The following is a 144,179-nucleotide window of genomic DNA, read 5'->3' as shown; positions in this document are numbered from 1 at the left end:
TTTCAACAGGACGGTGCAATTTGTCACACTGCCAAGCCGAAATTCCGATATCAATTGGCCGCCTCGGAGCTGTGATTTAAGCCCGTTGGACTATGTTTTGTGGGGAGTCGTTAAGGACAAATGCTATGCGAACCATCCAGAGACGATTGTTGCTTTAAAACACGAAATCGAGGTTGCCATTCATGAAATTGGAGCCCAAACAATCGAAAATGTGCTTAATAATTGGGTTGATCTAATGGCCTACTGTAAAGCCAGTCGTGGCAGTCATTTGAACGATATTATTTTTTATTCATAAATGGCAATGTTCAATCTTCAAAATAAAAAAAAAAGTTTGAAAAAATATCAATTAGTTTTTTTTTATAGCCGATTCAAAAGGCAAATTTTACATGGCCCACCCTATATATCTTTAATATTAAATTTTAAAACTTACTTACTTGCTTATGTGGCGCTAGAACCAAAATGGCGCGCCAACTGTTTCTGTCCTGCGCTCGTTGGTGCCAGTTAAAAATCTCGAAAAAAGACAGGTCCTGCAGCATTTGGTCTTTTGGGGTACCGTGTCGTAAATATGCCTTGCTAGAGCATCTTCTTTCATACGGGTAACATGGCAAGCCAGCGTAGTCGCTGTATTTTTACACGCTTAACTATGTCCATTTCCCTATATAGCTCATACCGTACGCGGTACTCCTCACTAATGCGGAGCGGGCCAAAGATCTTAGGCAAAATTTTTTTCTCGAAGGCTTCCAAAACTTTTTCATCCGCTGTTGGCATCGTCCATGCTTCTGCGCCATATATTAGGAAGGGAATGAGGAGCCTTTTGTAGAATGCCAGTTTAGTCCTTCGAGAAAGAGCTCTACTTCTCAGTGGCCTACTGAGCCCAAAGTAACACCTGTTGGCAAGAGTTATTTTCCATTTAATGTCCAGGCTGACGTCATTTCTGTTATTAATACTGTATGTTGACAGCAGGTACTTTGTCTTGCCCTTTATTTTTTTTTATGGAGGTTAAGATCAATATGTCAGAAATATCATCAAAGGTGCGTTGCACCAGTGGTATGTGGGATATGCTTCCACTAACACTATAACAACACTCCTTATCCGCTGAGTTCTACCCTGGGACCGTAGGAACATTTCGTCAAGGTGGAGCCGCTTTTATGTCTATTGACACAACAGGTACCTGCGTCCAGGTTCCTCTTACATGGGCGTATGGAGGTTATAAGCTATCGATAGTATCCATTGCTTCCACTTCATAAGTGGTTCTGCAGCGAATGGAGCATCGGAAAAGGTGTCGTAAGTATTACCATTCCCTAGTCTGATACCGTCCTGAGCACTAAGCTCAGGTGTTTGTGGTTTGTCGTCAGTTCGTAGGCAGTCTACCTCCAGTGAAAGGCTGCTGCTGAACTCTTCGCTGCGTTTTGCGTTGGCACGTTGTGCGTTGAAGATTTAGCCCTATCATTGTTGCAAAATTTGTTGCTGCATTCCAGAAAGTATTTGATGCGATCATCTTGGTAATTAGATTTTCCGGGCACAGCTGACCACCCAGAAGTGCTTCAAGCGTTAGGCGCTACTCTATGAAACGACCGCTGTAGAAGAATACGTGCTCCGCACTTTCTATCGCGTTACTGCAGTTTGGGCAGAACGGGGTGTCCTCCAGTTTAAATCGATGGGACCACTCATTATTTGAGTGAGATATTTGTCGACGTCTCCGTGTTTCCTGGTCACCCACCCGTTGCCTGCCAAAGAGACGGCTTAATTCCCTTGCCTGAATGTCGGCTAGTAGTTTGCCCGCAATAACGCCTATTGCGTCTCTCGAGACCGTTCTGTAGCCACAAGCCACCGTTATTGCACTTCGGCGTAGTACCTGTGCTGCGTGTTGTATGATAGACGTTTTAGCTCCGGCCCATATCGGGGCAGCATAAAAGACTACGGAGTCTACCACTGTCGATAAGACACATCTTCTGCTGCCTTGCAGGCCACCAATATTAGGCAACATTCGTGTAAGCGCTACATTGATAGCATCAGCTTTTGCGCTTGCTGCAGATAGATGGTGCTTGTAGCTAAGTCGGCTGTCTACTATCACGCCTAGGTACTTAATCAACTCCTTAGAGAGTATTTCATGGGTGCCTATACGTAATAAAGGCCACCGCAAGACCCACGTTGCTCGCCTCTCTCTTTAAACTGGAGCATGACGAGCATTTTAAAACTAAGACAGGTAAAATACTGTTAATTTCTAAACCTGAAGAAAACACTTTAGTTATTTCAAAAAAACATAAGAATTTATTTTTCGAGCTTGTGTAGCATCAAAATAAATCGGGTTGGGGAAAATATATTTTTTGAGTAAGGATCATATTTACTTGACTCTTTGTGTTCCATTTGACTTGTCTCAAATTCGAATACATTTTCAAAAATCTTCACGCCATGTTGAAAACAGTCATACTATCCTGCTCAAAAAATCCAAACAGGGTGCTTCATCTATATAAAAGTATATGTAACGCTTACAAAGCAAGTACCATAGAAGCAATGAATATTCAGTATTGTCTCATAATAGTCGAAATGAATGAAATACATTCGTGTTAACAAAGCAAGTACCATGGAAGCAATAAATATTCAGTATTGTCTCATAATAGTCTAAATGAATGAAATACATTCGTGTTAACATACTTTTCTTGTATAAAAACATTTACATCTATAAATACACATTAAGACGAGTTAAATTTATTTGGAACACGGCGCTACCTTACAAATACCACATACAACTTAGTATTTCATCAATGCGGCTTCGGTGAATGAAGTTGGCACACCAGAGCGTATGAGTGCAGTTAAACGCTGCATTAAATGAATGTGCACCCATACATGCATACGAAAATCCATGCCGTTGCTTGCGAAGGTAGAAGAACGTGAGCAAATTCATCATATAAAACGTGTGCCAGTGTAACTGCCTGTGCTTACATACCATACATATTTATTTGTAGTGAAGTGTTTAGTTGGTATGCATGGGCAAATATTCAGAGCAGAGCGCAAGCGAAGGTATAGGCAAAGCAAGGATGAGGAAATGAGGATATGACCAAGACTTGAGCTGAGTACTTCAATGTTTTTCATTTACTTGAATGAGATTTTAATTATGTTGCCATTCAGGTGTATATTTTAGTAAATTTTTTAAAAAAAATTTTGAAAATAATTTTGGAGATGTTGCAGCCATTGTGTGAATGTAAGGCGGTTTTTCAAGTATTCTCAGTGTGGCAACAGTTTCCTATTAATGAGTAAATGTTGGAAAAATAGTTATAAATAAAAGTTGTTTAATTCTTTGCCGAAGTCTACTGCGGCGTGTAGAAGTGGTAAAGATAAGTTAAGAATAGTTTTGCGGATTTCAATATATTGTTTTTGGATGCGTCAGAACAGTAATTTTTGGTTTTCATAGTACTTTAACAACACTTGGTCTCTTTGAAAAGTACACTTTCAAATTGAGTTTGAAATTATTTACACCAAAGTATTCCATTAGGAAGGATTTGGTTATGTTATGTGCTGGAATTTCTACTGGCATACCAATAATCTTTCCAGCGCTCAAGAACCAGTTGCATATACCACCGCAGACAGTCTCTTGTATGGATATGAATAAAACAGGCACTAAATTCGATTGACCGAATTCGGCATAGGGGTAGTCAGAATTTTCGAAAAATCGGATTTCCTTTTTTGCATTTCCTTAAAACATATTATCTTAAATATATTGTGTGAAAATTTCAACTGAATCCGACAATTACTTTTCGTGTTATTCAACAATTAACAAAGGGCGCTCGGGCGCTCCGGTAATCGATAGCAAAACTTTAAAGGTGCCTTGGTCTAGAATTTCGAAAAAATTGTTTTTTTTTCTTTTCATGTTATGTTGTTTGTTGTTGTTGTAGCAGCATAAACATTCCCCATACTTATTTAAGGGGAATGCTGCTTGAGTGACTGTCTTTGGCCGGATATAAATCCGGGTCGTTTCGTTAACGTAGAACCGACTGTCGTGGAAACATCTTTCATGTTATGATAGTTTATACTTTCAAAAATATACTTGCAAATTTTTATATTGAAATTCGTTGTAGCTTAGACGTTACAGTCCTTTAAAACCAGACCGAATTGGAGTACGATGCAAGGTATAAGCGCGCAGGGTCTTCCGATATTCAGAGTCATGTAATAGACCAAAAACTAAAAACGACGGTGTCCTATTTCGTTGGATGCGTGCTCTAGTGCCTCATTTCTGTTTCGTTTTTGAAGGCAGTTACACCGTGAAGCATTGAGAAATGAATCCAAAAATTTTCAAAAGAGGCAAGGATGGCGAAAAAAGACGCCAAGGATGCTGAAAATGAGGCATTCGAGATAGCTGAGGGAATATTATATCAAGCTGGAATCGCAGTTTAGTGTAAGTAGTGATTATTTACTATAATTTTGCACTTGAAATTTTAACCGTGCTTTTCTCGAAACTATTTTTTCCGAATTGGCGTTGGTAGTTTCTCAAAAAGTACAGAACTGATTGATTTGAATTTTTCATATGTTATTGAGTAGACGAGCCGCGGGTAGCAGAATTGTAATTTTATAATTAATTTTTCTATTTTTTTACAGCGAGAACGTGAAAAATATCCTCTCTTTTTTATTTTTGCAATAAAGAGATAAAATATCTAGAAAACTTTTTTTTGTAAATCTGCTATGGTGGCGATGTATCTCCGATGAATAATCGACCGCATTTTTTTTTCAGACGTACCTGAGCAGCCCAATCAGCTACGCAAATGGCATGTGTTATGTCAGGGGAAGCAATGTTTTTATTATTGTCATTGAAAAAATTTTTTTTTTTTTCGTAAATAAAGAATTAATCTCGTGAATAAAACCGATTTTCAATTGATACCGATTGCGTTTCATCAATTTTTAAGGCCTTCAATTTTCACGTCTCTAGACCAGAAAGGTGCCTTAAATGCGTTTTTCTCAAAACTATGTTTTTTGAACTGGTGATCACTGTAGCTTAAGGGGTTACATGGGTTTCGACGATTAAAAAAAGGCTTATTCTCAATGTTTTTGTTTTTCTATTTAAAAAATTATTTATTTAATTCAAACTTTCTTCTGTCTTATAGATACATATTTAAAGATTAATTTCCGAAATTTTCAAGGAAAAAAATTAAATCTCCTTCATTGTGACGTCATTTCCGGTGACCCCTCGAAAAAAAGGTGCGTCCGCTTTGTCATCATAACTCCTGACAGGATCAACAAAAATGAAAAAACAAAAATAAGTGTTTTAGTTTAGACCATAAACTCGTGCTTGAACGAGGGAAAGAAAAAAAGTAAAAATTGGAATTTTGGCAGACATTTTTCCAAAAAAATTAAAATTTCGGTCAAATTTGCTTGACATTTTGTTTTTTTTTTTTAAATAGTTGTATTTGAAAAAAGAAACAAAATCCTTCGTCCAGGCACGAGTAAATTGTATCTCGAACACCTGTGTAAAAAGTCATCAAGTTCGGTTGAGTAGTTTTCGAAAACATTTGACAACCGACTTTGAAAACACGGTTCCGAGAAACACGCGTTTAAAGTTTTGAGTAGCAATAAAAATGGCTTGGAGCGCACATCTACCAAAGGCTGTATCTCCGAAACTATTATTCGGATCGACTTGAAAATTTAGGATAGTATTTCTGAGATGTTGTAGAAATTAATAAGCAAAAAAATCGACTTTTTGAACCCACGAAACCTATGTAACCCCTTAAAAAGCGCTTGTTATATTTCAATAAAGTTTATATTGCTTTTGAAAAACACAAAAAGCTCGGTACTGATTGAAGGATATTTATTTTCAAAAAATTTGATTTTTTTTAACAATTAATTGTCGGTTTCTTCTCGAAAATCTGAAAAATATTTTCTTCGATCAAGCACAAGATTATCTACTAATAAAATTTATTGCTCTTGCTCGAATGATTTTATTGTAGCTGAATCTCTAAACACTTGAGATGATCCCCACAAGGAACTTCTATAGAAACGGGCTCCACACAAACAGCGATACTTTTCACAATTAATAATTTTTTTGTGTGAAATTTTGTAAAATAAAGCAATTGACTAGCAAAAACAAATAATTGAAAATCACCTTTTTTTCCCGCTTCTGACTACCCCATAACAAAATCGAAAGAAATTAAAATCTATTTTGCATAGAATAATAGTTTTTGGGACGCTCTCATCATAATTCAGTAGCAAATTTCATGTCTCACAGTGAATGAAGTAAATTTTGATTCATTTGTGGTTATATTGTCATTTCGGCATAATCTAGTCGATTTTCTTTACACCAAAGAACACGGACACTAACCGCAAACTACTAACACAGCGATGCTTCGAAAAGACATGTGTAAGTTAGGTGCAGATGTACTGAGAATTGTGAATAAACTTGGGCACAGCAAGTGCGAAAGGCAAGCCGTATGCATTCCACGTGTGTGTATATAACGGCAAATATGTATGTATATATAAATATATATTTAGTGGCATATGCTCAAATTGCAATCCGAGTAATTTTAAATTACCAAAAACCAACTGAATACGCCAAGAACTCCTGCAAACAAGAGCAAAAACACGAAAAGAAAGGCAGCAGCATGTTGCAAGTATGTGGCCATCAATAAAGTTTATGAAGAACTTCAACAGACAGCAGCAGTCAAGTTAGTGAAGCACTGAGTGCATGCGAAGAATCTGTAGATAAAAGGAAGTTGCGTACGAGATATAAAATAAAAACTCAAAACGCAGAAAAAATGCGCATAAGAAGTCAAGACGAAGAGCAACTTAGTTCAGCACTTCAGCCTTTTGAGCTACACTAATGCCTTTAGAATGGGTTAAGACACAGTGAAATGACGCAGCTCGTCAGTAGGTCGTGCAGATCGTAAGCAAATCACTCCAGTAGGCAGTGCATCGCACACTGGCGGGTATTATTTAAAAATAATTTAAAAATAAAAGCTAATTCTTATGAAGCATCACAAAGTACAAAGGTGTTCTTAGTCCTTTGAGAATATTACCAAAATAACATCTAAATGTGCGGTAATAAAACTGTAGGACGGACTGGTCTGTATAATGGAGGCATTGGCATGACCCGAATTTATATCCGAACAAGAACTATCTCTCCAGCAGCATTTCTCGTCCATGCAAGCGAATGGTTATGCTACCACAACAACAACAACAATTTCTAAAAACTTTGTTTACCTCAGCAGCCTTTCACTGATGCGCGAGTGAGCTTTCAAAGTAGGATATAGGCCCCATTTGTTATTTTTTTAGATACTAGCGCGTCACTACGCCAACAACTAAATAAATTTAAGAAAAATAACTTTAAAGAAAAATCAGTACACAAATATTCAATTCATTCTAAACCATTTTATTGATTCGGTTTATTTCGAAAGAATTGTGACATTACAAAGTTTAGTTTCAATTCGATGTTTATTGAAGTGCTGTGGGATATAAAATATTTCTTGTTTTCCCATCTGGTGCTTAGACGAATAAATCACAAGGTTTTCCGACACATGAGCAAGCCACATAGAGCTGTTCATGTGAGAAGCATGGATTCTCCAAATTTAATCCACACACTTGTAACGATTGTCCTTGTGCTTTGTTAATAGTCCTTGCGAAAGCGAGTCACACCGGGAGCTGTAAAAGTTTGAATTCGAATGGCATATCTGTCGGGATCATTGGGATACGTGGCAACAGTACGTCTTCACCTTTGAGTTTTCCAGTCTTAGCACAATGAGTAAAACGCAGTTAAAGTTGTTATCGGTGGAACCAAAGCTCTTGCAGGTACATTATCTGCTGTAAAGTAAACGCGCTGTCCATTCTCGAGATGCAACGCCAAGTAGTTGGATGCCGTTCATGGATTGGAAATGATAAGATGCACCATACTGCTTCATTGCTGCTTATGTAGCGTCCAAGTTGGTATTGGTTGATTTCATCGAGCGGTGCAGCTACATTCCCTACTCCGAAGACTGCCAAGTCGCTTCCTTTGTTGACATATTTGCAAATGTATTTGATTGACTTCACTTAATTGCAATACTCAACATTAATATGTGCTTTGAAGGTCTTTGAAAGCAATGGTGAATATGGCCCAATCTAACGATTATCTACTTCAATATCAATATTTCATACTTTCAGAAAGACGGATTTGCCACCATCCTCAACTGATCGTCGACGATACAGTCGATATCCGTCATTGCCAGTGATGGCATTAGAACAGAAATTGCTACTCTGCAACGCCATCTGGTGGCAAGTGGCATCAATGAGCATATTCTACAAACTTTCTCCGTGGAAAAATACAAACATATACAAATTTTTATAATAATACAGACATATAGACAAACATTCATTTTTATATATTAGAATTCGCAAAATCCTATTTACGATCTATGTATATTGGCTTATTTATTTCACTCCCGGGAGCAAAATGCTTCTAACTTTGGATGAAAGACGATATATAGTAAAATTCAAGATCGTTTTGCATTGTTTGGTCAAATTTTTTTGCTACGACCATTTCAAAATTTGCAATATTTTGCCTGATAATATATATATTAGGCCGGGTCGATTTGTGGGGAGGCAAACAAATCGCCCATTGCTCTGTGAAAATCATCAGGGATCAAAATAAGAAACTTTGCCGGAGGAAACATACCTCTAAAACGAATTCTGATGCCCCCCAATTTGGGTCGAACTTTTTAGTTTCTTTTCCCATGTAAAGGCCAAAAATGGTGATATTTTGAAATGATTGTATGGGGAACCCCCAAGGGGAGTTCCAGGTGGTGTGCCACTGGCATGGGTGCATCGGCCGTCGAAAGTTAGTGGGGGTCGGTCAGTGGGATTTTTCGTTCGCCCAAATTGGGGGACATCAGAATTCGTTTTAGAGGTATGCTTCCTTCGGCAAAGTTTCTTGTTTTGATCCCTAGAATACGATTTACACAGAGCAATGAGCGATTTTTAAATCGACCCGCCCTAATATATATATATATATATGTATATCACGTTAATTTTTACTTCAAACTAAATAGTCGGCTTAAAGACTTATATATATATATTTATATTTATGGTTTGGGAATAATTAAGATATTAGCTGATTTTTCATATGCTTATTTTCGAGCACAAAAACATCGAAATATAAATATCATTAGAAACGGCTAAATTTTCTACTGAATTTATATTTCAGTGAGTACTTAATACTTTTCGCATAATTTAAAATTAATATTAAAAGATAAGCTTAATTATCGCTGTTGTCGTATTTTGAGAGTTCAGCTAATAAATTTCCTATTTTGATACCATCGAGTCTGAGCGCTTTTTGGTGCATTTCCAACCACTTTGCACCGCTGATGATGACATCAGAGCTAAGTTGTCTTTTTATGTGCTGCGACTCTGAAGCCTAAATTGAAAATTCATGAAGATAATGCAGCGTTAAGCGTCAGTGAGTGCATTGAAATAGGCGCAAGCCAGGCAGGGGTGAGAAGGTGGATATGACATAAGGCAGCTTCTACTACTACTAGTAGAAGTAATAAAGAGCGCATTAGCAATGCATGAAGAACTCCAACAACAAACACAAAGTTCAAGGCACAACAATTTCACAACAATTGTGAAGTTTCAAGTCGCTGTGCATAAAAGACGCATGAATGGGAGGCGGTGTAGTTTAGAAGCCCTTAAAATGCAATAATGCCCCACGCAACTCCGCTCAAACAGCTGACAGTTCAAACTTTTAAATTATGGTTCTTGAGTTGTGAGGAGGTGCTGTAAAGTTCACAGAGAAAAAAACTTAAAAGCAGCAATCCATATTGGGTGTCAATGAGTTGCTTTGAAAGCTTTACCTGCTACTAATTACCAGCCAAATGCATGTAATTAGCGGTTCTTGTTGTTGATTAACGACTTGTATGAATTTACAATGGAATTCTTTGTCGTCTTGAAATTATAATTATTGACGAAAATTGGAAAAAGGCAGTGACAAGTATATTTCCCATGCATATACATGAAGATGGATGTATATTTATTGCTATTCAAAGCAAAGTTGCTGCACGCAACCTCCACGGGGAATTCCACTTACAGCGAATAGGTTCACTTCTTGTGAAGAAAAAAAATTTTGGAGTCAAAAAGCAAACTCACCGTACTCGCATTGTGCTTAAAGTGTGAATATTTTCGTATTAAAGGGTTTTCTTATAGGAACAGAGCAGAGCGTTTGAAGACAGTGGTGGTCGTATGTTTTAGGGGTCTCATATACGTGCAAATGATAAAACTTTATTATAAAAATGAAAATTTGTTAGAGAAAACTTTTTAGCCATACAATTTTCTCTAGCGACAAAATCCCCATTGCTGGGGATGAGATGACTGAAACTCAAATGAAATGCAATAAGTGACACTGTATAGCCAAAAAAGTATATATCATTTTCTACTGAGTTTGGCATTAGTTCGCACTTTTCAAAAGTAGAGTAGGTGAGGTTATTAGCATCAGCGTTGATCACTGCAGATCGTTTTTAACCTTTTTTTGAGCCAAATTGAACGAAATGTATGTGAACTGTATTTGGTTCCGGCAGCATGGCGTACATTGAACATCACATCGCCGTTCTGCATGAATGATACGATGTTATGATTATCTCTCGCGAAAGTGATGTGCCACCATGATCGTGCGTATTGACTTCACTAAATTTTTTTCGGTGGGCTTTCTGAGATTCCACGTATTTAATTTAATTTAATTTTATTTTATTAATGACCTCAAAGTCAATGTAACAGGGTTCCTAAAAGTCTGTCGCAACACCAATGCGGATTTACCGCATGACATCTTATTCCATACCAAACGTCAAATAAAAGCCTTTCAATTAAAAAGAATTATAACATTTGTATCCCAGACATAACTTATTTTGTTCCATTTCAACATCGAGTCGCCCTTTCTTCATTTTTTACTTATAAAGGGTGGTTAAGTTTCAAGGGCCGGTGTTGATTTTGAGTGAAATACAATTCTTTTAAGAAATTATTATCATTTCTACTCATTATGATAATATTGGTATAGTTCAATTATGAATAGAATAAAATATCGACCAAAGGATCGCCGCGGCCTCGGCGGCACACCTCCATCCGATAGTCCAAATTTTCGATAACGCTGAGGCATAATTGAGGTTCTATGCCGTTAATGTGCCGAATTATCTTATCCTTTAGCTCTTGAATTGTTGCTGGCCTATCGACATACACCTTTTCTTTCAAAACACCTCAAAGAAAGAAGTCCAACAGTGTCAAATCTCTTGATCTTAGCGGCCATCGCCGCGACCTGAAATTATTCGGCCATCAAATTTTTCGCGCAAAAGAGCTATTGTTTCGTAAGCTGTGTGACAAGTGGCACCGTCCTGTTGAAACCACATATCGTCCACATTCACATCTTCCAATTCGGGCCATTAAAAGTTCGTTATCATCTCATGGAAAAAATTCGGCCCAATGATGCCGCCGGCCCATAAACCGCACCAAACAGTCACTCTTTGTGGGTGCATTGGTTTTTCGGCAATCACTCTTGGATTATCATTGGCCCAAATACGGCAATTCTACTTATTGACTGAAATCACTGTGCGCGATATGCATTTTGATTCGAACGCCCGTTTTCATAATAAGCCTGAATTACTTTAACGCGTTGCTCGATTGTGTATCTTTCCATAGTTAAAATTGAGTTAGTCTGAAATTGAAAAATGTCAAATAAAATGCAGAAAAAGCTTTAAGTTTGGGTGTGGTTTACATTCAACATCGGCCCTTAGAATTTAACGAACCTTTACTTTAGCTTGAATTTTTTTCAGTAATCAGTAAAAAAAAAATATTTTTGCTGGAATTTTTCAGTGCTATCGATTTCAGTAATCAGCAAAAAGCTAGTTTTAGTGGATTTTTTTTCAGTAATCAGTAAATTTTTTTTAATCAATAAAAAAATATTTTTACTGCAATTTTCCAGTAATTAATGAAAAATATTTATTATTACTTTAATTTTTATCAGCAACCAATGAAAGAGTATTTTAGCTAGAATTTTTTCTAGTAATCAGTAAAAAAATATTTTTACTGGAATTGTTTTTCGATAATCAGTAAAAAAATATTTTTATTACAATTTCCTTCAGTAATCAGAAAAAATAAATAATTTTAATAGAATTTTTTCGGTAGTTAGTAAAAAAATTATCTACTGCGATTTTTCAGTAATAATCAAAAAGGCTGCTTCTATGGGAATTTTTTTTCAGTAATCCGTAAAAGTTACCAGTAAACTAAATTGCAATATCAGTAAAATTTTATATTTACTGCTAAAAGCCTATCAATTTATAATATCCTTTTGTGCTTTATTCAACAAAACAAATATTGTATTTATTTTCATATTTTTAAATAAATACAAAAGACGAAATCTTATTATGAAAAACTAAAGGTAAACCAACTGAGAATATAAGAAATAAAATAAAATTAATAAAATAAAGTTTAGTTATTAAAAAGGGAGTGCTTTTACCTTTTCGTTCGTTCTTTAATAAAAACCTAAATTGAAAAGTTGGTCTTTCATTCCTCTTTCTCATTTCATTTTTTCCGCTCCTAATTATTTAAATGTAACAACAACACACCACTTTCCTTGCACTTACGAATGAACGACATTTTTTATGTAAAGTAAATACGAAATATCATCAGGGAAAAAATTAAAGAAAATCTACAAGAATTTTGAACGACTTTAAGCTTGCACTTTGTTGTACTACAATGCACTACATGTAAGCTGATTTTTTTTTTTTTAATTCTTATTAAAAATTTTGAATTATTTTTAAATTTTCAGAATTTTCATAAATCTTTCACAAAATTAGAAACTTTGACTTTTATGCTTTTTGCTACAAAATGAGCTATGCTTTTATAAAAAAATAGTTCAAGTTAAAAATTTTAATAATTAAATAATCGAAACACTGCAAAAGGTGGTGCCTTTATAATAATTTGGGGGGTTGTATGTAAAATGAACTTTTAATAATCAGTGCTAGTCTCTTTTCGGCAACAATAATGACAATATGTTCATTGTTTACCTGACAGTCCGTGCTGATACTCTGTTATTTTAGTCACGCACAGGAGGAAATATAAATAAATAAATAAATAATTGGTGCGTAGATATACTTCTGCTAAGTGTTTGCCGAGCTCCTCCCTCTATTTGTGGCGTATGCCTTGACGTTGTTCCACAAAGGGAGGAACCTATAGTTTTAAGCCGACTGCAAACGGAAATTTCTTTTCTATTTATGGTAAAAAAAATTGATTTAAAGAGTAAATCTTATTAGCTAATTGTAACATAAAGCGATAGCGTCGAGGCCTTACGCTTAAACTGTGTATATGGAGTATTTTTTATTTTGTGTTAAATTCTATGGTATAGGTTGGTTATTTTAAGGAATTTGGTTATTAAAGCTATTGAATCGGAGGTTGGGGGAGATAGATGCGTCATTGGATTTGAGTTGCTGAAGATTTGCCTTCTGCGGACAGTGTATAGTCGGCAATGAAGCAGGATATGGGGTGTGGTACATCTTACGTCCGGGTTGCACGTGCACTTATTTGGGTTGGTGTTAGCCATGAAATGTCTATGTGTAGTCTTTGTATGCCCTAGACGAAGTCGGCCGAACTTTATGACGTCTAGTCGGGTCACCTAATTTTTATTATTTTTTATAAAGTCCGTTAGGTGGGTTTTTGTATGGCTTACCTGTTGGTACCAGTCATTAGTTGAGTTCCATGTATGGTGATGTTTGTTATCGATATGTTTTTTTATATGTTTTTTAATGTCGGTTAAGTTGAAGTTATCTGTCATTGGTGTTGGTGCTTGATGTGCTTGTTTGGCGGTGTAGTCAGCGAATTCATTCCCGGTTTTGTTGGCGTGTCCTGGCACCCAAATTAGTTTGATTTTAGGGTATTTCGCTATCATAATGTTTCTAATGGTGGTTGGATAGTGATCGTAGTTGTACATGTTTGCTATTGAGTTGATGGCCAAGAGGGAATCAGAACATATTGCGAAGTTTTTGGGTTGCTCTTTATTGTGTTTATAGCTTCACATATGGCTATAATTTCTGCAGAGTACGTAGAGCTATAGCTTGGTAGGCTTGACATTTTTATAACTTGGTTTTGTGATGTTATGCTGTATGTAGTGTTGTTGTCGATCTTAGATCCGTCTGTGTAGATGAAGGTATAGTTGTGGTATTTCTCTTTAATTTCGTAAAATTTTGTTTGATACTGGATTGGGTTCGTGTTATTTTTGTTTAAGTTACTTAGAGTAGTATTAATTGCTTTAGGGTTTAGTATCCAGGAAGGCGAGTTGTGGATGATATGTTTTGGTTGTTATGTAGATAGATTGAGTTTTTCGCTGAGGTTTAATATTTGACCTACGGCTGGTTCTTGTTTGGGTATGTATTTTCTTTTCTTGTAGTTTTGGGCGATGTTGTGGAGAGGGTTGTGAGACATTCTTTGTGAGGAGCTTTTTCATGGCAGAAATACACTCGGAGGTTTGCCATTGTTTGCTGAGTGGCGGCCGCTAATAGAAAAAAACTGTTTCATCGCCCAACCTTTTAAGCGGAACCATTCTTTGTGACTATGCCAAGCACAATCTGTTCTTGTGAAAAAGGGAATATATCAACACCATCGAACGTCGACTCAAGGTGGCGAACATATCCTACCGTCCCACATCGTCAAAACTACTTCTTCTTTATTGGCGCGACAACCGCTTACGCGATTTTGGCCAAGTTTAACAAAGCGCGCCAGTCGTTTCTTTCTCGTGCTAACCAGCGCCAATTGGACACACCAAGTGAAGCCAAGTCTTTCTCCACCTGATCTTTCCAACGCAGAGGAGGCTTTCCGCTTCCTCTACTACCACCAGCTGGTACCGCATCGAATACCTTCAGAGCCGGAGCGTTTGTATCCATTTGGACGACATGACCCAGCCAACGCAGCCGCTGTATTTTTATTCGCTGCGCTATGTCTATATCGTCGTAAAGCTCATACATCGTTCCATCGTCTGCGATATTCGCCGTTGCCAACGTGAAGAGGTCCAAAAATCTTACCCAGAATCAGAATTCGGTGTCGGATATGTTGTGGGAGAGAGACTTCGTTTCGAAGTACTGTCGTTCACTCCGGTGGGCGAGCGTCTCGTAATAATCCGCATCAAAGTGCGATTTTTGAACATCTCGCTCATGTGTGCCCACGCCGCGGGGGAAGAAAAGGACGATGCAGCCAAAGATTCCTTCTATGAGCCCTTGGAACGTTCCTATGAGCGCTGCCCCCACCACGACACAAAAATCGTGCTTGGTGACTTCAGCGCCAGGGTGTGCAAGGAGGGAATTTTTAGTCCCACAGTCAGAAAATTCAGCCTGCACAACGAAACATCCGGAAACAGACAGAGGCTGATCGACTTCGCCGCGGCCCGAAACATGGTAGTCTGCAGCACCAGATTCCAGCATACAAAAATACGCCAAACCAAATCGTTCATGTTGTGATAGATGGAGGACACGCTTCCAGTGTTTTAGATGTACGTACGATCCGAGGACCCAACATCGACTCGGATCATTACCTGGTTGCAGCCAAACTGCGCACATGCCTCTGTGCAGCGAAAAGCGTACATCTAACTACGCAAAGAATGTTCGACATCGAAAAGCTGCAATCACAACAGACAGCTAGAAGATTCGCCACTCGACTCTCACTCCTGCTCTCAGAGAGTACTGCACAACCAACCGGCATGCACCAGCAATGGAGCAACATTTATCGTTTCCTACGTACTAGCGCCGAAGAAGAAATCGTATTCCGACGAGCCCGAAAAGACAATTAGTACGACGAGGAATGTCATGCTGCCGCAGAAAGAAAGCATGCCGCCTATAAAGCCACGCTGCGATCGAGCGCACCGCGAGCCATGTGGGATCGCTACAGAGAACTAAGAAAGGAAGAGAGACGTATTATCCGACAGAAGAAAAGAGTGGCCGAAATACGTGAGTGCGAGGAGCTTGAGATGCTGGCCAATAGGAACAATGCCCGAAAATTCTAACAGAAAGTTCGTCGGCTTACAGAAGATTTTAAAACCGGGGCGTTTTCCTGTAAGAACAAAGACGGCGATCTGGTAACTGACATCCGGAGCATTCATCAAAACCACTGCTCTCAGAAAAACACATTGTAAAACAACAAAACAAGGAAATGGTGTCACACTATTGGACTGGCCTTCCCAGTACCCATACGCCAATGGCCCGCCCAGCTCCCAGACACCAATGGCCTTCCCAGTCCCCAGACGCCAATCCCATTGAAAATGTGTGGGAACTATGAAAACGCATATTGTCGAAAGGTCAGTCCAGGATCTAAAGCAACTCGTACGTGAAGTTCGCAAAATCTAGTCCTCTTTGTCGACGAGCTACGCAGAAAAGCTGGTTCAAAGCATGAAAAAGATGCCAGGCTATGCTCGACAACGATGGAGACTACACGGCTTATTGAGTAATTGTGACTCGAAGTTTTGCACATACTTCCATGTAAAAAAATGTTAGATACAAATCTTTTAGACTTCATGAATAATCGCGGTTCCTTTTTTCTGGCACAGACTGTATGTCGCTTATTTTTATATTTGGCACGAACATTGGCAGTCATTTTAATGATAAGGGGAGAGACAATGTTTATTTTAAGAGTGCTAGTGCCAGTACAGCCCATTCTTGGTTACTAAAGAGTACTTCAATTCTATTACGACTCCAGATCGTTAAAATATTTGATTAAAATTTAAACTTTTTCATTGCTGCCTTTAACTACGCCATTCATTATTAAAATTTTTACTTTATTGATATACTAAAATTTCCTCATTTTATTCAAAAGCACTGCATTGTCAGTATCAGTAGCATGAACCAATGCACCCAATTAACTAGGCCATTGTTCCAGTTTTCTATCGTTTACCCTTCCAACCACTACACATGCATACACACATACATACACACTTAGGTACTTGCCTATGGATGCATGCCGGAAATATATAGTAACGAACCAAACATCCTGCTGCCTGACGGTGACGTTCATTGTCACTTTATGCTCAAGTGGTAAAACTGACACATGCCAACATAGCTATTAATACATGCACAATACACACACACACATCCACACAAACAACTAAAGTGATGCTATAGAGAATGAGATTTCATACAGAGCAATGCTACAGTGAAGTGAAAACGTTTATGAGGAAACATTTGCTGCCTTCCACTCACCAGAAGACTCTGCTACATAGTAATTGATGTGCTGCAAAAACAACAAACTAAACTGCGAGCTGCTCACTGAACAGGCAAATGTATTGTATTGCAATTGTTAGAGCAGCGTGCACAGCATGCATCTCGAATACAAAAGCTGACTAGTCGGCTGTTGGCGTTAAATAAAATGTCTGCTGTTGAAAATTTAGGTCGAAAACGGTCAAGTAGCGAGTTGGTGTGTCTTCACTTTCCAGTACCGTTTTCATCGTGTGCTATTGTTGATGCTTTTTGTTCGTTTTTATTTCTTTGAAAGTAGTCGTTTTTGTGCTTTTCTTACTACGACACCAGCGCTGATGAAAATGACAGTGCAAAAGGCAGCAATGATACTCATTCAAGCACAAAATATCAGCATATTCGCTTCTATGTGTATATTTGAGTGAGTGTGTGTGTGTGAGTATGAACGTTTGAATGCATTTAGTTGTACCCATTAAAGTATACCTATCTGTGCGCTGGGGAGATTGGGGTGCATAAAGCAGAAAGCGGTTGACAGTTTGTTGCAGCACTAGCACACACACACACACACACACACATATATAGTGTGTATATGTTTATAGATATATGTTTACCCATACAAGCTAACTAAATGTGCACCACCGTATGAATGTCGCTCATATATACGAGGTGTGCTCAAAAAGTATCGCGAATTTCGGGTTTTTTCAAAAATGATGTATTTATTCATTAATATCAATTTTGTCCCCTTCAAAGTAATCTCCATGCATGGGGAGTACGGTGGCCTTGGCATCATTAGTGTGTTGTTTTTGGCCAAAAATTCGCGCAAAAACAACGATGTGTGAGCAGTGGCGTTATCGTGATGAAATAGCCAATTTCTTTCTTCCACAAATCCGGGCGTTTCTGGCAGACTGCTTAGCGAAAATTGCGCATAACTTACAGACAATAATCTTTATTGACCGTTTTACCCTGTGGCAAGAACTCATGATGCACAACGCCCCTGCAATCAAAGAAAACGGTAAGCAAAACTTTTACATTCGACCGAACTTGGCGCGCCTTTTCCGGTCTTGGTTCTTGCGGCAGCTTCCATTGAGATGATTGAGCTCTGGTTTCCACGTCATAACAATAAACCCACTATTCGTCACCAGTTATGACTCTCTGCCTCTGGAGTAAATTTGGGTCGTCGCGGACAGAGTCCAACATCTCATTAGCAGTGCTCATGCGATGCTGCTTTTGAGCGAAATTGAGCAGTTTTGGCACGAATTTTGCGGCGACCCGTCTCATGCCCAAATCATTGAAAAAAATCGAATGGTACATTCAAAATGGAACATTCAAAATGGCCGAACTCGTCGGCATGAGTGAGAGACATGAGTATAAACATATCCCCACAAAAAAATCGAAATTCGAATATACGTAGCCTGCGAAAATTCAAAATTCGCGATACTTTTTGAACACAGCTCGTACATATTTATATACTCATGCTGCGTATGTATGTGTGTGTATGTTTGTGTGGGATTTTGCAGCATTAAAATAAGCACTCACGAGTGGCTTAGTGCCTGCATGTTGGCCGAAATGTGTGCAACCGCTCATGAATATAAATTCACCTAAATTAAATGCGACACTGTAGTTGTGCCTACTATTACCGCTTTAGCTGTGTTTTTGTTTTTTTCTTTTTTCTCTGCGCATATTCCCACTTGTTTTGCTTAACTGCGGTTATGTGTTTTATGGCGATGCTTTTTAGTTGTACCCTTGCTTCGGAGAATAAGGGTTTTTTAAACATGCAAATTGCTAAAATTAACATAGAAAACACAAGTGCAAAAACATGTCGAATAGGTCAAGAGGTACGGAGATGTGCAAGTAGGCATGATATTTTCAGGTTTCTGGAGCTTGTAATTCAAAACACAGAAAATGTGCGAAATTATTTAAAACGAATACTCTAATTTAATTTCATTGTTAATGTTCTGCGTATGCAAGAGCAGGGTTACGAATTTAGGGTTCCGATGCCATAAGAATGAGCAAAAATTCGTTCTCTAAAACTGGAAATATTTTCTGATTTGCCAAAGAATCTGGAACATTTTCATAGGACGTACTATCTCTGTCTGTGTCGACAGACTATAAACTTCGAAATGTAATTACTTATACTTTTTACTCAATTAGTAAATTTCTCAGTACTTTTAGCGAGCTTTAACTTTTATCTCACATATGTAAACTTTGATTTCATGTTTCCACTTTTCCGTTGTTTTCGGAGCGCGGTTTAACATTTGTTCTTAACAGTCAACTGGAGTAAAGTCGCAGCTTGCAGGCGGCCAATTGCCATTACCATTTAGTTTTTAGGTGCGCAACTAAGTTGCCGCTGCTTGTTAATAGATGCCGCCAGCAGTGTGTGGTAATCGTCATTTGCGGGAAGTTTTGATTTTCCTCTTTCATTCGAAAAACGGTGGCTGAAGCGCATCGAGAGCTACAAAAAGTTTATGGAGATGCTGCTTTAAGTGAAACAAAGTGCCGAGATTGGTTCCGTCGCTTCAAAGACGGTGATTTGAATGTTGACGACCGTCCGCGTGAAGGAAGGCCAACAACCTTCGAATACGCTGAATTGGAGGCATTGCTCAATGAGGATCCGGGCCAAACGCAAGAAGAGTTGGCTTCAGTACTAGGAGTTACCCGCCAAACTATTTCCAAGCGATTTCAAGCGTTGCATGCTTTGGGAATGATTCAGAAACAGGGGACTTGGGACCTGGATTCCTTATGAATTAAAATCAAGGGATGTCGAACGTCGCTTTTCCGTTTTTTCGCCTGTGGACAACTGCTCCAGCGGCAAAAATGGAAGGAATGAAGGGTTTTCTTCATCACATCGTAACGGATGATGAAAAATGGATTCGTTACAGCAAACGAAGGAAAAGAAAGTCATGGGGACTGCCCGATCATGCATCTATGCCGTCGCCTCGACCGAATATTCACGCTGCGAAGGTTATGCTACGTATTTGGTGGGACCAAGTTGATGTTATTTATTATGATCTGTTAAAACCAAGCGAAACCATCACTGGGGATCGGTATCGATTTCAATTGATGCGAGGACCGCGCGAGAAGCGCCCGCAATGCGCGGAGAGGCATGAAAAAGTGATTCTACAGCATGACAACGCTCACCATTACGTTGCCGAACCCGTTGAAACCTACCTGGAAACATTGAAATTGGAAATCGTACCCCTTCCGCAATATTCTCTAGATATTGCGTCATCCGATTATCACCTGTTCCGATCGATGGCACACGGTCTAGCTGACCAGCAGTTCCATTCATATGAAGACATCAAAAAATTGCTTGATCCGTGGATAGCCTCAAAAGATGAACAGTTTTACCGCGACGGTATACGAAATCTACCAGAAAGATGGGCAAAAGTAGTAGCCAGCGATGGGCAATACTTTCAATGATTCACTTGTAACCATTTTTTCAGAATAAAGTTGTATTTTCATCAATAAAACAGCGAGAAATTAGTTGCGCACCTAGTCGAGCTCAGGTTGCACAGACTACATGACTCCGTACTTTAGTTGGGAGAGAAGGTCTCGCTACATGACTCCGTACTTTAGTTGGGAGAGAAGGTTTCGCTACATGACTCCGTACTTTAGTTGGGAGAGAAGGTTTCACACTACAACCGAAGAGGAGGGATGGCACAAAGGCATGAAGCCAGGCCATGGAACTTTTCACATCTATACAGACGGCTCTAAAATTTCAGATGGAGTGGGAGCGGGTATTTACTAATCAGTATTATACTTTAGGTATTCGTAGAGGTCGGTCTCCATCTGGTATCGCTAGCGACCAAAAGGTCTATGCGTGGCTTGTCGCCAACCAGGCCAACCTAACCTAACCTAGTTGCGCACCTAATTCTATATTTATTTGTTTCAAGAAGTGAAGAAAACATGAGTTCAAACTGACTACTAAAACTAATAAATATTGAAAATTTAGGCATAAGTAAATTTATATCTTACTAAACTAAAATATAGAACTCAATGGTATTGAATAGGAATTACGAATTGGAGATTTCTTTGGTACCACGAAAAGTAAGTTCGATAGGAGTATAATTGGTATTGAACTTATTTAAATACGTTACGGAATATTCTAGAAGGACTCTTCAATTTTACGCACAACATTTACACTACAGCTGAATTTCAGCCTACGCGTAGTTAGAGAGCATTCGGCAGCAATTCTATTTTTCAAATATTCTTTTATGTATTTGAATTAGCTTCAAAAGCTTCGCAATCAAGTACAAAAAAGTACAGAAAAAAATAAATACACCGACTGTATTTAAATTGTGTTTGAACAAAAAGCCGACTAATTTGCAGGCACTGAAAGTAAGCCTCAGGCACAGTCGCACGAATTATGCAGCAACAACAATTCGAACATCTACTTGACATGACAAATGTCGCTCAAGGAAAAAACGAAGAAAGCCATTGCATTCAATTCTCTCACAGAAGAAAAAAAGTTACAAATGCTTAATAAATGAGACATTTCTATTTTTCTGAATACATCGAGATTAAAAAAAGAAGCAAATAAAAAGTTATATGAAATCTGAAAGAAAGCAGCGAAGACAGCGAAAGCGGCGAAAAGAGTGCCGTAAGGAACTTGAAAAAGAAACCAAAACCCTGTGGTTTGAGGTGGATTTAAACAAATATTGTAGAGAAATAGAACAAAAGAAAAGCAAACTAAAAAAAAAATAAAATTATGTGCAGCAAAATAAGCAATTTGTGAGAGCGCCAATGTATGCGAGACAGGCAATGTAAATATTTGCTTAGACGAAAATGTGAAGTGAAGCCGAGACCGGTGAAGTTTAAATAAATATATTTAACGTACGTATATGAGAATGTGTGGGTGTATAATACGAGGCACTCATTTCGCGCTGCGGATAAGCGACGCTTTATTTAGTCTGCAGTACTTTTTTATGAACTTAAGTAGGAAAATAAAGCAGATGCTCGAGATTGGTACAGATGTGGATATGTATACGCAAGCGTACATAAGTCAATTTGTACTACAAGCATTGTGACAATTCGCTTTTGTCTGCCTTTGATTTTCGTTTTTTAATTATTACTCATTTTTGTAACGGGCGAACAAAGTTCACCACGCCAATTTAAATATTTAAGTAAGTAATCCCAGTTGAGGACTTTTTTCTACTCTTAATGGCTTGCAAAATATGATAAATATTTAAGTGATAGGTCTTGTTGACTCAAAGGTTATTAAAATGGCAGAAGCAATTAAATTTGAGCAACTGCGGAGAAAAATGTCATATTTCATTACAAGCGAAAATCTATGTTTTGACGAGGTTGGATAAAAAATATTGTAAATAATTTTGTTAGCAAACTTTTGAGAAGCAGTTAAAAGCTGTTAACGGCACACAGAGTAGATTTCACAGACGCTAATTGTAAATAATCAATTATGTATGTAGGAAATTCATAATTCATTCATATGTACGACAAGCAATTTGAAACGTTGAATAAGTAAAATGAAATGGCAGGCACTTAAACGCTGTCATTAAGAACTACTTAGCGCCCTCAAATACAGCCGTCGTTGATATTTGAATTCACTTATGATACAGAAGGCACTTGTACCGGGCATCGGGTATCATCGACAATCATTCAAGCTATATTTCTGTTTTGTATTATCGTTTAGCCGGTCGCCGTAACCGAGTCGCTTGGTACCTGATTAACATTGGGAAGTGCGTAGATTCGATTTTTCATAGATGAGACACATATAATTATAGAAAAATATTTGTATTAATAGCGGTCGCCACTCGCCAGACAATAGCAAAGCCTCCAAGTGTATTTGTGCCGTACAAAAACTCATCACGAAAAAAATCTGGCGTTCGGAGCTCCAGGTGCACGCTCCTAACAGGAAAAGCTCAAGCTCTTAAGAAAACTCCCGATATTTTATAAACTATTGTACGGCTTTTTCCAGAAGCGTTGTATAACTGCTCTTAGTAAATATATATAAACTGAATTAAGAGTATAGGAGTTATAAGTCGAGTAAAAGAAGTTAATATTCAAGATCTCCAAGAAGCAATAGAACAGTCGTCGACAAGGAACCAAAGGAAATCCAAAAAGAAGCAAGAATCTCTTCATTTTCAAGTTTCAGTGCCCTTAGAGAAAGCTATAACGAAACAAATAAATTGTTGTACTTAAAAGCAAATATATATATTTTAAAGAAGTATGTAAAAGGAATAGAGAAGAATGGTATAACAGGCTTATAGAAAATATCAACAACATTAAAGATAGCGCTAGCTGATGGACATTTTTTAAGAAGATAAAGAGTGAAGCTTTGAAAATAAGTCGTGGCATATCAGCGGAAGAATTTAAGGTTTATTTTGAAAATCTGCTGAGCCCTACTTCTAATGACAAGGAAATTTTCTATGCACATAACTTCCACGCTGACGATTTGCTTAAGGCAGTTTTTTCACCAGATGAAGTTAGATCTGTGTTGTCCTTACGAGTTCTTAAAAATGCCCCCGATACCTTCACTACGGCTATGGCAAGTGCTTACACAAATCTTTACGAAAAATGCAAAGTAAACCAGGCTTTTAAAACCCGCGCAATTTTTCCTGTCTTCAAAAAAGGGTATTTGGCCTAGTAGGAAACTACAGAGAAATTTCATTTATGAACTGCCTTGCTAAGGTTATGATGGACATAGTTAACGAGAAAATAACCCCTTGGACTGAACGGAACAGTATTTTAAACGTGTATCAAGCCGGCTTCGGAAAGAATTACTCCACAGTCGACAATATATTTTCATTTTAGCCGCTATTGTCAATTTAAAGTTCGAAGAAAGTTTACGCGTATTTCGTCGACTTTAAAGCGGCGTTTGATAGAGTATCAAGAAACGCCTTAATATACATATAAGCTGGACCATATTGGTCTTGCAACGAAACTAGTGAAGCTCATAGAGAATATATACAGCGATACAAAGACAGTTATATGGAATGGCTCAAAATTTTCAAATACATTCTTGCAGTTTGTCGTGCGATGTTTTTGGATTTTGAGGAAGTTTTTGGTGGTTTGAAAAAGTTGATATATTACAAAGGTATTTTGTAAAGCATACATACTTTTTTCCGAAACCGGCATGCAAGAAAATCATTTATTCACTTTAGAACTGTTCCTTAAGTATCATATATGCACAGAATTTTATTTAAGTACTCAGAAAAGCGGCTGCCGCATTATCTGTCCAATATTGTTATAAGGAAAGAAGTCTTCTGGAATAGAGATTTAAAGAACTTCTTTAGTAAAAATGATGTCATCTGGCGAATAGATAACATACAATCAAAAAAAGGTGGATAGAAGATGCACAATTGCTTTTCAAAAACCACAACCAAGCAAGGATGAAAGTGCAAAAGTCAAAAAGCCTTAAGTACTAGTAGGATATATAAGGAATTAGATTGGTCAAAAGGTCTGGTTTATTTAAAAACATATGACTTAGAATCAAGCATGTGGCTAATAAGTGTTAGAAGTGACATTGTAATTTTAAATAACAGCAGATTTGACGAAGAAAATTAAACTTGCTCAGTATGTAATTTAGGAGAGCTTGCAAACGTAGCACATTTCCTGACGCGCTGCCCAATATTAAAAGAATATAGAAAAGTCTTTTTGGAAAATTACCTTCAATGATTTACAATTGATTGAGATTTTCAATGCGGAAAATGATCTTTGGGATAAACCTTTGCGTTTTATTAAATATGCCTTAATATACACGATTACATAATAAAAGATCTTAACTGGTTTTAAAAACCGTAAACTGAATAATTGTTTTGCACGAAAAATATAGCGACAGGCGGCTCTTGCCATCGTCGTTAAATTTTTGTAAATAGATTGTTTTCTTAATATTACAATGAACAAATTTCAAATTCTATATATTTTACCTTTATTTACAATAAGTACTACTACTCAAAATACTAAAGGGTTTCCAATAACAGGTAATACAGGTGAATGACTTGTTCTATTGAGAGATAATTAACGATTGTTTATGGCCGGAAATGGATGGTATTAATCTGGACAACTTTTTTTTCAACAAGACGGCGCTACGTGCCACACAAGCAAAGGAACCATTGATCTTTTACGGGAAAACTTTCCAGACCGTGTTATCTCTCGAAGAGGTGATCACAATTCGACACCGAGATCTTGTGATTTAACAACTTGTGACTTTTTTCTTTGGGGTCACGTGAAACAAAAGGTATACGCCAACAGCCCAGGGTCGATTCAAAACCTCAAAGATAGAAATCGTGAGGCTATAGAGGGCATAGGGCAGCCCCTTTGCAATTCGGTTATGGAAAATTTAATGAAAAGGATATTGTTCTGTAAGCGTGGACGTGGTGGTCATATGCCAGATGATATTTTCCACTATTAACTGGATATGTTCCTCTTTATAATGAAATAAACATTCGGTCATTTATACTAAAAAATAGCTTTTTTCTTTTAATATCAAAATAACACCTCTTATTTAAAAACCCTCTATACATAATTGGGCACTAATCATTGACATGATTTTCTTGTCGCTGTTGGTGGGTTAGTTTAAAAATTATATAAAATTAAAATGTAAGAGAAAAAGTGTGTTATGGACTTAATAAATCATCATCACCTGCTCAGTTTTCATTATTAAATAACTATTCATTTATACTGAAAAATAACAGGTCTAAAAATTGCAGACGATGAGCAGATTATATTAAAATACTAGATTTAACCCGCGTTCCCGCTCGCGTAGGAGTAATTTTGAGGACTTAAGATATGTATATAAAAGAATTAGAAACAATAGTTTCATAAAAAATAATTTTTTATTATTAACCATAATGTTACAATACCCGGCATCCGTTGCTATGCCTCGTTGAATAAAATCAAAACAACTAATTAGAAAACTATCAAGCAAAATTATTTTTATTAATTTTCTATCTCGAACCGTTTTTTAACTTTCCATTTGGGTCATAGTTGAACAGCTTATGCGGATTATGAAGTCTAGAGTGCACTATAAATAGTGAGAAATAGGAAAAACTAAGATTTTTTAGATTAAATTTAAGCAAATATTCGATTATTAGTGACGAATGAGAGTGGTGGCGCGGCCTGGGGGCTGTGGGAAGGAAGTTCCATCATAAAAACATGCTTATAACCTTCATTGGGTGAAAATATGAATCTATAAAAATGTGTACGTCGTTTGGTGTTGTCGTTTCGTAGTGATGCGCGGACAACGTACAGACATTCACCTTTATAGTATAGATAAAATATGGGGAACAACAAAGCTTTTTTTCCAAATATGTAGCATTTTAAAAGATAATGTTGATGCTTTAAACATTTGGAATGCCCAACGTTTAAATCCCTATCTTGGTTTTGAAATCATTTAATTTCTTAATCACTTTTCAAAAATTATTAATAAATCTTAGGGATCAATTAATTTTATTTATTTACTCTTTTCATATATTTTAATCAGCTCTGTGTGCTTCGCATGGCTCAAATATTGCAATAAAGACTTTCATAAATACAGTAATAAGCGCTTAATACTCAAAAGTCTCTCGACACACTTACACACACACATAGTTATACACATAGGCGCAAATAGTCATACATGGCGTATGAGGAACGTCGTGTGAATGAGCAAACGAAAGTTACAAGCAAACATTCCAAGTGACAAACGAATTTAATTTACATAGCATAAAAGTTCATGTGAAAACACATTTCATGCTTTTTGTATGTAAAAATCACAACAATAACGCCCATTTAACATTCAAACTATTCAAATAATACTTTTAATACCGAGAAAGCCAAATACAAGATAAATGTTGATACGCAAATCCGGCGACAAAACCCACAAAATACTTTAATTTAATGCTCTAAATACCGTTACACACTCATAGTTGGTATTAGAAAAGGCGTAGGTGGCAGAGTGCGCGTACTATTCAGTAGCAGACAAAATGTAGCTGCCTATGTGGCGACAATGTTGAGCAGACGAGTGTAGAACTTTCAAACCCTAATAGAGGCGTACAAAATACAGGTGCATGTAACAGGTGTTTTTTTAGATGTAATTGCACTTCAGAAATAGCCAAAAAATTGTGATCTATGGTTTATTAAAATGAAGAAATTTTACTATTTTCTATAAAGACAACTGAAAAGCGCTCAAAATTAAAAAAAAAAATAATTAAAACAAACAAAAATGTATGTATTAATCTCCCTTTTTTATTTTTGCTAACTTTTCTTGGGCAGCCATGAAGTGCAATTGAATGGGAAGTTTAGATAATAGAGGTCTGTTAATTTTCCATACCAAATTGATGAAAAGGTGAATTTTTTCTATGCAAATCAAATAGTAACTTTTAACCACCAGCTGGGCACCCGGGTCTGGTCAGACTGGCTTTTTTGACTTTGGACGTGAATTTAACATATTTCTATTATAGGTAATGACCTGAGCTTTCAGATAGCTTCCTAAAATTTATTTTTCTATCGACTTATGGATGTAACCTTTTAAAAACGATACTCGAGCAGGACGAAAAAGGCCAGACCCGGGTGCCCAACCGAAGGTTTTAAAAAAGGTGTCTAACGGAGGATTAACAAGTTGGTGGCGCGAGTACATATTAAATAAAAAAGCATTAAAAATTTAGGTCACTAATTTTTTTGTTCACACAAATTTAAGAGACAGCATCAAGAAAAAAGATTTGTTTTGCCAGCCTAGGCCAACTAAGTTGTAGTTTTTGAAAGGTAATGAAGCTTCGGCAGTCTGCTGAGGGCTTCTATAAAACAATTATATCTAATCACATACCGATTGAGCCATAAATAGGCCTTATAGCGAATATAAGTAAAGTTATTTGTAAGTTTGATGCGCGGAAAGCAAAATTCGCAAATAAATTTTTCACGTGTAGAGGCGTAGTAAATTGCTGATATACTGCAGAAAAAATCAAAAAATAAAAAAGAACACCCACTACTTTCATGCGCACGTGTCTTGTCGTAATTTCGTAAATCTAGTGAATGGGAGAAGTTGGCTGACTATCGGGCTATTTGACAAGGAAAAAGGGTAAGCCGACACATGCAGCACACAGCAACATACCTACGAATGCTTGCTAGTAAATATAGTCAATGAGACAAAAAGTGAAAACAGTTTTAGATGGCTTTGACAAGAGCAAAAAGCCAATACAGACGCACAGCTGGCGCTACATTTAGCTGTAAATTAATAACATTTGTTTCACTTTATGGACAGCTAGAAAAATCTGACAGGTAAGCCGTCAACTAGTAGCACAATTTTCGGAGGTAATAAAAATCTGTGGGATGAGAAAAAATTGTCCAGTGAAAATAAGGCGGAATAATTTAAGTTAGAAAAGATCTCAAAGACCTCACTCAATGTTGTGGTATTCGTATTGAAATGAGAGGAGACATTTTGATCACAAATTAAGCGAAATAGAGGGCAGATTATATTGTTAAACTGTTAGATGGCAAATAATAAAATGGAAATGGAAAAATTTAAGAATAATTAAAATTTAAGAGGAAAGGTCAGGCTTATATTGGGGGACAAAAATAATTGTTTCGTATTATTCTTTGAATAGTAGTTTGAATTTCTTCATTAGCATTGTGGCGCCTCATTCAGCAAATGTGTAGGAGAAAATCTAAAATTTTATAAAATTACTTCTACAAGGTGAAACAAGAAACGACGGAAGCCTTGTTCTGATAACTTCGAGTTTATTTATTCAAAATAGTCCCCTCTGGCCTCGATTATTGCTTTGCGCGATCTAAAAGCTTTTCGAAAGAGCGTTTCAGGTCATTGACCGGAATGTCCTTCAGAATGTCGGTAAAATACTTTTGGATGGTCTTTACGCACGCAAAACGTTTTCTTTTCATGGTCAAATACAATTTTTCGAATAGGTAGAAGTCACAGGAAGCCATATCAGCCGAATACGGTGAGTGAGTGATGCTTAAAATGCGATTTCTGGTCCAAAAATCAGTCACAAGAGTGAATCAATGAGATGGTGCATTATCATGCAATAACCGCTAGCTTCCTCCATCGCGAATTCGTCCAATGTGATGCAACGAACGGCTCACAACGCCAAGATAGAAAATTGAATTAAGGGGTAACACCACTGTAGAAATTTCAAAAAATTGATTTTTTTTTTATAAGCTTAAAAAATTCTTTGAACCTTTTAAAATACAGAACAAAAAGTTTTATACGTTACCGAAGTTTATTTCATAAATAGTTTAAGCTTTTAACCAAGCGTTAGTGACTGCTACCTAACGATTTCTCCAAATTTCCAAACTTTAAACGCGTTTTTCTCAAAACACGTTTTCTGAAATTGGCACGCAGCATAACTCAAACAATTTTAAATATTTTTAATCAGGTTTTTCACTACGTCTGTATAATAACCTTCTTAAGAGAAGACCGTAGGGGATTTTCGATAGATTAATTTAAACGATTGTTATAATTATTTAAGTGCCGTTTTTTTAGTCCAAAATAGAGTTTTTTTCTTCAAATGCTTGCTAATTCCACAAAAATAAATATTTTTTAAATCCCCTACGTGTTTCTCTAGCTATTCTTATCTAGATTAAGAAAAAAAATGTTTCTTTGTTCCAGATTAAAATTTGCACCCTCTGTGCTGCGTGCCGCGGAGCTCCTTCAAGAGAAACCACATTATAAAAATGTCTCCAATACCGCCATTTTGTAAAATTTTTCGATCAAACTTTGTAGTTTTGTAGTTTAGTATATAAGTAATAACTTCCCAAATCAGAGTGATTGTTTTCCCTTTCTTTCTATACAAAAAAATTCTTTAAAAATCGTGTTTATTTTACGCGTGTAGAGTGGTGTTACCCCTTAACGGGTTGGCCCATTGGCATGAACTCCTTGTGGACAATTATCTTGGAATCGTAAAAACAAATGAGCATCGACTTGATTTTTGACTTCTCCAAAGGCGATTTTTTGAGTGGTAGCTCGTCTGGGGCCTTCCATTCGGCACTTCGACGCTTAGTTTCAGGCTCATGTTGGGAACATCACTAGTTTCTATGTTGTAGAGGAAATTCTCGTCTTTTCTCGCCTCTTTAATAAGGTATTTCGAATGTTGAACTCTGAGCAATTTTTGGTCCTCAGTTAACTTGCGCGGAATGAAACGCGCACAGACATTTTGTTAGCCCAAATGGTCAGTTAAAATGCAATAAACTGATTTTTTGGAGATATTAAACTCCGATTCCATGAATTTCGGTGGTACATTTTTGATAAATTTACTAAAATCAGTAATCACCGAAAACTTTGGTAAATTCGATCAATTTGTCCTCAAACTGAGCCTGAGACTAGAAAGTTATTCAAAGCTCTTAGATCGACTCTCGGTATTTTAGCAATCGGTGGTCCGCAATGGAACCTACGTTGGCAATATGACGACTTAACAAGAGCCGCTATTGAATGGAATCCCCAAGGCAGTCGTAGACACGTAAAACCATCGAACACTTGAAGACGATTCTTGGGGAACACCATTTACTTTTCTTCGTGGCACCATTTTGTGGCTCTTTCGAAACGTAGAAGTGATCCCGATCCCACGCCAGACAGCTCTGCAAGAGAACTAAAAAAGTATTTACCTAGACAACCTGCTCTGAATTTAGCTACAGTTGGACAATTGAAAAGAAAGTGCTCAACTGTTTCTTCTCATCTCTACAACTTCTGCAATATTCATGGGAGAAAACTCCTAGTCTTGAGGAATGCTTGCCAAATATCCAGTGACCGGTTAAACAAGCCACGACCTTTGAGATACCATCTCTTGAGTGACTAAGCAATTCCTTTGTCCTTTTCTTATTTATTTGCGGCCATAGTAGCCTAGCTGTTACGTACGTATCTTCATCTCTCTATGACCTATTGGCCCCTTCGATAATGTTGGTTTTTTATTATTAGTTAACTCGTGGCCATGGGTATTTCAATAGTATTTTTATCGCTAAGCAGTGGAAGAGCAGTTCCTTTTTACTGGAACCTTAGAAAATAATAATAATAATTTAATCATTATTTTAGTCGAATTCTCAATGAGCTGAAATAATAATTGTATTTAACTGATAGAGTTTCTAAACTAACAAAAAAGTTAAAAAAATGTATATTATTATAAAAACCTGTTGTTGAAGTAGTTGCGTATTTGTACTAAATAGTCTTAATTAGCGACTAGCGCCGTTTTAATACCAGTGTTCTCATGTGATGTAATATACGTTTTTGGTTTTTTTTTAGTTAGATCCATTTCGTGAGATCCAGATATAACATAAAATTTTTTGTCTCTATGTCTGCAATTTCATTAATTTGCTGTAGGAAAAGTTCACCGAATGAGGGAGGTCTGAAAGGCAGGTGGAATCTGGCTGCATGATCTCCTACCTTCCAGTGACCTGTAAGTGTTGCAGTTATACGTGAAATGTTTCGTCGAGAGCATCCTAACAGATAGTTCGTCCTTTGGATGTTGTACGACGGCCATGTTTATCTTGTACTACTACACGTACTCATTTGCTTCCACTTTCTTTCGGCTAAAACATAGTAGTGCGAAGCAATGGATGTTTTTATTGTGTTAAAAGGAGTAGCGACCGCCACCGCCTCTGTTATGTCTTGTGCCGAACCTTTTCTTGGTAGCTCATCTGCCATCTCATAATCTCTATGTTCTTATGACCGGGAACTCATATCAGAGTAATTTGATAAAAACTTACTGTTCTTCTGGGGACGCCTGCATGCTCTGACGAACAACCAGAAAATAATGAAAGAGAAGCGACATTAGACTTGATATTTTTTATAAGTTATTTAATATGTTATTCCTTCTCACATTGGGAGAAATGCGATGTGTTTTCATTGCAACTTTTCGCAACAACTCACTTTGTACAAGACATACGAGCACTTGGGCATATTCGTAATATATTTACTGTGCCATATATTCCTATAAGCGCACTCTTAATTTTAGTTTTACTGCCTTTTCTCTTTTTCTCAATGCATTGCTCGCAACAGCTTCTAACTCATATTGTTCATCAAACTAATGAAAGTTTAGACTGCATGCAAAATTCAAGTTTCATTGTTATTTTTATACTTAAATTGTGAAATATTATACTAAAAATAAGAACCTATTCGTTTAAACGCACCGGAATAAGGCGACCGAAAACATTGACAACAAGTGAATAAGAAAGTGGCTTTTTTCTCCTTAAAGAGAATTTGTTCTAACAATTCAAGTGCACAATTATTTTAACAACATGCTTTTTAAGATTTTTTTAAAATCTCAAAAGGGAAAATATCCTAATGATTCTGAAATCAACCTATACCACAAGAAAATGGCGCGAAGAATCGGAAGACCAGTGCAGCAGTGGTTCGTTTTTTTTTTATGAGGCAAAAATTATGGCATGAAAAAGCTTACGAAAAGCAGTAAGAAACTGACTAACCGCCAAATAAGCCAAATTATAAAGGAAGCCATGAAAAGTTATTTTTAATGCGACTAAAATATTAGGTGTGCAACTAAGTTCTCGCTGTTCTTTTGATGAAACTTTATTCTGAAAAAATGGTTACAAGTGAATCATTAAAAGTATTGCCCATCACTGGCTATGGCTTTTTCCCCATCCTTCTGGTAGATCTCGTATTTTTTGATTTATGGAACTGCGGATTTCCCATTTCAGTGTTTCCAGGTAGGTTTTAATGGGTTTGGCAACGTGAGACCGCTTCTCGTGCAGTGTTCGGCTCAACCGCATCAATTGGAGTCGACACCGATCCCCAGTGATTGTTTCGATTGGTTGTTCTAACAGTTCATAATAAATAACACAAACTTGGTCCCATCAAATACATAACATAACCAGCAGCGTGAATATTCGGCCGAGGCGACGACATAGAAGCATGACCGAGTAGCCCCATTGACTTTCTTTTCTTTGGATTACTGTAGTGAATCCATTTTTCACCACCCGTCACGATGCGAAGAAGAAAACTCTTTTTTTTTGCCGCTGGAGTAGTTGTTCACAGGAGAAAAAGAGAAAAAACGACGTTCAACATCCCTTGGTTTTAGTTAATAAGGAACCCAAGGCCCAAGTCCCGTGTTTCTGAATCATTCCCAAAGCATGTAATCGCTTGGAAATGGATTGGCGGGTAACTCCTAATACTGAAGCAAGTTCTTCTTGCGTTTGACGTGGATCCTCATTGAGCAATGCCTCCAATTCAGCGTCTTCGAAGGTTTTCGGCCTTCCTTCACGCGGACGGTCGTCAACATTAAAATCATCGTCTTTGAAACGACGGAACCAATCTTGGCACGTGGTTTCACTTAAAGCAGCATATCAATAAACTTTTCGTAGCTCTCGATGCGCTTCAGCCGCCGAGGAGTTAGTCGCGCACCTAATATATTGCTCACTGACTTGTTTGTTATAAATGAAGGGAATGTATGTAACAAATGATTGTTTATTTAAGATACCTGTGCCGGTATATTTTGGAAATTACAAAATATTTATGTAACAAAAATAGTACAGATTTTAATACGAATTAAATTAAATAAGTTCAGCTCTCTTTATGGCTCGACTGTTCCGCGACGCGACGACTTACTGACTGCTACGAAAGTAGTTTGCTTGACATGGCTGAGGGTAGGCGATAATTGTTGCGTTGCCTCTCTGCTGCTCTGCAACCATGGTTGCCACTGTTACATTCGGCCGTCCTGATCATCGTCATCCGCCTCGGATGACAGTAGCTCTTCGTTGCATTCGGCGTACTTCCAGAGCCTCATGTTGTCACAGCTGGTAGACGTGTTGTTGGGACCCTCTACATTGGCTGCTTTGCGTACGTCGTATCGACCATTGCGTTTAACTTTGACGATTTCGTACGGACCCAGATATTCGCTGGCCAATTTTTTACCAGCCACAAACTGAATGCGTTTGATCGCCACTAGATCGCCAACTGTGTAGCCTATTTCCGCTTTTCTGCCCTTGTCAAAATTTCGCTTGTAAGTAGCTTGAGTCTTCAGAATTTGTGCCCTCGCGTCATCACGGATACGCTGTCTGTCGATATCCAAGTTGTCAACCAATTCATCTCGTAAAGCATCTAGAATCTGGCTCTCAAGATCGACTTTCATTTTGATGCCAAACATAATTTCGAATGGCGACGCCTTTGTCGAGCTGTGAAAAGAAGAGTTTATTGTTTTTTGAACTTCAGGTACAAACTTGAACCATTTGGAAGGATCGGCTGCCGAGAGCTTCGAAATAATAGATAAGATCGCCCTGTTGACCCGTTCTACTTGTCCATTGCCTCTTGGGATGCCCGTGGTGGTCAAAACGTGGTTTATGTTTTGCTTTGTAACAAACTCGCTGAAATTGTTAGATGTGAATGCAGCACCTCTATCACTTATGATGCGTGTCGGATTGCCGAAGATCATTGACCACTCGCTCAGCTTCCGGATAACCTCCTCGCAGCTTGTTGACTTTGTGGGGTATAGCCACACAAACTTAGTAAACCCGTCGACTACAGCAAAAATATATCGGTAACTTTTTGAAGTCGCATCCATTGGACCGAGGTGATCGATGTGGATCGTATGCAACGGCAGGTCACCTTTATCAATGCAATTAAGGAAACCTTCTTTTTTTCCCAGCTTCTTGTTGTACAGGATGCACTTGACGCAATTGTTGATGAACTGTATAACCTTGTTCTCCAGATGTGGTATCCAGTAAAACTGTTTGATCGCGTGCATTGTCTTCTGCGTGGCAAAATGTCCTGGTTCGTGCGCGTTTCTGATAACTTCGGTTTCCATCGATTTCGGGACTGCTAATAACTCCAGACCGTCTAATACTTTGTATATAATATCGCCTTTAATTTTGAAATTTTCATATGGTTTGGTTTTCAGGATTTCGTGAACTGCTTTGAAATGCCTATCCCGTTGTTGAGCAGCGCGCATGCGAGCTGTGACTTCTGAAGCAATTATGAGAACTTGCTGTGGGTATCGGCTTAAGCAATCAACATGTTTCATCTTATCTGCACTTCGATGTTCAGCTTCGTAGTCAAATTCTTGGAAATAGAGCACCCACTGTGCAACTTCGCGGGGGACATCTTTTTTCTTAAGGGTCTGCTTAAACGCTGCACAGTCCGTAACAAGCTTGAATTTCGTTCCCAGTAAATAGTGTCGAAACTTTTTTAATGCTAGATACGCTGCTTTTACTTCAAGAATGTAGCTATGTTGAGCGGATTCCCTCGGCGACGTCTTTTTACTCCAGAAAAATACCGGATGTAGTTGATTTTCGAATTGCTGCAGTAACGTGGCTCCAAATCCGTCTTTTGATGCGTCAGTATGCAGTTCTGTGTTCGCGCCTCGACAAAAAATGTGTAGCACTGGTTCTTGTATAAGCGCTTCCTTCAGTTCTTGTACAGCTTTCATTTCTTCGACTCCAAATTCAAACTGCTTATTCTTCTTTAAAATATTTGTCAAAGGTCGAGCCTTTAGTGCGTAGTTCGGAATAAACTTTCGGAAGAAACCCGTCAATCCAAGAAATGACTGCACTGCCTTTATATTTTGCGGTGTAGGAAACTTTTTTACGGCTCTTGTCTTTTCTTCCCCTGGTGAGATTCTTCCATCCTCAACTGTGTGACCAAGAAAGTCTATCCTAGACTGTAAGAAACTGCACTTCTTCCACTTGATATTTAAACTCCACCTCGCTGCTGTTTCTAAGACCCTTTTCATTTTGTTTAAACATTCTTCTGTCGTCGACGCGTAGATGATTATGTCATCGATATACAAATCCATGATATCTTTGTTAATCAAGTCTTGGAAGATGTGATTTACGTAACGGCTGGAAACTGCAGGCGAGTTGCAGAACCCAAAAGGCGCTCTATTGAATTCGAATAAACCTTCTTTGGTGATGAACGCCGTATATTTTTTACTTTCTTCGTCTATCTTGACATGAAAAAACCCATTTTCCAGATCCATAACTGTAAAAAACTTTGCTTTCTGCAATTTTTCAAGTACATCGTCAATAACCGGCACCGGGAACCGATCTTTCAGAACCATCGAATTCAAGTTTCTATAGTCGATACAGATCCTTCTGCTGCCGTCTTTCTTTCTTACTACTACGATTCGGCTGGCAAAGTTCGACGAGGATTTCCGCACTATTCCTTGTTGTAACCATTCATCAACCTGTGTACTTACAGCTTTTTGTTCATGATAAGGCAACCGGCTCGGTGAATGATGGAATGGTTTCATTGTAGTATCCGGAACAATACTCAGAGATATGATGCTTTCCTTCGTTACAGCTGCAGGCTTGTAATCCGTTATCATTTCTTGCACTTGCTTTTCAAATCGCGACGGAACCATTATCTCCTTAGATGACTCAGCTATGTTGTAAATGTTCGCGTTCGGCGGCTCTTTTATGTTTTGTTGCGACCGCAAGGATATAAACGAATATCCGTCAGTACCGGACTCAAAACGAAACTTTTTAACGAAGTCCCAGCCTAACAACATGTCGTATTGAATAGTGCCATTTGGCACCACCATCGTCGTTTGGGTTGTGCATAAATCATCGACGCATATTTCGCCTACAAAACGTCCAACCGGTTTAGTTTTTACATTACCGAGACCGAACAACGTAGTATCACTTTTTTGCAGATCGACGCTATTTAATTTTTCGAAAGTTGTTTTTGACATTATCGTAACATCTGATCCCGTATCTATGAGCGCATTTATTCGGACACCGTTCACCGATACGTCTTTTACGCGTTCTTTTTCAATCACGACATTAACAAATTTTGACCTGTTTTCGCACTCTTTGGACGTATGTCCGAATTTGTTACACTTAAAGCACTTTGTCTCAGAACGACAGTCCCTTCGTTTATGACTTGGGGATCCGCAATTGAAACAGTGTTCTTTTTTTTCTATAGGTGACTTTTTGTCCGCGACTTGAGGTTTGCCGCTCTTATTTACGCGCTCCCCGTCGTACGATCTTTCGTCTTTAATAAAATGTTCAAAAATTTCATATTCTTCTTGTAGCGATTTATATGTTTTACACCTGTACAGGAGATGTTTGTTTTCACTTTTTATACGCAAACCATCGACAACGTAGCGAACTATAGACGTTTCCTCAATATCACTTAGTGAGGCAATTTTACGCATGTGTAACAAATACTCGTGAAACGACTCTGTGTTCCTTTTTATGCGTTCCGACAGTTTCTTATGCACTTCCGCACTATTGTATTCTTTCGCGAATTCTTCTATTAATGCCGTTTTTAACTCTTCGTACTCGGTTATTTGTGTTGTCTCTAAGAATAGTTTTGCGACCGACGTCATTTTCGCGCGCGCTTGCACATATTTTTGTTTTGGATTAAGTTCGTATGCTGTCGCGTTAATGTCAAAATTGTCAAACCACTTTTTTATTGGTATACTGCTTCCATCACACTCGGGGATAATTTTCTCGAAGCTTTCTGCACTTATTTTCGTAGTTCTATTGTGCTGCTCTTCTATTTCAATTTTTCTAGCCAGTAGCCGTACTAGCTCCGTTAATTGTAAATTGTCTTCGTTCGGCATATTTTGTTGTTCTTGCTCTACTGTTTCACTATGTGCTTCTTTCATGTACTGCTGCTCCTTTTCGACTTTCTGCTTTACCTCTTCGTGCTGCTGCTTTCCCTCCTTGTTACTGCTGCTTCTGCTGTCGTTTTCGGTTTCTGCTAAATTTTTTAATGTGCCTTTAGAACGTGTGTTGTATGTACTACCGCTGCTTGCCATCAACGCTGTGCACTTTGCATGTGTTACGCGCCGCAACCACCGTTATGCTTCTGTGTTATATGGCCTCGGGTGACGGTCAAGCAATTGTTTGGGACGAGCCCCCATATGTAACAAATGATTGTTTATTTAAGATACCTGTGCCGGTATATTTTGGAAATTACAAAATATTTATGTAACAAAAATAGTACAGATTTTAATACGAATTAAATTAAATAAGTTCAGCTCTCTTTATGGCTCGACTGTTCCGCGACGCGACGACTTACTGACTGCTACGAAAGTAGTTTGCTTGACATGGCTGAGGGTAGGCGATAATTGTTGCGTTGCCTCTCTGCTGCTCTGCAACCATGGTTGCCACTGTTACATGTATGGCAGATGAAAGTGATGGATAGGTCCCTCCATTTGTGGAACAACATCAAGACGCACGCCACAAATAGTACGAGGAGCTCGGCCAAACACCCAAAAAGGGTGTATGCGCAAATTATACATATATATGTATAGCTTTCCAGCAACAAAACACTCAATGGATTTGCAAAAGTTAATTAATTTTTTTTTTCGGATCCACAAGTACTAAAGTTTTCATATCATAAAAAAAAGTGTTTTAAAGAATAGCCAGAAAATTGGAATAAAGGAAATAACACTTTGCAATAACAGAATTTTGTTAGAATTGTTTGAAAGTGTATCTATACAGCAACAAATCGAAATGAATGGCTTTGCAAAAATTAGCACGAACTTTTTTAAGGCCTTGTATTCAAAAAAGGAAAAAAAATGGTTAAAACCAATGCCTGAACGCTATGAAAGGCTAAAACATATGCAGTAAAATTACAGCGAAAATATTTTCGAAGAATATTTCAATCCATTACCGGGCACCTGAAAGGGTCATTTTAACACTTACATCAAGAAACGCCTCAAAACACTAATTTGGAATGTCGTTCGAGGATTAAAATATTCCAGAAAATTATGCTTTAGATAAGTTTATTTTCCTAAGGTATACATAACTTATCTGGGGTTGTCTTTCTTTCGCTGTTTTTTTTTTTTTAATTCTCATCATCACTTTTTTCTACCGTCTATACCATCATTATTAGTTTAGACGTACTGCATTTCTGTCGGCTTCTATCGTGATTGCCAATCAGAAGTCAATGCATTTCCTGTATGTGGAAATTTCCATCGCCCGCGACTTTCACTAAATAAAAACACAAAACTCCACACATTTACATATACATTCATACATATATGTATACGCAACCCTTATGCTATGGAATTTTATTTCGCACATACTCGAATACCCTTCAGCCTCATTTCTAAAATAAAAATGCCATTGGAAGAGTAATAAAGGTGTATGCGGTTTCATTCCGCTTTCACCCCAAACAGCTGGCGTTCTAATATGTTCAGACAAGAGTGAGCTAAAAATACTACGCCAAGTGGAAATGTGGAAAATTATTCCTGAATATCGAATATACTTCAAGCTGCTTTGAATGAATGTTAACGATTTTTAGAAGTGGAGGAAGTAAAGTAACTTGTCAGTACAAATTATTATGTAACATTATTCTGCTTGGGCTCATATCTCTTAGTAACAGGCACACTTTGCACGCGGACTCAATTCTAATCCGGAAGCGAATAGTGTACCAAAAAAGTACTAGCAAACTGAAGAAAAAAAAACGAATAGCCGCCCAATTGTGTACAATTAAGAATTAACCAACCAACCAACCAATAAACTAGTCTGACAGCTGAACTGTGATGCTTAAAGCTCTGGGGATTCCAGTGAATAGCAAACACTCGCACGAAGTTTTGTATGAATTTTCTCGTAAATGCATACTTAAGCAATACAATATGTCGCTGCAGAAAAAAGCTAACGTACTCAGCAGCTGAGCTAGTTCATGAGCTCGTATTTTAGTGTGCAAAAAGGCATACTAGTGCGATTGGGACCAGTAGCGTACTAGTTACAAAATGACCAATTCAAATTGTATGCAAAGTAGTTTTTCTTGTAACCAGCGTAAATATTCCCCATAATTGCTTGAGTAATTTTGATTGTGTGGTACTTCTTGGTCGGATTTAAATCTGGGCCGTTGCAGTAAAGAAATTTAGTAGAACCGATTGTCGGGGAAGCGAATACTAATTCTTCTTTTTTCTTCATTTAGTTTCAAAGTAAATAAAATTTTTTAATATGCACTTGAAATTGAAATGTGAATAGGTCGAGTCAAGGAGCACCAGGAGATTTGGTGGCTCCTAAAATACTTAGGCTAAAAAGGCCAATGTATTTAGATCTCTAGAAAAGTATCAGAGAAAGAGATAGGAATGAATAGAGACAGAGATAGAGATAGTTAGTCTGTGAGAATTTTCCAGATTCTTTGGCAAATCTGTAAATATCCTCAATATGTACTTACTTACTTACTTACTTAGCTGGCAACTACAATCGTTGGTCGGTCTTGACATCTGCACTACGCGCATTGGACGTCGGTTAGAAACTCCAAGGGCGGTCAAGTTGTCCTTGGCTTTGTCTTTCCAACGTACATTTCGAAAATAAGCATCCGCTTTGCAGGGGCGTTCTTATCCATTACCTCAACGTGACTCAACCAGCGCATACGCTGAATTATAAGCGCTTCACTACGTCGATGTCGACGTGCAGCCGAAATATGTAATTTTTAAAAATAAAATTATGCTTAGAAAGAGCAACAAATATACAAAAAAAATTTTGTTTAAGGTTTCAGTTACGTAGGTGAAATGGTAGAAGTACCAGCCTGGCCCTCCCCAAATAGCACTAAAGTGGCGTTTTGATATCATTTTGAGGCCTCCAAACAGCAGATATGAGCAGCCAACCAAAGCTGTTGATGTAATGGAGAATGGAGATTGATGGGATTTATGTTGGAGCACTGGGCCCATTAAGATTTCAAATCATAATGAAATATTTTTTGAAACCTTAACTCATCAATTTCTATATTTTTTTCAACTCATCCAAAACTATTGATTTTGGTCAAGTAAAGGACTAGCATGTTTTTGCCTCTTATAAAATGGTACATTAACTTTCATCAGACTGATGCCAGAGGCTGCCTAGTTCGTTAACTGGTATGTTGCGTATGCATAGACACAACTCTTAAGGCCTTGTCGTGTTAAAACCATCAGTTACTAGTACTGCAAAATGATCAAAAACGAACTTCTATACTTAGAAAGCAAAGTGGTTGTTAGGTATCTGATTCAGAACTAGTAGGCTTGAGTGCCGTGGTATTAGAAACAAACAAATATGTTGCGTTATGTCTCAATACAGTTCATAGCCCCTCCTTTACCCACATTTCTATAATCATTTTGTAAAATAACTTAAGTTGACTCAGCACTTTCTACCTTATAGCAAAGAAGAAACTGTATTTTAGTTGAATTTTTAAATTTTTAGACCTCGTAGCCTTAAGACTGATTCCTTACTCAAAGTTTTTAAAATATTCTGCAAAATCGCGAAAGCATTGAACAAAAAATTATAATCAGCTAAAGTCAGTTAAGTGGTTTTGTTAAAAGCGCACATAAGTGCATACATTGTTTTTTTTTTTTTTTTTTTTTTTTTTTCCATGGGCGTTGTGGTAGCGCGCTACCCTCAAGTGGCCCTTTGAAACCAGGACAAGCCTGTTGTTTCGTCGAAACTCCACACCCCACGGGACAACCGCCAAGCATTACATCGTGGGGGGGAAAGGCGAATTAGTCGCCGGTCATTCGTCGTACTCTTTCGAGGGTCCTTAGTTTTTTCATGGCCTCTGCTATGACATCGCATGCTGCCGTCCATTTCTCCCTGCTTTGTAGCATGGATTGTACGAATGTATCTGGATCGTAGTTTCCATCAAATATGCGCCGAAGCTTCGATCTAGAGCCATAAAAACGCTCACATTCGAAGAATACGTGGTGAACGTCTTCTATCGCGTTTACCCCACAGTAGTCGCAAGTGGGATCCGATTCATGTCTGAACCGATGGAGGTATGCTTTGAAGCATCCATGCCCGGTTAAAAATTGCGTCAGATAGAAATCTACTTCACCATGTTTTCTTTCAATCCAGCTACGCAAGTCTGGAATGCAGCGATGTGTCCAGCGGCCCTTCGTTGTGGAATTCCATTTTTGCTGCCAAGTTTGGGTACTATTTTCCCGTGCTACGATGCGTTCCGTTTCACTGTCGGCCAATACTGCAGCTTCGTTTGCCAATATATCTATTGGATACATTCCAGCGATAACCAGCGCTGCCTCTTCTGAAACCGTTTTAAAGGCGGAACAGACTCGAAGCGCACATAAACGATACGCCGCCTTTATACCGCGTAAGTAGGAAGGACGTTGCGTAGCCATGTACCAAATAGGGGCACCGTATAGTATTTGGTTCTTCACCACGCCTGCTAGGAGTTGACGCCGCCGTTGTTTTGGCCCGCGGGCGTTTAGCATTATTCGCGATAATGCTGCTACAGTTGCTGATGCTTTTTTGGCCGCATACTCCAGGTGAGTTTTAAAAGATAGCCTCCTGTCTATAACTATTCCCAGATATTTAACTTCTGGTGCTGTCGTGATGCTGTGATTGCCAACTTGTATCGTTGCCACCTCTACTTTTTTCCGGCTCGATATGAGAACGGACTCCGTTTTTTGCTCGGCGAGTTGAAGGCCGTTTTGCACCAACCATGAGTTAACGGTCGCTATGGTCCGATTTGCTTTTTCGCAGATGTCGCTCAGTCTCTTCGCCGTAATAACTACTGCGATATCGTCCGCAAAGCCGATAATGTTGGCACCATTGGGTATATTGAGACGCAAAACACCATCATACATGATGTTCCAGAGCAGTGGTCCAAGGACTGAACCTTGAGGGACCCCGCCTGAAACCTTATAGCTCTTTCTGCCTGCTGCTGTGTCGTAATCCAGTACGCGGTCTTCGAAGTAGCTTCGTATCATTGCCCGCAGGTAAGAGGATACTCCGATTTCGTCCAGTGCGTCCAGTATTTTGGCCCAGTTTGCGGTGTTGAATGCATTTTTTACGTCCAAGGTTACTATTAAGCAGTACTCTTTGGCACCTTCGAGCCATCGTGTACCACTTATTGCCTGTTGTGCAATTTTTTTGGCGGTATTCACAGCGTCAACGGTGGACTTTCCCTTTCTGAAGCCAAACTGATTGTCCGATATTCCCCTAACGGAATCGATCTCGTTCTCGAGGCGGTTGTAAATTATCCTCTCCAGTACTTTACCTGCCGAGTCGAGCAGGCAAATTGGTCTGAAGCTAGATGGTTGCATGGGAGGTTTGCCGGGTTTGGGCAGTAGAACCAGCCTTTGTCGCTTCCATATCGATGGGAACGTTCCCTCCGCGAGACATGTATTGAATAGGCGTACGAAATTCGATGTGGCCTGGGTAAAGGCCAGCTTAAGTACTTGGTTAGGCACCCCGTCTGGGCCAGGAGACTTATTATTTTCGATCCTATTCACTGCTTGAAGGACCTCGTCTGCTGAGATTCTTGGAAACTGGTGTACGATTGGCTTCGAGGTTAAAGAAACTAACTTCCTTTGTTTGGGGAAAAGTGTGTTTACCACTTCATTTAAGAAAAACGGGCATGTTGGTATGGATTCCTGAGCAGACTTCAGCTTCTTCGTCACCACCTTGTATGCTGTCCCCCAAGGATTGTTTTCAGTGTCATCACAGAGCTCAAGGAAGCTTTTACGCTTGTTTTCCTTTATTGCTCTCTTGAGTTGACGTCGCGCAGCTTTATACGTTTCTCGGGCTTCTAGGAAGTTAGGTCTACCTCTTGCCCGTTGGAATCTTCTTCTAGCCTTAATGCATTCTTTTCTGAAGGAAAGAATGCTCTCGTTCCACCAGTAAACAGGAACGTGTTTATTTGTTGTCGTCTTGCGAGACATTGACGCATCGCAGGCTCTACAAATATCGCCCATAATTTTGGTTGCCATGTCGTTCGCGCATCCTGTATACTCGCTTGTTGGCAACATCTCTTTAAATACTCCAGGATCTAAGGTGCCGGTTTTCCATCCTCGCTGCTTCAAACTTAATTGTTGATTTTTAAGTTTGCACTCGTTTAAATCTATGTCGCATATTATTGCTGAGTGATCACTTTGAGTATAACACTCACTAAGCTTCCATTTAGACCCTCTGCAGATGTTAGCGCTGACGAACGTGATGTCTATTACTGAACCAAAGCCATTTCTGAAGAAGGTATGTTCCGCGCCGCTGTTCAGTAAAACAATATCCAGGCATGCAAATGCTTCAAGGAGTGCTCTGCCCTTTGGTGTAGTACGCTGTGAGCCCCACTCCATAGCCCATGCATTGAAGTCGCCTGCAATAATATATCGCTGTCTTACCGTTGCATCCATGGCGATTTTCCCTACTATCTCCTCAAACTCGTCTAAAGGGGTGCTTGGAGGTATGTAGCAGCTATATATAAATATATCTGAGACCTTGCCGCAAACAAAGCCTCTTTCATTTACAACGCTCTCTAGGTGTAAGGGATGTGCTCCGCAGGACCATATTGCAGCCTTTTTGCAAGCGTCTTGCGTCCAGTTGGCTGACCTTTCTCTATACGGTTCGCTCAATATGGCTACATCAACCTTGAGCTCTGCAATTGTTTGCGACAAGAGATCTTGTGCGGCTTCACAGTGATTGAGATTGAGTTGTAGCAATCTCATAACTGTTTTATCTTTTTAAGCGCTTCTTGAAATACCGGGCATTTATTGCCGCCGGTAGCATGATCAGTGCGGTTGTTACGTCTTTTTTCACATAATAAGCACTTTGGGGTGTTTGTGCATGTTTTTGCGGCATGCCCTTCTCCTCCGCATTTGAAGCACACTCCTTGGAGGTCGGTTCCGCTGGTGCAATTTCTTGATATATGCCCGAATTCTAGGCATTTAAAACAGCGTCTAGGTTGGATTTTCTGGCGAATGCGGCATATTACCCACCCAATGCGAATTTTGCCCAGTTCCAATAAGTTTTTCGCGGCCTCAGAAGGTAGTGAAACAACTGCCGTTTGCGTACCACCATATGCTTTCCGTATCGAGCGAATCTGCGAAGGCTCTACGTTGAAATTGAGGAGTTGCGAGTTTAGTGCTACGCGAACTTCTTCGGGCGTAGTTACTTCATCAACATCGTGAATCTCTAGAAGTGATTCTTCAGTTAACGATTTAACCTCCGCCTTTCCTGAGAGAGCCAGACCCACCGCTGCTTGTAGTTTCGCCGTGTTCGCGTCAGATGGCTTAGTCAACTGGAATAGTAGATCGCCATTCGCGGTTTTGCGGATTTTTTGAACCAGCCCGTTCATCCCTTTAAGAGAATCCTCGTTTTTAACTGTCTTCAAAATCTCGGCGTAAGAACATTCGCCCGTGCTTCTAACAATGATGGCATCGGGACGAGTAGGTTTACTCCTTGTGCGCTGCCGTTTATTTACTGTTATCCACGCTCCCTCCGTTGCCTTTTTCCCCTCCATATTTGCCATAGCTGTCTTTTGTGAGGCATTGACAATGGATTTAGGAACTTCATTATCCTTCCTGGGATGTCCTTGTAACACCTCGCTTGGTGTTCGTACATGGGTCCGCTTTGTTGCTGCTTGCTGCGCAGTTATTCTAAGAGAAGGAGTCGTCTGCGCATACTTCGTATCTTTTGAACGGGGTTTAGCTTTTCCAATCTCTTTTGCTACCTGATCGTAGGAAGTTGCAATCGCCTTCACCAAATCTCTCAGATTTTGATTTATGGAGCGTTTGCCACTGCCAAAGATATCCTTCAGTTCATTTATAAGGTGTCCGAGGCACATGAAAGCATTTTCATCATTTTCTTTTTCAACTGGGGCCGTGATACCTAGAGCGGGCGCGGTATTTAACGAAGTTGAGCGCACCGGAGAATGTGACAAACGCGGTCGCCGCTCAAACGGATTTTGAATGTCCTCTCCGACGTATTCCAAACCGGTTACCGACGGAGTACTTTCCATTTTGAGGAAGCTGGTTCACCCGTTGCTGCGTTCGCAGCGCCACCTTTCGTTTAGCCAAGACACTTACCTTTAGTGTGGGTGATAGTTTGAACACACCCCTCCAAAAGTGGATCACTGAGTTGCTGAATACTAAACAGCTGTTTTGTGGATCGCGCGCAATTTTTCAAAAGTTTCAAATCGCTTTTTATTTTTTGTTTTTAAGCACTTACTTACTTTGTGTGTCCCAGATAACGTGAACGTTCTTTTGCCAAAACGAATCACTACACTTTCGCACTACTCACAGATAAAAATCTTCACTAGGTTGACCGTTGAGGGTTCTAAAAGCGAGAGCCCTCCGAAACACAACCAATTTTCTCACAACTAGAACGGTGTCCATTGTAGGTATGTGTGTGTGTGTGTGTGTACGTGTGTCAGTCGTATCTTAGCTTAGCACATATTTAGTATGTACTCGTTTATGTTGCTAATTTGTACATTGTATTTGTTCATATGTATGTACAACGTTGCACACACGCGCGTACTACCAAACCTAATAACCTCGCGCTGTTTAACTATATCTGCAACAACAACACTCTTTCCACACTTTTGTGTTTCATTGTAGCGCGACTGCCGAAATGGCTTGTAAGCTCCATTCAATGGCCAAATGTTGCCGTGTTGACCCACTGGTCCAGCATGAATTTATCGCTCTAGCAATTTCCCAAAAAATGTTGCTCCAATGAAACGCTAAAATTTAAGCGGTTTGCTGCGTATTTTCCCTCCCTGCTTTTTTGTTCTTGTTCCTTTTTCTGTTTTTGTTTGTTCAACTACGATTTTATTTCTCCCTTATGGCAGCGTATTTCAGGCTTCGACGGCGGTAGCGAATTTTTGTATTTTCCGCATTTTCATTCTTTGGTCGCTTGTAAGCGGCTTTTATTGTGCAGCGGCTTTTGTCCGGCTGCTGTTGCGTAATATACTCGTACGCATGATGAAGAAGTCGTGTGAAATGCAATGTGGACTTGTATTTGTTTCCGGAACCATTTGCGGTTGCCTTCTAAAGGAACATCGACTGCGGCTCTGGTGTGTGGGTTGACTTTGCAGGAAAAGCATTTTCAACACAAATGAACAGCAGGAAAAGTTTGTATATAATTTCGAGTAATAAAAGGAAATTATGATTTATTTTCAGGATTTTTTTTTTTATTATTTGTGTCCACGCGCCTGAAACCAAGGCTACGGTTAATGTCGGCTTACCATTCCAAACAAAAAAATATTGAAATGCAAGAAAGATGTTGGTTTTGAATTAAATTCTTTGTTAATATGAAAAAGCATGTATTTGTACACGTACATGTAAATATGCCACATGCACATATATACATTGTGGTTTCAAGTATTAAATTCGTGAAAATGGCGATATTCAAAGATTGACTCACGAGGAAAAAGCCGAGGTTTTGTGTCACGCCGTGCGAAAATAGCAGCAGAACCTAAATTGGTCATAATTGCCATTCAATGAGACAGCTATACAACGTATAAGCAAATTATAAGTCCAACTAAATTCCTGATATTTTTATTATTTTTTATATTATCATTTTAGGGCTAAAAATTTATATTTTTAAGATTTAAACTTTAATGATAAATGATTAAAAAATATCCAGAAATAATCCCACATTTCACGAAACAACCCTTAATGTTTTTCAGACTCGTTTCTGAGAGGGTAAAATCAATCCTTCAAAATCTAAAAATTATTGAAAGTTTGCATTATAGTTAAGGGGTTAGGGGTAGTCAGAATTTTTAAAGATTTGTATTATATTTTTCTTTTTCATTTTATTAAAGTATACTATCTTAAAAATATTGTGTGAAAATTTAAAGTGAATCCGACAAATTATTTTCGAGTTATTCAACAATTAACAAAGGGCGCTCGGGCGCTCTGACGGCGATAGCAAAACTTTTAATGCGTTTTTCTCAAAACCATGTTTTTTGAACTAGCGATCACTGTAATTAAAAAACCTCTTTACAGATTTCAATGAAATTTTTACTGCATCAAAAACTCGTGCCTGATCGGAGGATTTTTTTGAAAATTTTCGATTTTTTAAACAATTAATTGTCGGTTTTTTTCGCAAATCTTGTTAATCTGTTAAATTTGAGGCCGCCATATTGTTAAATGAGAAAAAAAAGCTTCTATCAGGCACAAAATTATCTATTAATAAAACTAATTTCTCTTGTCCGATTGATTTTAGATGAATCTCCAAGGATTTGTGTTGATCACCGCAAGGGACTTCTGGAAAAACGGGCTCCACACAAACAGCTATAACTTTTAAAATTAATAATTTTTTTTGTTTGAAATTTTGCTAAAGTCAAGTCGAAACGTGATGAGTTAATGCTATGTTTTTATTTTTGTAAAACAGAACAACTGACTACCAAATAGAAATTCTTGTAAATCATCACTTTTTCGAGCCTCTATTTACCCCTAACCCCTTAAAGAATAAAATACCATTTTTAGTTGATTGAAGCGCTTAGTTGTGCTTTATAAATATAACAACGCAATTTAAAGTGAGGGTTAGTTTAGCTACTTCTGGCTGATCTATAAAAATGTATCCATTAGACTCCTAGGGTCCATTGTGCTACTAGTGCTATGTATCTGAAGTCGAAGATATTATTTTGTGTAATTCTCAATGCAGGTCTTCGCGAGTTTTAACAAGCCGTTCAGGCTTTTATCAAGTGTTCCAACTACCACTAGCATTCGCTTCGTTGCTCTGTTACACTCATCGCTCTGGTCTAATCCCATTTCGGCTGCGTGGTGTGGGGTGAGACAGTGTCCCGTCAGTACTCCAACCATATTTTGCAAAATTTCCTTTCTCTCTCTCTCTCTCTCTCTCGTAGCTTCACAGTCTGCGGTGGACCATAGCTTCATCAATAATCCTCCTCCAATTCAGTCTCTCTCTCTTGCCTCATTTCTCCAATTACAATCGTTCATCGCTTTTAGGTCTGCTTCGACGGCATCAAGCCGTCCCTTTCTTGGTCTGCCTCTCTTTCTTCCTCCGATTGGATGCAAAGTTAACACCCATTTTTGTATTCTTTCGTTGGGCATTCTTATGATGTGGCCAATCCATCTAATCCGCTGTGCTGTAATAAAACGTACTACATCATTGTTGTAACGGATGCGATACGTGCCGTTAGCAAGCTGAATAGGGCTGTAGATTTTCTTCAATATGGTTCTTTAAAATCTCAATAGCTGGTTTATATCATTAACTTTCAGTGTCTAGACTTCAGCAGTGATAAAATAAAGTGTGCAGAATTAGTATCCTTGAGTGTTCACATATCGAGCGCGTTTTCAGAGCTATTGTCTTCTCTAGAATTTTTGAATGAAATTTATCGAAAAATTCCCATTGTGCGGCTTCCGCTTCCGTTCCTGCTGATGTTGTAGTGGTTGAGTATTTCTGCTGACTACGTCGTTTTACTACCACTGTTCTCGTGCGATATGTCTTGTTGTTGTTTTCTTAAGTCAGATTCGTTAGATCTAGGTATAGCAGCAAACTTTTTTTCTCTATGTCTGAGATTTCATTAATTTTCTGTAAGAAGGACTTGCCGAAAGAGCGAAGTCTTGCTCTAGCTAAACTTGGACATTCGCATAAATAGTGGAAGAGACCTTGTTTCACCCCTTCCGCTTCACAGTTTCTGCAGATGGGATTGAAAGGGAGGTTAAGTCTGGCTGCGTGATCCCCTACCTTCCAGTGACCTGTAAGAGTTGCAGTTATACGTGAAATGTTTCGTCGACAGCATGCTAACAGATAGTTCGTCCTTTGGATGTTGTACGACGGCCATGTTTTACTTATTGTAGCGGCTAAAGCATAGTAGTGTGAAGCAAGGGATGTTTTTATTGTGTTAAAAGTGGTAGCGACCGCCACGGCTTCTGTTATGTTTTGTGCCGAACATTTTCTTGCTAGCTCATCCGCTATCTCATTACCCCGTATGTTCCTATGACCGGGAACCCATATCGGAGTAATTTGAATTCAATGACCAAGCAGCTCTAGTTCCTGCTGTACTGTCTGAAAAGATAGCTACTCTTGCATCAATTTCTTTGTAGAGTTTTAGTGATTCGCAAGCTTCTCTGATGGATAGTAGTTCTGCCTGGAACACGCTGGCACAGTCAGGCAGTCTAATTGACTGAGATAGGTTGAGCGGCTCCGAAAGGAAGCCAGCTCCCACACCGCAGTTCATCTAAGACCCGTTAGTGTAGATTTCAATATCTCTAAAGCACGAATAATATTTAATAATCATATCCTTTAAATCGTTTTATAAAGTTTATATTTTTCTTTATTATTTACAGAGACAAAAACTATTTGTGGCGATGTGCCGCCCCACTACTGGGAAACACCTTACTCCCAGCCCTACTTTGACAACTCGTCGAGGCGAGAAGTGACAGCGACAGTAGGACAAGCAGCCTTGCTTCACTGTCGTGTGCGGAATCTGGGCGATAGAGCGGTAAGTGAGGCAATAATTTATAAAAAATTGTAAATCAATGCTTAAACTGCTTGTAATATTTAAAACTCGGCAGGATGCCAAAGGGAATTCATTTTTATACTCTGACGGATTCCCTCACATGCGAGTATTAATAAATGTTAGTACCTGAGGAAGTAAACTCTAAAGCAAATTTTTAGCTGCTCTGTTTAGATTTTTTTTTTGTTTTTATGCTGTCGAAACAAAAAAATAACTCCTCTAAAAAAGTTTCACCCATACTTTCACGAGGACGCGATAAATTAGTTTGATAGAGAAAATTTAAATTTTTTTTTGCTTGGAATTTAAAGTTGGTAACAAGACAAGGATATATTTTTCGCAAATTACACCACTTGCGTGCGATTTTCCCAATTATCAACTACAGAAAGCTAAAAAAAGTACCAGCGAAAAGAACAAAGCGCATGGAAAGGCAAAAGCGCAGAAAGTGGCCAAGTTGGTTGAGCAAAAGTATAAAAAACAAAAGCATGTATGTAAATGTATCTGTGTGTGTATAAGTGTATTATTATATGCATATATAAAAACATATTTACCTACACGTAAGTATATTTGTAGTGCCCACCCACATAATTGCTTTTTATACAAATCTATACGCGGAGGCCTTGAAGCTTAACTAGGGGTGTGAGTTCTGGGATACCGGGGTATCACTTTTTAAGTATTTTTAAACTCTGAAATGTGGTAGAACAATTTCGGGATTTGCAATTTCTTGCGAAGCACAGGAAATTGAGCCAGAAAAATATCTTTTTATAGTAAAAAATACAACATTGATTTTAGATTTTTAGAAAATATGTTCGAATGTATTTGTTTTTGTTTTATTTTTAATATAAGCGGATACTTTTATCCTATTTTCATTAAAAGTTACACATACCTAAGAATTTTTTTACATATTTTTTTAACTTTTTTTCTTGAGCGGACAACTTTCAGTACACACCACAAATCCCTAAAAAAAATTTTTAATTAAAATTAAAAAAAAAAATAATTTAAATAAAAAAAGATTAAATTAAAAAATCAAAGCAGACTATTGCGCCTGAGCGATTAAGCTCTGCGGCTCGTACGATGCTCTCCAACATCAGGTTAAAGAAGTCACACGATAGCTAGTCACCCTGTCTGAAAACTCGTTTGGTACCAAACGGCTGGGAGAGGTCCTTCCCAATTCTGACGGCGCTGCTGGTGTTGAGCAACGTCATCTTGCATAGCCGTATTAGTTTTGTGGGGATACCAAATTCAGACATCGCGGCATACAGATAACTACTCTTCGTACTGTCGAATGCAGCTTTGAAATCGACGAAAAGATGATGTGTGTCGATTCTCCTTTCATGGGTCTTTTCCAAGATTTGGCGTATTGTGAATATTTGGTCGATGGTAGACTTTCCAGGTCTGAAGCCACACTGATAAGGTCCAATCAGTTGGCTGATGGTGGGCACTCAGTCTTTCACAAAATACGCTCGCTAGAACCTTATAGGCGATATTTAGAAGACTAATCCCGCGGTAATTGGCACAAATTGTAGGATCACCCTTCTTATGGATTGGGCAGAGCACACTTAAATTCCAATTGGCAGGCACGCTTTCATCCGACAATATTTTGCATAGAAGCTGATGCATGCATTCTACCAGCTCCTCGCCGCCATGATTGAATAGCTCAGCCGGCAGTCCGTTGGCGCCCGGGGCTTTGTTGTTCTTTAGCCGCGTTATCGCTATTCTCACCTCGTCATGGTCGGGTAGAGGAACGTCAATTCCGTCGTCGACGATTGGGGTATCGGAATCTTGACATTCTCTGTAACATGCGCAGCTATCATTATTTAGCAGGTTCGAGAAGCGTTCCCTCCATAGTTTACGCATGCTCTGGACGTCAGTCACCAGATCGCCGTCTTTGTTCTTAGAGGAAAACGCCCCGGTCTTGAAACCTTCTGTAAGCCGTCGAACTTTCTGATAGAATTTTCGGGCGTTGTCCCTATTGGCCAGCATCTCAAGCTCCTCGCACTCACGTATTTCGGCCACTCTTTTCTTCTGTCGGATAATACGTCTCTCTTCCTTTCTGAGCTCTCTGTAGCGATCTCACATGGCTCACGTTGCGCCCGATCGCAACGTGGCTCTATAGGCGGCATGCTTTCTTTCTGCGGCAGAATGACATTCCTCGGTGTACCAATTGTGCGGTACGTAGAGAACCATAAATGGTGCTCCATTGCTCCTGCATGTCGGTTTATTGGGCGGTGTTCTCTGAAAATCTTGATTTCAATGCATTTTCTTCGAGTAAACTTGTTGCAGGATAATGGGTATCTAAATCTCGAAACAAATCCCAAGAATAAGCCCGATCCGAAACTAGTCCGGAGACAAATCCCGAAACTAATCCCGAGACTAAACCCGAAACTAATCCCGATACTAGTCCCGAGGCTTATCCCGCGACTGATCCCGAGATATCGAGAATTTAATAATGAGATCCCGAAAATCGCGATATCGCAAAAACTGAAAAAATGAATATCCCTATCCTCAGCATATACCATACATACCTACACATGTATGCGTGGATCCGCAATATTTGTATGTTTGTAAATAGCATTCTACAGAAACGCACACATACCCTTATCTATGTATGCATGAAAACTACCTTTGAATAATGCCCTTATTACCGAATTGCAACGCCACAGCGCCATTGCCGCGAATTATCGTGCGGACTGTTTGAAAACTGTAGCAGGACCGCAACAGCAAGCGCACGTTCAAACTGCGGCCAGCAGAGAGCAGCCACATTTTATTGTTGTCTTTAAATTTCGTTGGCATAACAATGCATGGGAACCAGCCGGCACTCTGGCGAATACATCGGCCACACCGTAGGTACGTACCGTACACACCCAGCAAGTAGGAAAAGTGGAAACCAGGCAAACAACAAATAATTACAAACAAAAATAACGGCATTGTTATGTACTTTAAGCTTTTGTGTTAATATACACGCACATATACATATGTACATGCATTTACACATACATATATGTATTCGTAAAAACACACATCAACCAAATTTTCGCAAGGTTGCAAAGCAGTCGTCGGGCTAGAAATTAAGAGAAAACGTATAACAATGGCCACCATGCAGTGCTAAAGTGTGTGCGTGTGAGTGTGTTATTACATTAAAGTAGACGTTTGTGGGTAAACTTATTACTTTTATCTGGCTGTTGATTTCGTATTCACCTTGGCGCATAAAATTCAATAATAACGTGAACTAAAAATTTCGCGGAATTTCTGTGTTTCGTGTTCTACTTAAAACGTCTGCAAAGACTGAGACTTACACTTAGATAAGAATAAGAGTAAAAATAGAGTATTGCGTACACAATAGAGCTTTTCCGTATCTGTTCCCCATTGTTTTCGTAAGTACCTCAGATACTTATAAGTCCATACGCTTTTGCTTTACCTTTCCATTCGGCCATGAGAGAAGCCGGAGCATATTGTGAAGAGCACTTAGTTCCTTCAGTAGTACAATGAAACTTGTGGCCTGCAAAGAATACAAAACAAATCACTTGTACAATAACTGTAAATTACAAGTGATCAGTAAGAATATTTCTTATTTGTTTGCTATGCACTATTGAACATAATAAAGGACGTGATCTCCGAGCCGATTTCTGATAAGTGAATTGCAACCTCAGTTCCCGGAAAATCAATTCAATAGGAAACTTAGTAGCAGATAAGGCAATATGTGGGTAATAATGAACAACTTCCACTTCGCATAATTTCAACAACAGCATTACTTCTATGGCCAATTATGTCTCTTCAAGAAACGCGAGTAAGTGCGCAGAACCAATGAAAGGCGCGCGCACTTGGAGTCACAAAACTCGGCGCTAGCCAGAAACGTTTTTCATCTTCTGAGTAGATTTTGTTTAATTTTCTCTTGCCGTACACAGTCCGAGTCTCAGTGATAATAAAAAGATACCAATGAATGCAGAACCAATGAAAGGCGCGCGCACTTGGAGTCACAAAACTCGGCGCTAGCCAGAAACGTTTTTCATCTTCTGAGTAGATTTTGTTTAATTTTCTCTTGCCGTACACAGTCCGAGTCTCAGTGATACTAAAAAGATATTTTGTTGCAAAAATAACTATATTTTCTGGGATAGATAGATATGGAAAAATCGATTTCGCCCCAAAGATTGAATACTTGGGCATATACTGGTTATTTATTTTATTTGTTTGTCAAACACGCAACGAAAAGTCATTTCATAGTATTTGAATTTATGAGTACTATTCTTAATAATAACATAGTCTAAGTACACATAAAAGTAATGTACGAGTATATGGAGTTAGCAGAGGCACTCAGTAGGGTATAAAATATAAGGAACGTTGTATTTGAGAAGGTATAGAAATAGCAGGGAAGAGAAAAGGTAAAAAGAAAGACAGACGTGTTTAGATATTAGCAACTATGGGCAACTAAGGGCAACAACTTAAGGGCATCTGATTGTTTAAATTTTTAGTGGTAAGAGGTTCCAAAGACAGACAGCAAGTACAGAGAACTGACGTACTGTTACTAAGCAACTCTATTTCATACTAAGTAAGTTAAGGAGGTGACCCAATTTAGTAAAATAAATTGAAGAATTGGATTAAAATTTGTGCAAAAGTGTCAAATACTTTAACTTTACAAGTCATTAAATCGTATGGAAAATATTAGTTTCGAAAAAACGGCTATGTACTCGTGACATCTACACAATAAACTTATTGTTGTTACCAACTATTGACGCCGCAGCTGCAGCAAAACAATATTGTTCCAGCTCATCAGTTCGGTTTTCCTGCGAAACACGGCACAATTGACCAAGTCAATCGTACCAGCTCCGAAATAAGGAATGCTTTTGAACTACGGGAATATTGCTCAGCCATATTTCTTGGTTTAGCTCAAGCGTTCGACAGAGTATGGCAAGAGGGACTTGTCTACAAAATCTAACGCACACTGCCACAAAGCTCACACAAAGTATTAGAATCTTATCTTACAAATCAAATTTTTATGGTAAGATGTAAAAACTACCTAACTGATGATCTATTAAAGCCGGCGTACCGGGTCCGCCCTTATATGTAATATACACGGCTGACCTTCCAACGAACCCGCAAATATGTACATCCACGTTTGTTAACGACACTGCAATCCTTTGTCGCTCGGAATGTCCAATAAGATCGACGGGTGCAATCATTAGTCATCTGGGTCACATAGTAAAGTGGTTGGCAGACTGGCGCACCAAAGTGAATGAGCAAAAGTGTAAGCATGTGACTTTTAGGCTAAATAGAAGCGACAGCTCCAGTGTGTATCTAAACACCACACTCATACCGCATTCTAAGAAAGTTACAATCCTTGGAGGGGTTCGTATGGGCAGGCATCTGACATGGAAAAGGCACATTGAGACCAAAAGTGGGCAGATGAAGCTAAAAACGAAAGATTTTCTTTGCCAAAAAATATCCCGTTCCGGGCTAAGCCTTGATCACGGAGTTCTCCTCTATAATATAATCATCAAGCCTATCTGGGCGCATGTGTCACAACTGTGGGGTAATACAAGTGCCAGGAATATTGCAATTATACAACGAAGACAATCTAAAATATTAAGAATGGTTACCGGAGCGCCGTGGTACATAACCAATGAAAATATGCATCGAGGTCTAAATGTTCCATTAGTGGCAGCAGAAATAGCAGTAATCCAACAAAACTACTACCAAAGGCTGAGACACCCAAATCCATTGGCTCGGTCGCTGTTGCATTCCGTCAATTAGTCACGTCTCATAAGAATTGACCTTCCAACCCTGTGACGCATATTTGAGGCCCCCATAACAACCCTAACCTTCTTCAAGAAGCTGTAGGTACTATAATTTAGGTTAGGAGTCGAAACCTTATTGCTAGTAATAAGATTCATTAATAGATTCAATAAATAATAATAACAGTATGAAAAAAAAATTGTAGTGTCCACAAATTTTATAATAGAATTGTGCAGTTTCACTTCATTGCAGTCGTCAAGTTTAAACGTTTGTCTTATAAAAACGATTCACTGTAATTTCTTTGGATTTAAGAGCAGAGCAACCCATTACTGCAAGCCTACTTGTTAACGTTTTCTAAGTCAGTGTTGAGGTTATTCTGCATTTATTGACGGGAACAAAAGGACAACTACATGACAACAATGTGACAATATTTTAGAACATTTGGAAGATTATTGACGTATAGTACAAGAAAAGCGGACCAAGAATCGAACCCTGGAGAACACCCTTAGTTATAAGCAAACAGCTGTGTAAGCTGTGATTGGCGCATGCAGCTTGACTCAATGCGGGCGTTGAAAAGTTAAATAACTTTTAAGTTTCATGTCAAGTCATCCGTGATTAATAGTGTCGAAATCTTTTGAATGGCCTACAAGCGTTACAAAAGTTACGAGGTTTTGTCAATATTAAGTCTGGTATCATCTGAAACCTTAATAAGCGCTGTAGTGCAGCTCCTTTTTGATCGAAAGCTGATTGGTAAGAGTTTATCTGCGAATGCGTTATCTGCTCGAGCACTTTTGGCAGAAAAGCTAAAATTGCAATGAAAAAGGTTCCGACTACTTTCCACATTAGTTTCCCGATACAGAATGCAACAAATGACAGCACATCAATATTTTTACTAGTTTTGGGCTAATTTTTTGTTATTATCCAACAAATACCATACACAACTAAGTTTCACACCTTTTAATTCTTCTTCTTCTTAATTGGCGCGATAACCGCTTACGCGATTTTGGCCGAGCTTAATAAAGCGCGCCAGTCGTTTCTTTCTCGTGCTAATCGGCGCCAATTGGACACACCAAGTGAAGCCAAGTCCTTCTCCACCTGATCTTTCCAACGCAGAGGAGGCCTTCCTCTTCCTCTGCTACCAGCAGCTGGTACCGCATCGAATACTTTCAAAGCCGGAGCGTTTGTATCCATTCGGACGACATGACCCAGCCAACGAAGCCGCTGGATCTTTATTCGCTGCGCTATGTCTATGTCGTCGTAAAGCTCATACAGCTCATCGTTCCATCGTCTGCGATATTCGCCGTTGCCAACGTGCAAAGGTCCAAAAATCTTACGCAGAATCTTTCTCTCGAATACTCCAAGCGTCGCTTCATCGGATGTTGTCATCGTCCAAGCTTCTGCGCCATACGTCAGGACGGGCATGATGAGAGTCTTGTAGAGTGTTAGTTTTGTTCGTCGAGAGAGGACTTTACTGCTCAGTTGCCTACTTAGTCCAAAGTAGCACTTGTTGGCAAGAGAGATTCTACGTTGGATTTCAAGGCTGACATTGTTATAGGTGTTAATGCTGGTTCCCAAATACACGAAGTCTTTTACAACCTCAAAATTATAACTGTCTACAGTGACGTGGGTGCCGATACGCGAGTGCGCCGACTGTTTGTTTGAAGACAGGAGGTACTTCGTTTTGTCCTCGTTCACCACCAAACCCATTCGCTTTGCCTCTTTATCCAGTTTGGAGAAGGCAGAACTAACAGCGCGGTTGTTAAGGCCGATGATATCGATATCATCGGCATACGCCAACAATTGTACGCTCTTATAAAATATTGTGTCTGAGCGATTAAGTTCTGCGGCTCGTACGATGCTCTCCAACATCAGGTTAAAGAAGTCACACGACAGTGAGTCACCCTGTCTGAAACCTCGTTCGGTATCAAACGGCTCGGAGAGGTCCTTCCCAATTCTGACGGCGCTGCTGGTGTTGAGCAACGTCATCTTACATAGCCGTATTAGTTTTGCGGGGATACCAAATTCAGACATAGCGGCATACAGGTAACTCCTTTCTGTACTGTCGAATGCAGCTTTGAAGTCGACGAAAAGATGGTGTGTGTCGATTCTCCTTTCGTGGGTCTTTTCCAAGATTTGGCGTATTGTGAATATTTGGTCGATGGTAGACTTTCCAGGTCTGAAGCCACACTGATAAGGTCCAATCAGTTGGTTGACGGTGGGCTTCAGCCTTTCACACAATACGCTCGCTAGAACCTTATAGGCGATATTTAGAAGACTAATCCCGCGGTAATTGGCACAAATTGCGGGATCGCCCTTCTTATGGATTGGGCAGAGCACACTTAAATTCCAATCGGCAGGCATGCTTTCATCCGACCATATTTTGCATAGGAGCTGATGCATGCACCTTATCAGCTCCTCGCCGCCATGTTTGAATAGCTCAGCCGGGAGTCCGTCGGCGCCCGCGGCTTTGTTGTTCTTTAGGCGCGTTATCGCTATTCTCACCTCGTCATGATCGGGTAACGGAACTACAATTCCGTCGTCATCGATTGGGGTATCGGGATCTTCACATTCTCTATGACATGCGCAGCTGTCACTGTTTAACAGGTTCGAGAAGTGTTCCCTCCATAATTTAAGATTGCTCTGTACGTCAGTCACCAGATCGCCGTCTTTGTTCTTACAGGAAAACGCCCCGGTCTTAAAACCTTCTGTAAGCCGCCGAACTTTCTGGTAGAATTTTCGGGCGTTGTTCCTATTGGCCAGCATCTCAAGCTCCTCGCACTCACGTATTTCGGCCTCTCGTTTCTTCTTTCCGATAATACGTCTCTCTTCCTTTTTCAGCTCTCTGTAGCGATCCCACATGGCTCGCGTTGCGCCCGATCGCAGCGTGGCTCTATAGGCGGCATCTTTTCTTTCTGCGGCAGCATGACATTCCTCGTCGTACCAATTGTTTTTTCGGGCTCGCCGGAATCCGATTTCTTCTTCGGCGGCGGTACGTAGGGAACGAGAAATGTTGCTCCATTGCTCGCGTATGCCGATTTGTTGGGCAGTGCTTTCGGAGAGCAGGAGTGAGAGTCGAGTGGCGAATCTTCTGGCTGTCTGTTGTGATTGCAGCTTTTCGATGTCGAACATTCTTTGCGTAGGTAGATGCACGTTTTTTGCTGCACAGAGGCGGGTGCGCAGTTTGGCTGCAACAAGGTAATGATCCGAGTCGATGTTGGGTCCTCGGATCGTACGTACATCTAATACACTAGAAGCGTGTCTTCCATCTATCACAACATGATCGATCTGGTTTCGCGTTTTTCGATCAGGAGACAGCCAGGTAGCTTGGTGTATTTTCTTATGCTGGAATCTGGTGCTGCAGACTACCATGTTTCGGGCCCCGGCGAAGTCGATCAGCCTCTGTCCGTTACCGGATGTTTCGTTGTGCAGGCTGAATTTTCCGACTGTGGGACCAAAAATTCCCTCCTTGCCCACCCTGGCGTTGAAGTCGCCAAGCACGATTTTTATGTCGTGGCGGGGGCAGAGCTCACAGGAACGTTCCAGGCGCTCATAGAAGGAATCTTTGGTCGCATCGTCCTTCTCTTCCGTCGGGGCGTGGGCGCAAATTAGCGATATGTTGAAAAATCTGGCTTTGATGCGGATTGTTGCGAGACGCTCGTCCACCGGAGTGAACGACAGTACTTGGCGACGAAGTCTCTCTCCCACAACAAATCCGACACCGAATTTGCGCTCCTTTACATGGCAGCTGTAGTAGACGTCGCAAGGTCCTATGGTTTTCTTTCCTTGCCCCGTCCATCGCATCTCTTGGATGGCAGTGATGTCAGCCTTTATTCTCACGAGGACATCAACCAGCCGGGCAGAGGCACCTTCCCCATTAAGGGACCGGACATTCCAGGTGCATGCCCTCAAATCGTGTTCCTTATTTCGTTTGCAGGGGTCGTCATCAGTAAAGGCAGTTCTCATCCGAGGCTTTTTTAATATTTTCATTGGGGGGGATTTTTAAGTGGCGGGTCCCAAACCCAGCGCACAACCAGCTATGCTGGGATGCTTCGCCTTCTCACGTTAGCTCACTCCCGAGCGGGTGTTCGAAAGCTAACCAGAGGATACGTGGGCTAATCCCGGACGTTGTGAGCTGCTTGAACCATATATAGAAGAATCGTCCTGGCCACTCCCAAGTGAATGGCGATCAGTAACTTTCCCCACTTGCGTGGACTTCTACACATGGAACCATCCTCCATGGAACCATCCTCCTTTTAATTAGAATTTATAAAAAAATTGGGCTACAGTTTTATGACGCATTAAATTCCACAATAGGTAGGTAGGTTAGATGGCAAGAGTACACCAGGTTCACTACAAGTAGCACTTACGCGCCGTTTTGATACCATAATGTGGACCACTACCTGCGAAAAGATTAAGAGTAAAAACCGTCTACAGCTATCCAGCGCTGTTGATGTAGCGGAGGAGAGAAAAGGGATCTAGGCTGGAGAATTTCTTCAAGTCATCCCCAAAGGGCACGCTAAGGAATCTCAAGCGCCTGGCCGTCAGAGCCGGACATTTGCAGAGAAAGTACTCAACAGTTTCCTTCTTTGCAGGATCCCCACAGCTTCTGCAATAGGAGTTCTACGGAATTCCAAGTTTCTCCGCATGAGTGCCAATCACCCAGTGACCAGTGAACACCGCAATGAGTTTATAAATTGAATAGCAGGGGATTCCCATCACTTTAAGCGTTCTGTTTCTATCGTATTGGGGCCATAGTGTTTTCGAAATAGCTCACGATGAGACAGTCTGTCTTGCGCTTTTCTTAGAAAGAAATTGTATAGTTCCCCTTTAACAACTGACAAAGGGACACCGATATCTGCAAGGGGGACAGCTGAAACCGGTTCTGTCGACCGCTTCCTGGCAGGCAAGCTCATCGGCAATTTCAATTCCCCTTATATTCCTGTGCCCAGGAACCCAGATAAGGGAAATGTTGCCGCACATTCGAGACGTTTGAGTTCCTCCTTGCAGGAGTTCACCAGAAGAGAGCTGCAATACGGCGACGACATACTGCCTTGATCGCAGCTTAACTATCGGAAAAAATATTAATGTCTCCCTCCCAAGAGCGATGCCTAAGCATTTTGCATGCCTGCAGGATGGCGAAGACCTCTGTAAGTATAGTAAAGTGCAAGTTTGAAGTGACGAAAAAATTCCGTTAATTTTGTATAAGCTTTTTTTCTTGACGGTGTTGCGCATTTTCTCCAAATAACAAATGCACGATATTGCACTTCAAATGCACGGCTGAGTTAGATCTCTCGAATCTAATGGCGCTTTGTTAAAGTTGTGTGTATCCTTGTCTGGTTGGATTTCAACACTTTTCCTTCTTCGCAAATCCTGGTCACTTCTGGTCATCCGCTTACTAAAATCTGGTAAATTCTTGAGATTTGAAGCACGAGTGTTAAATATTTGGCTGATTTAGATTGGGTGATGTTCTTATAAATACCCCTAAAAACACGCCGATATCTTATTGATAATTTATTTGGCGTTGGCAATCATTTGGGTTGGCTCAAAGGATCTTTTTCAGCTACTGTTCCCGTATGTGATTTGTTTTTCATCGCTCACTTCTCATCTACTAAAAAAATGGTCGGTTTATTTATTCTTCACCAACGAATCGCACACCCCAATTAAGTCCAAAATTGTCCAAATTTTTTTTATATATAACCAAAAAAAATTTTTTTTCAATCCATAATTTTGTTTTTCAGTCCAAATTATTTTTTACGTAAGTTTGTGTGGCACGCATATATCTAACTTATTTCTATGAGCAGACTTATGAAAATAATTTGGAACAACTTTCTGTCCAATCCTCAGTTCTTGGGTCACGAAATAAGAGCTCTCCTGCCGCTTCGCTATTTATGACGATTGATCTACCAGAGCGTGCCTCATTTTCGATGCCCATATTAACCAGAAAGTGATAAACAGCAAATTATTCATCGTTGGAAGGAGCATTTCAATGAAACAAAGCGAAGAAGGAGAAACACCAAAATTGCAGACCGCTGAGGTGAATATAAGGATCCCCAGTTTTGTGGAAATAAAAACCGCCATAAACAAACTGAAAAATTATAAAACTAGTGGCGATGATGGGATACCGGCTGAATTGCTAAAATATGGTGGAATAGAGTTGGCCAAACATCTGCACAACCTAATAATAAAAATATGGGAAACCAGCACCTTACCTACAGGTTGACAAGCATTATTTTTCCGATACATAAAAAAAGCAAACTATCGAAATTACAGAGTCATATCACTACTGAACTCAGCGTAAAAGGTCTTCACAAATGTATTATATTTAAGGCTGACCCAATATGCTGAAGAAATATTAGATGATTACCAAGGAGGCTTTAGAGCCAAGTGGTTGACGATCGACCAGGGCTTCATAGTCGTGCAAACCTTTGAAAAACTATATGAATACGACATTGATATTCACTGCCTACCTATCGATTTTCAGCAGCCATTTGACAGAATAGACCAAAGTAAAATAAAATACTTGTTTAAGTCTATAGGCATTCCAACAAAACTTATTGAACTTGTTATTATGGCCCTTACAAAAACGACAGCAAAAGTTATAGTGGAAGGAGAATGTACGGAACCGTTCTCTATTGCTTCAGGAGTTAAACAAGGAGATGCTCTCTCAACGCTGCTATGTAATATGGCGATACATGCAATACTAAATGAAATAAACCCGAATGGAAGCATCAACAATAATATGTTGCGCCTATGCAAATGATATACTAATAATGGCAAAAACTAGAAATGAGCTGCAGGCTGCGTTCAAAAAGCTGAAAGAAAGAATAAATCTGCTGGACTGATAATCAATGCAGAAAAAACTGAATATATGATGGGATCAAGATCAAACATCTGATGATGTGGAGGATGGGGCATACACATTCCAATGTGTAAATGAGTTCACCTACTTGGGCATTACATTATCAGCCAACGAAGACATGTCGGTAGCAATGAATGACAGAATACGGGCAGCCAACAAAGCATAAAATGCTAATCTAAAATTGCTCAGATCTAAAATAGTATCGCGTGAACAAAAATTAAGAATGTATGAAGCACTGATACGACCTGTGCTTACATATATGGCTGTGACGCAATGGACGCAGAAAGCTAACGAGACAAAACAGCTAATGTGCTTTGAAAGAAGATTGCTCCGAAAGATCTATTTTCCGCTGGCAGATGGCACTTATCGCATCAGTCACAATGCCAAACTGGAATACATAATTAAGAAAGCAACTATAATACGATTTATTAAGTCTGAACGACTTAGATGGCTTGGTCATGTGGCTAGAATGCCAGGGGAGTGTTCAACGAGAAATGCACTAGATCTTCGCCCAATTGGAGAAAGAAAAAGGCAATGCCAGAGGAAAAGGTGGCTAGAAGATGTGGATCATAGAAAAATGCGCGCGCAATCTCGGAGGGAAGTGGTTGTAAATCGAGAACGATGGCAAGAAGCTGTAAAGGAAGCAATGGTTCACCAAGGAGGCTGACGCTAAGAAGAAGAAGAATAAGAAGATATTACCAGAAGGGAATTATTACTACCTCTGCTCTGCTATTGCATTTAACACTATGTTGGGTCTACAAAAAGCACAAATATTTTTGTTCGTCTCTTACGGCTTTTCACCTTGGCCATAGTGGTACTGAAATGAGTGTAAATTTTTCTCACTCCCACCTCCACCTTGAGGCACACAAAACTACCAAAAAACTTTGTTTGAAAATTCTCTTTCTTTGGAAACTCAGCTTTGACCCGTTGGAATGTATACGTCATCGGTTTCAGTTACAAATATATATCAGGCACGATACATTGTTAGCGTAGGGTTCCAATCTACTCGATTGAGCTGCCATCTTAGGTTTATCTATCAATTGATGCCGTCGCGCCAATAATATGTGGGGCACGCTCCCACTAAAACAGACCTCCCCTCTTCGGCTGACTTCCACCCCGGGACCGCATTTTCACTACATAGAGGGTGGAGACGTGATTGTCAATAACAACCACAAAAGAAACCTGCATCCAGGCTCTCTACCTATGACGTATGAAGGTTATACGTCGGTGATAGTCTCCATTACTCCATTAAGAAGTAAATGGAACTTCAAAAGTGTGCGGTAATGTCGTGTGCATTACCCTCTTGTCTGCGTATGATATGGTCGTGAATCATTAACTCAAGCGTCCGTAATTGTTCTCGATATGTCTGAGTCGACCTCCTCTGGAACACTGTTCCATGTTAGTTTTAGCACTTGTCGGGAAGTTCGGTGTGATCGGATGCGGCACAGGGCGTTATTATTATTTTGCTCTAGCTTCCGGTACTGAAGCAGCTCTATTGGTCGCCTTTCTTCGTCCTGCTTGTGTAGCGAACGCAAAACTTGCTTGGAAAACTTACATGCAGCATCCCAGCAATGTTTTGAAATGCACATACTGCCAGTTAAATTAGTCTCACTTGACTGTCTTCCAAGGATAGTGGCTAACTCCTCACGTTCTCTTTCGAATCTTGGACAGTAGAAGAGTACGTGCCGTGCGTCCTCAACCTTCTCTGGGCAGGCAGGGCAGAGTAGAGAAGCGGAGAGACCAAACCTATGCAGATAATACTGAAAGCGGAAGTAATCCACTTCTCCGTGTCTTCGCCGTAACCACGTGTTACGGTTAGGGATAAGTTCGTGCGTCCAGCGGCCTTTAGGAGAATGATCCCATCTTCGCTGCCATTCGTCAAGTGACGCCATTCGCTGTGCCATCTTTTGGTCCCTTGTAGGTTTGCACCTTGCCTTGTATAGAGACGGTTTAGTTCACGTGCTCGGATATCCAGTGGAATTTTCCCACAATCACGCAAATTGCATCATCAGATACTGTCCGGTATGAACAGGCTACTCGCAAAGCACTATCTGGAGGGGTCTACATTTCCAAGTCAGACGCTGTTCGTAGCCGTTCACTATGGAATAGACGCTGAGAACGGCTTTTAGGCTTGATGCTTATTTAAAGCGGCATCTTTTCGCTTTATCGATGCTGTTTATGACCTTGCAGCTTTTTAATTCGTGGAGTGTAGAGCCCACTTCACACCTCCACTACAGTCAGCTGCAGTTTGTCCTCGACTTCCTATTTGTTAATTATTTCTGACTTATTCGCAGCTAACCTCTATATCTAGAGGTCTTTCACTATCCGCAACCTATGACGCGTCCGGTAGCCTGCAGTTTGGCTTGCACAGCAAATATTTCCATGACGCCGACACTTTGCGCCCTCGACCGGCGTTCTTGCAATTAATAATAATAATAATAATTTATATGAAATAAGATATGGCTCTCTAAAGCCGGTAGGCGGAAAATATTCATAACTTTTTACTTCACCAATATGCACAATGTTTTTTTGTGTATTTATGTTTCCCCTAGTCTTTAGTTATTTTCTAGATTTCTTATCTTTAATTTGATAGGCATTTAAAAAATATGATTGGCAATGCAAGAAGTTTGCACAGCTTTAAATATTTTAATATGCCCAGCTTCATCTCATGCACATAAATAATTTATAATAAAATATGAGTACCACGCATGAATATTTAGTAAAAATTTATTAGTTTCCTTTAACGCAATATCTATCAAAACTCCATTCAGCTTATTGCAAATTCGTTTTATGTACTCCCAAAGTAATCGAATAATTCTCCATACCATAATAAAATTTTCTTTAGTGCTTGCAACTCACCTTTTTATCTTCTTTTGATTGCAAACTCATAAAAGTTATTAACGGCACATAAATTTATGCAAGCCAAGCATAATTTCTTATATCCAAACAATTCGAATATGAAATTTCTTTGAAAAAAAAGTAAAAAAAAACAACAACAAACACTGGTATGTGAGATACCTCATGGTGTCATTAATCGCTGTGCCCCATTTTGAGGCAAAATTTTACACTCACACATACAAATACTTTGAATGACAGGTTGGCCCGTAAATATGCATGGGTTCAGCTGCACAATTTGCTGCTGGCACTGCATAATTTCCTTAAGGCATTACCCACACCAACGCAGGCTACCACTTACTCGTACATCGAGGGTTAACTTATTATAAACGCTCCAAAGTCATAAAATTCTGCTGAGGAAAAAAGTGAGATTAAAGCAAGGAAAAATATGAAAAAATAAAGGCTCATCAAACATTTAAGTTTTTTGTATACTGAAGTAAAATTCCCTCACAAACACACATACATACGCATACATATGTAAGCATATACATAAATACACTTGTGTGGCAAGTAAGGTTACCTTTTTATCCTTTAGGTAATATTTTATGACAACCAATTCGCCATTAAAAAGCCAATAGATGCTGAATAAAAATAGAAAATAAAGGAGATGCTCGCCAAAGACACAAAAAAACAAAGCTGCTACAACAACAACCGTTATTGAAGTGTTACACTATCTGCCCATAAAATTTACATAAACGCATTGAAGGCTTAAAATATTCATGGCATGTGAAGGGTCAGCAACTGAACAAGCACATACACATACACATGCACACGAGTGCTTCCATAGAAGTATGTGTGTTATGTGTAGAGCGCAGGGAGGCTTGTTTGCTTCTTTCCCCAGTAGTAGAAAACCGAATCGAAGGGTGATTAATCATTGTGAGTTTTTCTCTGTAATGTAACAGAGAAGTGCTAGCAGAGTCGCTCTAGGCTCTGCGTTAGTTTGTGCTCTTCTGAGAAACATTTCGATAGTTCTTAGCTATATTTCTGTGGTTCTAGTTTAGAGAATTTGATTGTTGCCGAAAGTCAAGCAGAGGAAAACGTGCAAAATACAGTGAGCGAAATACAGGATTTTCCAATATGTTATGTTTCCAATGTTATTCCCATAAACTGTCAATGGTTTCGTTGCTTGTCTGGCACGTAGCGCCGTCTTGTTGAAAACAAACGTTGTTCAGATCAATACCGTCCAATTCCGGCCATAAAAAAATGTTAATCATCTCTGGATAGCGCAATCCATTCAACGTAACTGTTGCTCCAGCTTCATTTTCGAAAAAGTAAAGTCCTATGACTGCGCCGGACCATTAACCGCACTAAACAGTCACACGTTGAGGATCAACAATAACTCTTTGATCTTCTGAGCCCCAGATCCGACAATTTTGCTTGTGGATGAAGCCACCGAGGTGAAAATGGGCCTCATCACTCAAGATGATTTTTGGATGGAATTCCGTATCATTTTTATGCATTTCAATGACCCAATCAACAAAGACACGTAGTCCAGTCAAAAGAGACAAAAAAAATAGCCAACTAAGAAATTTTAGGAGTATGCGAGTTTATGGTTTTATTATGTAAAACCCATCACTGTGAACGTAAATTTGAGTTTTCGGGGTCGGGGGTTGTGTCCCGCGGCCGCCATCTTGGAAATAAGGGTGCAACTGGTTTTTTGCGTTTATCTCGTGAATTCCGAAAGTTGCGAACATTTTGTAAAATACTTTTTTGTAGACAATAATATTATCTACAACTTTCATTCAAAACTTTTTATTGTAAAATTAATAATATAATAAAAAAGTTATAAACAAAATTACGCGAAAAATTAAGGGATGAATTGTTTTAAAGCGTAATAACTTCTTTTTTATAGATTTTATGGAAAATATACTTAAGAGCTTTTTTATAGAGCATTCTTTTGTGAACATTTTTGTCTATAAGTTTTTTCCGCTATCTTTATTTAGTCGTATGATTTTGAGCTGCTAAGCGGAGCAACCAATACATTAGCGAAGCGCGTACATGATTACACAGGCCGACAAAATTTAACCAACATTCAGACCCAGAAACCAGACTATATATTTCCGAAGGTTTTTGATGCGCTGAATCCAAATCTGGCCTCGGAATTGCTCTATCTACTCTGGTTTTCGAGATATCCTAATCTAAAAGTGCAAAAAACACCATTTTTGCCCATATTTGAGGTTATGTAGCCTTGCAGATGTTTTCTTTCACCAAAGTTAAAGGGTGGCATCTTTAAATACAAGCCTTCTTTTTTCAAATGGCGTTTTGTTTGCTCAAATATCATTTTTTTTCGCAGAGATATCGCATTTTGAAATTTTCATGTTTCTAAATTTTCCTACACCTGAAAATCGATTAAGATAACATAGACATGATATAGTCGACTACTAATTTTCTTGAATTGAGTCTTATTTTTCTTAATATTTTGTCTCACATCATAAGTGTGCTGGTTTCTGGGTCTGAATGTTGGTTAAATTTTGTCGGCCTGTGTAATCATGTACGCGCTTCGCTAATGTATTGGTTGCTCCGCTTAGCAGCTCAAAATCATACGACTAAATAAAGATAGCGGAAAAAACTTATAGACAAAAATGTTCACAAAAGAATGCTCTATAAAAAAGCTCTTAAGTATATTTTCCATAAAATCTATAAAAAAGAAGTTATTACGCTTTAAAACAATTCATCCCTTAATTTTTCGCGTAATTTTGTTTATAACTTTTTTATTATATTATTAATTTTACAATAAAAAGTTTTGAATGAAAGTTGTAGATAATATTATTGTCTACAAAAAAGTATTTTACAAAATGTTCGCAACTTTCGGAATTCACGAGATAAACGCAAAAAACCAGTTGCACCCTTATTTCCAAGACGGCGGCCGCGGGACACAACCCCCGACCCCGAAAACTCAAACTTAAGTTCACAGTGATGGGCTTTACATAATAAAACCATAAACTCGCATACTCCTAAAATTACTAAGTTAAATCTTCTTTTGACTGGACTAACGATGTTGTTGATGATCGGGCGCCTTGAGTTCTTGTGTTAAATGAACTTTATAAGCCGTAAGACCAAAATCTTTATGCAAAATACGGTGCAAGGACGTTTGTGGACTTTGCCTAATTCCAAAGAACGACGAGAAATGGATAAACCTGGGTTTTCTTCAACACTTTCGGCTACAACAGCAATATTTTCGGCTGTTTCAACAGCTCGAATTTTTTTCAATTTCTATATTGCGGTCCGACGAGGGGCTTCACGATGTCCCAAAACTGTTCGACTTTCTTATCTTAAGATTATCTAAAAACGACGCAGACAGCAACTCTAAAGTAAAAACATTAAGAGACTCCATATTTAACATTAGCGAGATATCCTTCCACTTCCTTGCCCAATGAGCGTCGAGGCGTACAGTATCAACAGCAAGGATGCGCGAAAAGCTGTGTAGTTATGCTTTTATAAACTTTCTCTTGCATTTTTATATGAAAATATATGCGTTATATATGTACCTTGTAGTTAAGCCTACCCGTCCTGAACTATATATTTGATAACCAATTTTTTCCGACCATACGAAGTTCGCCATTTATCTTTTTCCGATACTAGTTAGCCCCTCGGCATCGGTAGTCTAGCGTAAGTGCACTAGCCTGCCATACCAGAGGCTGTGGATTCGAATCCCACGTAAAGCACGGTCCTCGCCCTTTCCAAATTTACCTACTCTCCCTGATTGTAAAAACAAGATTCCTTCAATCCTATTCCTCGTCCCCAAAAACTTATCCTTTCTATCCTTACTCTCGCACAATAGTCTGCGTATTATTTGCACTCTGGCTGCTAAAACAAGCAAAAAACAAAGAAAAACATGCAGCTACACATTTCATCAGTGGTGCCAGCAAGAGGAAGCGATCAATCGCGGTAATAGCGCAGACACACACGAAATTTAGCGAAGTCCTCAACCATCTGAGCGATTCTTCTGACAGAAAAATGTGCAACACAGATGGCGCTTGAAACGATGAGAAGGTGGTGCTCCTAAGCAGCGACAGGTGGGCATTCCCACTACTTAAGACTGATAGCGGCAGGCTAATTACCTACCCTGTCATAAATCAAAACAGATTAACGAAACTGACGAAAGACTGAGTCTTATCGAAGCCCAATGCTTCCGAGAGGAGTCAACAATGAAAAAAAAAGTTAGCCCCTCATTAGTCTTCTACCAATTTTTATTTATTCTGAAACTCACTGAAAGCAACTAGAAACAAAACATGATTAAATAAGGACTCTATTATTTATAAATAATATTAATAATAGTAATAATAGATTAGGTTAAGTCGTACTGGTTGTGCACTGTGGGACGCACTCAGTATCATAGCGTATTGTGATGCCGCGTGAGGAACTCGACCTTATCTCTCCTAAAACCAGTGTAAAATTAAAAAAAAAAAAATGTAGAAAATCCCTGACATCCACAGTACTGAGATCTTACAACTCATTAGAAAATTTTGCAGCTAAAATGGTGAATCTACGTATGGACAAAGCCGGTCAATGGCACGGAAGGAGCGCAAGATCTTCCCTTTCTCCTCCCCTTCCTCATTAGGTTACTTGCGGTAGTAGTCAATAGCAATAATAAAACGGCAAAAGTAGTATAAATATAAACACTCTAATCTGATTTGGAAACTAGTATAAATCTAGTCAATCTTGAACTAGTTACGACTTCTCCCTTCGCTAAGGAGCGCGACGACCGGGCAAACAAAACTGGTAGGTTTCTAACGTGCAATAATCTAGTTCCACAAATGCTTGAGTCAGAGGAAAAATGGAGGGCGTTGCAAACTTTTGCAACACGAATTATCGTAGAACTTCGCAACGTTGATTGGAGGCGAAGGAATGCCGGCAGACGAACTCAGCAGCAAGAACAGCTGTCGTGTTGATAAAATGCGGCAAGATGAACAGCAGATGATTGTAACTAGTGATTGAGCTCATTGCTCACTAAGACCTACGGACGTAATTACCAAATCGCTATACGATGAAACGTCGGATTTGAGTTATTTTTAGTAGCGTTCAAGTCCTCAGAGTGGAGCAAGCTGGTTTTCGCCCTCACCAAAGCTTTGTTGACCAAGCCAACACACTTCGGATTATAGTAGAACAATCAGTTAAGTGGTGCTCCCTGCTCTATGCTACATGCTGTTCGTAGACCTGACGAAGGCGTTCGAACGATCAGGGCTATCAAACGAGACGTAATATGGCTGGCACCGAGTAGAAAGGGAGTGTCCGCCCAGATAATTCGCCTCATCAAAGCCCTCTACGAGAACCCCGAACTGGAAGTGCTTCACAAAGGCGGTATCAGCGATCCATTCACTACCAACGCAAGCGTAAGGCAAGGTTGTCCCATGTCGCCCCTTCTCTTCCCCCATCGTCCTTGATGACGTCGTTAGTCAACTGAACCTGCACAAAAAAGACATCCTATGGAGTTTCACCAGACATCTTGAGGACCTGGACTTCGTCAATAGCATCTGCCTTCCCTCTCAAAAACTCTCTGGCATGTAAGCGAAGGCGGACAAACAAGTCCCGCTGGCATGCACTGTCGGACTAGAGGTCAACAATGCCAAGACAAAGGCTATGAGAGTTAACCCCAACAACGCAAGACAAGCGGTTGGTTAACGGGTGTGCTGTGGAGTTTGTAGAAAGCTTCTGCTATCTCGGATTGCCTCATCACGGCAGATAGTGGAGCAGATGAAGATGTGAACTGCAGGCTAAACAAAGCGAGGGTGGCATTCGGGCGAATATACACAGTATAGGGGAGTTCGCAAATCTCTAGGCGCACTGAGCTACGAACATTTGGCTCATGCATGAAGTCCGCATTATTGTACGGAAGCAAAACATGGCACAGAAAGGCTACAATCCTTCATCAACAAATGCCTTCTTCTGCAGAATATTCTGGTCAAACACCATCAGTAACGACGCACTGTGGAGATTAACGAATGAGAAACCCATCCTAAGACAAATCAATCGCAGAAAGTGGCGATGGATAGGTCACACGTTGAGAAAACCACCAGATAGTATCACGAGAATGGCACTGGACTGGAACAAGCGCAAGCGAGCAGAGGTCGTGGTCAACCAAAAAAAACTTGGCTAAGGTCGATGCTACGCGAACTAGCAGATGCCGACATTTCATGGGACGGTGCAAAAGCAATAGCACAGAACCGTGTAAAAGTCTTGTCGAGGCCCTATACTCACGAGAGAAGTGAACAAGGAAAAAAAAAAACAATTCCACACTGACTGAGGGTTTTGAGTGCTTTTACAGCTCGTACAAAATGACTTCTCCCAACAAATTTTAGTTGATGAACTACTTAGCAACAACATCAGCTTTATATCCATATGTAACTCTATAACAATAAATGAACTAGTTCACAATGGACACCTAAAATACTCTGTTGAACTTGAGTCGAAAATCTTCAGCTTGGGACGAGTTGAAGAAGTAAAATAAAAATTGATACAGGAACTTTAAAAAAAAATTTTTTTTTGTTTAAGTTGGAATAATTTTTTTATTATATTATAATTAGAGTAAATAGGTCTTATATAAATATTTTTTTTACTTAATAAAGCCTCATTTTCTTAAATTATAAAATTTAAATTTTTATTTATTCTGTAAATAAATCATAGTATCTAATAATAAAAATTATTAAAAAAACAATAAAAAGTTACAATAATATTAATAACAAAAGCACAACAATAATATAAACAAAGATATTTACATATAAAGAAATAAAATTTCTTTTTAACGACACACCGATTGGTACTTTTTCAACTAGTACAATTCTAGCCACTCTCGTACTAGTTAAGACTTCTCTCATCAAATACCAGTTCATACACCAGAATGTCTACTGAATAATTTGGCTCTTCACTACAAGATATATATGTATGTATCTAGAGATGTGTGTGTGTGTGTGTGTGAGTGCTTGTGTGCTTAAGTGGCTTGTATGGCAGCAGATTGTCTGTTTTAGTCATTAATAGATAATGACATTTTGAGCGTGAGCTGCTGAGCTATTAAAGGATAGTGCCTGGCAGAACATGTTCAGATATATCAAACAGCTACATAAGCCGATACTTAAAATGTGTGCCATTAAAGGGCACACGCCTTATATGTTTACATACACGGATATACCCTCTCACACACACACACACACAGATAAAATACACGAACGCTTAAACATGACTAGAATTCAAAGAATGCTGCCGATGCTTAGGGAAATTCAATTGGCCAATTCCTTTGTAATTTTTACAGTTAAGATTGTTTGCACAGTGGTAGCGGTAAATTGTTGCAAAAATGTTATATGTTATATTAATGAGCTATAAAGAATGGGATCCTAACATTGAAAAGGAAAAATGAAAAAGGTAATTAAAAAAAATGTTTAATAAACTTTGCTAAGCCTGTCGTAAAAAAAGTACCTGCGCTAAAATTACACAGATTTTTATTCACAATTTTTAAGTATTTCAAGCAGCAAGTCTACTAGAATTTCTATGGGCTTGTAAAAGTGAAATAAAAAAAATGTCGTGCCGTTAAAAATGTGTCTTGCATTAGCTAGAACCCGAATGAAATATTTAAGAGCTCTATAATATAAGAGGTTAGAATGTCTCCCGGGGTTAGAGCTTCTAAGCTTACTTAAAATCGCATCAGACGCAGACTTATTACAAGAAGCCTCTCACAAGGAAACCATAGGTCTATGTGATGGCTTTCAGCCAGCCAGGTCAACCAAACCTAACCTAAGAACGTGTAGAAAATACGCTACGTAGAGTAAATTCGGGTATTGTGGGCACCATTTTACCTTGATATTAATTTCTGCCAAAATAAGCGTAATGAAAAATCGATGTTTTTTTTTCAACAGATATTGAAAGTGGACTATATTATTATAAAGGGTGGTTAAATTTCAAGGGCCGATGTTGAATGTGAACCACACCTTAACGTCAACGACACCGTTGGACTTCTTTCTTTGGGGTTATTTGAAAGAAAGGTTTACGTCGATAAGCCAGCAACAATTAAAGAGCTCAAAGATGAGATAATTCTGCACCTTAACGGGATAGACCCTCAAATATGCCTCAGCGTCATCGAAAATTTGGACCATCGGATGGAGGTGTGCCGCCGAGACCGCGGCGGCCATTTGCACGATACTTTGCTCCATACGTAATTGAGCAATACCAATATTATTACAATAAAGAGAAATGATAATAATTTCTTAAAACAAATCCATTTTATTCAAAATCTACACCGGCCCTGGAAACTTAACCACCCTTTATATAATCACCAAAAACAATTGTAAGAGTTAATAATCAGTCAATGAATTTATTCATATATTTTTCTTTTTTTAATTAATAACCTTCTTGATTGACCACTTAAACAAAAAATTATTAAACTTAGGTACATATAAATCCAGGGCACTTCGGCGTACAGGCTAACACACTGTCAGATACAATTGCCAAGAACATTTCCGTTATACCAATAATCACACCCGAAGTCATCCTACCCAGCGACATACCGACTTATTCATGAACAGAGGCAAACAAAGTTACTTCGTGAATGATCGTTTTATAAACACCATTATTCGAACATTAACCTCAAATTTTACCAAAGCCTCAAACGTACCAAACCTGTCTATCCATCATCGGTACCCACCAACCACATTACCCCATACACACGGCTCCATAATGGGCACACGAAAATAACTAGCGCACACCTATTACAGGGTAGTTAGTATAGCCAACACCTGCTCCTTCTGCCAAGCCACAGCCAGTGCGCATCACCTACTAGTATCCTGCCCAGAACTTGCTTCTTAAAAGCATCACCACTTCAGCAACAGAGATCCTCTTCAACTTTTAAAATACGCCACTGAAGATAGCATTCAAAAAAAAATTACACATTTCTAAAGGACATCGACCCAATCCGTAATATTTGATCCAACACACATCACCAGCCAGCCGAAAGTCTCTGCTGCTTGCGCTGCGTTTTCTTGAGTTTACTAATAATTTTATTATCATGTAAGCCTTTAAAAATAAAAAATAAATAAATGAAATCCACATTATGTATAGCAGATAGTGGAAATTTGTGTTTCTCATACTTTTGCTCAAGTAAATCGAAAAACATCTTCATATTTCCTTTTGTCAGTCGTGATTTGACTGCGTTAATGATCAGAAGTGTTTCTCTGCACCTGTGCAAATAAGCAACAACAGCACCGTTAACTCGTATATTTTCACTTTGCTTGCATTCACACAGTGTTTGCATGCATTTTTCTTTGCTATATTTTGTTTTTCTCTCTAAAAGCAATTGCTGCCGAAGTAACCAACAACAAAGGCACCGTTGGTGCTAAAACAAAAAAAAGAAAAATAAGAATGCTTGACGATAATAACGATTATCCAGACATACAATGGCAAAGCGTACCGATGGTAAAAAAACGACCGCATGGAGGTTCACCTCTAATGAGGAAAAGGCCAGCTCTGGCCGATACAACTGGACCATCCAGTAGTGCTAACCGGTTTGACCTGCTAAGAGATGACAACAATATTGACAACGAAAATCATAAAAATGCACCTGCAATGGAAATTAATGATGGTGAAAACAACAATACCGAAGGGGAAATCTCTGTTAAGCCGCCGCCAATATTTTTGTCAGATGTCAATGATATAAGTGGCATGATGTCACATATTTGTAAGTGTATTCAGAAAGACAGTTTCAGCTATAAAACTCAAAGAGATGGACACGTAAGGGTTATTGTTAAGTCCGTGAATACCTATAGACAATTAGTAGACTACTTAAGAAAAGATAAAATTAAGTTTCACACTTACCAATTAAAGCAAGACAGGGCCTTTAGGGTAGTTATTAAAAACTTGCATTACTCTACACCAACTGACTTCATTAAGAATAAAATTGAAGAGTTAGGTCACCAAGTAAGAAACGTTAGTGCAATTAAGAGTCGTATAACCAAGGAGCCCCTAAATATGTTCTTTATTGATCTGGAGCCAAACAACAAAAATTCGGATATATATCAAATTAAGTATATTGGTAATGCTGTTGTCAAAGTGGAACAGCCAAGAAAAGTGAATGATATAGTTCAATGCTTTCGATGCCAGGAATTCGGGCACACCAAGTCCTATTATACAAAAAGCTACAAATGCGTGAAATGCTCTCTAGATCATCCTACTAATGACTGCCCCAAAAGCAAAGAGTTACCCGCGAAATGTGCTAATTGTTTTGAAGCTCATGCTGCTAGTTACAAAGGCTGCAGAGTGTATCAAGAACTGGTAGCACGTAATGATAGACCGATACGTAATAATACACAGCATGTAAGTACAAACTTTATTCAACCAACTAAGCCTAACAACATAAACCAACATGAGAGCCAGCCCACATACGCTCAAGCGCTTCAAGGCAACCATGGGACAAGGCACGACAATCCACTTGAAAGAATTGAGGCCTTGCTTGCCAAACAATTCGAATTAACCAACAATCTTCTAAATATGATAACTCTTTTAATTAACCAACTATGCAAATAGATTTACGTATTGCAATATGGAATGCCAATGGTCTTTCCAACCATAAAGATGAAATACAAGTATTTTTGAAATCAAACAATATTGATATTATATTAATATCGGAAACACATTTCACTAACAGATCTTTTTTTAAAATTCACGGTTATGATCTGATTAGCGCAAATCACCCAGATAACAAAGCTCATGGAGGATCAGCAATAATAATAAAAAGCAGTATTAGGTACAGGGTTATGGACAGTGTTGACAGCAACGCTATACAAGCCGCTTGCATCCAGGTGAAGTGTTTGCACTTTGATTTAAGTTTATCAGCCGTGTATTTTCCACCAAGATTTTCTATAAATCCCAGGGAATACTGGGACTTTTTCCAGAAACTTGGGACAAGATTTATTGCTGGTGGTGATTACAATGCCAAACATCCCTGGTGGGGGTCAAGACTAATTAACCCAAAAGGCAGGCAACTTTATAAGTGCATAACTGATAATAATCTCTCCACGCTGTCTACAGGTAAACCAACTTACTGGCCTTCCGATCCTAGGAAGATTCCTGACCTACTAGACTTCATTGTATACTCAGGTATACCCCAACACCAAATAAGTATAGCTGAAAGCTTTGACCTGAGTTCGGATCACTCGCCACTCATTGTAACATACAGCTCCGTGTCAGTAAAATGGAATTTTCCTTACAAGGTTATTACGTCGAAGACAGATATTACTGCGTTCAAAAACTGGCTTGAAAATAAAATTGATATAAATATGCCCCTAAAAACTGGCACAGAGATAGACTTAACTGTCGAAAAGTTGACCAACAACATACACGAAGCTGGATTTTTGTTTGCGCCACCTCCAAAAGAAAGGGCAAGAAGTAGCGAGTTTATATCTTTAGAAATCAGACGACTAATCAAACATAAGCGAGCTCTGAGGAAAAAATGGCAAACAAGTCAAAATCCTTTGGACAAAACAATGTTCAATAAGGCAAGAAACGATCTTAAGAAACGAATGGTTGAATTAAGAAATGAATCAACAGCTGATTTTCTAAAAAATCTTGATCCCTTTACAAATGACTATGAATACAGCCTATGGAGAGCTACGCGATACCTAAAGCGTCCTACTAGAAGAAATGTCGCTATTAAAGACAGCAATGGAGTTTGGTGCAGGTCAAATGAAGAAAAAGTGGAGGCATTTGCGCAACACCTTTCCACAGTGTTCCAACCTAATCCTGTTGGTGATGGAATACAAGACGAGGAAATTTTTAATTTCTTAGATGTGCCATGCCAAATGAGTTTTCCAATAAGCCATATTAGCACGACAGAAGTAGAGATAGCGATTAAAAACATCAATAACAAAAAATCACCAGGATATGACAAAATAGATGGAAAAACTCTAAAAAATCTGCCCCAGATGTGTCTTCAACTATTAACGAATATATACAACGCTATGCTGAGACTTGACCATTACCCAACGCAGTGGAAATGTGCGGAAGTTATTATGATAAATAAGCCCAATAAACCTGAAAACATTATGTCTTCATACAGACCGATAAGTTTGCTGGTAATATTCTCTAAAGTATTTGAAAGAATACTTCTAAGAAGAATGCTGCCAGTGCTGGACAAGCATAATATAATACCGGAACATCAGTTTGGGTTTAGAAGAGGTCATGGAACAGTAGAGCAATGCCACCGAGTCATCAATCACATTACAGAGGCACTGGAAAGTAAAAAATATTGTACAACAGTTTTTCTTGACATACAACAGGCATTTGACCGAGTTTGGCACCCGGGAATTTTATATAAAATTAAGAAATTACTTCCCGCTCCATACTACTTATTACTGAAATCATATTTAACTAACCGAAAGTATTATGTTGTAAATCAAGGCGTAACATCTAATATATACTCCATAAATGCTGGTGTGCCGCAAGGCAGTGTGCTAGGTCCGGTTCTGTATACAATATTCACTGCCGATTTGCCAGTGGTGGCAGATGTAAGCATTGCAACGTATGCTGATGACACAGCTATAATTGCAACATCCCTGACCCCAGAAGGAGCGTCGCTGAATGTACAGAAAGAGCTTTATGAAGTAGAGAAATGGATGCACAAATGGAGGATTAGGGTCAACCCCCAAAAATCTACACAGGTAACTTTCACTCTTAGAAAAGGAGACTGTCCTCCTGTTAATCTTTGTGGTACACAAATACCACCAAATACGACTGTGAAGTATCTTGGTGTACATCTTGACAGAAGGTTGACCTGGAGATCACATATAAACTCTAAAGTGAAGCAACTTAACCAAAAAACAAAAAAGATGTATTGGCTTTTTAGTAAAAAATCGCAGCTAAGCCTGGAAAATAAAGTAAGAATCTATAAAGCAATCTTAAAACCGATTTGGACTTACGCTTTACAACTCTGGGGAACAGCAAGCCACTCCAATGTGGAAATAGTCCAACGTTACCAGTCAAAAACTCTAAGACTAATAACAGGTGCTCCTTGGTTTGTGAAAAATGAGGAGATACATAAAGACCTCAATATTCCTTATGTTAAAGAAGAGATAAAAAAATACAGCAAAAAGTATATTAATCGACTCGAAAATCATTGTAATACCCTAGCTATAAATCTGTTAGATAATAGTCAAAGTATACGACGACTAAAACGATTCCATATACTAGATTTATCAAATAAATAATATAAAATATCCTAACATAAAATGGCATATAATGGTTAGTCTCAGTGGAGACTAAACCATTTCTGTTAAGTACCTAGGTTAAGATTACAAAAATTATAACATTTGCTTATTGTCGTCAAGATAGATTGCAAATAAAAGTATACATACAAAAAAAAAAAAAAAAAAAAAAAAAATATTTCCTTTTGTGGAACCCATTGCTCTACTAAAAGACGTTCCCGTTGGAGAGCGAAAACTAAACTCATTTTTTGTGCCTGCACAGGAATCCATGCAGCCAACCTTTCCCTGCACTTTGTTCAAGAACCGAACATTTGTTTGGGACTTTATTTCTTTCCGCCAATTGAAACGCCAGGGAACGAATGTCGTGTCGTGAGGTCGCAAAGTCTTTCTTTCGATTTCTAATGTATATTTTACAAGGTATTTTGCTGTGGCTTCGTGCAAGTGGGGTTTTTAAAAGCAGGCTAGGGGATGCATTACTCCTTGCCCTTCTTTGCAATGCAAAACGCGGCACTTCAAGAGTCTTTGATGCAAAAAATGTGCTGAACTACTCATTCCTAACAGCCACAATTGGATCTGCATCATACCGGGGTTCCATTTCCTTTTTTTTCCCATTTTTGGCATGTCTAAATATGTATAATTGGGAAATACAAAACAGGAAAATTAACGAGAATTAGGAAAATACTAAGGGAGTAAAGTGGGCTACTAGTTCACAATACCCGACGCTGACTAGCCCACATTAGCCACTGTACCACTTACAAGAAAAATGTATTAAAAACTTTTGTTTAAATAATTTAAAAAGAGTTTGTTACCGCATTAAAAAATGCAGAATAGTTTAGTAATTCTATCTGATATTTCACAGTCTAAAAATAATCACTTGCTAAGAAATACCATTAATACTACACGTCACTGAAAATAAAATCGACTGCACTTCACAAAATATTTTGATCAACTGCTCCTCAGTAATGAGTACAATTCAAGAGGTGAGCAGCGTAAAACATCCGTTATATGGATTTTGAAGTTCATAAGCAATCTTTCTAGTGCATGTTCATTATTATGAAAAATACAGACCTTGACCACATTACCCGAATAGCCCACAATACCCGATCTTACTCTACTTTTTAGCTTTAGGGTCCGTTACTTCGCGGCCTTGTTTTCGAACGAATTCCTTTTCTACAGCCCGAGACACATATTACTGATATGACCTTTGGTGCTAGTGCAAAATTCAAAACAGCATTTTTAATTTCTCATGCATTTAACAATAATTTCAAATTTAAATTGGTTGAGTAACCATTTTTTTTTCTTATTTTCAATTTACCTAATTTTTTTTTTTTTGTTAATTTAAACATTTAATTGAAAGAATTAATTATTAATTGGAATTATGGTAGATAAATAATTTAATAAATCTAATATTATATTACAAATGTAGCAAAATTAAATACAAACCCAAATTTGCTTGTTGGTTTCTGTTATTTTTTATAATTTTTTTTCAATATTAAATGGACTTTTTGCTAAGCTAAATCATGTTTGAATGTACGTAGTTGACCAGATTTGATCAAATCTCGTGGATGTGATCCGCTGATTAGCCCGAAAAAATTGAGAATAAATCGGAGAGTCATAATAAATCAAATCATCAAAGTAAAGCGGAGAAAACCGCAGAGCTCATTGATTTGCTTAATATTTGAAACCGGCGTCGGTAGTCTAGCGTCAGTGAACTAACCTTGTGGGTTCGAATCCCACGTCAAGCACAGTCCTCGCACAGTCCTCGCACTTTCCCAAACTTGCCTACTCTCGTAGTTTCTAAAAAACAAACAAACAAAAAATGCATTCCTCAATCCCAAAAACCTTATCCTTCCAATCCTTACTCTCGCACAAGAAGTTAAGATGTCAGACATACCAAATTTAGTGAAGTCCCCAACCATCTGTGTGATCCTTCTGGCAGACAAATGTGAAACACAGATGGCGCTCCTCCAAGCAGTAAGAAGGCGTTGTTCCTAAGCAACGACAGATGGGCATTCCCACTACTTAGGACTGGTAGCGGCAGGCTAATCACCTACCCTGTCAGAAATCAAAACAGATAAACGAAACTAACGAGGCTGAGTCTTGTCGAGGTCCTATGCTCCCGAGCGGAGTGAACAAGGAAAAAAAAAGAAATGTAGCTATTAAGTAATGAGACTGATGCTGTGAAACTTTTTTTTTTGATTTCGAATATATGTATTTAAGCACTTATTTTTGAAAGTCTGCTCCTATCGGCTTACTCAGCTTTGCTCTAGACACAAATTGCACGGCACAAGAAACCACAGGAAAATACATGAGACGCAAAGCGGAAACTTATCTTATGGAAATAGGAAGCGAATACCTTTTTAAAAAAATTATTTACATTTCCATTGCTTTGTACGAACCCATGGCTGTAAAGTGGCTAAAAACCTGAAATCCAACCTCAAGTATGGTTGCGAATTATATTTCTGGCCTTGGGCGACATTGTCAGGCGCCATTTGATGTTTGCATTAGAAATTTTGATGTATTCTACCATAACTCCCACACATCAGTGTGAACCATATTAAAGTTGCTCGCAGTGGCTTTAAAAATTCGGCAAAAAATGGAATCAAATGGTGAACATTTTCGTCCGATTATTTTTATCAATGAGAGTCAATGCAGCCTCTTAGCGCCCAATATTATTATTTCCATTATTGAGAAACTATTTGCCACCCGCTTTAAAGGTATTAACGCACTCATAGAAGCCATTCCTTCGCACCAATTTGGGTGTCGAGAAAATCATTCTACGATAGACAAAGTGCATAGACTTGTACATACGATAGAAGAATCTCTGAAGAAAAAATCCATCTGCTCCGCCATTTTCCCCAACAGTCAATTCTTAAACCAGTATGCCCCTAGGTTAGGTTAGGTTAGGTTTGACAGCTGCATCGCACATAGAGACAGCGATGTCACTTAGACCATGAAATGGATCCGTTGTGTGCCTCAGGTGCTGGGCTATATTTCTGCTTCCATATTGAACCATCCATAGCTTTTGACAAAGCTTATAAAATGGTTCATACCTAAAGTCTATAGATCATCCATATTCATTAAGAAGTAGGATCTTAAATATCGGTTCCTGGTTCTGGCTAGAGCCAGGCATGTGCAAAAAAGGTGTTGATTGTTTCCAATTCGTCCGCATTGCTACAACTACGCCCGAAATCATTCATGGAAACGCTTAATCTACTTGATTGATTTCCTATGAGACAATGTCCTGTGAGGGCGCCTACTAAGGTCCTAATTTGAAGTCTACTCAATTTTATAATATTCTTGGACAGACGTAGATTTAGCCTTGACCATTGATTATCAAAAGTGATTTGTGCGTCCATAACTAGAAGCTTACAAGTTGCGAGAGGTACCCCCATACAATTATCTATGTTTGGCATACAGGTACCTTCTCTTGCAAGTTGGTTAGCCCCACAGTTCCCTGGTATATCTCTGTGGCCTGGAACCCAGTACAAGATAATACGATACTATTTAACCATCTCATAAAGAAATTGGCGACAATGTAAGATATTCCTTGATGTTATTTGGAATGCATCCAGTGCCCGTATGGAAGCTTGGCTGTCTGATAGAATGCAGTTATCTGTTGATGATATTCTGTTTATCTCTAACCATTTTAAGGTTTCATGACTAGCGTTTATTTCCGTTTGAAAAACACTACAGTGATCCGTTAGTTTAAAGGATTCACTAATAGAAAGCTCATCGCAATATAACCCTGATCCTACACCGGTGTCCATTCTAGATCCGTCTGTGTAGATCTTAACGGGTGTGTTGGATGATGGATCTTCTTTAAGCCATTCCAGTCTAAAAGGGATTTTCATTAAGAAATTCCTTTCGAAGGAGAATGGGAGGGTGATAATCACAATCACTGGGTATACCCATATTGGAGTCTAAGATGATTGAATGTCCATGTGTGACAGTCTTCAATGGTGAGCTCGCTCTGAGCCTTTAACCGTTTGAGTGCGATTCGTCGATATAGCGACGATAACTAATTACTCCAAATTTGCGGCGCGTCGCTATAGCGACGATTGCATCACTGTGCATTTGGCGTTCGGCTAGGAACGTGTTCAATATTATTTTGCGATATTTATCAAAAATTTATGTCATATAAAAGTATAAATTAGTTGAGACCGTTAAAAACAATTTTGAAAATAAATTGCGCAAATGTGTAGTATGTAGTGTAAAAGGATCTAAAAATCCAAAGCGTTCCCGGCTAATATGCAACATTTGCAAAAAAGGTGTGCATGGTACATGTGTGGGGAACCACAAATGTGCCAAAATTTGAATAATAATGCCGGAACTTGTTGTAAAAAAAAAAAAGATGATATTAAAAAAATGTAAATAAGTTTTTCTTATAATCATAACTAATAGTTTAGTCTACAAAATAAAAATAAAATTATTGAAACATGTAATTTTTTGTGTTCTCTATGCTTATATTTGTAAAGCCATCATATTTCAGTTTTCTTAGACCAAATTTTGCTGCGCAATTTTCGTATGTATTAAAGAAAATCGCTTAGCACTCAAAAGGTTAAGCGGAATTGGCCGCTGAGTATTTGGAGAAGAGATTTAGGTGTGGCAGATGTAATATGATATCGAAAGTCGTGAATGGCGTGGTTTTCATGACGCCACATACTGCTAATTCCACTGATCTCTGCACCTTATTCAATAAATTAGAATAGGTTTTTTCTGCTTAGCAGACTACATTTCAATATAAAAGAATGGGTCTGTGGCAGCAGTATGAGCAACCTTAGGTTCAATTCCCTAGGTCTTACCTAAAGCTCTCTTACAGGCGTAAAAAGCTAGGTTCGCTTCCCTAACTCTTTCTAGGATGTGTGACTTCCAAGTCAATTTTTTATCTTTGTTTAGTCCCAAGTACTTGATTTCTTCCAAAATCACAAGAGCTTCCCCGTTGCGCATAATTGGACTTAGCTGAGGGATTCTCTGTTTCCTAGTGAGAAATATGAGTTGTCTTTTGCCTGCGTTGACTCCTATACCACACTTCTCTGCCCACCTAGAAAGTGTATCTAGAGCATTTTTATGTATGGACCTATGGCGTCCAGATGTGTGGAGATGCACAGCGAAAAGAAATGTTGACGCTTTCAAAATAAGGTGCTACGAAATATCGCTAAAGCACCTGGGCTTGTTCAGAACGACAGCATACAAAGAAATCTGCAAGTGAGCACAATCGACGACTCAATAAACTGTTTCGCTGCAAAGGATGAAAAAAGAATGAAACTGCATCACAAACGTTGCAGCTTCCACTCTCTGCAACGAAGCAATACAGGTATATACAAGAAGTTTGAAAAGGAACAAACCATTGGAACTTGTGGTTAACTCACTGTTATTATATGTCCATGTTTTGAAAAAAATATTGCTTATTAGCTTTGTTAACTAGGTGTATAGCATGAAATGTAGATACATTTTTAATATTTTAATACAATTAGAGGTTGAGGCATCATTGGAACTAGTATGAAAGGATCAATACGAGGACAAAGTGCTTCGAAGACTGGTTCAAATGAATGCAAAAGTGTATTGGTAATCATGGAGAATATTTTGAAAAGCAATAAAACCATTATTAACCACTAGTGTTCATTTTATCCACTGTTCGACCAGAAATACAAATACCAACCCTCATATTTGAATTCATTGAGCAGATAATTTATCAATCAACCCATAATGTTTCATTTGCTTTCACTTCCTCACTACTTAGTTGTGTATGTATGTATGCTGTTGTACCCACATGTACTCACGTATGATATAGGGCACGTCAGCCACACATACGTACGATGTATTGCCAATTAATTTTCTATAAACCACTTTACTGGCATTTAATCTTCTTAGCTCGCATTTAATCTACTAAATGTGCGGGTTACTCAAACCCAAAAACAAATTCATTTACCCAATTTTCTACCTCTGTTAGAAATAATGTTTTTTTATTGTTGTTGTTGTTTACAGGTATCATGGATACGCAAACGTGACTTACATATACTCACCGTCGGCATACTCACCTACACAAACGATCAACGATTTCAATCGCTACACACCGAAGGCTCAGATGAATGGACGTTGAGGATATCTTCGCCACAGCCAAGAGATTCTGGCACATACGAGTGTCAAGTGTCCACCGAGCCGAAGATAAGCCAAGGATTTCGACTGAATGTAGTTGGTGAGTTATGAAGCTATACTGAGTGGTACGCATGTACTGTATTTACAAATGAACAGAAATTTAGATGATTCCAAATTAAAATTTCTCAATTGGTTATGAAATTTTTTTCTACTGATTCACAAATTCAAAATGAGGTTCGAATTTCATAAATGAATTTGTTTTAGAATTTAATGTAAAGAAAAATTTTAATGTTATTTTGTTTTTTTATTAAATGATAAAATACTAAAGATGCTGAATAATTATTTAATGAAAAGTTTAGCACCACCCTCGCGGTGACTTATATTGAGGGTTTGATAGTAAGGCTAGGTTTCTTTGAAAAGGTTTTACTTAATACTCGTAAATATTGAAGTGTGAAAAAGGCGTGAAGGAGAACTGGTACTCAACTGAGATGCAGGAATAAATACAAAAAGACATCAAAAATTTCGCACATAGTAAGGGTTAGCCGCTTGAGGAGCGAGCGTCGCTGAGGACGAGAGATATAGATAGATAATAAATAAGGCTTTATTTAACACAAGAAACATATTTCATAAAAACAAAAAATAATTCTGAACAAACAACTTGAAAAAAAACCAAAAAAAAGTTTGGTTGTATTTATGTATATGTACGTCTTGTTTTCCCTCATTGCGGAGTATCGTTCAAATTGACGAAGGAATGCAGTAATCTTCCGATCACCAGGTTCAAAGTAATATTCGTCAGAACTGCCACTATCTAACATATCATCTCTAGATCGCTTAGTCATCGTGCGTAGGATAAAATATAAAATATATAAAAAGCCTGCTTGTTCCTCTGGCAGTGAAATTCGTTCTAACGCTACCGTCGGTCTCACGTCGCAAGTTTTGACGTGATAGCGTCTTATAATTCGATTTAACCGATTTTAAAGCTGCACGCACGAAAAAATGTGTCGTTACCTTGCTCATTTGTCGTTACCTTGCTCATTAGTGTTACCTTGCTCATTAGTGTTACCTTGCTCATTAGTGTTACCTTGCTCATTAGTGTTACCTTGCTCATTTGTCGTTACCTTGCTCATTTGCCGTTACCTTGCTCATTTGTCGTTACCTTGCTCATTGCCGTTACCTTGAATGAACTGCAAGCGAAAGCGCGGAACGAAGAAAGCAAACGAACGGCAACGTTCGACATCTTGCTCTCTCCTACTTAAGTGAGCGTACATATGTATGTATATGCGCATATGTACATATATAAATTCACGTATTTGTATTTGCATATGCCTTCTTATTGATTATTATTAATTTGATTTACTTGAAGAATTTAAAATAAAACCAAGTTTGTTAATAATACCTGTTGTTTTAATGTTATTATTAATAATTTTTTTATTATATATGAGGGAAAAAATGTATTTTAATATTTACCATATACCTTATAAGATATGTTGTATACTAATATATGTATATAAACATGCATATACATATACAATTTCGCGCAATTTTCAAAAAGAACAAATCTATATGTAAAGATGCATACAAGTCATATGGACATATCAAATATACGAATCTATTCCGTACGCAAGCAAATGTAAGCTAATGTGCTTGAACTGCAAGCGAGAGCGCGGAACGAACGACAAAGAGCACAATCGGCCCCCGCGTTCGGCAACGTTCGACATCTGGCTCTGTCCTACTTGAGTGAGCATATATATGTATGTATATGCGCATATGTAGGTATATAAATTCACATACTTGTATTTGCATATGCCTTCTTCCTGTGTGCATGGTAATGAACCATTTCTCTGTTGAGAATAGGACGATGATAGAAAAAATAGGAAATGAAAGGGAGTGTTTCGAGTGTAAAGTGTCTTGAAAAAGTCAGATCGATGATGGTGCCTTAAAGTGTTGTTAACTTATTAACGTTTGATGCACAATCGAAATTGAACATATCTTTCATGAATTTGATAAATGTTTCGTAATTTTTCACGTTTGTGTAAATGTAACTTGACCTATTCCATTGCAATTCCGTTTACCTCCTCCTCTATATCCATACAAAATATCTATCAAACAAATAAAATTAAAATTTTGTTTTGAAAATTTGCAACCCTTATATCAGTATTTTCTTATGACGTTGTCACGTTAAACTATCGTCAGTAAACCGACTTTACAGACAACCTCTTTTTTTATCATAAGGAAGATAAGACTTCATCGCTAATGGTCCCTAATATCTTTGAATAAAAACGTGACTCTTTTACTATACCTATGCATATCTTATCGCTCAGAATGGCAGAACTCGGGACCTTGCAGGTACGATCTAATTTGGGCGGTTATATGCCCACACGCGGTCGGAACCGTAACACGGCTTGGGCGGCTGTATGCCGACACTCGTCCCCAAAGGGTTAAAGTGCATAGGAAAAATTAACTTAGTAACTTAGGGTTATTGTAAATATTAAGCCTCAGTCAAATTGATTCATTACCATTTGAAGTATCGATGGATGAAGAAGTCAATAGAAGAAAAAACTTAACTATGCTGAAAATTTAGTTTTGATTTTTAAATAAGTTCGTCCCTAGACAAGAGCAAGAATCAAAAATTTTTCCCAAAGAAATGATGTCTGTTTAAGGCGACTTTTGGCCAAGAAAAATAGATTTTAATTTACTGAAAATACGATTCAAGCACGACAGAAAGTTAAGTCGAGCAGCTATCAAGTCGGCCCTCAGGCCTTGCTGAAAAGGTTAACAACTTTTTTCGAAATATGCTCGTTTCAAAACAAACTTTCAACTTAACTAAAGGGTTTTCCAACAAGAGATGTTATTTTGATATTCAAAGAAAAATGCTATTTTTTTAAATAAATGATAGGCTGTTTATTTCATTATAAAGTGGAAGGTATGCCGTTAATAGTGGCAAATGACCACTACGACCCCGCTTACAGGACAATATCCTTTTCATGAAATTTTCCATAACCTTGCGATACGGCTGGCTGCCCTATGTCCTCGATAGCCTCACGAATTCCATCTTTGAGGTCTTCAATCGACCCTGGGCTATTGGCGTAGCCCTTCTCTTTCACGCGGCCCCAAAGAAAAAAGTCACAAGGTGTTAAATCACAAGATCTCGGTGGCCAATTGTCATCACCTCTTCGAGAGATAACACGGTCTGGAAAGTTTTCCCGTAAAATATATATGGTTTCTGTGCTTGTGTGGCACATAGCGCCGTCTTGTTGAAAATAAACGTTGTCCAGATCAATAACATCCAATTCCAGCCATAAAAAATCGTGAATCATCTCTCTATAGCGATGGATATCACTTGTAATTGCAAAGCCCTTTACTTGGAGCATCATCTAAGACTGCTTTCAATATCATCTACATCCCCTTTCACTAGAAACCGGTCCCAGTTCGCTGGCAACAGCGGTGCAGTCAACATCGCTTCGCGCGTGAAAGCTGTTTTAAAAGTGTGTTAGGATTTTGCAGTGGCGAAAATGCCGCGTTTACAGTGCTCCCTGGAGGTACAAACTCCTTGTGGACGATGGCTCGAGAGTCGAAAAAGATGGTCAGCATTGTTTTGACATTGGATTTCGACATGCACGACGATCAATGTTCAAAAATTCACAAACCCGGTTCACATCTTCGTCTATTTGCGTCGTCGAAGGCCTTCCAGATCGCTGTTCGTCTTCGACGTCCTCCGGCCTTCCTTGAACGACTTGTGCCACCGGACAAAGATTGGTCTCCGTAAGCCTCCTTGAGTAGCCCAATGATTGCGGTACTCGTTTTGTTTAGCGCAAAATTTGATCGAGTAAGGTTGCTCGAACGATCGCTACATTTTCGCCACTGCAAAATCCTAACACACTTTTAAAACAGCTTTCACGCGCGGAGCGATGTTGACTACACCGCTGTTGCCAGCGAACTGGGATCGGTTTCTATTGGAAGGGGAAGATCCAACGATTATTTTCCCCCATTAGCCGATTCGGTAGATCGCTTGGCAAACGCTCCGTGCGGGAAGGCTAATTACTTTTCAATCAAACCCTGTATGACCATTTTCATATGTGAAAAAACTGTTCCAGATGGATGACAGAGAAAATTCAACTCACGCCACTTCAGAAGCAGGAGCGCATCGAGTGTTCAAAAAGTACTAAAAAGTTTGCTTAAGGCAATAAAAATATTTGGTTTTTTAATTAAAAAAAAAATGCACAAATAATCTGTGAAGTGCATGAGACGTAAATGATGATGTAAAACGTCTTCCAAAAGTGACCTTCTAGATGTCAGTAGTGAATAATACCCAGACGGTATCTTTTTTTATGTCATCAGTGACATTTGTCAAATCGACAATAGCGGTAAAACTATTGGAACTTATTATGAAAATGACCGACACCACATGCCAAAGTTCGTAATTTTTTTTTGGCGAAAAAGCAGTTCCACGACCGAATACGACGATTGGTGCAAAAACTTCGAAATAATTGGTTACACGGAGTATAGAAAATGGACTGCCAACCAGACTGGGGTTTTTTGAAAAGTAAAATCTATGTTAATAAGATAAGTGCCTTTCAGGCTGAACTGATGGCAATAATGAAAGCCTGGTACAGTGTGATGCGATATCTGGAAATGATAAAATCCCTCCCAAAACAGTCGACAACCTCCAAGGTAATTGCCGCACATCTCTTAACGAGATGGCTGAGTCATTTCGCTTAAGGATAATATGGGTTCTTAGCCATCGCGAAATTGAGGGTAACTGCAGAGCCGATGACCTAGCGAGACTCGGCACCAAGTTGACCGATAAGTACATAGACAATGATGTAAGCATACCCTTACAAACATGTCAGCTACTCATTCTTCAAGAAATCCTGAGGAAAACAAAAGAAAGATGGCGTAACGAAGCCACCTGCAAAATCGCTCGTCAACTGTGGCAAATTCTCAATGCTAAACGCACAGCATCTCAGCCAAAATAAACACAGTAAACCTAATAGGTAGGCATGCCCAAAGGATGGTTGTGCATTCACATGACTTCTGTAGAAGTTGTCTAGATGAGGAAGAGGAAGAGACAATCTTGCACCTTCTGTGCCATTGTCCTGCTCTCTGTCTATCTTTCATTCTAGGCAGATAATTTTTTAATGAGTTGGAAGATCTCAGTTCTGCAGAAATAGGAGATATCCTAAAATTTTTGAAAAGCACAAACTGGTTTTAGGAGAAATAGGGAAAGCTCCCCACGTGCCATCACAATGGCCTATAAGCCTGAGTGTGTCCCACAGGACAACTGCTCCAACCTAACCTAATAAGCCTACAACGATTCCAGAACTAAAACACTACATTCGCATCGAGATTGCTGAACTCAAAGCAATCATTTGTGAATGGGTGTACATTTTAATTCTCGTATGACAGCCTGTAGGAGTGCTCATGGTGGACATTTAAATGATGTCTAATTGCTAAGAGATCTAATTCCTAAGAGACGTACGAGGGGGGTTCAATAAATATCCGTGTTAGAAATGAAGACTCCACTTTTTCATTTTTTTAACCCCTCCAAAAACAGAATTAGTTGAACTCTTCAAAATATGCCTCTGTCTCGGTGATGACTTCCTCGTTTGAATTAAATTTTTTTTTCCCGGAACAAGAATATGTCTCAGTGGCTCTCTGGGATCGGATAAATATGGGGGTGCGGCAGTAATTCATGACGCAATTCTTGCAGTTTGGCGGCGACAACTCCGGACGAATGTGCTGGTGCGTTATCGCGGAGAAACAGCACCTTCTTTTTCGCCTAATGTGGCCGTGTCTCCTTCAATTTTTTCTGAAACTCACTGCAGTGTTGTCCAGATATCGCTCTTCCTTTTTCTAAAAAATCCATGAGGATGACGGCGTTTGCATCCCAAGAAATCATCGCCATGACCTTTGCGGCCGATGGCACTGTCTTCGCCTTCTTTGGAGCAGATTCACCGACAGAAAACAATTGTTTTGATTGTTGTTTAGTTTTTGATGGGTAATGATGAATTCAGGTTTCATCAACGGTGACAACTCGACGCAAAAATTCTTTCGGATCTCGGTAAAATTGCTCCAAACACGGGTGCGAAGTTAACAGCCGCATCCGCTGGTTGTCCACCGTGAGCAATCGCGTCACCAATCGGGCCGACAATGTTTTCTCCCCAATCGATCATATACCTAAAATATTAATTGCCGTTCCGGTCGACACACCTATGGGATCTGTTCCTTTGCGCACTTTCTTTCGTTGATCAGCGAAAATCTTGTCGTGGACTTTTTGAATGATTTTCTCGCTAACCATGTCTGCCGGGCATTTTGGCCGCTCCTCATCGAAAACGGATGCACCTTAAAATGAAAAAAAATCAGAAATTGTTAGCGGTTTTTCAAATCTCAATTGAAAATGTTTACGCGGAAGTTTTACTTTTTTCAAAGTTTCGATTGAATAGAAGAAAATAATGGTTAAATGGAAGAAGTTGAGACATCGTAGAGTTTTTGTGGCTATATTGAGCTATAACAGGCATATCTAGCATATTAGCATTGGATTTTCCATAAAACCACCAAAACACCTTATTTCTGTTTTTCCAGATTTCTGTCAAGGAGGGGAAAAAATTGTTTCGAAAAATAATTGTCATTATGCGGCGCAAATGTATTAAAGTTTTTTAGACCACACTCCAATTTTACGATCACTGGTTGATGATATTTCGAAAATCGAAGACCAAAAGTTCGCTTTCGATACAAAGTTTGATATCTCAGTGGTATGAGGTCCTCACAAGGAATTCCACAAAATACTATTTGAAAGTAGGTTCAACAATTTTTTTAAGCCTGTGGACCCAAAAATGGAAGCAATAAAATCTTTTTGTTTTTCTCACTACTTCTTAGGATTGTATGATACTCGTTGCATTGAAAGTTTATTTGACAAAATGTCTGAAAACTAGAAAAAACTTGCTTGCAGGTTTTCAAGCTGGTCATTTTTAATAATAATTTTTTCATATGATCATTTTTAATAAAAAGGAAAATGAATTAAAAATCGCTAAATTTCGAAAATTTCTGCTCGCCTATTTTTTTCCACAGGCGGCCGCCGTAGCCGTGGGTTGGTGTGTGACCACCATTCAGAATTCACAGAGAGAACTTAGGTTCGAATCTCGGTGAAACACCAAATTAAGAAAAACATTTTCCTAATAGCGGTCGCCTCTCGGCAGGCAATGGCAAACCTCCGAGTGTATTTCTGCCATGAAAAACCTCCTCATAAAAAAAAATTTACTTCCGTTCAACAATAAAGTAGACTTAATTGTATGTGTGTATGTGTACGGCAATCAGTTGTGTTTTTAATATCCCAGAGCTGCTCACTCTTAGTCATAAATGGCTCTAGCAAGTAACTAGCAATTCAGCGCTGAAATGCATGCTATAAAAGTTTAAGTGATCGTGAATTTGAACACTCAGCGTGCCAGTCTGTTATTGTTACACTTTGGACTAGCAAACTTAATTGCAATAAAAGTATACATAAATCTAAAAGATTTTAATTGAGCAACCACATGGCCAGTGAATGAATTTACGGGCACTGCGAGTCGTTCGAGATGCAAATTTTGGCAGTGAGCACAACAAAAAATAAAATTTCTTTTCTTTCCTCTTCTATCTTTCTTGTATTAAATGAAAATATTTGTTCATGCATTCCGCCTAACTTTGCACTGCATTGAGTGTCGCTCATAAAAAACTTAGCCCAGCAAACATTTTAATTCTTACAAACTTTTTGATAAAAATTTAACGCAACTTTCGGCAAAAGTTACAGGAATTGCGACACTGCAGTAAAATTGTAATAAACTTTGCAAACAATGTTCACACATACACACGGCAAAGAAAACCCTTTCTTTTCGCCAGTCATAACAGAATTGCAAAGCCACTTAATTTCGTGCATAAACAAATATTGGAAAAGTGCAAAAAAATCGCATAAGGTGCACGAAAAATGACGCAAACATCAAGCTACTCCCTCACACTTTTATTTTCTTTACAGCCGAAGCGAACTTTGAATAAATTTACTCTTTTATTTTCATTACTTGCTTTACAGAAGCACTCCTTTACATTTTGTGAGTGTTTGTTTGCTTTTAATATCGTCTCCGCTTCTTTCTTATTTTTCAGTTTCTCGCGCAAAAATTCTTGGAAATTCGGAACTTTTCATCAAAAGTGGCAGCGACATAAATCTCACCTGTCTAGCCATGCAATCGCCCATACCGCCCTCCTTCATTTATTGGTATAAGGGTAAACGTGTGATGAATTATTCACAACGAGGCGGCATCAATGTCATAACGGAACGTTCGACGCGCACCAGTAAATTATTGATAGCGAAGGCAACTCCATCCGATTCGGGGAATTATACATGCTCGCCGAGCAGTTCAGGTAAGATCACTATAACAAAAAATTAAAAACAATTGCGCATTGCGCGCTTTATAACCGTCCAACCAACCAACCAGCCAACCAATGAGCCAACTTTCACAGCTCTTTATCCTCTGTGTGTGCATTCAACCTACACAGGCGCATACTTCGCCTCTTTTTATAGCTGGATCATGCGGGGTTGCGCTACGGCATTGTGTGTCCTAGGAATCGAATGTAGAGCAGCGCAGTGCAAGCCCATATATTTATAATGGGTGCTCTTTTTGGACATGCTGAGGTTTCTATGGGAAAATTTGCCAAATTAGCTGCCCAAGTAAAGAATTTTTTTATGGTAGGTAACGTCCTACGGCCTTTATAGACGTAGAGGGCGCCTTTAATAATATTACGCCTGAGTCAATTGTCACTGCTTTAAATAGGCTGGGGGTAGAAAGACCTATCTACCTCTGGATCTCGTCCCCGCTTGGCGCTAGGAAAATAAATGCTGTGGCAGAAGGGGCTAGAATCACTAGGTTCGCTCATAGAGGTACATCACAGGGCGGCGTCCTCTCCCCTCTCCTTTGGCTAGTAGCTATGGATGAAGATTTTACTCTCTTAAACAGAGGAGTAGTAAAGGTGGTAGCATATGACTTGGTCCTACTGGGCTCAAGACTCTTCCCATCAGTAATGGCTGAAATTTTGGTGAACTGGCTACACTCAGTAGTTGGACTGTCAGTTGCGGTCTCAGAGTTAACTCTGACAAACGGAGTTGATGCTATTCACCAGGAAATACAAGCCTCCGCCTTTTAAGCTTCCAAGACTAAACAACCAGTGTCTTACACTCTCTTCGGAAGTCGGATACCTTGGTGTAATATTTCACCCCAAGCTCCACTGAAAGCTGCACATATAAAATCGAGTTAAGAAAGCCAGTATAGCCTTCAACGCCTATATATCTATGTTCGGCAAAAAATGGGGTCTCAAGCCACGTGCCGTAATTTGGATAAACAATTTAGTGGTTCTACCAATTTTAACATATCGCACCCTAAATACAAAAGGGTCACAACTCAAAATTTTCCACACTCGAGCTTGACTTGTTTACAGTAGCACAGAAAACAAACTATGTGACATATCACGCTGAAATTTGCCATGTAAGCTTATAACAGTCCTACCAAAAAACAAAAAATTTATTTTTGCCATATGTCATCCGCCGACCGTTTTATTGATAACGTCTCGTTCATATTTGAGCAGAAGGGACATTTTGAGTTGTGACCCTTTTGTATTTCGGGTGCGATATGGTTGCCTAGTCTGGTGGTTAGCTCTTCAGAAGAGCTACAACACGGTATCCGGTCATTTTCCCGAATCGAATTTCCCGAATGCCGCTGGCCCGAATGTCTAAAATTCCGAATAACCAAAATCCCGAATGCCATTTTCCCGAATGCCAGTTTCACGAATGGCTATGTCCCCGAAAAATAAATTTTTTTTTTTATTAATAGGTCTATGAATAAGTTCGTGCGGTTTTTTTTCGAAATTTGAATTTCGGATCATTCCCATGGCTTTTAAACGTTTGGAAATGGTTGATTGATCAACTCCCAAAGTTTTTGCAACCTCTTCTTGCGTTTGAGCCGGATCTTGATCGAGCAATTCCTCCAATTCGGTATCCATGAACTTTGGCGGCGCACCCTCGCCTTCTTCGTCTTCCAAGCCAAAATCACCACTTTTAAAGCGTGCAAACCACTTCTGGCACGTTCGCTCAGCTAGAGCATGCTCACCATAAACTTCCACCAAGATACGATGACTTTCGGCTGCTTTTTTCTTCATATTAAAGAATTCCCCGCAAAAACACATTATTTGGCACGAAATTCGACATTTTCAAGTGTGGTAAAAATATTGTTGTTTACGCTTCAAATAAAAAACTTATACTGACGTTTGTGCCTTACGACAGTAGCTCTCCAATGAATGTTTGGAAATGTGGATCGATTCAATAATAATCAAGTTACGCCATCTGTTGTAAAACCGCACGAACTTATCCATAGAGTAATAAAGGATTTACTGCAATAAATTTTTGTAAAAGTGAACATATACATATTTGTAAACCAATTAGAGCACAATATTATAAGAAATTGCTTTTAAATAGTCCAATACTCTGTTTTCTCTTCTATAATTATCGTAGGAAGCTGTGATCGCTTGGATTCTGCTTTGAAGCTGATACCATTTCTTCTTTGGTGCAGCTCTTACCGATCTCCCTAAACTTAACTCCGCAATAGCACACTCTGTATCGGCTTGCTCTTTTTGTATTTCTGTCAGAAGGGAGTACAAATCTGGGCGGTGTTTTCCCACTACTATCGCGAATCGGTTATGCCACCCCTCGCTGACGTTGTTCGTTCTGCAAGCTCCTTGGAGAGTAGCTTCATGTTGATTCCACAATTCGATTGGATATTTATGCGTCAATTATTTAAAAATATTCGGCAAATTAGTTATTCGGGAAATTGGTTTTCGGGAAAATGGATTCGGGAAACTGGCATTCGGGAAAATGGCATTCGGGATTTTGGTTATTCGGAATTTTAGACATTCGGGCCAGCGGCATTCGGGAAATTCGATTCGGGAAAATGACCGGGAATCCTACAACACTACTAATTTAGAAAGAGTACAGAGTGCTATTAGGTTGAAGAAGCTTGGCCTCTGGAGACAATTTCCTGTAGGACATAGTAGCATCTTGAAGCAGATCTCCCCTTTCTTCTCCGATCTCTCCATCCGCAAACTAGGATTTGAGGGTTGTGCTAGGGCTATCTTTCCGAGCAGGCAAGACTGGAAGGCGAGGAGAGTCGGAACGGACATTGGTGCCTCTATTTTCACATACTGCGATCAAGGCCCTGCGTCGCCGTATTGCAGCTCTTTTCGGGTGAACTCCTGTAAGAAGGAACTCAAACATCTCGATCGAGCAGGAAACATCTCCCTTATCCGGGTTCCTGGGCACAGGAATATAGAGGGAAATGAAATTGCCTACGAGCTTGCCAGGACATCAGTGTCTCTTTGTCCGTTGTTAAAGGGAAGCTACACAATCTCTTTCTAAAAAAAGCGCAAGACAGATGGAGGTCTGTCTCATCGTGTGTTATTTCAAAACACTATGGCCTCAATAGGATATAAACACAACGCTTAAGGTGACGGGAATCCCCTGCTATTCAACTGTTCAGTCAGACTGTTGAACACTTTCTCTGCAAAAGTCCGGCTCTAGCGACTAGGCGCTCAAGATTCCTTAGCGTGCCCTTTGGGGATGACTTGAAGAAATTCTCTAGCCTAGATCCCTTTTCTCTTCTTCACTACATCAACAGCACTGGATGGCTGTAGACGGGTTTTTCTCTTAATCTTTTCACAGGTAGTGGTCCACATTGTGGTATCAAAACGGCAAGTAAGTGCTACTTGAAGCGTGCCTGTGGCTCTCTTGCCATTTTACTTACCTACCTACCTAGGCAATGTAAAAAATTCTGAGTGTGTTGTGCTCTTTTATTCCGATAGCCAAATTAATCTTCAACTAAAGAAGTCTGATTTTTTTTTATTTCCTTGGCAATAAATTGAATCAAGAAAACAAAATTATGTAACGTTAAAATTTACTGTCCTTTCTCGTTTGAACATAAGGCCAAGTTCTCCGTTCCCGAAAATGTTCGTGCAAGGCGAAAATGTTTTTAATTTCCCTACGTTTCTTTTTTTTTTTGCCTTGTTCATTTACGAAAAGTTTTGATACCCTTGAAGCAAACACCCATTACTAGTACGTATTTGTGATTGTTTACTGCGCAAACTTGCATATCGTCGCGCTTATGGAGTGCAGCCGCAATCTGCGCTGCTATTGTTTGTATAAACTCATAGATTAAGTTTGTGGCATGAACGTGAACGCTGTTGCTCATCCTTTTACGCCTTTCATGTCGCGCATAGTATCAAAATATCACTGAAATTACGAGTAAATATAAAATGTGCAGCCATGTGCAAGATGGCATCGTACATACACCTAAACACAGAAATATCTTTATGTGTATGTGTGTAGAAAAAGGTGGCGTTGGTGAAGTTTACAAAAATATAAAAATTGCTTGTTTAGCGAAGTGACGAATCCAATGAAAAGGGGACACATGTACATACATACATACAAATAAATAAATGCACGCACTCTTTTATATGTGTGTGTGCTACTTTGCCAACAAATTATTAACATCCGTTATAAAAATAAACTTTACGAGTCTACTACAAATGTATGGCTTACACGTTGATTATTTTAGTTAGTAAATTAGCTATGAAGAAACTCCGCCATTTTTTTTTTATAAGGAGGAAGCATCGAAAGCCTTACCCCGTCAGTGTGGGACTTTAACCCGAAGTAAACCTCCTACCATCAAAGTACCGATCCCCCCGGTACTACCGTCAAGTATTTCGTCGGAAGGCGGATTGAGCGTTGCCTTCATCGTCAGTTACTGTTCTGATGCAAAATGTCACAAGCTGCATCTGTCTATTACCACCACTATTAAGTCATATCTGAAGATAACCACCCCGTCGGATCTATACCCCCCTCTCCCATGTCCCTGTTCGTTACCATAGAAAAGTTAATTTCGAATAGTGGTATCATCAGTTTACCTGCGTTTTCATCTCTGGATATGTTTGCTGCTTCACGGTCTTATTTGCCTGCTCGCTATGTCGGAGTTGCTGCATTATTTCAGCAGCCATGTGCTAGGCTTTGTTCCAATTGTCCTGGCTCTTCAACATCAGTGGCACTAAGTTCTCGGGCGTCATGCTGCTGCCAAGGCTGTCTTCCAGTTTAGACCTTACTCTTCTGAAGCGGGGACACGTGAGAAGCACATGTTCTGCGTCCTCCTCAACTGCTGGTGTGCACTGCTCGCAATATGGACTTTCTTTGTGTCCAAAGCGGTGAGGGTACGCTTTAAAGCAGCCATGACCACTTAGGATTTGGCAGAGCTAGAAGTCTACTTCTCCGTGCTTTCTCTGGAGCCAAGCTTCAACGTTCGAGATGAGACGGTGGGTCCACTTGCCTTTAAGCCGGCTCTGAACGACGAATGGTTTTTATGAGGAACTTTTTCTTGCCAGAAGTACACTCGCAGGTATTTTCGGAAAAATTTGCTTAGACTAAAAAAAAATGTTCACTAACAGAAATAAAAAAATATTCTTGCAAACAATTTATCTCCCTTATAAAAAGAAAATAGTTCGGCTTCAACGAAAAATCCTTTTACTTCTTCACAAAAAAGAAAAATTCCCTAATAGAGAAAAAAATTTGGTAAAAACAATTCATACAAAATTTGTTTCCGTTTAAAAATAATTATTTCCATTCGTTTATTTATTCATTCATAGCAGTTAGAAAAGTTTAAAAACTTAAGCTAACTGTAAAAAGAAGATAGTTATGACTTCTAAGATCTTAAGCTATGCTATGTGTTTAAAATTAAGTAGTTAGTTAGTTTAAGGTTATACTGGATTGAATATCTATTAATACGTTAAATTAATTTGTTCTACAATACATACCTATGAAATGAGACTTTCAGATATTAGTCCATAAATGTCGCTAGGAGTATTTTTAAACCTTCCCAAATATCTTGTTTTTTTCGTCTGTCATCTGTCAACAATATTCAATTCATTGTTTGTTACGTTTCATACAACAATGCATTTTAGTCGCTCTTAAAAATGTCGAATTTCGTGCCTTCAAACTGCGAATTGCGGACATCGTGAAACCACTTGGGAAATGCTGCTCTCCCGGTTTAAAAGGAAGTTTTTTTGCATCGAATCGTTACAGGTGATGAAAAATGGGTGTATTTCTCCAATCCCAAGGGTAAACAACGGCCAAACCAAATCGCTTCGGCCGCAAGGCAATGCTGTGTGTTTTCTGGGATCAGCGTGGTATGATTTGGTACGAGCTATTAAAACCAGGTGAAACAGTTGACGGGGCAAGCTACCAATAACCTTTGGCCGATTTGAATGGCGCTATACACCGAAAACACCTAGAATATGCCGATCGGCGTCACAAAGTAATTTTTCTTTATGGCAAGGGATCGCTACATGGAACAAGAGCGACCCGGGAATTGGTGGAGACGTACGATTGGGAACCGCTGGTGCACGCGGCTTACTCACCAGACTTGGCGCCTTCCGATTATTATTTGTTTGCATCGATGGGCCACGCACTTTCCGAGCAGCGCTTCAATTCTCACGAAGAAGCCCAAAAATGGCTCGAATATTGGTTTGCGGCCAAAGACGGCCAATTTTTTTGGCGCGGCATCCACAAATTGCCTGAGAGATGGGAAAAATGTGTCGCCAGCGATGGCTATTATTGTGAAGATTAAATTTGTAACCCTTTTTTGTTAATAAACGTTTGAAATTAAGAAAAACAGTCTCATTTCATAGGTATATATGGATAAGTAGTTACACTTGTGAATTTACGTTTCCATATACGGTGATACAGGTTCGATAGTTTTAGGAAGGTAAGGATTTTATGCATATTTTCTAAGTTCGGGTAGGAGAGTAGGTGAGAAGGTTTGTCTCTATTGAAATAGTCTTCGTAGTTGTGTTACAGAAAGACAAGCATCGAGGATATGTTCAGGCGATAGCGCTGAGTTAGTCTGGGACGTGGTGCATGTCTGGGTCTATAAGGTATGTATTTGTGCGCTTGATGCGGCCTAATCGTAGTCTTAACATTTTTGTGTGGTCCAATCTGGTAAGTGAATTTTGAGCGTTTTTTAAATAAAAGCATTTTATGTGTTGTGTTTGGTAAACTCGTTAATACCAATTAGAAGCTATCAGGTTATGAAGTTGCACCTGGTGTGTACTTTTTAAGAAGTGGTTGATATCTTTCATGCTGACGTTGTTGGTAGTAATGAGTGGAAGTCAAGATGCTTCTTTTTCAGCTTGGTCTGCTAGTTCATTACCGACAATGTCGTAGTATCCCGGTATCCAGACTAATTTAATTTTAGGATTGTGTTTGATAAGGGTATGTGTCGCAGTTGTTTATATTTAATATTGATTTGAGGGACGAGAGTGAATCCAAGCATACTGTAAATTTTCCTATTTTTTTAAGTAGCTTAATTGCTTCTAAATTGGCGATGATTTCTGCTGATAAAACAGAGGCAGAGGGTGGCAGAATGCCAGATTTGAGTATAGTGGATTCATTAGTTGTAGTGTAGGTAAAGGCTTTGCTAATTTGTGAGCCATCGGAATAGATGAATATATGATTTTTTAGGTTGTCCTTATTTTAAGGAATTATTTCCATTTAATAGATTTACTTTGCTAGCAGAGATATGAATATTTAAATTTGGTAAACAAATTTGTTCACGGCAAGCCCTCACCTCCTGTATAAAAGAAAGTTTGATTACCATCCCCACACGTGAATCTATGCAAGTATACATATAATGTGTATGTGTATAAGTACATATGCATGTATGTGTTAGACAAAATAATTGTTTATGATGCTACCTACGAGATTTCCCTGAAAAGTATGTATGTAATATATATGCATATGTACCTATGTATGTGTAGATTTCGGTTTTGACGTACTCGTACACTTCTTTCTTGCTTGTTTTTCCGTTGAACTCGTTTAATTTGTTTTTCCTGTCATAACAAGAAAGCATGAAGGGAAAACCAAATTACCACAAATTTCTATGCTTTCATCCCGAACAACAGCACCACATAACAAAAGCAGAAGAAAGGAATTATTTTTCAACCATCGCTCTCGATATTGTGGTCAAGTGACCAGAGCTGGTCGAAAAACAACGACAGCAGCATAAAGTGTCAATCAATGCCAGAAAAACTCATTGTGGCAAAGAAGCTGGTCAGGTGGAAATAAAGCATACCCTCTAATCATCGACTGACAGGGTCGCCCCTTTATTAGTCTAACCAAGTATATGCAAATATTTTCGATTCATTTAATTTTTCTTTTTTTATGTCTACTTCGAGTGCTTCCAGTTGCCCTAACAAGCGATAACCGTACTTTGGGGCATGAAGTGTTTGTAAATGCTTATACTTATTTTTTGGCTACTTATTCGCTCACTTGGCCGTGCTTAGGATTGATGAACGAATGAACGAAAACAAGGAAACAACAACAAATGGAATAACAATTTGCATGCCTCACTGCAATGAGAAACTGAAGTAGGCTTTCGAGTGGCAATGGGCAAACATAGTTAGATAACTACATATTCGTAGAAGACCACTTGGAACTTGTTAAAAAAACCAAAAGAAAAAAGCAAAAAAATGGAATAGATACTAAATTATTGGCAAACGGAACTGGCGTTCGTGTATCGTGGTATTATTCTTGTGGGCTTCTTTTTATTCTTCTACTCAGTTTATTTTTGTTATTATCCATGGTTTTGTTTACTTTACGCTGCTGTTTCGTATCTCTCCATCACCGGTGAGTAGACACTCCATTAGTTTGCCTAACGATGTCACAGCTGCTGTATGGAAAATTGGTTATTAAATTTCTTTGCTTCCACACTCAACCCATCATGGGCCAGCCGTCGCTTAGCTTATTGGTCATTTACGTTATTGCTTTTGCCTCCAGGCAGCTGCTTGGCACACCGTGTGTTTACGACGTTGAATAGTAGTTACATATGTAGTGGTGCGCTAGTGTTTATGTCCTAAGTAAACTGAAACTATCGTCGATAAACAACAGGGAGCAGAAACTTATTCATGCGGCAGCTTCCAAGCACGAAGGCTGGTATTTTGTTTAATTTTGTGTAAAAAAAACATGGGATTTGATTTTCTTTCTAGGAAAAGGTTTTAAAATGTCTACTGAGCCTATATGAGTAGATATATGCATAGATGGATACATTAGGGTGGTTCAGAAAAAGTCAAAGTATTGAACATTTACTACGCCACCGCACAGAGTTGTGCAATATTGGTCTTAATTTAAAATTTAAACTTACTTATTTGTATTGTCAGAAAGAATTTATAAATAAAAGCTAATTTTTATTTCAGTTTTTAGGTAATTTTGGGTTATTTTTTTTGTTTTGTTTAAATAAGAATAAAATTTATTAGGGCTTAAAAACATAACAATTTTTGTATATTAGATAAATTTTGATTTTCTATAAAAGATTTAAAAAGGTTTAAACATAGGTCTATTAGTATTTTCCGTACAAAAATTGCAAAAACTCCACTTCTCCATACGAAATACATAGGAAACTTCATGGCCTTTGCGGCACCATACTTTATCAATTGATTTTAAAAAATATATGTACTTTTTTTCCATTATGGCGCAATTTTGGATGGTGTTCTATTAAATAAATTTGTTTGTCGTAAAAAATTAAAATTCCCCTCTGAACAAAATCCTCCCACAAAAATTTTGATTCCCTTTTAGGGGTCCCGGTGGTGTAGAGCTCAAAAATTTAGTGTATTTTCAGTAATTTTTTTTACATAAAAAAAAATGAAAAACGATACTTAAAGTTTTCAGGCTTTTATTTAACTTCTTTTACATATTATACAAAAATAAAAAAAAAATTTTTTTAATAAAATAATAATTTAAAAAATAGCGTTGAAGTTGACCCTCCCGAAAAATTTTACTTTCACGGTACCTTCAATGATACCTCCAGCCCATAAGCCGCACCAAACTGTGACCTTTTCTGGATACATTGGTAGCTCTTGCAATTCTTCTGGCTGATCTTCACTCCAAAATCGACAATTCTGCTTATTTACGTACCCATTGATTCAAAACGAGCTTCGTCGGCGAACACAATTTTTCGATAAAAAAGTGGATCTTCGACCAACTTTCCAAAAACCCATTTAGCAAAAATTCTGCGTTGCAGTAGGTCGTTCGACTTCAATTCTTGCACTAGCTGTATTTCACACCTAAATCCTTTCGCAACATTTTCCACGTTGTTGAGTAACAGAGGCCCAATTGCTGCGAACGGCGACGAATCGATAATTGATGGTCATCATTAACACTGGCCGACACAGCTGCGATATTTTCTTCAGTTCGCACTCTACGTAAGCCTGTTGGAGGTTTGATGTGCAATAATGTAAATTTGGTTCTAAATTTAGTCACAATAGCTCGAATAGCCGCTTCAGTGGGTCGATTAAACTGACGATAAAATAGGTATAACAGGTATTTTTATAATAAAATTCAATGATTTGCAAGCGTTGTTCTTTTGTAAAACGATTCATGGTTAAATTATAGACCAAACTGAAGATATTTGACAGTGAAACAAAACACGAAACGTGTGTCAGCTGTTTCAACCAACTGTTTAAAAGGATAATAGCTAAAAAACCACCCGTTATTCATCTTAAACACAAAAACTGAAAAAATTATTAATCAGTATTACTAGAATAAAAAAAATTTACAAAAAACAAGGTTTTGAATTTGACACACTAAAAATTGGGTTTTTCAGTGTTTTAAGCAAAAAATACGAAATGATTGAAATAATAATAAGATTCTAGTACGGCGATTGCCATTGATGTTGTGAACAATATATTAAAATTTCAGACGATTCGATTGGATTGGATTGGATAGTCTTTTTTTTTTTGACAACACCAGGCCGAAAAAACTCGTTTCGAGATAAGGACTTTCGTTTCTTTTCAGCCCTAACTTTCCATACTACCGTCTGTTTTCCGCCCGAAAAACATCCTTTTTTTTCAAAAGTTCGCCATTTTGTTATTTTTCAAAAATAATTTCCCATTGTAGCACGTGCGAGAATGACAAGCCTACAGAAAAATAATCAGTTTAACTTTTTTGTTTCAGATGTCCTGAAGAGCCAAAACTCAAGGTGGCTTGTCAACCTATCTTTTTTTTAAGACACTTTCTTTGGTGCCACACTACTACAAAAAAATATATCAAAAAAAAAAAAAGAAAACATTTTTTTTTGTATACTATTTGATGTCAATAATGACATACTCTAAAATTAAAGAAAAAATTCTGTTAAAAAGAAAAATTCCTAAAAAATATCTATAAAAAATGAGTATTTGACCAGAGGACTACCAAAAATGAGCTCAACTCTTTCCGTCTCGGTGGTTAGCGTTGCTAACCACCTATTTTTTATTTTTTTTACCACGGTTGGCGACACTTTTTTTTAATTTTGCACGAATATTGATTATTGCTTTCTTTTAAGTGAAGAGGGCGCTAATATCTAGAAATACACCCACCACGTGTTGAGAAAATTTAAAGTAAAAATCCGTTGCCGCGCGTTTTTGCGAAAGCTAGAAGTAAAAGTTCATAATAAATGCAATAACCCAATTTATGGTTTGATTTTTGTGCAAATTTAGTTCTTGTGGTGTGTTTGATACACAGTGGTTGCTTTAAATTTCGATTATTTTATGAATATTTTTTATAATCAGTGGTGGTTAGCAACAATAACCACTTGACGTAAGTATTCCTAGAATTTGCTTTTTTATACGGTCACTATGAGTGGGACTTTCTTTGGTTTTTACAATATTTTAGGCAATTATTTCAATAATGCAACGATCATTGACGCAAAGGGAAATTGAATAATGTTTGTATGAAGATTTACCTTCAGGACCTGAAAGTGAAGCCAGTTCCGATGAGGATGAAAATATAGACACGCCTGAGTGGCCAGTGTCAAAATCGATATTGGATGTGTGTGGGGCAGATGTACAGAATATCCATGAAGAGCTATTCGACGACGAGGATGACATACCATTATCAAACTTTGTAGGTCAGAATAATATTGTTAGCTCTACGACCTTGCAGCCTCCTAAATGGAAAAGGACCTTCTCTATGGATATACCTGGCGAGTTTGTTGAGAGTGTGGGCTTAGCTGATCATATAATCAGCTTGGAAGATGTAACACCACTCCGATTTTTTCGCATGTTTTGGAGGGAAGACTTGGTTGAGGTCATAAGCTTTCAAACTAACCTATATGCAACACAAGAAGGTAAACCTTTTTCTCCTACCAGTCCTTCTGAAATATAAACTTTCTTGGCCATAAATATGGTAATGGGTATAAAAAAGCTACCGAGTTACAAAGATTACTGGTCTTCTGCTTCTGATTTACGTGACTCCTACATTTCCTCTTGTATGCCCCTAAATCGCTTCAGCTGGCTTCTTGGATGCTTGCATCTGAATGACAATAATCTCATGCCTGCTAGAACGCATCCAGACTATGATAAGTTATATTATATAAAGTCCGTCCTATGCTTGAAATTCTTCGCCGCAACTTCAGAAATAATTATAAACCATCCGAATGTGTCGCGATCGATGAAAGCATGATAAAATTCAAAGGTCGCAGTTCTCTGAAGCAGTACATGCCGAAAAAACCTATCAAGCGGGGTTACAAGGTTTGGATGAAATGTGCTCAGTCGGGATACTGTTTGGATTTTGATATATATGTAGGTAAAAAAGGTACTTCTGTGGAGACAGATCTAGGGGCCAAGGTTGTAAAAAACTTTTGCGAAAGCCTTGAAGGGAAAAACCATAAGGTATTTTTTGACAATTATTTCAATGGCTACCCTTTGCAAGTACATCTAAAGGAAAAAAAAGTTTTGTCTTGCGGAACTGTGAACTCAAACAGAAAGTTTTTGCCAGCACTAAAAGATGATAAACAATTGCGAAGAGGTCAACATGACTATAAAATAAGTGACTCAAATATAAGCCTTTTAAAATGGAAAGACAAACGATCCGTTTTTATTCTCTCGAACTATCTAAACCCTCAAGATGTGGAACAAGTTACTCGCAGGGAACGTGATGGAAGTGCAGTTAGGATCGATTGCCCTCCGGCTGTAAAGAAATACAACAGCAATATGAACTTCGTTGATAAATTCGATCAATTAAAAGTGTGTTACTCCATCGACTGATAATCCCAAAAGTGGTGGCACCGAATTTTTTTTCATTTCTTGGATTGCTGCGTTATCAATAGCTATATAGCTTAAAAAGAGCTTCTGATTAACAAACCTCATTTGGATGAGTTGACATTGAAGGACTTTCGGCGCTCAATTTAACAGGGGCTGTTAGCACCTTGCTACGTAAACAAGCGAGCTCCAGGAAGTTCCACGATCAGCAATGGATCAAGCCCAAGATCTCCTGTACCATTTGCTATAAAACGGTATAAGCCTAGCGTGCCTGCTGAAATCCGCCATGAGAGTAATCGACACCAACCGCTTAGAGGCACACCTAGAAGATGCGCCTTTTGCAGTACCAAAAGCGTCCCTGTCCGCACAGTGTGGCAATGCAGAACATGCCACGTCCCACTTTGCCTCCGCAAAGGAAAAGCATGTTTTTCAGATTTTCACAAGAAATAATTATTTGTAAATTTATTACCAAATTTTGTATTGCCTTTTTTCTAAAAATAAATAAAAAAGTGAAGTAATTGAGTGCACTAGTTTTAATAAATTTTTGTGCCCTTCAGTCATGGTGGTTACTGGTGGTGACCACCTTGTTTCTCAAAAACCTAACGGTAAATATTTTTTTTTTTTGCATTCGTGTGTTACTTGTATTCCATATTCACCAATTAACAACAAAAAATACATTTTTTATGTCGCAGTAAAGAGCGTGACGGAAAGAGTTAAAGTTTGAGGTACAGGAGCGAGCGGACCAGTCTCTACATAGTAGGCTGTAGAAGCTATAATATGGGAATTTCCGCATGAAATTTTCACAGTATTTTTATAAGATACTATACTTTCGAAAAGTCGAAAAAACAAAAAGTCGATTTTTTGAAATTTCTAGACCACCGGGTCAAATTTAATAGCTTTCCTAAGTTCGTTCATCCGTGATTTTTGTTATCCTTAAAAAAAAACCGTTTTAATTTAAAAAACCAAAAACTGTTTTGCTTGAAAAATTTTTTTTTTATTTGTTTTTTTTTAACAAACAAAATTCGTTTTTATATTTGTTTGTGTTGCCTTCTGGAAAATATAACATAATTTCTATTCCCAAAAAAAAATTCTAGTCGAGTATAAAAATATTTTTTTTTACAACTGCCTTAAATTCGTTTCCATTTCTACTCCAAAACAACATCTGTTCGTCGTTTATAAAAACATGATTCAATATAAAAGGTTTGCTCAATAAGCAGCTTTCTCGTTCTCTCTTGACAACTCAGCTCCCTTAGCAAGACACTGGGTTGCTAGCTCTAGAAATTTTTAGTAAAATTGGAGGAAAAGTAAAATTTGTAGAAAAAACATTTCATCTTCAATATGGTCTGCTTACGAGCAACAACTCGCTTAAGAATTTTCATTGGTATGTTCAGGACTATGGAGGTATGACATGGAATACATACCGCTTAAGGCAGGACATGATAGAGTATTTGGCGTAATCCAGGATCGATGAGGGGAGAATTCACAAAGCTTTATTTCTTATGATGTTGTGATTTAGAAGGAATTCATGTTTTGCAAAGAGCTAGCATTTCCCAAAGAGTTACGACAGGGAGAATAATGGGATAGTGCCGACGCAATCGATAACATTGCATATCTCATTATAAAAAAGTTGGGATTGACGGAATTTGCTTCCAATGAGACTAACTTCCCATGGATGGATGAAGTGTCCGAAGGAGGCTTAGCAAAGCACAGTACCTGCACGAAAAAACTTCTCATAAAAAAACTGTAGGCCCTTCCATTTGTGGAACAACATCAAGATCCGCGCTACAAACGCTACAAATAGGAGGAGGATCTCGGCCAAACACCTAACAGAATTGTACGTGGCAATTATTTATTTTTAACAAAATAGTTTCATATTTGCGAAACTTCACAACTTCGCGATCGGTTTTAAATTTAAAAACTAATTCACAAAATAAAATCTGGAATTAAGTCAAATAATTTCTTGTTTTAAAATTAGAGGGCCAATAAGCAATTTCCGCTAATAACTTCTATTTGTACCATTATTTACATTCAAATATTAATTAAAATTTAGTTTCTAAACCGTTCTCAGTTTTTTCCCCTTTGAGTAAGAAAATGCTTTTTGTTACCATTTTTACCAAAAAGGATTTAATATTTTCCACTTTATTCACCTTCTTATATACAACCTTTTGTAAGGAAGTGTTAAAAATCGAATGTCACTAGTGAGCAAACCTTTAATAATTGAATCATATAAAGAGAAGTTTTCTCTCAAAAAACATCTATCCTAGGTCAAAAATGCCTTTCTCTAAAAAAAAATTGCTCCTATTACAACAATATAACAACAAAACGAGCTTATTTCTATTCCAAAAACAAAAACTTTTGTCTCTTACTTTTTACAACAAATTTTACTCGGAAAAGACTCCCCGGTGAACATTTTTCCCCCTTTTAAAACAAATGGTTTCTATTTCAATACTCATACAACTACCTCAAACTCGTTCATATGTATTTCTTTATCTTTTTCAAAATATGAATTTTTTCCCAACACAAAATCCTTTGTTCAATTTACAAAAAGAAGTCCTCACTTCCAAAAAAAGCACCGTAGAAAACTTCGAATATGTATTTGCGGACCACCCCAATGTACATGCGGATATACATGCAAATACGTATGTATTTATATATATTAATGTATTCTAAATCTGGCAGCTGATACAGGATATATTCGTCATACGTATACGTATATGTACATATGTGTGTAAGTATTGGTTAAAAACCGCTTACGAGTACATATATATCAAACTAATTGGGACACATCCCTTTATGTAGCAGAATACTCTAAAGAGTTTCCCTTAAAATGCACACATACATATACACATATACATGCATAATTGTGTATATAGTATATTTGTTTGTAAATATTGCATACAAGCTTTGTGAGCACAGACTTTCCGCTTGAAAACCCGAATATGAATTTATTTGAACTTGAAGTACGGAGAATAAACGAAACCTATAGCTAAGACCTGAAAAAAACAACACGTAGTAGTGACCTTAGCATTTGGAATTGTTATGGGTCAGTTCGGGTGAGTCAAAACTGATTTTATGCACATCCTAGTAGTGCTCGGTAAGCTTTGTAGGAGCTAAAATTGATTGATTGATTGCACAATGCGAAAAAAATCACTTTTGTTTTTGTTACTAATGAAACATTTTACGTGCATGTGAAATAATAGATTTTGTGTAGTAATTTTGCATATTGAGTTTCTCATTTGCTCATCAGTTTAATTTTTTAAAGGACTTTAAACTTTTTAAGGTCGAAATTTTCAAAAAATAATCTAAAATATTTATGCCTACTCTGTGCTTTTGGTATGAATAGTAAACGAAAGAGAATATATTCAGCTATTAACCAAATTCCTATTTAATTTTCATCATCGGTATTCTTGCAAAAAAATACTTGAATTTCCACCTAAGAAAAATAGTCAACTTTCCTCCTATGAATTAAAGTATACGCATTTTCATTCATTTAGTAGCTCGATACATCCTCTTCCGCTTGCTTTCGGGTTCTCCGTAAAAATATGACCCAATAATGGTTTTGGCGCAAATGCCGGCCCAAGCTGTTAATTTCCGGTCATACAATGGCCTTTCATGCATCTCGTGTGGATACTCAGTTCCCCAAATACGAGAGAGGCTAAAATGTGCCTCGTCAGTCATTAAAATTTGCTTCAAAAAGTTTATTGGATTCAGTGTCAACCATTCGAGCGACTATTTGGCCGTATTCCAAGCGACGTGAATGGTCTGTCGGCAATATTCTTTGTGTCAATTGCACTTTATACGGAAACAAACTTAAATCATCCTTTAAAATGCGCCGCATTGTGGTTTCACTGACGCCAAAATGCTGAGCGTGACGACGATACGGCACTGTTGGTTCCGGGGCAACGCTCTCCCTCACTGCTTCAACAAGTTCATTGGAACGTCTTGGTCGTTGATGAACGGCTAGTTGTCCGTACTCAAAAAAATTCGGCGCCTGTTTGCCGCGATACTTTTTGCTATATGCGCGTTGAGTTAGAACAATAGAACGACTATTTTCGATGTATAGTGCCACTATTTCATTGTTTCGGTGTAAAGCGATCCGTGGTTGAAATTGTACTGAATTGAAGTATCGAAAACATTTATGTTGAAGTCGATAGATTGGTAAATGGCAAAGTTATTCAGCGTTTACATACCGACATAAAAGATGGCGCACCCTGTAGTTTTATTGGAGGTTTGCACTTCGACTTAATGGTCTTTTGTGCCCTGATGTTACACATACATTTAGAGAAATTGAGTGATATGTTGGATAAAAGGTGCAGCTAGCTGGATAAAAGGTGCTCCACATACATGTACCTAAAACTAGCTGATAACGTATTAGTTTCATATAAAGGTTAAAATTGTGAGTTAAATTTTTAATTTTGCTGTCCCAACTTTTCTTTATCGCAATTTCGCAATTTTGTTAAGCATACATACGAATATCGCCTTCAGAATAAAAGAAGGTGGTTTTTGGAACGCTTTGATGTTGGTACTATTTATGTTAGTTTAGACAGCCAAAGACTTACTAGCAACTCATCAAATTTTACTACCGCTACCCTAGACTTTAGAATAGAATTTGAGGTAAAGTTACCCACGCGCAAGGAATGGGACTTGCATTCAGTAGTCAAAGAAAGTACAACTGTACAAGAAAGATTGCGGCGTCGGCGCCGGTGTATATTTGAAAGACCTCGAAACTTCCAGCTCTCTTCGCTTGGGGTATTGGAATAGTATTTTTCAAGCAGAAGCTCTCTGGATAAGGCAAGCTTGTACGATAATTAAAAACCAACCACAACAACTATCGGAAGTATGTATTGTTTCAGTTAGTCAAGCAGCCATCTTAGCTTTAAAGTGATCTGTAACCAATTGTTGTAAAAATCGTCAGGCAACGCACAGAAAACTTAATACTTTAGCGCGCAACAAAGACATCATCATTATCTGGGTACCTGGTCATAGGAGCTTAGAAGGAAATGATAAAGCTAATGAACTGGGAAGACATGGGGCATCCTATAACGAATCCAAAGCGTTAGAAATAGGGTGTCCCCAAGGCGTGCACAAAAGGGAGATCCTCTCGCTATTCCAGAAGCAGACTGTTGACAGGTGGACTAACACGGATACCTGCAAAATAACTAAACAAACGTGGCTCAATTTCAACAAATCCAAAACCGTTGAGTGCTTAAGAAAGCCATGAGCACACATATTCAGAATTACGTCAACAATAACCGGCCACTGGCCTTTGGGAGACTATGCCAGGAAGATGAGGTGACGGTGCAACAATAGATGTAGAAACAGCAGTCAAAGGAAACCGTTCTTCACTATCTGCCTGAGTGCCCATTTCTGGATGATTTGCGACATAGGATGCTAAGGGAATTCTCGCTGGCAAGAAATTGCAGAAAAGAAAATAGACGACATAGGTAGAATAATAGTAAAATCAAGATGCTTCGGCTTACAGGGTCCGACACTCGAAACGTAACCAATTAACCTTTTGCCTTGGCTATGGCCTTGAGATGCTCCAGAAACGAGTCGTATCTGACTTGCAGGTATTTTGGCCCACTCGCTGACAATGGCTTTTTTCAGCGACTCAAAACTGGTGAATCTTTTAGTTCATAGCTTCCTCTCCAAAATGGCGCATAAAGAATAATCCATCATATTTGCGCCTGGTGAATTTCAGAGCCATTGTGTAGACGTTATGAAGTTCGGAACGTTGTTTTTTAGCCATTCTTGGTTCACTTGAGCTTTGTGAGACGGTGCCGAATCCTGTTGAAACGTCCCTGGTTTGCCAACGAAATGGTTGTCTGATCACGGCTTCTAAGCAACCTTTTGATTACTTTCCCGATAATATTTTGCATTTACTTTGACGCGAGCCTCGATGAAAACGATTGGAGAGCGCTCATCTGCGGTTACAGCAGCCCAAAGCATTACCTGTGCTGCCGGCGGGTGCTGCCTCCTGTTGGCAAATCGATGACTCAAATTCTCGTATCAACGGTCGGTCAAATAAACCTTATGGTTTTGGGAGTTTACGAATTGCTCAAAAAAAAAAAAATTTCTCGTCAGAAAATGGCCGCTTTCGGCCAAGCGAAGCAACTTCTTCGCTCTCTCAAGTCTGAGTTGTTGCTGCTTTGGTGTGAGATCATGCGCCTTTTGGATCGTGTAAGACTTGACCTTAAGACCATTTTTCAGTATGTGGCCGATGTTATGGTTAGATATTTTCAGTTCTTTCGCCATTTGATTGGCACTTCGTTGGGGACTCCGCTCAAGTCACTTCTTCTCTTCTTGAACCATTTCTCGTAACGTTGCAGTCTCTTGATGACCACCTCCACGACGTTTTGCAATGCTACCATTATCATTGCGACAAGTAATGGTGCAATAAACTAAAACTTTATTTACTTTAAAGTGCTCGAGCTCACGAAGAATCGCTGGTTGGGATTTTCCAGCCAAATAAAATGCAGTCACGCTATTGCGTTTGAAATCCATTCCTTATTTCTTTCTTCGCGTTTACTCTTGGTAAAATGCTTAGCTGCGCGAGCGGTCTGAAGTTGGTTACACTTCGAATGTCGGACCCTATATAAAAAGCAGTGGTTTTTCAAGTGGTGTATCAAAATGGCATTCTTTGTGCTGATTGGGTCTGGGCTGTGTCACTCAGACAACACCTCTGCCACCATTGCCAGCATACATGTAATAGTGTTTTAAATGAGTTTTTTTTAATGCATATGCCACTAGAAACAAAATGACTTGCCTGCCAGTTGACTTCTACACTAGTCCACTCTGAGCTAAGAAGTAGCGTGTCAACTGGTCCCTATAGTTCTACCGCGAAACCTACCTACTCAACTCCCTTATGAGACTCATCCTTTTGTACTTAACATGTAATACATCGCCAATCCTTTTAAGGCAAATGGTCTCAGGACAATACAACTTTCGACTTAACAGCAGTTAATGAATTTTTACGCTTGAACGCTTTGTATTTACTTCAAATAGCTAATTGTCTGTAAGTATTTGGTTTTCTGCTAGTTTGTGCAAGTGCAAACATGGTTGGTAAACGCTTTTTTCGGCAGTGCTACTTTGCTCTGTCACACCAAATTAACTATGTTGTACGTTGTATGGCTGTGTAAACAGAAGTGGGGTTATGATGTTTGCTACTTTCAGATAAGGAACTTTCTTTCTCTCCAATTCCGTTGTTTTATTAGTTGTTTAAATAGTTTTGCAGGAAACCCTTTTCTGCGGGAAAAATTTTAGTTAATTTAGTTAATTAATCTTTTTCGCTATAATTGATGAGAGCTATCCATGCCTATTATACCTGAGAAAAATAATGTGCACATAGGCACCTAGCGTTTCCCTGAACTGGAACAACCATTTGTGGAACAACTTCAAGACGCACGCCACCAATGGGAGGAGGAGCTGGGACAAATACGCGAAAAGGGTGTAAACGTCAATTGCATATAAGTTTTTATGTATGTGTATATATATAATCCCAAAAGGGCTTTCTATTTCTGATAGAATAAATGAGTAATGTGTCCACAAGTCAAAACGCAACTTACTCTGCCTCCGTCAATCAAAAAAATCAACGCTTTCTAAATAAATCACCGCGACAGCAAATCCACAGGAGCTCTCACTTAACGCCGAAAGAAGGTCAGTAGAAGACAAATCAAGTTCATTAGTCTCTTTAAACTGCAAACTTGATTATCCATCCAAAAGAAGTGGCTGTCCAAAGGCAATGAGTTTGTAGGGCGAGAAAATTATTCTTAATTCTTGTAAATAGATTTATCAAAATTTGAACTTTATAACTTTTACTTACTTCATCAACTTATACATACATACATATACACCTTAGTAACACAGAAAAAAAACATAAATGTAGTTGTGTTGGATGTCTTGAATGGGCAGCGTAGGGTAGGCAGAGCATTGCTCGCTTTGTGGCAATCACATTCGACCGGTTCAAGGTCAAGTTTGAGAAATCACATTTTTGTTGCTTGACATTTCATAGAATTTTTAAGTTTTCACAATTTCATAATTCATCATCTACCCACCTACCATATTTTCACATGCACACAAACACTTTATTATTTATTGAAGGGCATTTTCACATTTGGTAAAACGCCTGGGCGTATAAATTCGCTTGCACAAACACAAACAGGCGCACATGTATGTATTTCCAAGCAGAAGACTCTGTGCAACCCTCCAATCAACACTCGTTGCGCTGATTAAAAATTTTCTTTGATTTTATTTCATTCTTTGCTGACCTTCGCTCGTCATGTACAGTGTTGCCCACCTAGCGCTTTTGCGCAAAATCTAGGGATTTATGAATGCCGTAACGAGGATAGAAATTACCTAACACTCGGCGTTTTTTTTTAATCAAAAATTGTAGTTTTTAGCTTTGGAGTTTGGCTCTCGAACGAGATTCACTTGAGCATGTGGGGGTGCACACGACAGCGAAGTAAGTGAAATAAAAAGACATTTATTTTCATAGAGAACTGATGACAGTCATATTGTGATTTGATGAGTCCCGGATTATATGTCCCGCTCAATTGGGCAGCAAACATCAAATCGTTTAAAGTAAAATAATTGCCTTATCTTCCTTCTTTCTTCTTCCTTTTTCCTCTGTCGTCCATTTCCACTCCTGCGGGCATAGAGTCTCGTATCCTCCCCGAGGTGACCCTGTTAAGGTTAGACGACAGATCAGCGGAGGAGACTCTTGAGCCACAAGCCAGGGGGTTCCAGTATAAAGCGGCGATGTTGCCTATTTCTCGGTAGGCAAACAAAGACATCTGTAATCCCAGTTAGGTTGGATTTCTGGTTTGACGAGAAGCGTCCGTACTTCTGATGAGCGGCTCCCATATGCGTCTGTTCTTCCGATAAGATGCAGCGGATTGAAATTAACAGACTTTTTCGCGAAAGCTCTGAGCTTAAATTACTACTGATAATGAAATAAATAAATTTAAAAAAAGAGTTTAGAAATTTATGAAATTGATTCTGTGACACCGAAAAGTCTAGCGGAATAGAACTCGACATATTATTGAATTCTCTTAGAGCTCTGGCAATAGGAGTATTATGCGTATAATTCGTCTTAAGCAATTTAAGATGAGCAATCCTTGAGCTCTTCGCTCATCGAGCAGTGCTGTCCAAGATATTACCTGAATAGCTGGCATGGCTTTACACCTAAACTACTCCAAGAGGTACGCGATTACAATCGATAACTCCTGCTACGGCAGAAGGACATTAGATTTGGTGGTGCAAAAGTCAGATCGAAATAGAAATCTGATCATTCCTTGCCTTAAAGTGAGAAAAAGTATGCTGTGAAACCCATAGCACCGGAAGTAGTAAATATAAGCATCGGGTATAATTGTTCCTCTTTTTGATTAATGCGTAAGCGTTTCAGCGATTTGGGCCTATTTCGGCAGAGGACGCTAGTCTTCTTGCTGAGGCACCACAAGCAGATTTTTTTTTGTTTTTTTGTTCCCTGTTCACTCCTCTCGGGTACATACGGCCTCGACAAGACTCAGTCTTCCGTTGGTTTCATTAATCTGTTTTGATTTCTGATAGGGTACGTGATTACCCTACCGTACGTACGCCCTACCAGTCCTAAGTAGTGGGAATGTCCATCTGTCGTTTCTTAGGAACAACGCCTTCTAACTGTTTAGAACGCCATCTGTATCTCACATTTTTCTGTCCGAAGGATCACACAGATGGTTTACGACTTCGCTAAATTTCGTGTGTCTGCGCTATTACCGAGGTCGCCCGCTTCCTCTTACTGGCGTCACTGATGCAATCAGTAGATACCACATGGAAAAATTTCGGAACTGGGGCACTTACATCATATAACATGAAATAAAGAGCGGAGCCGCTGGAGATTTTCGTTCCATCGTTATTCATTATCGCTAACGTCAACGCGCAGAGGCTCATCAATATTGCACAGAATATTTTTATTGAATATTCGGTACACACAATGTGTTGGGTACTTCAACACCCATTATACTGTACTTCCAGTACAAACGCATTCCGTTTTTATTTAAAGATTGGGAGCGTCTCACCGTCGCTCTCATTTAAACGATTGTCCATTATCGGAAACCAATAGAAGGTGGTCTCTGACTACTAACTGGAGGGTCTCCAAAACGCTCTGACCAAAACTGCATCCTAAAAGCTCAAAACGTCTACTTTGATTCAACAGATCGACAACCAGCATTCTCACATGTGTAATGGCTGTAGCTCACAATGACTTTTGCAAGAGTTGTGGAGATGAAGAGGAAATTGAGTCATTAAAACACCTCTGTAAATGTTCTGCACTTCAAAGAAGCGGTGCCAAAAATCTTGGCGATTATTTCTTTGAAGATCTGGGAAATTTGCAAAATGTGAAGGATTAGTTAGTTCTTCATCTTGATTGGGGTGATAACCGGCTACGCGATTTTGGCCGAGTTTAACAAAGCGCGCCAGTCGTTTCTTTCTCGTACTAACCGGCGCCAATTGGACACACCAAGTGAAGCCAAGTCTTTCTCCACCTAATCTTTCCAATACAGAGGAGGCCTTAAAAAGATCTAAATTGTTTAAGCAACTTAGTTTGAAGATAGAAATCAACTGCAGATATCACAATAGACCTTAGGGCCAGCGAGTATGTTGCTTTGGATAAGCAATCTGGCTAACCTAACCTAACCTACTTATTATCATCATTCCTTCGTCTCTGTTGCGGAGCAAAGTAAAGTAAAGTAAAATTTTTCCATTTTGTACGATTCCCAGACATATTTTTTAGTTGCTGCCAGGTCATTGCTTTGACCAAAGCTTTGTATTTCTGTTTTTTCTGCGCTGTCCTTGGGAGTTTCGGTCCAGCGCTTGTCTGCTGATTTCAGTGCCACCTTTTCGTAGGGTATGGCCAAGCCATCTCGATTAACGTTCTCTTATTTCAGTTGCGATTGGTTTTTGATGGCAGCGTCGTTGTAATTCGGTGTTAGATGTCCATTGGAATGCGTCTCAAGCAGCGGCTCACGAACACTTGAAGCTTCTGTACAATTTCCGCAGACAGACACCATGTTTTACAGGCGTAGATCAGAACCGATTTAACATTGGAGTTAAAAATCCGTATTTTTGTTGTAATGTGCATTTACTTAAACTGCCACACCGGACGCAGATTTGCAAATGCACCTCTTGCTTTTTGCAATCTTGTAGATACATCCTTTTTGCATCCACTTTCCGCAGTGAATTGGCTTCTAAGGCATTCAAAAACGTTTACATTCTCAATATTTTCCCCTCCGATATTGTAAAATCCAATGTTTGGTTTTCTTTGCATTGATTTTAAGTCCAACGGCACTAGAGTGTTTTACGAGATCATTCAACTTGCTTTGCTTATCCGATTTGCGTTGAAAGAATAGAACGATGTCATCAGCAAAATCTAGGTCTTCGAGATGGTCCATTGAAATCGGTTGACATAGCATTAATCTTTTTCCTGCATTGTCGATTGATGTAATATAGTTAGCATCTCATCAGTGACAACAAGGAAAAGAAGTGGCGACAGAATACAGCCCTGTCTTACGCGAGCATCGGTTTGGACGGCATCCGAAAGATTCCATCATAAGGAGATGGAGAGATTCGGCACTCGAAGGCTTCGTATTGCGCCTTTATTAAGGCGGCAATATTGTCAGGAACTCCTTTTCGTAGTAAGGCACACCACATGTATTCATGTTTAAGTCGAACAAAAGCTTTTCCATAATCAACCTAACCTACTGCGTAGTCGAAAATTAAATCACGATTCAGATTAAAAAGTTAGAATTATTTTCAGAAAAAATACTCACATTCTAAGTAAGAAAAACATCGGATCAGAAAATCGATTTCTAAAAGTGTATCGGTCGTAGCCATCCTCAGCTGGTGCAAATAAATTGAATAAACTTCCCCCATATACACGCAATATCTGAAGAAATTCCCATCGCAATTGAAATAACCATAAACTTTAAAACCATATTTCAGATCTTGAAAGAAGCTTATGCATTCAGCGTATGGCATTTAACTTAGATCAATTATGAGTTTATATTTTTTAATGCATTTTTCTTTGATCCGAAAGGTTTAATTTTGATACGGAACTTGAAGCACTATTTCATTCAAATTATTTGCACGATTGGCTTTGCAGCAGCCCATTCTGTCAACCGATTTTAATTTTTGCAAATTTCGAAACTTATCTCACCACTGGTAAGTTTAAATTGATGTTTCGACTCTTGAATTGTCTTTGGATGGTTGGCGTAATATTTCACCTTAACGGCGAACATAAAGGGTGGTTAAATTTCAAGGGCCGATGTTGAATGTGAACCACACCTAAACGTCAACGATACCGTTGGACCTCTTTCTTTGGGGTTATTTGAAAGAAAAGGTGTACGTCGATAAGCCAGCAACAATTCAAGAGCTAAAGGATGAGATAATTCGGCACAGTAACGGCAAACGGCATACAACCTCAATTATGCCTCAGCGTCATCGAAAATTTGGACCATCGGATGAAGGTGTGCCGCCGAGGCCGCCAATATTTTGTTCTATACGTAATTCAGCCATACCAATATTATCATAATAAAGAGGAATGACAATAATTTCTTAAAAAAATTGTATTTTGTTCAAAATGAACACCGGCCCTTGAAACTTAACCACCCTTTAGTTAAATTCTTCTTCTTAATTGGCGCTATAACCGCTTACGCGATTTTGGCCGAGTTTAACAAAGCGCGCCAGTCGTTTCTTTCTCGTGCTAACCGGCGCCAATTGGACACACCAAGTGAAGCCAAGTCCTTCTCCACCTGATCTTTCCAACGCAGTGGAGGCCGCCCTCTTCCTCTGCTACCACCAGCTGGTACCGCATCGAATACTTTCAAAGCCGGAGCGTTTGTATCCATTCGGACGACATGACCCAGCCAACGTAGCCGCTGGATCTTTATTCGCTGCGCTATGTCTATGTCGTCGTAAAGCTCATACAGCTCATCGTTCCATCGTCTGCGATATTCGCCGTTGACAACGTGCAAAGGTCCAAAAATCTTACGCAGAATCTTTCTCTCGAACACTCCAAGCGTCGCTTCATCGGATGTTGTCATCGTCCAAGCTTCTGCGCCATACGTTAGGACGGGCATGATGAGAGTCTTGTAGAGTGTTAGTTTTGTTCGACGAGAGAGGACTTTACTACTTAATTGCCTACTTAGTCCAAAGTAGCACTTGTTGGCAAGAGAGATTCTACGTTGGATCTCAAGGCTGACATTGTTACCGGTGTTAATGCTGGTTCCTAAATAGACGAAGTCTTTTACAACCTCGAAATTATAACTGTCTACAGTGACGTGGGTGCCGATACGCGAGTGCGCCGACTGTTTGTTTGAAGACAGGAGGTACTTCGTTTTGTCCTCGTTCACCACCAAACCCATTCGCTTTGCCTCTTTATCCAGTTTGGAGAAGGCAGAACTAACAGCGCGGTTGTTAAGGCCGATGATGTCAATATCATCGGCATACGCCAACAATTGTACGCTCTTATAAAAAATTGTGTCTGAGCGATTAAGTTCTGCGGCTCGTACGATGCTCTCCAACATCAGGTTAAAGAAGTCACACGACAGCGAGTCACCCTGTCTGAAACCTCGTTTGGTATCAAACGGCTCGGAGAGGTCCTTCCCAATTCTGACGGCGCTACTGGTGTTGAGCAACGTCATCTTACATAGCCGTATTAGTTTTGCGGGGATACCAAATTCAGACATCGCGGCATACAGGTAACTCCGTTCCGTACTGTCGAATGCAACTTTGAAGTCGACGAAAAGGTGGTGTGTGTCGATTCTCCTTTCATGGGTCTTTTCCAATATTTGGCGTATTGAGAATATTTGGTCGATGGTAGACTTTCCAGGTCTGAAGCCACACTGATAAGGTCCAATCAGTTGGTTGACGGTGGGCTTCAGCCTTTCACACAATACGCTCGCTAGAACCTTATAGGCGATATTTAGAAGACTAATCCCGCGGTAATTGGCACAAATTGCAGGATCGCCCTTCTTATGGATTGGGCAGAGCACACTTAAATTCCAATCGGCAGGCATGCTTTCATCCGACCATATTTTGCATAGAAGCTGATGCATGCACCTTACCAGCTCCTCGCCGCCATGTTTGAATAGCTCACCCGGTAGTCCGTCGGCGCCCGCGGCTTTGTTGTTCTTTAGCCGCATTATCGCTATTCTCACCTCGTCATGATCGGGTAGCGGAACGACAATTCCGTCGTCAACGATTGGGGTATCGGGATCTTCACTTTCTCGGTGACATGCGCAGCTGTCACTGTTCAATAGGTTCGAGAAGTGTTCCCTCCATAATTTAAGATTGCTCTGTACGTCAGTCACCAGTTCGCCGTCTTTGTTCTTACAGGAAAACGCCCCGGTCTTGAAACCTTCTGTAAGCCGCCGAACTTTCTGGTAGAATTTTCGGGCGTTGTTCCTGTTGGCCAGCATCTCAAGCTCTTCGCACTCACGTATTTCGGCCTCTCGTTTCTTCTTTCGGATAATACGTCTCTCTTCCTTTTTCAGCTCTCTGTAGCGATCCCACATGGCTCGCGTTGCGCCCGATCGCAGCGTGGCTCTATAGGCGGCATCCTTTCTTTCTGCGGCAGCATGACATTCCTCGTCGTACCAATTGTTTTTTCGGGCTCGCCGGAATCCGATTTCTTCTTCGGCGGCGGTACGTAGAGAACGAGAAATGTTGCTCCATTGTTCGTGGATGCCGGTTTGTTGGGCAGTGCTCTCCGAGAGCAGGAGTGAGAGTCGAGTGGCGAATCTTCTGGCTGTCTGTTGTGATTGCAGCTTTTCGATGTCGAACATTCTTTGCGTAGGTAGATGCACGTTTTTTGCTGCACAGAGGCGGGTGCGCAGTTTGGCTGCAACAAGGTAGTGATCCGAGTCAATGTTGGGTCCTCGGATCGTACGTACATCTAATACACTAGAAGCGTGTCTTCCATCTATCACAACATGATCGATCTGGTTTCGTGTTTTTCGATCAGGAGACAGCCAGGTGGCTTGGTGAATCTTCTTATGCTGGAATCTGGTGCTGCAGACTACCATGTTTCGGGCCCCGGCGAAGTCGATCAGCCTCTGTCCGTTACCGGATGTTTCGTTGTGCAGACTGAATTTTCCGACTGTGGGACCAAAAATTCCCTCCTTGCCCACCCTGGCGTTGAAGTCGCCAAGCACGATTTTTATGTCGTGACGGGGGCAGCGCTCATAGGAACGTTCCAGGCGCTCATAGAAAGAATCTTTGGTCGCATCGTCCTTCTCTTCCGTCGGGGCGTGGGCGCAAATTAGCGAGATGTTAAAAAAACGTGCTTTGATGCGGATTGTTGCGAGACGCTCGTCCACCGGAGTGAACGACAGTACTTGGCGACGAAGTCTCTCTCCCACAACAAATCCGACACCGAATTTGCGCTCCTTTACATGGCAGCTGTAGTAGACGTCGCAAGGTCCTATGGTTTTCTTTCCTTGCCCCGTCCATCGCATCTCTTGGATGGCAGTGATGTCAGCCTTTACTCTCACGAGGACATCAACCAGCCGGGCAGAGGCACCTTCCCCATTAAGGGACCGGACATTCCAGGTGCATGCCCTCAAATCATAGTCCTTAGTTCGTTTGCAGGGGTCGTCATCAGTATAGGGAGGTCTCATCCGAGGCTTTTTTAAGGTTTTCATTGGGGGGGATTTTTAAGTGGCGGGTCCCAAACCCAACGCACAACCAGCTATCCTGGAATGTTTCGCCTTCTCACTTTAGCTCACTCCCGAACGGGTGTTCGGAAGCTACCCAGAGGATACGTGGGCTAATCCCGGCCGTTGTGAGCTGCTTGAACCATATGCAGAAGAATCGTCCTGGCCATTCCCAAGTGAATGGCGATCAGTAACTTTCCCCACTTGCGTGGACTTCTACACATGGAACCATCCTCCTTTAGTTAAATTACAGGCCTTAATATTGTTAAATTACAGTTTCTACTCGACCTATCAACATCAGCGTTTCGACTGGTTATTCGAATTTTGATGATTTTTTAATGTCTTCAGTATTTCCCATATTTTTATTAGTGAAATATTTAAACTATAAACTGTCAGAAACACTTCTGTTTTAGTATGAAATCGGTAGTCAAAATTTAAAACGCTCAACGAATCATCCTGTATATAATTGTTTTATTTATATTTTTACTCTTTTTACGTTTATCCCCCAATTGAAGTCTTTTTCTACAAGAAAAAAACAGTTTTTGATCTAATCGTCTAATTGAAATGGTTGGCAACGCTGGCTACATGCAGCAACGTCTCGGTTTTGTCCGCTATTGTAGCGCAGTTTTCACTTATTGTATTTTTATTTTCTCTCCTCTTGTATTATTTTTGTTGTTATGCTGCCTTGCAGAAAAATTAATATCGTTACATTCCTCTAATTTTTTTCTTTACTTTCTTATTATTGATGCAGAGGCGCCGCAAATGGCTTAACAAATTGAATTATACTTATGAAGCACAAGGGAATATTTCTTGGCTAGTTGAGTTGTTTTTCTTGCTATTGTTGTTGCAGTGCGTCACGGTTGCTTCTTCTCAGAACTTTTTAATATTTCGTCAGTCTACAGCTGTACTGGATATTTTCAACTGTTTAACTTTTTTACAGTTCTTCATTATCTGCTCTGTGTTCTTCTTCGTTTTTCTGGTCCTTAGTTGGTCTTTTAATTCCCCTGGCTGCTGCAAGTGTCGCTACTGTGTGTGTGTGTGTATGTGTGTTGGTCTCGTCGTAAAGTCTTCTTGGCATAATTGAATTTGAAAACTTTTTGTATTTATTTTCGACAAGTTTTATTCGCGTTGCGCACATCGACGTTGCGGTCAAGTGACAAAATCTTTAATTCGCACAATTTATTTTATTTCATTCGCTGCCATTTTTACAACCTGTCATTTGTGTTAGTGCTAAGCTGAATAAAGTAATTTATGGCTGGCAAACCAAATTTGCAGTACTCCTGAACTGTGACCCATAAAAGCGGCCTTAATTCTTTGTTGCTCGAATTCTTTGAAGGCAAATGAAAAATAAAAAAAATTAAAAAATGTCAGCAAATTCTGACAGATCTCCATTAATAATACAGCTCAAGAATTTTACGCTCTTTATTTACCCTACAAAATACATTTTTGTAAGGAAACGTCGTTCATGACTTTCGAAAGGGTGTGAGAAAATTTCACTGAACTGGTGAAGCAGTGTCATCGTGGTTACTTTGGTTTCTCTGTGGCTCAACAAGATAATGATTGGACTACTCATCAAAATGTGGTCAGCAGTATGAGTAAAGCATCTTATAGGTTGGTCAAAAAGAGCGCGATATAAGGCTTCCGGAACACTCATGATTTGGGCAGAGACGGAGATATTTGATAGAAGAACTACTTTCGACGTATCCAGATAGGGGTTCTAATATATCACTCAATATTCACTTTTTGTACTCCTATCTCCACTTCTTTACCGAGGACCTAAGAGACGTTAGCGACATGCATGGAGAAACGATAACAGAGCAAATGCAGTCCGTATGTCGGCACATTTTTGTTGGACTCTTGCAAGAGACCAGCCTTAAGTTGCATACTTAAAAAAAATATTATATTTGCCTCAAACTGTAGGAGGCTGGTTGGACTGATGACGGGCCACTTTCTTTGAGCAAAGCACATGGAAAAGGTAGGCATCTCAGACAGTGCACACCCAGCTTGTGAAGAGGAGGATGAGACGGCAGACCACTTTCTGTGCGTCTGCCCCGCCTTCGCCCGAATCATGTTTGAGGTATTTGGCACTGATGTGTTAAGAAGCTACCACCTTGGCTCCTTGTCACCACAGATTTCTTCAGTGCAGTACAATGTACTTAATTGTGTCTGAGTGCTGTACTTGCTAATCTGTCCCGATAAAAAAAAAACTTCCAAAAGGATGTAATCAAAAATATTAAGTTTCTGTCACAAAAACATTTATGGCGATAAAATTATTTCTACCCCTGTTTTCTAATTTGAGGAATCAAAATAGAGTAAAAGTACCAAAAATAAGTATCCGACAAATTAAAGTTTAATTTTTAATTTCAGTGAAATTTTCGACCAAATCGCATTTCATAAATGGTTCGCTTCATCCTGGGTTTTAAAGCTCTGTTGGCGTACCAATACGGCGGTCACTTAATTTGACAATTTGTTCTCCTTTTCGGTTCATACAACCGCAATTGCATCTAAGGTCCTTAAATCGCTACCCTGTAGCACTTGGCGCATAGACAAGGAAATGTTTCTGGCGACATTTAAAGTAATTCGCTGGTCGGTTCTAGTCGCCTGACATTAGCAATTTGTAGTAAGCAAAACTTCAAAGCTGTCAGTATAGTCCCACGAGCCCTGCCACGGAATGCCTCCTGATGTCTATTGCAATATTTTTAGTACAACAATTTTTAGTTTCCTTTATTGGGTCAAATTACCAATTTTTTCTGAACACAATTAACAAAGACTACAAAGATATATTATTTAAATTAAAAAGTTTATTTATTGCATAAAAAAGGGCACTTAGGTTGTCTTAGCGACTTAAGGACTTATTGCGTATTATCAAAAGGAAGCGTAGTTGTTTCTTCGTTTCTCATAGATTTTTATGAAACTAATTTTGTTGATTTCGTTTCACTTGTAGACGATAAGTGGTTTGAGATGCAGAGGGTGCGAAATATATTCCGCCGTCAGTGAATAATGAAGCGTGTTACCTATGTACTAGGGTGTCACAATTCTTTAAAGTTCGCATGGCTTGGTAGTGAAGTAGGAGCTTGTTATGGCACAGATGAAGTTGTCAAATCTCGCATTGTCAAATCAAGAGCTTCCTTTAGTATGCTCTCTTCTGAGTGGCACAATAAATACTTCAACGCTCACACAAAATTGAGGTTTTCCAAATCCAGCGTGGTATCAGTTTTGCTTTACAGCTCCTGCAACTGAAAAGTGCACAAACGCATCACTTCGACCCTCCATGTATTGGTCATACTCTACGGAAATACCCAAAATGCATTGCCCCCTTAGGTACTGAAGGGGGATACGCTTGCGAATACTGGTCGCAAGCCTGGTAAGAGCTGGAGTGAATTAAAGTGCATAGCAAAGAATCGCACTGAGGGGCGTGCAGGCGTGGTTATACCTGCCAGAAGAAGAAGATGATTGGAAAGTGTGCAATGAAGGCCAAGAAAAAAGTAATTAATTAACTCACAGTGCAGCAGTTTAAAGGAAAATCTCGTAGCCATGACTATTGAAATTTTGCAAACACTTGCGAGAAAATGCTCCAGTTGTAGGCAATATATAAATATTTCATAAGCTTTACACTCTTTACCTACCGCCCGCGACAAATGATAACAAATGAATCGTTTAAGCTGCTTGACTATTTTTATATATATTTTTTGTAATTTTTTATTTGATTTAAATTTGGATATTTTGGTTTTTTTTTTTATAATATTTTAATTTTTAGAATTTTTTTTTTGTGAATTTTGACTTTTTGTTTTTGTTGCTATTTTAGTTAAAGAAATTTTGTTATGAATTTTGATATTTTTTGTTTATTTTAATATTTAAAAATTTGTTTTTTTTTGTGAATTTTGTTTTTCTGTTTTTATTTTAGTTAAAGACATTTTCTTATTATAATAAATTTACATATATTTTTTTTTTAATTTTTATAAATTTGTTGTTTTGTGAATTTTCACATTTTGTTCTTCTTTTTATTTTAGTTAAAGAAATTTTTTTTGTTATGCATTTTGACGTTTTGTGTTTGTTTCTGTTTTCATTTTATGAATTTTGATATATTTTTTTTTAGTTTTTATAACTTTTTTTTTTTGTGAATTTTGACTTATTGTTTTTGTTGTTATATTAATTAAAAAATATTTTTTTATATGAATTTCGATTTTTTTTTTTAATTTTAAAAATTTGTTTTTTAAGAGTAACTCATTGTATTCCTAAAACTGTAATATACAAACTCCGTAAACATTCCATTACAGTTTCACGTGTTTTTTAGAATTTCCATAAAGATTCTTATATATATATATAGGGCTTTTCAATAGGTGCGCTTCAACTTTTTTCCGATAGGGAGGGCGAACGACGCAATATTTTTTATTTTTCGCTTGTCATTTGTAAACTTCATTAGTATACATTTCATCATGGAACGCTACACACTTGAGCAACGATGGGAAATCGTGCAAATTTTTTATGAAAATAATCGTTCTGTTGCTGCTACTTTAAGAGCATTACGGCCATTTTACAGTCCATTTAACAAGCCGTCCCGTTTTGGGGTTATGTGAAGTCATTGGTCTACAGTAACAAGCCGGCGACGATTTGTGAGCTCAGAGCCAATATTGAACGCGAAATTGCTGGAATTTCGGCCGATTTATGGAAAAGAGTGGTCGAAAATTGGGTTCAACGATTGGACTTCGTAAAACTTGCACGCGGTGGTCATGCAAAAGAAATCGAATTTCATACTTAAATGTATATGTTCAAACTCGATAATAAAAATAATAATAAAAATAAGTTAAAAAAGTCAAACCGTTTGTGTTTTATTCAAAAACGTTCAAAAGTTGAAGCACTCTTACTGAAAAACCCTATATATATTTGGCGCGTACACCCTTTTTGGGTGTTTGGCCGAGCTCCTCCTCCTATTTGTGGTGTGCGTCTTGATGTTGTTCCGCAAATGGTGGAACCTACAGTTTTAAGGGGGTGGTAGGGTTTAGCGCTAAAAAAAGAACACTTTTTTTTTTGAATTTTTTACAGAAATATGGCTTAAGATACTTTAATAAAATCAGTTGCATGTTATTGTACATCTTTTCAATAAGTTTTTAAAAAATATTAATAATAAAATATTGACAAATATGGTCACGCTAGTCTATTATCGCGACAAACTCAGTTAACCTCGGTGAGGACTGACTACATCGTCCCGATGGTAACGTTCAATAGGAATTTTGCCACACTCTTTCCATCTAAAAAAGAATGGAATAAGGGATTCTCTCTAAACAACTTCGATACCACAGTCTATACAGATGGCAGTAAAATTGATTGTGGTGTTGGAGCTGGTATATATTCTCATAGACTTGGAATTGAAAAATCTGTGCGTCTCCCTAATACCAGCAGCGTCTTCCAAGCGGAAGTACTAGCAATTGGGGAAGCCTGTAGGTTACTAATCGCAGATTTCTCTTTTAAGGGCAATATCGCTATTCTTTCGGATAGCCAAGCCGCAATCCAGACGCTGGACGCGACTATAACAACCTCTAAAGTGGTGGAGCAAAGTAGGAATAGCCTCATCAACTTGAGTGAAAACCATAGAGTAACCTTAATTTGGGTGCCGGGACACCGGAACATAGAAGGCAACGAAAAAGCTGATGAACTGGCAAGAGGGGGATGTGCCATGAATAGCGCTCTTGCAGTACCAGTATTCACTCCACTAGGTGCGGTTAAGAACGCAATTTCTCTAAAATACCTTCGAATTGCAGTTTGTAGATGGAGAGACCAGACGAAATGCAAAATCAGCAGAACGTTATGGCCAACCTACAACCTCAAGCAATCGTCGACATTAATAAACATGAAACGACGGGACACCTGTAGAATTACGGCAGTCATAACTTGCTTCTATGGGGTCTATCGGAGAACAAGCCGCCAAAATGGGCATCCCTCACAACATATACTGTCATAGTTGTAAACAACCGGAGAAAAAAGAAACAATCTTCCATTTTCTCTGTGAATGCCCTGCCCTATGGAGGGACAGAATGTTAACCCTGGGCAAACCGCTGTTCGAGAGTCTCGAGCAACTGTCTGGCTTAGACGTCAACAATCTAATAAGGTTCCTAAACCGCACAGACTGGATATAGTCCTGCTGCAAATAACTGTTAAACAATTTGGTAACGAGGATGTGGCAACAAAATGGTGCGGAAGCGCTAGTTGGATTCTGGCTGAATCACCACTCTAACCAACCAACCAACCAAGCCCATGACAGAGTTTTTTTGGAGATATGTTTTTCGAGAGGTGCTCTGCGGTGCCAATCGGCATTCGTCGTAGAATCATCTGAAACCAAAAAAGTCGAATTTTTCACTTAAAGTATGACGTAATGCTCCCCCCGACATGAATAAAATTTTTTTTTTCATTTTTGTAGTTTTGGTGGCAAAAAAACGTAAAACGAGCATTTTTGGCGAAAAATTTCGCCATATTTGTAAGTGAAAAACAACCTTAAAAAAAAAGTATTTTTGATTTAGAAAACGTGTGCTAAATTTGAAAAGAATCGGTTGAATAGTTTCGGAGTTGTGATTGGCACCGACTTTTAAGAAGTCGTTTCGGGAAAAACGCGTTTGAAAAAATGACTCTGAAAAATTATCGATGCTCCGCATTCGAGGTAGAGTGCCTACAAAGGCTATAACTTTGAGAGTTCTGCTCCGATCCACTTAAAATTTTGACACAACATTCTTGAAATGATTTACTATAAGATGAGTGAAGAAAAAAAATTTCGATTTTGTGACCCTACTCCCCCCTTAAGCCGACTGCGAACGGCAGATATTTTTATGAGGAACTTCTTCATGGCAGAAATACACTCGGAGGTTTGCCATTGCCTGCCGAGGGGCGACCGCTATTAGAAAAATGTTTTTCTTAATTTTGGTGTTTTCACCGAGATTCGAACCGACGTTCTCTCTGTGAATTCCGAATGGTAGTCACGCACCAACCCATTCGGCTAGGGCGGCCGCCATAAAGATTCTTGGTATACAGTTTTATAGCTCATTAATTTTTAGCATAATAAAGTACAAATTTTATAATATAATTCTGAAAGTTCTCATTGAATGTTTATGATTTTTTTATAACTTGTTTCCTAATTGTTTTGTATTTTCACCATAGACCAAAGGCAGGACTTTTTTATGGGGAAAAAATGCGCAATACCGTCAATGAAAAAAAGTATAAAGAATTAACGGCATTCTTTAGCAGCTTTCAATTTTACCAACTTATAAAAATATTGTGTTATCGTTTTGTTGCAAGCTGTATATCTGTAATAGAAGTGAAGTTCAAGTCCATTACCAGATGGAGGCAACTCTAAGTTCTTATTCTGCTCGCAAAGTTGGCGCTAAAAATAATATCGGATGTTTTTTAGCCGCCTGGAGTTCCCATGTCTCGAGAACTATGGTTTGACAGCGTAACATTTTTACTGATTTGGGTCATTTATTATTCGGAGTTACTGGAAAAACTAGTTAAAACTTGCACTGATCGAATTTACCAGGAAACTAGTAGTGGCGACGGATATATGCCGAATGTCATATTCAAAAAATTAATGCCAAATTATAATAAAAACAATTTATTTGAACAATACTGTGCTTCTGATTTGTATTAGAATTCTAAGTTCTCAAGCTCTCGAGAAACACCCACTACTTCTAAAAGAATTTCATTTTAGTTCTTAGGGGCTTAATATGATGCAATTTAAATTATCCGTTTATTTACATACATAAGTTTAAAGGAGATAAGATTGAGTAAGGCTTGATTTCATATTGTCTGAGGATGCAATGAAAAAATGGGGTATGCACAAGGGTCTCATAGGTGCCGTGTAGTTGTATGCCGTAAACTTTAAATTACTAAAGATATTTTAAGGGGGTCTTTAAAGTACCGTACACGTCATACTATGCATTTCTAAGCAATTGAAAAATAGTTGGTGGTGGTTTTGAATACACCAAATATTTATTGAAACCTTAAAAACTTTGCGATAAAAGACATAACAACACTTAAGATATTCTGTGAATCACCAAAATACATTTTTTTTCTGCGTGTTTTATTTCAAATTTATTTTGTATGCTGACCATTACTTATAATTCATAAATGACCTTTTAAAAATATTTGAAATCCTTTAAGAGGCAACGTAGATTTCAGTATTGAAGGTATACCTATTTCCTATCAAATATCCTACCTAGTAAGCAAATTTAAAATTTTATAGGTAGCTCTCAGAAGAGCTGGATAGGTGTCTTCCTTTTCAAACTTAAAAAAGCACGCAATGGTGACATGAGAGAGAGAGAGATATGATCTCGGTATTTTCGGCAAAATTTTTTTACTTCCACTTTTGTTAAAGACATCTTTAAATCGCGATGAATTTAGGCATTCGTCACGTACTACGGAGCGCTTACCAGGGAGCGTAGGGTCTTGGACTGGACACATTGCAGAATTTCAAAATTTTAGTTTGATGCTGCGCGTCAATCTAGACTAGTTTGAGCACAAATTTTACGGATGTAAGGTTGTTGTCCATTGAAAGCAAGGTTTTACGGCTTAACAGTCAAAACATTTTTCAAAATAATAATACCATGGCTTTCCCTTTGGCAAAGACTTGAGTTTTCCATTTAAGCCGTTTAGCCAAATGAATGCCTACGTATTTAGCCTTGAAATAAATGATTTTAAATAAATGGCACTACTCCAGTAGCACTAAAGCACCGTTTTGATACCATTATGAGACCTCAAACAGGCAGATATCTACAGTCAGCCAGAGATTTTGATATAATGGAGAAGATTGATGGGATTTAGGTTGGAGCACTGCCCCAGGCTGTCGAAGAAAGGATCACCCAGTGACCTTAATCGTCTAGCTGCCAAACCCGGACATTTATAGAGAAAGCGCTCAACAGTCTCCTTATCTGAAAGGTCCCTACAGCTTCTGCAATGGGGGTTAAATGGTAACCCCAGCATTTCCGCGTGTGTGCCGATCATCCAATACTACGAGTTTGGAAATTGAAAGGCGAGGAGTCCAATGGACTTTCTGAGTCCTCCGTATATCGTATTGGGGCCGAAGGGTTTTCGAAATAGCACATGAGGAAATGGAGCTCCATCTTTTCTGCGCTTTTCTGAGAAATAATTTGTGCAGTTTACTTTTAGCAACTATCAGGGAGATGCCGATGTCCACGTAGGCGGTCTCTGAGGCCAACTCAGTCCCTTCCTGGGAAGCTCATCATCAATTTCACTTCCCTCTATGTTCCTATGTCCTGGAACCCAGAGTAGAGAAATGTTACCTGCACACCCAAGAGATTTTATCTCTTCCTTACTAGTTTCGTTTTGCACCATGGCATCGTCAGAGCCTTGAACGAGGCTTGACTATCGGAGAAATGTTAATATCTTCCTCGCTTTTGCGTTCTCGAAGCATTTTACATGCTTGCAGGATCGCAAAGACTTCTGGTTGGAGAAACACTAGCAGTATTCGGTAGTTTAAAGGAGATAGATGAATTGACTGATTTAGAGAAAACCCTTGCTCCGACTCCCCATTCCATCTAGGCTTTACGCGTTAAAAAAAGAAGAATAACTCACTTTGCCACCGCTTAAAAACTTTGCTTTTGACCTTGAATATTTGGATTCTCAACTTTTGAAAACTTTGCTTTTGACTTTCAAAAATTTGGACTCACCGGCATTTGATATTAGCCGCATTTGAACTTTGCTTGTTCTAAATATTTCTGCAACCGTTTAAAGTACGCTGTGAAATAATTTATATCAATACAGGCAAGGCCATTAAATTTGTTTTACCGTGAACATTTGCTGTCTCTACCACAAATAGCCGCGTGTATCCTCTCCACTCCTCGGCGTCGCCTAATTAATTATGTACTTCTACCAATCAATTTATATAACTATTTGATATCATACCTATGTGCCTTTCACGTCTTCTACATTTCTTCTTCTCTCGCTTCCATACAGATTCCGCCTCGGTAGTGGTGCACGTTATCAATGGTGAACATCCGGCTGCCATGCAACATGGCAATAGCAGCGCCAATCGCCTTTCCAGTACGCTGCACGGCATCCTCTCTCGAATAACCCAACGCATGCTCACCACACTGACCGCAAGCATCACCACAGCGGCAACAACAACAACAGCAACTGGAGCAGCAGCATGCTCAAGTGAACAACTTCTGGCCACTAGGGTGCTACAACGACAGACAACGTGGCTCGTGTTGCTACTGAGGTGTTTGCTACAACGACTGCTGCTCGCCGCGACCACAACAAATTGGTGCATCGTGGCGATGGGCTGGTTACTCTCCAAGTGGGCACTGCAATGCGGTCAATGGCAGCAGAAACAACAGCTACACCAACAAGAACAACAGCAACAGCAACAGCAACTGCAGCAGCAACGGCAACGAAAACATCGAGTGCGGCAACCACTAGAGGACTGTTGTTGGTGTTGGTGGCATTGGCGAGGATGGAGTGCTGGCACTTGGTTGCACAGGTGATTGGTAAATTGAACAGAAGTGGGGGAAAGAATGAGGAACTAAAAACAATGACACAGAAAAGAACATGAATGACTGCGATTTTACATGTATAGTAATTGTAGTTGTAATTGTATATAAATATTTGGTTTTTTCTTTTCTATCTATGCGACGGCTAAGACTCACGGCAGTGCACACATACATACATACTTAAAAGTTAAAATAGAAGAGCATACGTGAAATCAGAACATACATATACACACATACTCACACATACACACATCCGAGTGGGTTGTTGTGTGTCTATCATGATGATTGACTCTGGCTCCAAACCCAGTGTGGGCGCGAAACATCAAATGATAAAGGGGGTTACTTCTAATAGCAGCCGTAAACAGCAGGTTATGTTAAACCTCCAAATGAATTTCTTTTATGAAAAAGACACCTGTCATAAGAAACTATTTGCTGTGCAGAGGCGGATTTCAGCTGTAGGTTACGTTAGGTTGAAGCGGTTGAGCACTGCGGGACACGATCAGGCTCACAGCCCATTGTGATGCGGCGTGGGCAAGTTGTCCTTATCTCTCCTAAAACCAGTGTGAACTTTGAATTTTAGAAGATCCCTAATTTCTACAGTACTGATATCTTTCAATTCTTTAAAGAATTGTCTGCCTAAAACGGCACATCTATGTCTGGATAGAGCAGAATAATGGCACAGAAGATATGAGATCATCTTTCCCTCTTCCTCATCTCGACAGCTTCTGCAGAAGTCATGTGCAGTCCTCTGGGCGTGCCTGTCTACTAAGCAGGAGCCAAGGTGGTCGCTTCTAAACACATCAGTGCCAAAGACCTCAAACCTGATTCGAGCGAAGGCGGAGCAAGTGCACAAGAAGTGGTCCACCGGCTCATCCTCCTCTTCACAAGCAGGACTGAGTATACTGTCTGAGATGCCTACCTTTTCCATGTGCTTCGCCCACAGAAAGTGGCCCGTCATCAGTCGAACCAGCTGTCTGCAGTCCCTTCTGCTTAATAACAGGAGAATCTGCGACAGTTAACTACAGTTTAATTCATCTGCGGCCTGTCTCAACCTGCCAAGCTCGCTTGTGGGTTGTAGTAAACCATATGCTAACCGTGGACTCTCCAGTTCCTGATTGATCACCCAATTTTTGAATTAGCTAAGGTGAGATCAATCCCCTCATGCCTTCTAGCAGTTAGAAACACAGGCTGTCTGCTCTTGTTGAGTATATTTAGGCAAGAGGAAGTGATAAACTCGAACAGCCGAGAGCCCCGCTCATTACATTTGCTGTTGCCCCAGATTGTATGCTGGGCATTAGCATCGCAGCAGAGAATGAGATCCAGACTGCGCTGCTCACCGAACCTCACGAGACTGGTGGCCTTAACAGGTGTTGGCGCTTCCAGGGCATCGTAAGGGAAATAAGCAGATGTAATCACAAATATCAGCCATGCGCTTCTACCCTTATAACACACCTCAGCAGCTGCAAGGTCTTGGCAGCAGAATTGCTCAAGACCCGTCAGAGTGAGATGGGATGATATTATAAGACCGGTGCTAGGTCTACTCGAACTCCTGTCAACGCGAACTCGAACTCCTGTCAACGCGAACTCGAACTCCCGTGGCCTCTTTCAACGCGCTAAAGCCACAGAGGCCGCCCCTAAAGACCCAGGGCTTTTGCACTGTTATTATTTGGGGACTGTTGTTATATGGAGACTGTGCTTACTATGGCTTAGCATAGAATCTGTACGTTTAGCATTAAGAGTCGGTCACAAATGTTGGGCGATTCTGCATGTGATTTCATTACGTCACCTGTCATTCGCTGCTCTTACAATTTCCTCAAAGATAAGCAGCTTACACGTCTGTAAGGGTAGTATCTGTGGCATTATTCGTGTATGTTTCAGCTAGTTTGGCGATAAGTCTCGCTAGTTCATCGGCTCTGCAGTTACTCTCAATGTTCCAATGGCGAGGAACCCATATTACCTTTAGGAGAAATGACTCAGCCAGCTCGCTCAAAGATGTGCGACATTTCATGGGAGGTTGTTGACTGCTTTGTGAGGGATTTTATCGCCACGTGGCTATCAGTTAAAATTAAGATTTCGTCTCCAGGTATCACTTCACAGTGTACGAGTGAAGCGGTTTTAATTATTGCCATCAGTTCAGCCCGAAAGACACTACAGTAGCCTGGAAGCCGAAAAGTGAATACGATTCCCTGATGTCCGCAATATACACCTTCGCCTATATCTGCCTTCAACCTTTGAGCCATCTGTTTATACATGGATGGGCTCGCCCATCTGAGTGGCCCGTTCATACTCTTTCCTCGCGGGTAGGAGGGCCGTGAAGTTTTCAACCTATTGCTGCACTGCGCGTGATATATCTTGCCTGCAGATCCACTGGAAGGTGGTTTAATGTCGCTTATAATGCTTTCGTTGGTGTGATTCAGTTGTAGATCTCTCCTGTTTTGGTACAACATCAGCGCGTAGACCACCGATGAGAGGAGAAGCTCGGCCAAACACATAATAGAAGCGATGAAAGGAGATGAATAAAAACGGCAGCAACTACAAAAGAAAATACAAATACCCACGAGTACACATACAGGTATACACCCAGCGGAGCTCATCTACGAATGCAAATGTGTATGTATGTGTGCATGCAAGTCTGTCAGCTCTATTATAATATTGAATTAGTGTGATTGAGTTGCACTGAATTGCAATGAACTGATTTGCTTCGACACAGAGACCCTTAATTCTATTTTAGTTGTACGTTTCGTATTCGTTTTTGAATTTTATTCGTCTCTTCATTGAACTATGCCATCATAGGATGTGTGTACATATATATATTAGTCTAACTGTTGTGCGAAAGGAATAAAAAAAAAACAAAAACAAAAAGTGTAACTAAATTACAATTTTAATTGCATGTGAATTTTGCAAATGTAAAAATAAAATAATAAATGAATTACAAAATAATGAATGATTGTGTGATTGTATAATTAATTGATTGATTGTATTGAGCATCGTACTAGAACAATAAAACTTGAAAACAACGCATTTTCTAGTTAGTAATTAATTATTATATGAACAATAGAATTATAATTGTAATTATACGATTACTATTAGGTATTTTGTGATTTAAGAAAATTAGTTTTAAACTACAACTGTTAGTACTTAAATTTCGAATCGCTGCATACGTATTGGTAAATGTTGCGAGTGCATAAATAAATTATATATACCGAGTCAATGTGGCATAGCCTTTTAGAAAGTCAGAAAACTTTGATCACAGAAATTAATGAAAATTTTGAAAAATTGTTGCTGGTGTTCGATACAGCAATTCTTGAAAATTCTTTATATACCTACGCATTACGTGAATTTGGCCCTCTAAATCCGATGTGTACGCTGTTGAAGCAGTGCGATTCTCGATACACGATTCCCCTTGAAACTTTCCAATCTTGGCATTTTGATCCACACACAAATTAACTCTTACCCAAATTGATAGATTTCCAATGATAGTTTTAAGCAAAAAGCGGAAGTATGGTTGGAACTTCTTTTTCTCCTTCTTACTTGACGCCATAACCGCTTACGTGACTTTGACCGAGTTTAACAAAGCGCACCAGTCTTTTATTTACCGTGCTAATCGACACCAGTTGGACACACCAAGTTGATTTCACCTCGCCTTCCAGACAGTTTCTGCAGAAACTTGAAGTTATCAGTCTCCGCGTGGACACCTAACGGGCAATGTCCGGTAAGGATACCTACTAAATTCAAGAGCTGCGGTTTTTTAAATATTGCGAAATGCCTTACTTTCTCCAAGTGTTTTTCCCCCCCTTTGAAAATATCTTATCTTATCTCTAATGGTTGTTTGAGATCACTCCGTGAAATATTGGACCTAGGAGTAATTTTCCATTTCCATGTATTCCATTTATACTATCACTAACATGAAGACATTGTAGAACTATGATAGGCATGCGGACGGGGCATAGTCCATTAGCGTCGTATGCTTATGAGATAGGAATTGTCGACTGCGAGGAATGCACGAAATGTAGGGAGCAGGGGTCAAGGAAAACTGTAGAACATCTCCTTTGCGGCTGTCCTGCGTTATTCAAAAGACGCTTAAAATATTTAAGTGTACCACAATTTGACGGATTGGAAGGCATCTCAGTAGTGGTTTAGAAATGTCTCCTTAAACTAGCAATAGAAACAGGCACTATGCTAGTGGACTATTTCGAAACGCCTTATTAATAAACTCCATCTGGTATTGCTTTGGAATGAACCGGTCTATACGTGACTGCAGGTTAAAAAGACCAACCTAATCTTACTGGTATCATTTAAAAATCTTACGCTACATTAGCATTTGTATGGCGCAATAGTACAGCATTTCTTTTTTTTTCGGTCGGGACAATTGGCAAATACATTACTCAGATACAATTAAGTCCATTGCACTGCACTCGGATTCTCTTTCAATTCTATTTAATTCTACTCGAGCTCCGAAGAAATCTGAGTAGATCTTGTGGTGCCAAGAGTCAAGTTGTTCGCTTCTTAGCCCATCAGTGCCAAAGTGCCAAAGGCCTCAAGTCTGGTTCGAGCGAAGGCGGAGCAGACGCACCGAAAATGGTCCGCCGTCTCATCCTCCTCTTCACAAGCTGGGCAGAGTACACTGTCATCAGTCCAACCAGCTGTCTTCAGTCCCTTCAGCTCTATGACAGGAGCATTTGCGGCTGTCGGTCGGACATGACAGGTAACATCAGTTTAGTCCATCTGCGGCTTCTCTCAGCCTGTCAAGCCCGCTTGTGAGTTGTAGGCCAAAGAAGTTGGCCTCAGAGCCCATCCTAGCTAAGGAGTCAGGAGTATCGTTGTCCAAGATACCCACTTGTCCGGGACCCATGTTAGTATCAGTTTATTATGTCTACCGACATAGTTGAGCCTGGATTTACAGGACTCGACTACCCTTGAAGTGGTTGGGGGGCTGTCTAAGGCCATGAGCGCAGCTTGGCTGTCGCTACAGACACATATAGATCTGCCCCTCCATCCCTTTTCCATAACAATGTTTATCGCTTCTAGAATATCATACAGCTCCGCTTGAAACACAGATGCATACATTCCCAGAGCAAAGTGCAGTTTTGTTCCGCTGGATTCCACGTAGACCCCAAAGCCTGAGTCATGCTCGGTCTTGGATACATCCGTGAAAATGCGAAAACACTGTCTGCCGCGCTCATTTTCAGAGTTTGACCACAATTGAGCCTCTGGCAGCACCAACCTGTATCTCTTTTCAAGTACGACTATTGATGGCATGGCGTCAAGGGGCATGGAAAGAATCGTTAGATCAAAGTCCATGCCTTCTCTGGTGTCCAATGCCGGAGAGGGGCCGTACCAGTTCCCATTGTATTTGAGCCTGCAGGTGGCCTTTAAGGACTCTCCTTGGAAGAAAGCATCAAGTGGTGGTAAACCAAGCAGAGCGTCTAACGCCGTGCAACAGATGACCGCAGCGCGTTGAAGTCTTGATAAGGTCCTCCTGACTTCCATGAGAGAGAGCCTGCTCGTCCAGACCACTGATGCAAAGGTGAAAATAGGTCTTATCACAACCGTGTAGATGCATAGGTTCTTGCTAGGAAAAAGACCACACGTTTTCCCAAAAACAGCCTTGCACTGCCAGAAGGCAGTCAGTGCTTTGGATGTGACTTCCAAAAAAGGTTACTAACGAGGATTACTCCAAGATATATGATTTCTTTGAGTTCCTGGATTGTGACTTCTTTTAGCTTAGGCAGAACGAGTCCCCCAAGCTTCCTTCTTCTTGTCGATAGCCAATTGCCCAGCAACAAGTGTCAATCATATCCAAAGTTTCCTGCACTTTTCTACAGATGTTCATAATTGAAGGGCCTGTTAAAAAACAGGCAATATTGTCCGCATATGCTTGTGTGTAGCACAGCATTTACGATTCCTTATACTCTGATATATTGCTCTAAACATAATTTGGTCGCTCTAAATTGAAATATGCATCTCATATACAGGGTGTTGTGGACTGCCCCTCCTTTCTATAGCAAATCTAACGTATTACCCTATTCAGAGCACTCCGAAATTTAATTCTTTTATTGACTTTATATGAACTTTTTATGTTAGGAATGAACCCGCCGTGAAAGCTCTGATTGAATTCAATATAATCTACAAATATTTTGAGTTTGACTTACCTTTTTCTGGACACTCTTTCGCAAAATTTTTTCATTATTTTTAGAAATGGTTTGATTTAATATGTTGCCGCTAAATTTTTTGTTTACGGTTCAACATAATTACCTATTATGTTTTTTTGCTAAGGCATCTGCATTACCATTTGTGAGCCTTTTTTTGTTGACTAATAAAAAAAATTTTTTGTTGACTGAATTTATTATTTAAAAAATAAATTTAATGAATAAATAAATATATATATAATGAATCTAAAGCAAAATGGGCCATATTTGCATTCGATGCTTCAAAAAATATTCACTCGAACGCCTTCTAGCAGGTACATTTTTGGCAGAGATGTGGCTTATTTTGTGAATAAAACATATTGAGCAACCTTGTAATACAATTCTTACACGAAATTTTTTTGGTTTTTTCAAAATCGTGTAAAAAGAGAATGGGAATCAAAACTGAACACTAAAACAACTTTTTAAAACATTGCGACGCCAGTGGAGAAAAATATGTTTAAGAAAAAAGTAGCGTAAAACCTAGCCAAAATATTCCTTTACTTATCAGTGAATTTCCCAACAAATGCGGTTTATCCGTTCCAGAGATAAGTTATTACAAACAGATATGGAGCCAACAAAAGTTTTTAAAAACGGCTTAAGTACTCGTATAATCTGTTGTAGCACCTCCATCCTCGAAAATCATTTTGGGATAAAATTTTCAACGCACAGTCGCGATGATCTTACAGTTTTATCAGTTTCATTCTGACTTTTAAGCCAGAAAATATTTTTTTATACAGATGTATTTTTAAGAAAAAGTTGCCATTTTAATAAATTTTCGTTTTTTTCAATTTTTAATTTATATACCTTCTTTCCATTTATAAAATAATAAAACTCAGCTGTCTATAATCAAAAAGTATTATAAAGGGTGTTTTTTTTAGAGGTTAGGTTTTCAAGATGAAATAAAACGTATACAATTTAATGTCATGGCCAAGAATTTAGCTTTATTATAAAGATAAGGGTTTGCCATTATGTTTTAAAAATGATTTCGGGCAAGTGGCCGCCGCGGCTGGCTCGAATAAATTCCAGCCGAGAGGCCCAATTTTCGACCACTTTTTGCAGCAATTGGGGCCGTATGTCAGCAATAACGCGCCGAATATTCTCTTCCAAGACGTCAATCGTCTCGGGCTTATCTGCGTAGACAAGCGACTTCACATAGCCCCACAAGAAATAGTCCAGCGGTGTTATATCGCACGACCTTGGAGGCCACGCCACAGGTCCACGGCGCGAGATAATGCGCTCACCAAAAGTTTCCTTCAATAAATCGATTGTTGCGTTGGCTGTATGGCATGTAGCGCCGTCTTGTTGGAACCAAAGCAATTCAGGCACGAAAAAGTCATTAATCATGGCTCTATACCGCTCTCCATTGACTGTAACATTATGGCCGGCTTCATTTTTAAAGAAATATGGACCAATGATTCCCTCTGCCCATAGAGCACACCAAACAGTGACTTTTTGAGGATGTAACGGCGTCTCAGCAATGGCTTGTGGATTATGTTCACTCCAAATGCGACAATTTTGCTTATTGACATACCCATTCAACCAAAAGTGAGCTTCATCGCTGAACAAAATTTTCTTCGATGCGTCGCGCGAACCGAACCATTATTTTGGTAATAAATTTGCACGATTTGCAAACGTTGTTCAGGTGTAAGTCTATTCATTATGAAATGGCAAACCAAACTGAGCATAAATGAAGTGACAGCTGTCAAAAAGACCATCTACGAAAAAAGTAGTGCCAACTTGAAAACCTAACCTCTAAAAAAACACCCTTTACTTGACTGTTGTATCTAAGGGAGTTAGGGAATTGAAAAAAAATCATTCGTAAAAAATATTATCATTCCTTGAAACTGCAAGGTTTTTAAGCCCTGAATATTTGCTCGTGTAATTGCCATAACAAAAAGTCGCTGCTTACTTCGGCCTCCTTCATAGTTACCTATCGAAATTTTAACAGCGCGCCTCCACGGAATCAAAGGGCGTAAGCCAAATTTTATGCTAGGCCAAGAACAAATTTAAATAAAATTAAATTATGTTAACTACCCCAAAGGTTAATAGAAAGGGGAATAAAAAAAATATATATAATCAAATTTCGAGCACTTTTTGCATTTTACGCACTTAAGTCCCATGAATTAAAAATCCCAATGTGCATTAGGGCTTGCGCTTCATTTCGGTGGCTTGCAAGTACCTGCGCGCTTGCCTTGCACCTACGCCTGCCTTATGTCATTTGCAACGCTTCACATGGATGTGCGCTACTACTACACAAACGTATTTTTCATTGCATAATTTTCTGCTCTGTTTCATTTCGACGACAAACTGACAAGCAAACAGACGGATGTTCGCACTCATACACTAATACACTTACATGCACATAAATGTGTGTGTGAGTGACTAACAAACGAGCAAGCAACCGGAAGCAGCGCTGGTTGTAACCGCTACAGCAACTGGCGCGTATGTGTGCGGTGTGCGCCCATGTATGAAATTCGCGCGCACACCCAGCCACACACACACACACATGCATACATATTTTCTCACTTGCACTTACACTTGTTTCATGTGGCAATAATTTATTAAAATTTTTATGCGCACATATGTAAATAATTATCTTTGGTTTACTGCTCGTTCATAAAAAATACATTATGACATAATTTTACGCAGTGTCCTTGGAGTGTTGGAAGGCTTGCAAAACAAATATAAAAATACAAATAAATAAATATATAAATATAGGTAAATGTGCATTAGTGTGCCCAATGTTTGCGAGTTCAGGAATTCGCTTTTCGAGTCAGTTGAAAAATAGTTTTTTTTGAGAAAAAATCAAGAAAAAGGACTAGAGGTAAGGCTTTGTGGGGTAAAATTTCGTATGAAATAGAGAATATATGTATACATACAAGCCTTATGACATTATCAGCTTACCTTGGTCATATCTTAGTTATAATATTTCGGACCTTTGTACTTTATGAAGAAAGAATTTGTATAGAAATAACGAACTAGTAGGTGTAGATAGCTACCGAGGCGCGGTACATGGCAAAGTGGAAGAGTGAAAGATTTGCAAAGAAAAACAAATTTTATCTTTGAAATTTTATACATTCATTTCGAATCGTTATAAAGGGTGGTTAAGTTTCAAGGGCCCATGTTGATTTTGAATAAAACACAATTTTTATTTTAAATTATTGTCATTTATCTTTATTATGATAATATTGGTATAGTTCAATTACGTATGAAATATGGCACCTCCATCCGATGGTCCAAAATATCGATGACGCTGAGGCATAATTGAAATTCTATGTCATTAATGTGCCGAATCATCTCATCCCTTAGTTCATGAATTGTTGCTGGCTTATCGACGTGCACCTTTTCTTTCAACTAACCCCAAGCAAAGAAGTCCAACGGTGTCAAATCACATGATCTTGGCGGCCAATTGACATCGCCGTGACGTGCCATTGTTCGTCAGCTGTGTGACAAGTGGCACCGTCGTGTTGAAACCACATATCGTCCACATTCATATCTTCCAATTCGGGCCATAAAAAGTTCGTTATCATCTCACGATAGCGAACGCTATTCATAGTAACTGCCTGACCGGCCCACAGTGCGGCCGATTCCCAAAAAGCTGGCCAAAAGTCGAAAAAAAAAGTTTCTAGATAGAGTTTTTTTGTCTTTGGGTTGGCTACAGTAATGCCTTGAGTAGTGAAAACCGTTCATAGCAACGTCCTGTACCCTAAGTATCCTCTGTATTTTCAGTCGCAACGTGGCCTTCGTTTGAGCATCGTATTACTGTCGATGAATAGTGAAAGTTGTACACATTTGAACGATTTTGTAATGGAGTAAATTGAACAAAACCAAATGGAATCATCTTCGGAAGGCTAGTAAAGTACGAGAAATCTTTAGTACATATCAATACCTCGACACAAAATTTTTAGCTGCAGCAATACGTAGATACATTTTTTGCAATTTTTTTTATAAAATTTGAGTTTTCAAACTGTATAGTAATACAACGCCGTCATATGCTGCTTTGAAACCTATTAAAGGTTACTCAAAAAAGGAATGGTTACTGAATAAAACAAGATTCATCTGCTACCACTTGCTACCTTGCGACCCCGAAAATATATAAATTTACATGCATCTTGATTATGTTCTTGAATATACGCTATTTCACGTGAGGGGGTGGCCAATAGGGGTGGAAGGAGGTGGATTTTCAAAATTTTAAGATCAAATTCGTAATCAGCGACCCCCACAACCCCCGAGTAAGAAATTTTAAATCAATTACTTAATTTTTTGAGTTTTGGCCAGCTTTTCGGGAATCGGTCGCACTGTGCGGCCTCATTTTGGAAAAAATACTGCTCAATGATGCCGCCGGCCCATAAACTGCACCAAACAGTCACTCTTTGTGGGTGTATTGGTTTTTCGGCAATCACAATTACAATTACAATATCATTCGCCCAAATGCGGCAATTCTGTTTATTGACGAGGATGATTTTCTTCGAAAATTGATCATTCACTGTTGCCATTTCCTGCCACCATCCTGACCATTGCTCGATTGTGCGTCTTTCCATGGTTCAAGTTGAGTTAGTCTGAAATTGAAAAATGTCAAATGAAATGTAGAAAAGAACTTGACGTTTAGGTGTGGTTCAAATTCAACATCGGCCATTGAAATTTAACCACCCTTTATATTGGCATGAGGGTTTTTGCCAATAAAGGATAGAGTTGTACGGCACTTTCACGTAACCGGTGTAGTTTATTATTATTTGATACGAAATGATGATATCATATCAGGAGATCTTATCATGGAATCAAATAATGTGACCATATGATGTGATTACATAATGAGATCGTATGGTGAGATTACATGAAAAGATCTTCTGATGGGATCATACGATGCGATCATATGATGGGATCATATAATGTGATTACATAATGAGATCACATAAAGGCTCTGGTGATGGGTTCATACGTTGCGATCATGTGATATGATTACATGATAGGATCACATGAAAAGATCATATGATGGGATCAACTGATGCGATCAACTGATGTGATTACACAATGAGATCACATGAAAAGATCATATGATGGGATCAACTGATGTGATTACATAATGAGATGAAATGAAAAGATCATATGATATACATAACTGCATAATGATTAATTTGAGGCCAGTTCTAAGCAATCATTTTCCCTGTCGCATTTTTATACTAACTCTATTTAACCCCTTGCCGTGCTTTAACGAGTCTGACTCGTGATTAAAATTTTGGCACAAACATGAATATGATGAGCCAGGCTCGGGAATAGATCGTCGGATCAAACATCAACATCATGAGCCTGAGTCGTGATTGAATCATAGTTCCTACCTGTACGCCACCAGAGTTAGTGACGAGTCTCATAATTGCTGCTACATCATCTCGCGCATCAGTCTGATCTGTTTGTCACGCGTTGACGCGTAACACTTGGGCCCGAGTTTCGTCGAGCTAAATGGCACGGCAAGGAGTTAATTAGCAACTCTGTGACATATGATGTGCGAAAGGTAATGCAAAATAGCGTTTTCTGTATACTCTCAATAGTCCGCAATTATTGGTACTTGCATAACTCCAATTGAGTGCTGTCCATATTGCTAAGTTTTTGAACAACTCTTGACCAGAATCAAGAATCAGGCTACAATTTTCAGAAGGTTTTTGACGCATGCAGTTCAAATCTGAGCTCCAAATAGCCTTACGAACTTTTCGTGA

General features: G+C 39.0%; 1 protein-coding gene across 1 annotated transcript; it reads left to right on the top strand.

The window, feature by feature from the left end:
- Positions 1-49,495: 49,495 nt before the first annotated feature.
- On the top strand, positions 49,496-132,274 carry LOC129236212 (uncharacterized). The gene is made up of 5 exons (XM_054870458.1): positions 49,496-49,508; positions 50,045-50,199; positions 84,865-85,075; positions 93,106-93,363; positions 131,745-132,274. The coding sequence occupies exons 1-5, from the start codon at positions 49,496-49,498 to the stop codon at positions 132,272-132,274; spliced, it is 1,167 nt and encodes a 388-aa protein (XP_054726433.1).
- Positions 132,275-144,179: the final 11,905 nt, after the last annotated feature.

This window comes from Anastrepha obliqua, chromosome 1 (assembly GCF_027943255.1).
Source record: "Anastrepha obliqua isolate idAnaObli1 chromosome 1, idAnaObli1_1.0, whole genome shotgun sequence".
In the NCBI taxonomy this organism is placed as follows: domain Eukaryota; kingdom Metazoa; phylum Arthropoda; class Insecta; order Diptera; family Tephritidae; genus Anastrepha; species Anastrepha obliqua.
Note: the sequence above shows the minus strand (reverse complement) of the source record. Positions and strands in the feature narration are given on the sequence as shown.

What these genes read in the sequence shown, in the direction of transcription:
- LOC129236212 (XM_054870458.1), top strand. An exon ending in ATTTCGACTGAATGTAGTTG is followed by an intron (nt 85,076 to 93,105) that starts GTGAGTTATGAA and finishes CTTATTTTTCAG; the next exon opens with TTTCTCGCGCAAAAATTCTT. An exon ending in ATGCTCGCCGAGCAGTTCAG is followed by an intron (nt 93,364 to 131,744) that starts GTAAGATCACTA and finishes GCTTCCATACAG; the next exon opens with ATTCCGCCTCGGTAGTGGTG.